The sequence below is a fragment of the Helianthus annuus genome, chromosome 13 (assembly GCF_002127325.2).
Source record: "Helianthus annuus cultivar XRQ/B chromosome 13, HanXRQr2.0-SUNRISE, whole genome shotgun sequence".
Classification (NCBI taxonomy): Eukaryota; Viridiplantae; Streptophyta; class Magnoliopsida; order Asterales; family Asteraceae; genus Helianthus; species Helianthus annuus.
The window spans coordinates 101,455,544-101,572,251 of NC_035445.2; the positions used below are offsets into that span (position 1 = coordinate 101,455,544).

General features: G+C 38.9%; 2 protein-coding genes, 2 non-coding genes and 1 pseudogene across 4 annotated transcripts; 4 read left to right on the top strand and 1 right to left on the bottom strand.

Annotated features, from left to right (window-relative positions):
• Positions 1-7,120: 7,120 nt before the first annotated feature.
• On the bottom strand, positions 7,121-83,000 carry LOC110901428 (annotated as a pseudogene).
• Positions 28,329-28,436, top strand: LOC118486174. The gene has a single exon (XR_004878029.1). It is a non-coding gene; the product is annotated as a small nucleolar RNA R71 (small nucleolar RNA).
• LOC110898868 (L-type lectin-domain containing receptor kinase V.9) lies at positions 52,827-55,393 on the top strand. Its single transcript, XM_022145724.2, has 2 exons — positions 52,827-53,559; positions 53,832-55,393. The coding sequence occupies exons 1-2, from the start codon at positions 52,936-52,938 to the stop codon at positions 55,278-55,280; spliced, it is 2,073 nt and encodes a 690-aa protein (XP_022001416.1). The 5' UTR covers positions 52,827-52,935; the 3' UTR covers positions 55,281-55,393.
• A 717-nt stretch (positions 83,001-83,717) lies between the features above and the next one.
• Positions 83,718-83,823, top strand: LOC118486199. Its single transcript, XR_004878054.1, has one exon. It is a non-coding gene; the product is annotated as a small nucleolar RNA R71 (small nucleolar RNA).
• A 9,206-nt stretch (positions 83,824-93,029) lies between these two features.
• On the top strand, positions 93,030-98,269 carry LOC110901429 (replication protein A 70 kDa DNA-binding subunit B-like). Its single transcript, XM_022148259.1, has 15 exons — positions 93,030-93,121; positions 93,258-93,366; positions 93,462-93,466; positions 94,374-94,447; positions 95,633-95,787; positions 95,896-96,175; positions 96,264-96,366; positions 96,464-96,591; positions 96,685-96,769; positions 96,848-96,983; positions 97,074-97,282; positions 97,363-97,483; positions 97,559-97,696; positions 97,853-97,921; positions 98,012-98,269. The coding sequence occupies exons 1-15, from the start codon at positions 93,030-93,032 to the stop codon at positions 98,267-98,269; spliced, it is 1,962 nt and encodes a 653-aa protein (XP_022003951.1).
• Positions 98,270-116,708: the final 18,439 nt, after the last annotated feature.

The following is a 116,708-nucleotide window of genomic DNA, read 5'->3' on the forward strand; positions in this document are numbered from 1 at the left end:
AAACATACTGGGTTACGTAGGCTTTACGTAACGTGTCCTGACTAACCTGAGGACGATGGTCTATAGTCTGTATATGCGTAAGTACGAGTAATCATTCCATTTTATCATATCCAACCCAATTCCCAACCCGGGAATCCCATGCCTTGGCTGTGTGAACTCACCTTGGTTTGCTCGGCAGATACACAATTAACAGACTCTTGAACTAAGGGTGGTCAACCACGTCCTATCATGGTTATTATGCAAGTTAGGTTCAGTGTTCAAGTAGTGCACGTAAACAATCAAAGCAAGCACGTATGCACGTAAACAATCAAGAGCATACACTGGTGCGATTCATTATATGTTTCCCAAACAATACCCGGCCCAACCAATAAACCCATTCAGTAAGCGGCCCACAGATAACAATTTAGACATGAAGGTTTCGGCCCAATAATTCAACAGGCAATGTCTTGTGCGATTGGCCTAGGCCCAACTATAAACGGCCCATTGTGTTGTGTGATTCAGCTAGCATAAGCAGCCCAAACATATGGTACGTAGTGGACTTGTGCGGTCCGATTCAGGTTGTGCGATCCGATCAGTTGGGCTGCCCGGCCCAAATATAACCTACGGCCCAATGTACACATAATAACGTTGTGCGATCCAGCTGCTTTTGTGCGACTGGGCTGCACTTGTACGACTGGACCAGTTTGTGCGATTGGTTTGTTTGTACGTGTGAAACCTTGGGCAGTCCAGCCCAACACATCACAGCGTAATCAGGCCCAAACAATTGGACCTTGTGCGATCCAGGAAGCTTGTACGATCCAGCTGCCATTGTGTGATCCGAGGGATCTTGTGCGACAGGCAGCTTTGTGCGAGTGGATCACCTTGTGTGATTGGACTTCTTGTACACCAAGAAGTCTTGTGCGATTACTTAACAAAATTCCATGAATTATGCTATCAGTTACATTCCATTCAAAGTTTCCAAATGATTAATCAATCAACAACCAATCAGTTACAACACATGCTAAAACTCGATCAAACAAGGCAATTTCATCACAATTCATATGAACCCTAGTTATTACACTTATGAACAATATCTATCAATTTCATGAACATGCGACCGAGACTGTTAACCTAGCCCGATTCACCTAGCATATGAACAAGTTACAATCCGAAACATGAAACATAACAGCCGATTACCACTAACCTCTACTGATTCATATAAACACGTATTCATTACATATAATCATTCGGTTTTCGTATAACAAGATCAATCCGATTTGTGTGAATAAAAGAAATTACGCATAAGAATCATAATATCAATAATCAATAGCACACTAACCGATTATAATCAAACCAAGAGCGATCCAAATGAAAAGCCAAATCTTCGATCACCACAGCTTGTTGCCGTCGGGTTTTGAGAGAGAGAGGCTAGCTAGGGTTGTGTGTATATTGTGTTTTTGTAAAAGTGTCAAGGAATTATCACATCCCCTATGATAAACGTGTAAGATAGGCCGGACCCTCACTTGGGCCACTCTAGAGTCCGATTACAAAGGACACGGCCCAAAGGGCTTGTACTAGTGTGAGTGTTAAGCGGTTCGGGTTATCTACACATACACATATTTACACAATACACATTGATGTATAACATAATCACATCACCACTAAATTAATAACGCTCACATAAGCACGTATCAATATATATTTCACATAATCATTCAAGTTCATAAAGTCGTGTCATAAACGTTACACAAAATAGGTTCGGAATTTCGAGTTGTCACATATGCACTATATTATGAACTTACTTTCTGTGAACTCGCTCAACTAGTTTGTTGATTATTTGCTGCATGCCTTGCAGGACCTTAGGTACATTACGGAGCTTGCACAAGGAGGAGCAGGTCGTTGTGGGATCTGGATTCATGAACGTTATTCGAACTTATAATTATTTTGAGATTACATACTATGCTTCCGCTATTTAAACGATGTTTGGTTTTGGAACATCAATTCATGTCATGATGATTTACATTGATTACTTTTATTATTAAATGCTATGTTTGATATGATTGATGGCTTGATCCTGGTCAAGTCACGCTCCCAAGCGGTGGTACTCCGCGGGTGGATTTTGGGGGTGTGACACGGTTGTAACCGGACGGCTCGACTAACTTGAAATACAAGAAAATAGAACTATACAACTAAATAATAACTAACCGAGAGCTAACCGACAATTATTGTTTTTCGCTCCCAAAAATTGCTCTAACAAAGCCGATTGATAAGGCTTTTTCAACTATATTTCTTTAGGTCTTTTTTACAACCCATGCTTTGGAGAGAACTAAGTACGTCTACTTAGATAAAAACTCTTGATCATGAGGGTACATAACAACGAAGAAAAAACTATACAAAACTACAAGTTAATCATCAACTAAACCGGGTTTCCAACCAAAAATAGGTTCAAAATATAAAAGGCTAATTTGGCTAAGTGGCTAATATTTTGTGGTTTAAAAGAAATGAATGGGAAAGGCTCAAATTGGTTTAATTAGGGGAATGATTCGGGTAGGGAGGTGAATGAAAATGGCCAAAATAAAAAGGTTTCCTAATGCCTCAATCACTTCTATGCTTGTATTCTTGCTTTGTGGCCTCGAAATGCATACCTAACACAAGTTCTAAATCGCAAAAGTTATCCGGCTCACTCAATCTTTGCCCGCAAAAACATGAGCAAAAATAATCCTAAAGCTATAAGGCTCAAAAATAACTCATGGAAACAGGCGTATTGGGTAAATATGTAAGGCAAACAAGTAGGTCAATCGCTTGATTTCTCATGCTCAATTTTATACAAAAAAAAATGTATTACTTGACGGTTTTTTTTCTTACACGAGCGAACCCCCTTTTTGCGTTAACCCAATTTATTTATCAAAAAATTTGGTGCTTATTTAGATACTTATGTTGACTTGATTTATATGCCACAAAAATTGTTAAAAGAGAGTTTTGCATTATTATTATTATTATTTTATTTTTATTTATTTATTTTTTTAATTTTTTATTTATTTATTTTTTTATTATTATTGTTTTTTTTAACAACAAAGCTCAAGCGATAGACCACCTCCCCACACTTGAATTGTACATCGCCCTCGATGTACAACAAAAAATTGAATAAGCAAAGGAATTGCGAATTCAATACAAATAAAGGAAGATGGGAACACGAAAACTCCCATGAAACATAAGGCTAGAATCGGAACAAGACGAAGCAAAAAGGAGCATCCACAACGAACTACCAAGCCTTCCACCAAGCCAACACCTCATTGTTTATTCAACCGAATTTGAACCGACACTGCACATTTAGCAAACAAGATCAAATACATAAGAAGTTTACCCAACCCATTTTTCCCTTGCCTTGGTTTATTAGTTTAACCCACTAATAAAGCGATAAAAACTAACACCTATAACGGAGGGGTGTACGTACGACGGAAAATGGTACACCCCTCAAACACGAAATGGTAATAAAAATACGAGATGGGGAGCGGGACTAAAACCTCTCACCGGATCCTGAAGGACCGGCGTCGTCCCTGCGATCAAATCTAGATCTACGCAAGAAATGCGGCGGCGGCTATGTGTATGGATGGTTAATTGAGTTCGCGATGTGCTGCTGCGAACCAAACAACTAATCCATGTTGCGTCAGGTCTGCTCGTACATATCTTCCATAAAGTTACCTTGCCGATGTTGCTCCACGCGTATTAGACCCACATCTCGCCTCACTTCTTCTTAGTCTAATGCCAGCCCGTCCATACGTCTCCAGAGATCCATCGCTGACGGCTCGTAAGGACCGTAAGCGCCATAAGCCCCATGCTCATAACCTCCACCACCAATGACGTGGAAGATATTACCCGTGCTGTCACCCCGTCCCCCAATGACGTGGAAGATGGCGCGCTCGATAACTCGGTGAAGTGGGTCCAAGATCCATGTTGCTTTGGCCCTCCTCGGGTCCTAGATCCGACCCGGTACAGTAATTTGATCCCAGAAAGCTGCCCTGTCTGTGCCCGGCTCCCAATCTTGTAAACTCCCATGAAATAACTCCGAGTCTATCTCATCCTCCGTGTACAACCCCAACACTACCGCGAATCGGCTGATCAATTGATGATGCCATTTCCTTCCCAATCGAAATTTGACACCAACATTCTTTTCATATACATCTGGGCACGGAAAGGTGAATCGGAACGATGCGAAGAACTCAATCACCAACTCCACATACTGCGGCTCTGCGATCTCAAAAAGGCGGGACCAAGGAGGTGTCATTAGATCATCAAACCGCTCGGTCTGTCCAAGCAAGTCCAAGTCGACCCTTTGTAGCCTCCTCATGGGTTCGATTAGGTGTCTTCTAGCCCATAACCTCTCCACCTTCGGGATGCAATACCCTTCCCTGGCATTGTTGTGGAACCGCAAGTAGGGGTGATCCATCTGCAAGATTGAGAAAAGATTAGTCAGCAGCCAAAAGAAACAGGCAAAAATTACGTGACTGGACAATATGGCACGGTCGTGCCACCATATGGCACTACCGTGCGGGACCTGCAAATCAGTGAGTTTATGAAGATTTTCTGGGAATTTTATGAAGTCTGGTTTTTATTCCCCCGGAGCACAACCGTGCCATCCCACGGCACCCTCGTGCTCGGCCGTAAACGGCTGTGGTTTTGAACCACATTTCCGAGAAGCACGGTAGTGCCACCCATCGACACCCTCGTGCCGGACCGATCTACGAAAACGATTTTAGTTATTTCCCGAATAGCACGATCATGCTGTAAGACAGCACCCTCGTGCCACTTGGATTTTCGGAAAAGTTTATGAAGATCTGGCAAACTGTTATGAATTTCTGGGCTGATTTGAATGATATTATGAAGAGCACGACCGTGCCGTATGACGGCACCCTCGTGCGCGTCGGAATTCTTGGCGATTTTATGAAGATCCGCATGAATTTATGAAGATCACGACCATGCCCTGGTGGAGCACGCTCATGCGACACGGAACCCAGAAAAACGACAGCCTCAAATCAGCCCCGAAACTCCATTTTTTTCACAGATTTGCTTAGAGGTTTTATAGATCGGTTCATTGTGGTTCAAACCAACACAGAAAACACGAAAAACGGGCTTGAATCGGGTGAATTAGACCAAGCCCTAAAAACTTAAATAAACTAACTATGAAGAACATGAAGAACATGACATCAAAACACATGGAACTAACTAGAAAGAGGAATGATTCGTACCTGGAATGATGTTGGAATGAAAGAATTTCTTGGGGGAAGCTAGGAGATGCAAGAATCCGTGAGTGCTTGAAGTGGGTTCAATGGAGGAAGGAGATGAAGTTATGAAGAAATGGTGGTGGTTGGGTTTTATTAAAGGGGCTCTAATATTGATCTGCAAAAGTTGTCTGGTGGTGCCAGATTTTGCTGGTAGTGCAGAATTTTCGAAATTAATTAATTAATAATTTTTTTAGGATGTAGAAAATAGAATTATATGTAGACAAACTCCTTGAACCCGGAGCACTCACGAAGCATCTCCTACCAAGAAAAATGAACCAAACTAACATACTTGAGAGCCGGCAACAAGCTCTAACATCCCTCGCGACCAGAACGAACCGCTACCGGAAAAGAAATAGACAACCACACACAAAATATAATAACAAAAATACTAAACACCTAAACATGCTAAGTTTATTGACGAGCCTTCAGCTAGACTCACCACCCCGAATTCATTTGTTCTTGGGTGGAGGGTAACTACCTCCTCACTCGGGTCAACGGGCCCTACAACATACGCCTTTAGCCTATGCACGTTGACTTTAAACAACCTTCCATCCTCATGGCCTATCTCCATAGTCCCGTAAGGAAACACTGATCGTACAGTGTAGGGACCCGACCAACGAGATTTGAGCTTACCAGGAAACAACTTGAGATGTGAGTTGTACAACAACACACGATCGCCCACTCGGAATTCCTTTTTGTCCTTCAAGCGGGCATCATGAAGTGTCTTAGTACGTTCCTTGCACAGCTTGGAGCTTTCATACGCATCATGCCTAAGCTCCTCAATCTCGTGAATCTGCACAAACCTGTTCTCACCGGCAGCAGCCATATGAAGGTTTACTGTTTTCAAAGCCTAGTATGCTTTGTGCTCGAGTTCAACAGGCAAATGACAAGACTTCCCATAGACCAATTTAAATGGTGTGGTGCCTATAAGAGTCTTGTAGATGTCTGAAAAGCCCACAGTGCATCATCCAATTTCTCGGAACAATCCTTACGGCTAGAATTAACCGTTTTCTTCAAAATCCACTTGATACCCCGATTAGTAACCTTGACCTGTCCGCTCGTATGGGGATGATATGGTGTAGAGAATCGGTGTTGCACACCATATCGGGACAATGCTTCTCAAGCTGAGCATTACAGAAATGTGTCCCACCCGGTCGCTAATCAATGCCTTCGGGGCACCAAAGCGAGCAAACAACTTTTTCAAAAACCTCACCACTACCCTAGCATCACTAGTGGGCAAAGCCTGTGCTTCAGCCCACTTTGAAACGTAATCAACAGCGACTAGGATGTAGTGGTTACCAAAAGAGGTCGGAAAGGGGTCCATGAAGTCTAGCCCCCATACGTCAAAAACCTCGCAAACTTGGATACCGTTTTGTGGCATCTCATGGCGTGCAGAAATGTTGCTTGCCCTCTGGCAAGCATCACAGGACCTCACCCACTCATGGGCATCACGGAAAATAGTCGGCCAAAAGAATCCGGCATCACTTTCCTCGCCGTGTTGTTCGCTCCGTGGTGGCCTCCCGTGGGTCCTTCGTGACAGTGGCGTAAAATATCTCTCGCCTCGTCACCATGCACGCATTGCCGGATCATCCGATCCGCTCCTACCCTAAATAAGTAAGGGTCATCCCAGAAGTAATGCTTGACATCCGCAAAGAACTTTGACTTCTGCTGATGGGTCATCCCCTTGATCAGGATGCCACTAGCTAGGTAGTTTGCAAAGTCAGCAAACCATGGGGAATCATCACTAGTCTCAATCCTCATGAGGAACTCGTAGGGGAAATTGTCATTGATGTTAGGCCCACGAGTTTCCTTTTCCTCAGAATGCTCAAGTCGAGACAAATGATCGGCTGCCAAATTTTTCAGCCCCTTTTTTTATCACGGATTTCAATATCAAACTTTTGCAGCAACAAAATCCAACGTATCAATCTCGGTTTAGCATCCTGCTTGCTGAAAAGATACTGAAGGGCTCCATGATCCGTGTACACAATGGTCTTGGAAAGGACAAGATAAGACCGAAACTTATCAAAGGCAAAGACCACAGCTAGGAGCTCTTTCTCTGTCGTGGTATAATGCTCCTGAGCGTCGTTCAAGGTCTTGCTCGCATAGTAAATCGGGTGAAAGTGTTTATCTTTCCTTTGACCCAAGACAGCCCTGACTGCGAAGTCACTCGCATCACACATCAACTCAAATGGCAGCTCCCAGTCGGGAGCAACCATGATCGAGGCATTCACCAACTTCTCCTTCAACAACACAAATGCCCGAAGCCATTCATCAGAGAAAACGAAATGTGCATCCTTCTTGAGGAGCTGAGTCATGGGACGGGCGATTTTGGATAAGTCCTTTATGAATCGTCGGTAAAAACCTGCATAACCTAGAAAACTCCTAATAGATTTCACGGATGTGGGAGGCGGGAGCTTTGAAATAGTCTCGAATTTGGCTCGGTCGACCTCGAGCCCCGCCTGTGAAATCTTGTGCCCAAGCACAATGCCCTCCTTCACCATGAAGTGGCACTTCTCCCAATTCAACACAAGGTTGGCTTCTTCACATCTAGCCAACATCTTTTTCAGAATCCCGAGACACTGATCAAAAGAACTTCCAAACACAGAAAAGTCATCCATGAAAACCTCCATAGAGTCCTCGATCATGTCGTGAAAAATGGCCACCATACACCTCTGAAATGTGGCCGGGGCATTGCACAGTCCAAAGGGCATCCACCGGTAGGCGAATGTGCCATAGGGACATGTGAATGTCGTCTTCTCCTGATCCTTAGGAGAGATGGGAATCTGAAAATATCCTGAAAAACCATCAAGGAAGCAGTAGTACATCCTGCCCGACAACCTCTCCAACATCTGATCAATGAAAGGAAGTGGGAAATGATCCTTCCTGATGGCATCATTGAGTTTGCGGTAGTCAATGCAAACTCTCCATACGGTGACAGTACGACTAGGAATCAACTCGTTTTTCTCATTGGTCAGCACTGTCATGCCTCCTTTCTTCGGGACTACCTGTACAGGGCTAACCCATGGTGAATCAGAGATCGGATATATCAAACCTGCATCAAGTAGTTTGATGACCTCTTTTTTCACAACCTCCTTATGTTGGGGTTCAAACGCCTCTGATGATGTACTACAGGTTTAAAGTCCTTGATGTGTGTAAAATACAACATATAAATTACATCAAATGAGGCATAAAACTAACCCTTTTTAAGTACTAATGTTGGAAAAAGAGTGTTTTTGTCTTCCTTTTGTATTTTCAGGATTAAATGAGCTCAAATTAACAAAAGAAGCAAAAAGACAGCTAAATGTAACATAAATACAAGAAAAGGAACATAAGTCGATTGCCCGACCCCTCGACAGCATCCTCCCAAGCAAAACAGAGAAGGCAGAAGACTGAACACACCCGTGCTCAGCCAACACGGGGCCGTGCCCAAGAAGCAGCAGATAAGACAAACCTATAGAAGCTTCTATTGCCCACCACGGGGCCATGCCCAGTGAACACGGGGGCGTGGCGAAAGTACTGCAGGTGCATTAATTGTAATTGCGAATTACAATTAATGAGGAGAGAGATTGTCAGACGGGCACGAGACCGTGTGCAGCGGACACGGGGCCGTGCCCAGGCTTCTGTTCAGCCTATAAATAGGAGTGCTTGGCTTCATTGCAACTCATCCCTTGGCACACCACCTCTCTCACACTTCATCCACCACCCACCACCACCCACCACCATCACAACACCATCATCCACCACCATCATCCATTGTCCATCATAGAGTGTGTGAGTCGTATCGGGATCCAAGATTGGTCGTAAGAGTTCTTGACAATCAAGGCCATGTTTGCCTAAGTCTCTTACATCACTTGGTGAAGACAAGTGTTTAGTATAATACTTTTTATTTTTAATCTTTTGCACTTTTTATTTGGTTTTGTATTAATGACTTTAATAACTAGTTGCTTATGTTGAAGGTGATTCTTCCTTATCGTTTGTCCGTGGTGTCTTGGCATTATTTTACTGTCAATATAAAATAAAAGATTTTCACCATTCATATCTCCACGGTCTATATGGAGGTATGTTGGCTATCTGGTCAGGGGTTAAGGGAACGGTTTGGTAAGGGTCTTGCCCTTGTTCAGCGTTTAGAGGTCCTGCAAGGGACCTGGGTCAAATTTAGTAGGATCTCCTTCAATACCCATAGGTATTGGATGGCGGGGATCCAAACTCTTTGACCCCCTCATAAGTTAACTACTATTAATACTATAACCCGGCTATTTAGGACTGTATCCCTGCTGACTCAGACTACTTAGTCGAGGGTAACGTCACCTCCAAAAGAGGGGCCTACCATAATTTGCATTAATAACTTAATTCATTATCTTTCTCTAATCCGACCCTTTAGGATTGTATCCTTGCTGACTCAAACTACTGGGTTGAGGGTAACGTCGCCTTCAAAAGAGGGGCCTACTACAATAACTAAGATAATATCTGTTGATGCACTACATCTGCTGATTACGTCTTGTATCGAGTCATTATCTTAGATCCAGGCACGTAATACGAGAAATAGTGAGATTGTATAAGTTTTAGGATTATGGATCGCTCATAGGTACATGTTGATAGTTGGGCCGCTCATTAGTCAAATAGGGTCTGTGGGCCGCTTATGTGATAACAGGTTGGGCCGCTTATATGACAACCTGGATCGCTTATTGGGCATGTCCAATAAGCGATCCCAGTAGCCTATAAATACCATAGGAGCGGATTCATTTGTAACGGTTCCTGATTTTCGTACCGAAGTGCTGCCGGATCGAAAACAGGTTGTATTCATCGTCAAATCAATAGAAAAGGAGTTTAAAGTGATATACAAGCTATTCCTACGTCATTTACTTGTTTTCCGCACCTGTACTTGACGAAAACACCTCTGAACGACTCGTTCGGGTCGCCAAACGATCCTACAAGTGGTATCAGAGCTTCAGGAGGAGGAGTTCTACAGGAAATAGCTGAAAATTGTCGAAAATTCTGTCTTCTACTCATTCTTTTTCAGTTTCAGATATTTTTCACGGTCGAAACTTGCTCAAAATCTCAGGGATTGTGCGCGATGGTATAAAGACAAACCCTTGAAAGTTTGGGGTTGAAATTCAAAGAAATAGTGGGTCAAATTGTTGTCCGAATTTGGATCGTCTTTCTGAACATTCATGGATCGCTTATTGGACCTAGCTTGAACCGCTCGTAATTAGTGTTTTGAACCGCTTATTTGAACATATCTTGGACCGCGTATTCGGTCGAGTGACTTGGACCGCCCCAAAATCAATTGTGAACCGCTTATTCGTACATTTCCTGAACCGCTCGTACGAACAATTACCTGGATCGCCTATTTGGACCATCTGGATTCGCTCGAACAACATATCTTGAACCGCTCGAACAACATATCTTGAACCGCTCGAACAACATATCTTGAACCGCTCGAACAACATATCTTGAACCGCTCGAACAACACACCTTGAACCGCTCGAACATCATTCTTGGACCGCTCCAAAGAATTATTTTTGGATCGCTTTTCTATCAGCTGCATTGAATATTGTGCTAAATCATCATGAATTCTGAGTTTTACAACGCCTTTGCTACACCAAGTACTCCAGCCGCGATTGCTCAAGCCATGAATCTTGAAAATGAGACGGGAACCACCCAGAAACCCCCGAAACTGATGAGTATTGAAGAATACTACGGGTGGAAGGATAGATTTGAAAATTGGGTTCAAGCAAATCATCTTAGATCATGGGAATGTATCTTGAAGAAGTATGTGTTACCAAGAACAGAGGTGAATGTTATCAAACAGATATCTGAATTCACAGATCAAGAACGTGCAATGTATAGAGCAGAAAAAATGATGATCAGTTTATTACAACAAGCGATTAAAGAAGATATATTCATTCTGTTAGAACACGACAAAACTGCTAAGTCAATATGGGAAGCTCTTAAAATCAAATTCGAGGGAAGTATGAGTATGGTTAAAAGCAAAAAAAAGCATTGCTTAAGAAAGAGTTTGATCTTTTTAGCAGTTTACCAGGAGAGGATACTAAGACGCTGATTGAAAGATACTGTCACTTAGTGAGATCATTAACAATGATTGGTGTTGATAAAAATCGTGAAGAGTATGTGGATAAATTGGCTGACGCGTTACCTCAGAAAGAGTGGGGAACGTATTTGATGATACTGAAAAACACAGGTGTTTATGACGGACTGACAATTGGGCAATTTATTGAAAAATTAGAGGCTCAGAATCTTGAACAGCAAAAGATCGCTAGAATGAACAGTCCTAGTGGTCAACAGGATGTTAAAATGTACTATAAAGGTAGTGTTCCAGTTTCTGAAGCTGAAAGAAGTCCAAAGATTCAAACCGCCTTCAGTGCTGGAGATTCATCAGAAAAAGCTGATCAGAGTTCAAACAAGATTAGCAGCGGGTTTTCATCATTTCCGAGTGTGAATCCAAAAGAGACTAACACAAGCTTTCAGTCTCAGAGTACGAAAACCGGAAATGGATACATAATTCAGTGCAACATAGCTCTCAACCTTCCAGAAGGTCAAAGCTTCTCTGAAGACACTGCGAAAGACCACATGGCACTTCTGGGTTCAGTTCTGTTATCCTATGAAGGTCTAGTCGCTGGTCGGATCGGAAATCCTATGCTTACCAAAGAGGATTACGATCAAATAGACGCTGAGGAAATGGAACTCATGGATATCAAATGGTGTCTTGCAAGCGTTCTTCGTCGGGCTGAGAAATTCAAAACTATAACCGGGAGAAATGACTTTCTTGATGCTCATGTTTCAACTTTAGGTTTTGATAAATCTAAAGTTACTTGTTTTCGTTGCAGGGAGAAAGGCCATTTCAAGCGGGAGTGCAAAGGAAGAGAAGCTAGCGGAGCACAGAATCCATTCGGGAAAGATGACTACTACCGCAAAGCTATATATCAGCAAGTCGGGCAATCCCAGGAACCTCAGACAGCTCATGGAAGAAAGATTGAAGATCCCAAAAGAGCTTGTTTGGTAGATTTTAGCTGGAATGACTATATATCATCTGAAGCCACAGCTGCACGCATTATCGATCAAGATGATGAGAGACTACCAGAGGGTTTCAGTTGGGATATGTTTGTGGATGAGAAGGGAGAATACAAAGCTTTCATTGCCAAGATTGTCCGAGAGCCAGATTTGTTTGCTACTTGGATGAAATCGATTGGTGTGAAGGTGCCAAGTGAGAATGAAAAGTCTGTATCATCTGCTGAAAATTCAGAAAGTACTGATGAACTTTCAGAAAGATCTGGAGAAATTTCAGACAGTTCAGATGAGAGTTTATCGAGTTCTGATGAGAGTGTACAGAATGAAAATGTTTCAAAAAAACCAGTTGTATTTGATAAAACACCGTCTGATTCTGGTGTTTCTGATGGTGATTCTGAAAAATCTGTTCAGTTTGATTAGTCACCTAATCACAGCAGCAGTGATGATGAGGAAAAACATATAAATGTTGCTAAGTCTCATCTTTCTCCTGATAGTTTTCATTTATATTTTGCAGAACGGATGGAGAAACTGAAGGAAAAACGAGCTGCTCAAGAACAACAAACTGAATCTGAAGGTGATTTTCAAATTACTGAGAATGTTGTTGAGAAGATTACTGAGGTTGTAAAAGAAGAAGAAAAGGTGATTGAAGTAGAAAAGGTGGTTGAAGTTATTAAAACAATCGAAGTTGAGAAGATTGTTGAAGTTGTCAAGCCGTGCGAGAAGTGCTTGGAAGCTTGCAAGGATTGTGAAGTCAAAAACGACATCATAGCTGAGTACGAGAAGAAAAAGGAGCAGTTATTGTTCAACCTTAATTATGTGAAAGAATCGTACGATATATTGAACAAAACAGTAACTGGTCTCCAAACAACAAATTCAGAAAGAGAACAGGCACTGACAATAATGAATGCAACTTTGATGTCAAAACAAAAAGCGATCAATTTCTACATTGAAGAGAGTGCCAAATGGAAGCAAGAGTTGGAAACGGAAAAGATAGAGAATGAGAGAATTAGGAGGTTATTGTTAAGCTACACTACTTCTGATTATCTCATTGATCGTGTTTATCCAACTGTTGCAGGTTTGGAAGCTTTTCAAGACGAGAAGCTAAAGAAGAAGAAAGACTGTGGTAAGAAACCGACTGTTAGCTATAACAAGTGTCCACCTCCAATTTGGGATGGGTATTCTCCTAGGAAACCAAATGAGGAGCAACTTGAGAAAGCAGTCAATATAAAGTTAAAAACCGACACAAATAACGTTTTACCAGACAACATCGATGTCACGTTTACCTCGTCCGATACTGATCATGAGTCTGAATTAATCAAAAAGGTGGTCGATCAAGTGTTGGATACTGATGAGGAGTCCGAGTCGAAATCTAAGTCTGGAGGGTCAAAGTCGTCAGTTAACAGTCAAAATTCGTCGGTCAAACGGTCTTATAGTAAAGAATTTTTGTTATCAAAGGCAGATTTGGATGATGAAACATTCGAAGTTGTTTATACTTTGAATGGTTCTGACAAAGTATATTACAACAAAGAGTTTCCGATAATGAGTATCAAAACAGAATTAATCAACAAAACTTTTAAACTAATAGAGGTTAATATTCCTGAATTAAAAGTTTTGAAAAATTTTGATAAACCTAAAAAATATACTTCCAGAGTTCAACAACGTCTAAACAAGAAAAAAGGTTACAATTCTGGTTTTGGTTTTCAAAAGAAACCTAACCAAAATCGTAGCTACAAAAAGAAAGGTTTAGGTTTTATTCCACCAGAAAATGATAAAAATATGAAAAATTCTAAAACGAAATCTGAATTTGTGTCAGGTGGAAGCTCAGACGAGGAACAGCAGAAACCATTCTGGAGACAGTCCAACAAAGAGTTTCTTGCTGAGAAAAAGAAAAATGGAGATGAGATTTGTTATCAAAGAGAGACTCGAACCTGTTACAGATGCAATGAAGTCGGTCACATTGCATGGAACTGTACACGGAATGCCAAAGCAAAACAGGGAGTTTCTCAGAAATTGAAAGAGAAAGTTGTTGAGGTTGAATCACCGACTGAAAAATTTAGAATTTTTGAGAATTCAAAATTCGAGGTTGGTGAATGTTCACAAAAGAATAAGTATGAGAAGAAAGGAAAAGACAACCAGGTGTGGGTTGCGAAGAAAGATGAAGTGAATGTTGGCGATGAATCTGGTTCCACAAAGCCAGAAGAGCCACATGTTGAGAAGAAAACTTTACTAAATGATGCGGAATTTCCATCATTGAAGTTTGACGAAGTAAAGAAGAAAGTGGGAAAAACTGAGATTTCAAATCAGTTCTACAAAGAAAAGAATGATTTTGATGTCGAGAAAACATTCAATGGGAATGTTAAGAAGATATTTGGGAAAATGTTGAGTGGGAGAGCAAAGGGGGTCAAAGATTTTTACGCCACGAAAAAGGCTACATACAACCCAACTGCTCAGGAGTTGAAATCCATCAAGTCTGAGAAGACTTGGATGGATGTTTGTTTTCCATGATAGTCTAAAGACTACGCCGGAGATCCCAAGTTTATATCGTGGATCATGAATCGGCATCTTTCTAATATTTGATAAGTGTATTTGAAAATTTTGAATAGTGTTTTGGATTTTGCAGGTGAAAGGACTATGCCGGAGCTTCCAGGTTGGTAATTGCGAAGAAGGAATCGGCATTTTGATTGATATAATGGTGATGTAGACGTAATATTCCAACACGTGGTAGTTTTTGGGTATCTACAAGTGGTAATCTTGATCCCACAAGTGGTAATTGTGGTTAAATTTTTGAGATACTTGGATACGTTGAGTTAATTACATTTACAAGTGATACAGAAGGTTCTTAGATGCAAATGGTAAACCAGGGACATTAATTTGTACTTGATTTACTATTCATGACAAAAGATAGACAAGATGATGAACCACATCCCCGTACTTAAAAATGATAAACCTACAAGTGGTTGTTATCAACACAAATTCATTTTCCGGAAAAATCATTTTGATTAAAACAAACTTAAATGTTTTGAAATCTAAATGAGAAAATGATTTGTGATAGGGGGAGTTCAGATTGTTTATGCCTAGTGAATGGCGATTTGATGTGATTCAGTGTCAGTTGTCAAGTTTCTGTACAGTTTGTTGTTGCTTTTTATATTTCTAGGAGGTCAAATATCTAGAAGTTTTCAAATTTTCTTTAAAATGTGTTTGCATTTTAGGGGGAGTAGGGAAATTTCAGAAAATCCAAAAACATTTGAAAATTTGAAAAAACCAAAAACATGATAAAATTCAAAAATGAGTTTTGTTGCGAATAAGAGGAAATGATAGTACATCAGTGGACTATCACAACACGCTAAAGAATTGGAAAGTCAAAATGTGATAAACGATCTTACTGCGGATGTGTCAGTAGATTTTCGCACATTTAGTAGATTGAAAGGAGATATAAACCTAAATCAAACTTGCTTGATTCGTGGGTAACTATTCTTGGATATATGGGTAACCCCCGAAATCTTGTTTGAAAGGTCCCATATTCTGAGATACTAGGTCTTTATACTCAGTGATATCTGGGGTATTATCCCGGGACTTCTGCTGAATGGAAGTTCTGACCTAGTCCCCGGATAATACTTTCTGTAAATGCTTGAAAAAGCGCCGCCCTCAGCATGCTGATGAAACAATAAAATTGATAGTCGCTGCTGTTGAAATGCAAAAAGATCCTCTAAAGGGGACCCACCAAAAGTCGAGCCGTCATCTCTCTGCTGAACGGAAGTTCTGAATTGAGCTCTCACGGTTTCGCAACTAACCCCTTTACAGATATCAGTTGTGGTATACTCACCTGTAAGACTGAATATTTGGGATCTGGATACAGGAGTATATTCAAGTGGAGTGATACACAATTAAGTTTAAGTCTCTAAAACATTAATATCGTATCTCGTATCGATTGAAAATTGTGTTGAAAATTTAAGAGGACAAACATACTGACAATCTAGGTAAATTGTTTAAAACTTAAAAATGAAATCAAGCTTAACGGTGTTCGTGATTTGTCTTAAAACTAATATGATCCTCTTGCACGAGCTCACAAAAAATTATTGTTTGTAAATATTTCATTGTGTGCATTTCATTTCTTTACATTGAAAAATCCAAAAAGATTTTATGTGTGTTTTAGCATAATTTTTTGAAAAAGTCAAAAAGATTTTCGACAACTGATATTGGAAAACGGATTTTCAAAATTCCGAGTGCTAAACATGATGAGCAGAATATGAGGGGGAGTGTTTGTGTAAATCTAACTGTTTTCGTTAAATCTAGCCTTCTTCAAGTGGTTCATCATAGATTGTCCTTGAGGGGAGTAAAATTGTTGGTGCATAGTTGTTGAAATCAATTTGTAAAAGAAATTTACTTTGAGGTAGAGTCTATGCAGGAAAGCCAGGCGTTGATCCTGAAGATGTTACTGAAGATGTGAATACCAGTAAATCGAGAGGGGGAGTCTGTAGATAGCGAAAGAAAAGCTCGAAGACTGATCAAGACTGAAGATGTGAAGATACAGCATGGTGTGACTCGATAGTCGACTCCATCAACATCTGAGGGGGAGTCTGTTGATGCACTACATCTGCTGATTACGTCTTGTATCGAGTCATTATCTTAGATCCAGGCACGTAATACGAGAAATAGTGAGATTGTATAAGTTTTAGGATTATGGATCACTCATAGGTACATGTTGATAGTTGGGCCGCTCATTAGTCAAATAGGGTCTGTGGGCCGCTTATGTGATAACAGGTTGGGCCGCTTATATGACAACCTGGATCGCTTATTGGGCATGTCCAATAAGCGATCCCAGTAGCCTATAAATACCATAGGAGCGAATTCATTTGTAACGGTTCCTGATTTTCGTACCGAAGTGCTGCCGGATCGAAAACAGGTTGTATTCATCGTCAAATCAATAGAAAAGGAGTTTAAAGTGATATACAAGCTATTCCTACGTCATTTACTTGTTTTCCGCACCTGTACTTGACGAAAACACCTCTGAACGACTCGTTCGGGTCGCCAAACGATCCTACAATATCTTAAACAATATCAAAGGCAAAGACCACAGCTAGGAGCTTTTTCTCTGTCGTGGTATAATGCTCCTGAGCGTCGTTCAAGGTCTTGCTCGCATAGTAAATCGGGTGAAAGTGTTTATCTTTCCTTTGACCCAAGACAGCCCTGACTGCGAAGTCACTCGCATCACACATCAACTCAAATGGCAGCTCCCAGTCGGGAGCAACCATGATCGAGGCATTCACCAACTTCTCCTTCAACAACACAAATGCCCGAAGCCATTCATCAGAGAAAACGAAATGTGCATCCTTCTTGAGGAGCTGAGTCATGGGACGGGCGATTTTGGATAAGTCCTTTATGAATCGTCGGTAAAAACCTGCATAACCTAGAAAACTCCTAATAGATTTCACGGATGTGGGAGGCGGGAGCTTTGAAATAGTCTCGACTTTGGCTCGGTCGACCTCGAGCCCCGCCTGTGAAATCTTGTGCCCAAGCACAATGCCCTCCTTCACCATGAAGTGGCACTTCTCCCAATTCAACACAAGGTTGGCTTCTTCACATCTAGCCAACATCTTTTTCAGAATCCCGAGACACTGATCAAAAGAACTTCCAAACACAGAAAAGTCATCCATGAAAACCTCCATAGAGTCCTCGATCATGTCGTGAAAAATGGCCACCATACACCTCTGAAATGTGGCCGGGGCATTGCACAGTCCAAAGGGCATCCACCGATAGGCGAATGTGCCATAGGGACATGTGAATGTCGTCTTCTCCTGATCCTTAGGAAAGATGGGAATCTGAAAATATCCTGAAAAACCATCAAGGAAGCAGTAGTACATCCTGCCCGACAACCTCTCCAACATCTGATCAATGAAAGGAAGTGGGAAATGATCCTTCCTGATGGCATCATTGAGTTTGCGGTAGTCAATGCAAACTCTCCATACGGTGACAGTACGACTAGGAATCAACTCGTTTTTCTCATTGGTCACCACTGTCATGCCTCCTTTCTTCGGGACTACCTGTACAGGGCTAACCCATGGTGAATCAGAGATCGGATATATCAAACCTGCATCAAGTAGTTTGATGACCTCTTTTTTCACAACCTCCTTATGTTGGGGTTCAAACGCCTCTGATGATGTACTACAGGTTTAAAGTCCTTGATGTGTGTAAAATACAACATATAAATTACATCAAATGAGGCATAAAACTAACCCTTTTTAAGTACTAATGTTGGAAAAAGAGTGTTTTTGTCTTCCTTTTGTATTTTCAGGATTAAATGAGCTCAAATTAACAAAAGAAGCAAAAAGACAGCTAAATGTAACATAAATACAAGAAAAGGAACATAAGTCGATTGCCCGACCCCTCGACAGCATCCTCCCAAGCAAAACAGAGAAGGCAGAAGACTGAACACACCCGTGCTCAGCCAACACGGGGCCGTGCCCAAGAAGCAGCAGATAAGACAAACCTATAGAAGCTTCTATTGCCCACCACGGGGCCATGCCCAGTGAACACGGGGGCGTGGCGAAAGTACTGCAGGTGCATTAATTGTAATTGCGAATTACAATTAATGAGGAGAGAGATTGTCAGACGGGCACGAGACCGTGTGCAGCGGACACGGGGCCGTGCCCAGGCTTCTGTTCAGCCTATAAATAGGAGTGCTTGGCTTCATTGCAACTCATCCCTTGGCACACCACCTCTCTCACACTTCATCCACCACCCACCACCATCACAACACCATCATCCACCACCATCATCCATTGTCCATCATAGAGTGTGTGAGTCGTATCGGGATCCAAGATTGGTCGTAAGAGTTCTTGACAATCAAGGCCATGTTTGCCTAAGTCTCTTACATCACTTGGTGAAGACAAGTGTTTAGTATAATACTTTTTATTTTTAATCTTTTGCACTTTTTATTTGGTTTTGTATTAATGACTTTAATAACTAGTTGCTTATGTTGAAGGTGATTCTTCCTTATCGTTTGTCCGTGGTGTCTTGGCATTATTTTACTGTCAATATAAAATAAAAGATTTTCACCATTCATATCTCCACGGTCTATATGGAGGTATGTTGGCTATCTGGTCAGGGGTTAAGGGAACGGTTTGGTAAGGGTCTTGCCCTTGTTCAGCGTTTAGAGGTCCTGCAAGGGACCTGGGTCAAATTTAGTAGGATCTCCTTCAATACCCATAGGTATTGGATGGCGGGGATCCAAACTCTTTGACCCCCTCATAAGTTAACTACTATTAATACTATAACCCGGCTATTTAGGACTGTATCCCTGCTGACTCAGACTACTTAGTCGAGGGTAACGTCACCTCCAAAAGAGGGGCCTACCATAATTTGCATTAATAACTTAATTCATTATCTTTCTCTAATCCGACCCTTTAGGATTGTATCCTTGCTGACTCAAACTACTGGGTTGAGGGTAACGTCGCCTTCAAAAGAGGGGCCTACTACAATAACTAAGATAATATCTGTTGATGCACTACATCTGCTGATTACGTCTTGTATCGAGTCATTATCTTAGATCCAGGCACGTAATACGAGAAATAGTGAGATTGTATAAGTTTTAGGATTATGGATCGCTCATAGGTACATGTTGATAGTTGGGCCGCTCATTAGTCAAATAGGGTCTGTGGGCCGCTTATGTGATAACAGGTTGGGCCGCTTATATGACAACCTGGATCGCTTATTGGGCATGTCCAATAAGCGATCCCAGTAGCCTATAAATACCATAGGAGCGGATTCATTTGTAACGGTTCCTGATTTTCGTACCGAAGTGCTGCCGGATCGAAAACAGGTTGTATTCATCGTCAAATCAATAGAAAAGGAGTTTAAAGTGATATACAAGCTATTCCTACGTCATTTACTTGTTTTCCGCACCTGTACTTGACGAAAACACCTCTGAACGACTCGTTCGGGTCGCCAAACGATCCTACAATATCTTAAACAAGTGTAAAAGTGCGAAAATAATCAAAGTTTATACTAATACACGAGTCGGATCCAAGTGATTCATCTTGTCTATCTGTTTTTATTTTTATTTTTATTTTTCAGCATTTAGTTAGTTTTATTTTCTTAGTTTAAAAATCTTTTCTAACATTTTGATTTGGTTAGACGTTGAGGATAAATCGGTACTAAAAGCTCTTGTGTCCTTGGACGACCTCGGTATCTTACCAACACTATACTACGTCCACGATGGGTGCACTTGCCCATATGTGTGTTTAGTGTTAGTAAATATCGCGTTTTATAAATTTAAAACTTGGCTAAAAGTGTAAAAAGGGCTTAAAATATACATCTAAAATATAACACACTTCACGCACATCAAGTTTTTGGCGCCGTTGCCGGGGACACAAGGATTTTAAGAAAGTTAGGAATCAACGGCCTAATCATATTTTTATTTTTCTTTTTAATTTTTTAGGATTTTCTTAGTTTTTCAGCTTCTGCAGAGCTCAGCACGGGCCGTGCCTGCTGAACACGCCCCCGTGCCCAATCATTGGAACTGGCAATCTTGTTTTAAGTCAGACAGTAAGCTGAGCACGGGGCCGTGCTCACTCAACACGCCCCCGTGCCCAAGATTCACTTACTGAAAACAGAACCGTTAGATCCCGGCGGTTGGTAATTTCTGACACAAACATGAGTGATGGTAATTCTTTTTACTTTCGGCACTCTTATGGTACGTGGTGTCAATTATGTGGAGGTGAACATAAAGAATTAGAATGTTACTTTCTAAATTATAAGCACCACTACATAGACCCATCAACTCCCTATAACTTTAAGAGGGGCGAAAGTAAAAATAATCACTATCTCTCTCTCGAATGCGCCCAGCCAGATATTCTAGGAGAAATGCTCCTAGACGAGTTATTTCAACTAGAAGATCTAATTCTAAATTGGTCAAAAGAGCTTAGGAAGGATTTCCTTGATTCACCCCAAGACGAAGACCATGAAGAAATGTTGGGATCGCATTCCAACAACCTCGTTGCTTCCAAAAATACCTTCATACCTAGCGAAGACTTGGACGATAGTCGTCCCTGTGCCGATTGTGCCGTGAAGTACTCTCCATCGAATTCGTTCGGTGCATACATAGACCTGAGCGATTCGGCATATACCTTCTTTAACGAGAGCCCGGGAAAGGGTTGGACTTGTCCACCTAGAATAAAAATAGGAATTACCCTCACCGACAACCTCTTGCGTTCTTGCCTTAGTCTAGGACAATTAAGGTATCTTAGGCACTTTGGGGTTGTTCCAACCAGTCAGGAACCACCCGATACGATTAAGTTCCTTAAAAACTAGACAAACTTCATAACCAGCCTCTCGACACGGGGCCGTGTCCAGCCAACACGCCCCCGTGTTCACCAAAAGATTCGCTTCTGACCCTTACGTCAGAATACGGACAAATTGTGTCAGAATTTTATCTGTACACGGGGCCGTGCCCACTGAGCACGGGGCCGTGTCCAGGATGCTGTCGTTTTCTATAAATGCAGCCAAGAATTCTACACATTTGGACCAACTTGGGACAGAGATTTGAAGGAATATTCTCTCAACTATCCTAGGTATGTTCTAAAAGAAGGTTCCAACAACCCATCTTGTCCTTTCCTCTTTTAACCATTTCCTTCTTCTTCATCTTTCTCCAAGAACCTCCATTAAAGTTTGAATTTTCAAGCTTTGTGGTAGGGATTGTTGAGTTTTGTTCAAGGAATCTTAGCAAAAATATGTTGTATAACATTGTTTTAAGTTACTAATGTTTATAAAACCCCACAAGTACAGAAAATAACTTAAAACTTCAAGTTTCCTTGCTCCAAAACTCTGCAGAAAGATGAACACGGGGCCGTGCTCAATGAGCACGGGGCCGTGTCCGGTCTACTGTTTCAGCAAATAAACTATTTTTAGTTTATTTTTCGTAGAATGTTGAATGAAAACAGCGAAACATCTTCCGTGCATTCATCAAACAGCCGAAGAGGAAGGAGGCCCTCCATTGAAGCCACGCTTGTGCACTATGCCGTAGCATTAAGGGAGGCTCTCGTCGAAAAGACGTCAGTAGAGGAGGTCCTAATCGACCGTATTAACGATCTTACGGTGGGACTTGAGAGTAGCTTCCAAGAGATTAACCTCTTGCACCAGAGGCTAAATATTCTTGTAACACCCCCAATGGAACCGGTCCTTCCTCAACAGGATTGGAACCTGGCGCTCGAAGTTAACAACCCTACCGGGTGGGACGACATTCCGGCGGAACCTCCCATGGAGTACCAACAAGAGATCCTGGTGGAAATCGCAACTCCTCAAACTAACGCTAATGAGCCCTCTTTTCTCCTTCCAAGGGAGGTGGAGGAGTGGCTCGCCGACATATGAGGAAAGCCACACCCGGAAGAAGGAGTTCTATAAGACCATTTCTAACCAAGACTACTAGCTTCTTGGAAATTTTGCTAATTAAAATAAAGTATAGGCTAGAACTCCATGGTCTAATGCTTCTTGTGTTTTCTTATCTATGCTTAATATAAATTTAGGACTATGTAAGATCTCTCTATGGTTTTAATGGAATGATGGTTTTAAGGTTTGAATGGTTCATAACGAATAAAACACACTCATGGTGGTAAAGGATGATAAGGGAAATGAGAAACAAGGCCCCATGCACAAGAACAAGGCCATCCGACATCAATTTCTCCATTACAGAAGGTTCAGCACGGGCCATGCCCAGCCCACACGGCCCCGTGCTGAACACCCTGCAGGAAAATGCCCAGTTCAGGTAACTGGACACGGGCCGTGTTCACCAGACACGCCCCCGTGTCCAGGCTTCTGTTTCTTTTCTTTAATTATCGTTACTGGCACCTGAACACGGGGCCGTGCCCGGTCCCCACGGGGCCGTGTCTAGACTGCCAGTAACATAAATTTTTGCTTTTAACACCATGTTACAGATTCAATCAACCTAAAAATTTATTTTTGGGACACATTGAGGACAATGTGTAATTTAAGTGTGGGGGGGGGATGCTAAAACCTTGAATTTTGCAAGTTCTAATAACAAGCCTTACACAAAACTCTATTGGAACCGCTAATCACCCCAATTTTTTTTTAAAAAATTTCATTTTTTTACTTGTCTAAAGTTTAAGTTGGGAATTCTAAGACCAACAAGGTTATATTTTTACAAATTTACAACCGATAGCGTCATGATAAAAAGAACCAACATAAGAAAATTATGAAACGGCATGACAAGCTTAGTTAAAATTCGATTATATATACTTGATCACATAGAAAAACCCATTCCCACAAAAGTGAGTTTTGAGCCTTTATTGAGCATACAAATATACATCTTTACGCTAAACGCTCATTTTTCGTTTCTTGTGTGAATAGCCGCTTGGTTCTTACGACTCTAGAACTTGCCACGACAATTCATTCCCGGTCCTTACCAACTTAAACCCAAGTAAGTAAATGATGGAGGCATTAGGACTAACCCTTTTTCTTTCAAAACCATTATTTTTATTTTTCTTTTCACCTACCCAAAAACTCCCCCTAGTTAACCCCTTTGAGCCTAAACCTTTTCATTTCTTAACCCAAAACCTTTTTCACCCACCAAAAACCCTTTTTATTTTTTACCCTTTATTTTAGTAACAAGCTTGGTTTTCGTGTGACTGAAAAAAAAAAGAAGAGAATTTTACAATGAAGTTAGAAATAAACAAACAAAGCTCCTAAAAAGCTTGTTTGAAGAAATACTTCATTAAGAATAAAAAGTCACTAAAACAAAATGTTTTACGAAAACCGACGCTTTTTACACTTTTCGCCCTTTACTAACCACTAACCCAACTACCCACCTTTAGCCCAAGCCTTTACCCAAAAAGTCCTCTTGATATTTACAAAGGTAAAAAGTTAAAAAGGAGGAGGATTGATTGCTTGGCAAGCCTATGGTAGGGATAAGTTCCATGCCGCTCTCGAGTGATTCACTAAAAAAGACACCTTCGGGCGAGTGTGAGTGATTTCTCCCGTGAGGTATGTGAACTTGTATATAAATGGAAATTTAAAAAGGCATGTTATGCCCAAATAAGTAATTTCTCTTATGAAACGTTCTAAATAAATCATAACGAATAGGATTGTAAATAGATAAAAAAATAAAACCCAATAAGGATCTTGGATTCCCGACACTCTATGACAAGCCAAAACCTTCTCTTCTACCCATTCCATTTGGGAGTGTAAGCCACATATTAAAAATTTTTGCTTGAGGACAAGCAAAAATTCAAGTGTGGGGGTATTTGATGTGTGTAAAATGCAACATATAGATTACATCAAATGAGGCATAAAACTAACCCTTTTTAAGTACTAATGTTGGAAAAAGAGTGTTTTTGTCTTCCTTTTGTATTTTCAGGATTAAATGAGCTCAAATTAACAAAAGAAGCAAAAAGACAGCTAAATCTAACATAAATACAAGAAAAGGAACATAAGTCGATTGCCCGACCCCTCGACAGCATCCTCCCAAGCAAAACAGAGAAGGCAGAAGACTGAACACACCCCGTGCTCAGCCAGCACGGGGTCGTGCCCAAGAAGCAGCATATAAGACAAACCTATAGAAGCTTCTATTGCCCACCACGGGGCCGTGCCCAGTGAACACGGGGGCGTGGCGAAAGTACTGCAGGCGCATTAATTGTAATTGCGAATTACAATTAATGAGGAGAGAGATTGTCAGACGGGCACGGGGCCGTGTGCAGCGGACACGGGGTCGTGCCCAGGCTTCTGTTCAGCCTACAAATAGGAGTGCTTGGCTTCATTGCAACTCATCCCTTGGCACACCACCTCTCTCACACTTCATCCACCACCCACCACCATCACAACACCATCATCCACCACCATCATCCATTGTCTATCATAGAGTGTGTGAGTCGTCTCGGGATCCAAGATTGATCGTAAGAGTTCTTGACAATCAAGGCCATGTTTGCCTAAGTCTCTTACATCACTTGGTGAAGACAAGTGTTTAGTATAATACTTTTTATTTTTAATCTTTTGCACTTTTTATTTGGTTTTGTATTAATGACTTTAATAACTAGTTGCTTATGTTGAAGGTGATTCTTCCTTATCGTTTGTCCGTGGTGTCTTGGCATTATTTTACTGTCTATATAAAATAAAAGATTTTCACCATTCATATCTCCACGGTCTATATGGAGGTATGTTGGCTACCTGGTCGGGGGTTAAGGGAACGGTTTGGTAAGGGTCTTGCCCTTGTTCAACGTTTAGAGGTCCTGCAAGGGACCTGGGTCAAATTTAGTAGGATCTCCTTCAATACCCATAGGTATTGGATGGCGGGGATCCAAACTCTTTGACCCCCTCATAAGTTAACTAATATTAATACTATAACCCGGCTATTTAGGACTGTATCCCTGCTGACTCAGACTACTTAGTCGAGGGTAACGTCACCTCCAAAAGAGGGGCCTACCATAATTTGCATTAATAACTTAATTCATTATCTTTCAATAATCCGACCCTTTAGGATTGTATCCTTGCTGACTCAAACTACTGGGTTGAGGGTAACGTCGCCTTCAAAAGAGGGGCCTACTACAATAACTAAGATAATCTCTTAAACAAGTGCAAAAGTGCGAAAATAATCAAAGGTTATACTAATACACGAGTCGGATCCAAGTGATTCATCTTGTCTATCTGTTTTTATTTTTATTTTTCAGCATTTAGTTAGTTTTATTTTCTTAGTTTAAAAATATTTTCTAACATTTTGATTTGGTTAGACGTTGAGGATAAACCGGTACTAAAAGCTCTTGTGTCCTTGGACGACCTCGGTATCTTACCAACACTATACTACGTCCACGATGGGTGCACTTGCCCATATGTGTGTTTAGTGTTAGTAAATATCGTGTTTTATAAATTTAAAACTTGGCTAAAAGTGTAAAAAGGGCTTAAAATATACATCTAAAATATAACACACTTCACGCACATCAGTCCTCCTCCATCAAGATCTTATGGGTACAAAAAGATGGATTGATCCCTTTTATATCCATAATCTTCCAAGCAATCGCCTTCTTGTGCTACTTCAGGACTTCAAGCAATCGATCCTTCTCTTCTCTCGACAATCCAGCAGAAATGATAACGGGCAGATGAGTCTCACCCTCCAAGAAAGCATACTCCAAATGAGCTGGAAGTTCCTTAAGCTCAACCGAAGGTGGATCCTAAATAGAAGGGCGTGCTTTATGCTCAGTAACGCGATCCACAACTTCAAAAACCTCGGGACACGAGGGAGATGCGTGACCTATCAGAAAGGTCACCTCCTCAACTAATCGGTTCACACTGGGTGAACCAAAAGTCTCCCCTCCTAGCAGCTGTGTGTCCACAACATCCTCCTCGAATGTAGCATGAAGATGATCACTCACATATGTATCGATAGTCTCAATGAAGTAGAGTGTATCATCTTGACTTTGTGAGTGTTGCATGGATTTCCCAATGTCAAAGGTAATCTCCTCATCGTCAACCCTAAGAGTAAGTCTACCGGTGCAGACATCAATCAAGGCTCTCACAGTGGCTAGGAATGGGCGACCTAAGATAAGTGGAACGTTTTTGTCCTCATCCATGTCTAGAATCACGAAATCGACAGGAAAGACAAACTTGTCGATTTTCACCAGCATGTTCTCAACTATGCCTCGGGGGTACTTCACTGAACGGTCGGCTAGCTGAATGCTCATACGAGTCGGCTTGGGCTCGCCCAAGTCTAGCTTAGCAAAAACCGCATATGGCATGAGGTTTATGCTAGTTCCAAGATCAACCAATGCATTGCTGACCGACAAACTACCAATCAAACTCGGGATAGTGAAACTCCCATGATCATTCATCTTCTTCGGTAGTTTGTTCTGAAGAACCGCTGAACACTCCTCATTCAAGGTCACCTGCGAAAGCTCCTCAAGTTTCTTTTTGTTGGATAGGATATCCTTCAGAAACTTGGCATACTTGGGCATTTGAGCACGTGCCTCGACAAATGGTAAATTTATATGAAGTTGCTTAAAAAGCTCGAGGAATTTACCATAGTGTTCTTCCATTTTCTGCTTCTTCAACCTCCCCGGATATGGAATGTGAGGGACATACTCTCTCACTGGCTCCTTGGGTCGTGCGGTACTTGCTGGGAGTCGCCTTTGTTGCACCTCACCCAGAGACTCAGCCTCAATCTCCTCATCAACCTCATCGTCATCATCCAGCTTTGCTGGAACAGCCGGAGGGATGGGCTGAGCGGTCTTGCCGCTTCTCAACGTGATGGCCTTTGCAGTAGCATTTGGATTTTGCTCTGCGTTGCTCGGAAGGCCCCCCTGTTGTCTCTTAGACAACATCTTGGCAATCTGGCCAACTTGGTTCTCAATGGCCTGCATGGAAGCCTTTTGGCTTCTCAACTCACTCCCGTGCCTCGTGAAACGACCGTCATACTCCTTAAAACGCTTCTCATTCTCAGCCTTTTGAGTGTTTTGACCAGCTAAGATGTGACTAAGCATATCATGCACACTAGGGTCAATAGAAGGAGGTGTCTGCTGAGGTCGAGGTGGAACATATGCTCCATGAGTTGGAGCTGTGGGATATGGAGCAAATCCGGGTTGATGCTGGTTAGAAGCGTCGGGCTTCCAATTGAAATTTGGATGATTCTTCCACCCTGGATTATAGGTATTGCTGTAGGGATTATTCTGAGGACGGTATTGGTTTCCCATGAAATCAACATGCTCGTGTGACATTTCTCCCGTCTGAAAATTGCCTACATGATATGCTCCCCCACTCAAAGAACCACTCGAGTGCATTTCCATCACTCGATCAAATTTCGAAGATAAGGCATCCATACGTGCTGTCATGGCTGTGTAGTCGTCCACATGATGAACTTCCTGCCGAGAACTCTTACCTCTTGGTGGCTGTTGCGTCCTATTTTTCGCGGCACATTTCTCCAGAATCTCAAATGCCTCGGTGGCATTTTTCGTGCCGATATCTCCACCCGAGTATGTATCAACCATCATCTGTCCCTGACTGTCCAAACCATGGTAGAAGATCTGACATTGTTGCCACTTGGGCAACCCGTGATGTGGGACCTTTCTCATAAGCTCTTTAAAACGCTCCCATGCCTCGTAAAGGGACTCATCCTCGTCCTGACGAAAGTTCAGAATCTTGGTTCTCAACTGTCACACCCCGACCACGTAAAACAACAAATCATGGCGGAAACGTCGGGGAGTGTTGTAACAGAATCATTGTTTCATAACACATGGACATTGAAATTTTCCTTTATTGATTAAAAGTAGTTACAATGTCTTAACAAACAAGGAAACATAACATAATTAACTAGTCTTGCGTCTTTTAATGTCACTAAGGCCCAAGTCCACCTAAGTGTATCTTGATCAATCCTATGCATCATTTCCTAAAACACATGTGAAAATAGGTACGTCAGCATAAAAATGCCTGTGAGATACATAGGTTTTATTGATTTAGGGTTCATGACTTATAAGTTTGAAGAAAATGTTTAACAAAAGTAGTCGTGAACCTTGTAAAATGTTTTGTTTTATAAATCATATGAAAAGCGATGATAAAGTAGATGATATGTAAAAGAGTAATGTAAGGTTAAATGAATAACCAAACAAAATGAGTTTATATACAATAAGTGGTTTTTGTAAAACAATGTCTTGTGAAAGTAAGTTGTTTTGTAAAACAATGTCTTGTGAAAATAAGTTGTTTTGTAAAACAATGTCTTGTGAAAAATAAGTTGTTTTGTAAAACAATGTCTTGTGAAAAATAAGTTGTTTTGTAAAACAATGTCTTGTGAAAAATATGTCATTTGTGTAAAAAGTATAAGTCCAAGTTGAAATGATTTAGGTAACGCTACAATATGTAATATCATAAAAGCACTTATATATAGGAAGTACCAGCGGCGTATCCACCATGTTTGTATCATATTACACACGTCTCGTTACTTAAATCACTTACCAAACAAGCCATCAATATAAGAATGTTTATGTATAGTCAAATGTCAAATGTTTGTGTGAAAACCATCAAATGTAAATCATGTAATGTGTAAACAAATGTTATGTATAGCGAATAAAAGCATTTATTGATTAAAAGCATTTATTCAACCCTATAAGAAAGAAATGTACAAAACAATGCATTTGATAAAATATAATCAAAAGTTATGTTTTGTAAGATAATGCATGCTTTACTGATACAACATTTATGCGGTAAGTTAAACGCATACATTCAAGCCTTGAGACAGACAGATAACCCTAGAGTAAATGTTATCAAAAGAAATATTATCAGATTCAGTCATTCCTTTCATCCAAACAAACCTAGGATGTCAGGAACGGGATTTGTCAAGTCCTATGGTACCATTACTTACTACCGAGCGGTGTAGCTAATGTTAATGAATGTATATAAGTCCAGTTTGTACAAACCAAATGTTATACCAAATGTAAACATGTTATATGAAAACAATGTACTAAGTATGCTAAGTTAACATACGAAGCAGAAAAGTCATGTAAATCAATGTGCTAGCATGCTCAGTTAACATACATAGCAGAAAATGTAATGTAAAACAATGTGCTAATATGCCAAGTAAACATATATAGCAAAATAATGTAATGTAAATCAATGTGCTAGCATGCTAAGTTAACATACATAGAAAAATAATGTAATGAAATCATGTACTATAAGTGTACTAAGAACATAGCAAGCATATGATGTGAAAACAAGAAAGCACGAAAGTAACAAGTAGGCACATGTGTTTCACCCCCAAAATGTTTGAAAAAACAGTAAAAGAGGGGTCTATGTACTCACTTGAGGGTGATTAGAAGTCTTGAACAACAACCAAGCAAAGCTAGAGGAATCACGGAATCAAACGGAACCTTATATAGATAACTACATAAATAACCGGACCTAAATCGGGAGATTGGATAGTATGAGGTTTCGTAAACCAAATGAGTATTGGAACTCATATGATATGGTTTAACAAAGCCTACATACTAAAATGAAACCTAACCTAAGTGCTTACGACCCATTACGACCCGTTTAGGTAGCTTATGCTACTTTAACGCGTTGTTCGCGTAAAACGCGTTCGGGCCGCTTAACTAGTCAAATGACAAGTAAAATATGCCTTAACATGTCTAATATAGTTACCTAATCAGTTTAGATGTCAAAATTTAGGTTACATATGCTTAAAATGAATTTATGCGTAAAAAGGGTATTTTGGTAATTTTTACTAAGGCGTATAAACTATCTATCATATAACTACTTAAACGACGTGACCATAAGGTATAACCTCAGAAGGTTATTCCCTATACAACTATGGTCACCTAAAGTGTTTGGTCGGATCCTAATGATCGACCAAATGGCTCGGGTTCGAAAGTATAAGCAATTGATTAGATCGCTTACCTTTACGACCCTAGATAAGCACAAATCTAAAAGTGACGAGCTAAACATGTTAAAACATGTTTAACGAGGTTTGAAAATAGGTTTGATATCAAGACAAAGGGTCTTGATACCCACAAGTAGTTTGGTTACAAAATACGCAAGAATACGCATTTTGGCCGAAACTACGACTCGTCACTGAGCCTATATAACGTGGTAATCAGTAGGTATAGTCACTAGGGACTATAACCATCGTGATTACGCTCACGTTATGAAGTTCAAACGAACTTCGCATTGACCATAAACTGGTCAATGCAGAAAGTCAAACATAGTTTGACTTTAACGCTAAAACGAATGAAAAGCACGAAAGAATACTTACAGAAGGTCCCCGCAAGATTGATTTTCCAAGTATTTCTCAGGTATGAAGTGTTTTACACTTCAACTTAGAGAAAATCTCAGAAATCAAGTGGGTTTTTGCAAAAGAGAGCAAGGGGTATATATAGGCATGGCACAACCGTTAAGATCGTTCGTCGATAAACGTGCTTCGATCTAGGCCGTACACATGGGCCCATTGTTTTACAAAACCATGGGAGCCCCTAGATTAAGCCCATTGTTTGCTGGAAACCATTTGCAAGTGGGTTTTATGAGTATAACAGCTGTTAACAGCTGGAAAAACAGATTCTGCACATCTGGGAGGGCCACGCGGCCCGCGTAACACATGTACAAACCTTACGCGGCCCGCCTGGGTGTTCTGATGAGCAAATAACTTTGCAGAATTGACAGTTTCAGTCCCTGTTGGTGTTTAAAGCCATTTTCGACGTGTTTAAGGCCCGTCAAGCCAACTTTAAGGCCCTAAAATGATTCTTAAACATTGTGGACATGAAACATGCTCAAAAATATGTCGGATGTCGGTTCGTTTGGTCGTATGATCGCGATGTTCGCTTAATTACGACGGAATGCGCATAAGCACGAAAAACGATCCAAATTGCGCGACGAATGGATTTTTCTTATGCCAAACACTAAAATAAAATATTTTAATGCTTACATAAATTTTTGGATGTCCGGATGTATTCAGAACGTAAGTTATGTGCGAAAATGCAAACTTATGCACTTTTTGACGCTTTTAGTCCTTGAATGAGCATAAAGTTTATTTTAGCACACCGAACCCCTCAAAGCCTATTTCTAAGCTATGTAAAGGATATTTAGGGTGCGTTTAACTTATGATCATGTTCCGGAGGGTCTGTTAAAGTACGAATTGACATACTTTCGTAGTTTGTCGAATTTAGTCCTTGTAAGCGAACAAACTTGATTTCGGTATACCAAACCATCCAAGACTTATTTCTAAGTTATGTAAAGGTTATTTAAGGTATGTTACTATATTACTGTTCCGGAGTGTTTGTTGCATTAAACTGGTTATATTTACGCATCAGTGCGCGTATAACCTTCTTGAAAGCGATTTAAAGCCCGAAATCGAACAAGAATTGATATGTGCAAATGATACACATATTTATACAAATCCCAAGTATGAAATATAATATTTCATTGGTTTGGTATTTGTTTGATGGTTGAAGTGACACAGGTGTCACATCAACCGAACAGTTTTCTCTGGAGGGAAATATTTCTGAAGGAACTTCTCAGCTAATTGATTCCATGTGGTGATAGACCCAGCTGGAAGTGAAATAAGCCACTCCTTGGCTCCATCCCGTAAGGAAAACGGAAAGAGCCGAAGGCGGATAGCATCTGTTGATGCATCACGAACCCTAAATGTGGCACAAACCTCTAGAAACCCCGCGATGTGAACACTAGGATCCTCGTGATCCTTGCCATAAAACTGCACCGCATTCTGCAACATCGATATGGTGCCAGCCTTGATCTCGAAATTATTATTGTCAATTTTCGGTGCATTGATGCTCGCAGGTAAACCATCAAGTGACGGTTTTCCAATTTCATTCAAGATCCTATTCTCCTCTTCGTCTGTCATATCTACTTGAACCTCGTAGAATGTGTCGTCTCCTCCCGTGTCTACCTCGATCGCCTCGGCTACCAAATGAAACTGATCCCGCAGTCTCTGATGAAGATCACGCTCCGGCTCCGATGAAGGCTCAACGATATTAGTAGCGGGGGTTGAGGACATGCACGGCCTGTAGGGAATAAAGCGGAGCACAATGCACTATATATATACAAAAACAAAAACAACTAGCAAATAATCATTTTTTTCTTTTTTTCAAATAATCAAGCAAAGGCAAATAAAACAAGTAGGCAAAAACTTTAAACAATTTTTACAAGTGGCTAAATAAGTAACTCGAATCATTTTCAAGAAGACCGCATCCCCGGCAACGGCGCTAAAAGTAAAATTACACTAATTTTAACGTTATTTTACTAATTTCCTGAAAATAATATTAAAAGCGGCGGTCGGTTAATCATGCATCATGTGATGACGTTGAATGCCGAAAGACGTGGGGATACATGAACTAATCGGTCTTTGTCTCGGTTAGTAAGACCATGTGTAGTGGTACACATGAATAATGCCCCCACCCTTGGGCATTGTGCGACACGTGTCATCCCAGTCAACAAAGGGGCATTATGGGGTGTTTTTCACAAATGGACGTAGTGGGAGGATGATGCCCAATAATGCCCCATCAATGATTACCCAATTATTAATTTCTTGTTTTTTTAATTTAAAACTAATGATATTTGATTTGGAATAATCTCATTGTGTAGGATCAGCATTCGATCAAACGAGTCGTTCAGAAGAGCTCTCGATCAATACGAAAGGCGGAATCAGACGTATTGATGTTATATCAGCTAGATTCACACTTAGAATCACTTTAACTGTCGATAGTATTGATTTGATAGTGTTTACAGATCGTTCCACACTTTGGCAGCACTTCGTCTCCGGAATCAGAATGTTACAAATGAAGACATGGACTCACCTATTTATAGGAATGCCAGACCCTACGAACTATTTCATGCTTTCTGGCCAGACCCTATGAACTTACCAGAAAGCACGAACTGTCCAGAAAGCACGAACTTGGTCAGCCACTTCGTGAAGGGTGGCTGGTTCAGGTCTGTTTCCCGTTTCTCTCGTACAACATGTCCTGGTCTATGTATTCTAGTTACATGACTCGATACAAGACGAAGTCAACAAACATATGCACTAACAAACTCCCCCTTGGATGTTGACGAGTCTTCAGTGTATTGAGTCTTCAGTCTTGATCAGTCTTCTTGCTCTTTCCAAAGTATGTTTCTCTATAAGCATCCTTCAATCTCTCTCTTACTCTCCCATAATCTCAACCAGACTCTTCAAATTCTCTTGATCAGATCTCTTGATTCCTTAAGCTCATCAGCATCAGCAGCTTCTATTTCGAATGCTTTTCCAATATCTGAATCTGGCTCTTATGACTTCAGACTCCCCCTTTCGATAAGCTGGGATCGCAGTCTGGAATTCGTTATTTGCAAGCTTTGAATTGGAAACCTGGTTCTAATCTGCATATGCTTATGCGGAAAATCCTCATGAGTCGAAACCTAGCTCTTTCAAAGTTTTTTATCTGCGCAATTCTCTACCCAAAAGTAAATTTCAGTTAAAATGTAAAAAAATTTAGAAACCTCTTGTAGAAATCATACAACATCAACAATAGTTATATCAAGTTCAAATTAATGACCTTGATTAATGTAGTATAAGAATTTATATATCTTTAAAACGTTAAATACGACCCGTTTATGCGAAATCTCTTTGTATTTTCATTGATTTTGGTACTCATTTGAGTTGTTTGTGAAAATACAGGTCCGGGGTTCGGCCCGGTGTTGAAACGAAGGCTTTTGGAGCAAAATGGAGCGAAAAAGGAACATTCTAGCAAACTGCCAGATATGGCACGACCGTGCCACCCAGGCGCACGACCGTGCCAGCCATTCCAACATCGGCACTCTCGATCAGCACTTGCATCCAGCACCAGCACCATCAAAATCAAGGGACGCACGACCGTGCCAACCACTCGTGCCAGGTCAAAATAATCTCTAGATCAGCTCATTTTCGAGATCGGTTCATTCGTTACCGAGCACTATCGGCTCGCACGACCAGACCATCCCCGAGCACGGTCGTGCGACCTCGGGAATTTTTGAGCGTGATTTTTCCCAAAATGGTAGCATACTTGGTAAACATTCGAGAAAGTGGCTCTGACACTTGCCAAGCACGACCGTGCCAAAAGGTGGCATGGTAGTGCCAAACACCCAGAGTTTAAATATGAGTTTCTAGCTCATTTGCAAGGGAGTTGGAGCATTTTGGTGACTTTTTCTCTCAAGAATCTGGTCTTGGAAGCTTGTTGGAGCCAAGAGGGAGCCTTGAAGAGGACTTAATCACTTGAAGATCTACTCAAACATCATTTTAATCTTGTCTTTAACTTGGTTAGCTTACTACATTATGAACAATTTATGTTTCTTTGCACTTGATTTGGTAGCCATGAGCCTTATGGGCTAAACATTTGAGTTGTCTAAACTTTGTTGAAGCTAATGAATATGTGATAACATGGAAATAGATGTGATGATTGTTCTTGTTAATCTTCATGTTGACATTTAATCTTGTTTTTGGAGTTCTTGTATATGCTTAAAGTTCTTGTTCTTGAATGTTTGCTCATAAGTATTTACATGTTGTGTTGGAAAGCCCATGTAAAGATTATGATTATTGAATCTTGTTAATTTGTTAGTATGATTCATAGCATGAAACTAGGAATGGTGATTGCTAATGTGATTGAATGATGATTTGAGCATGTGTATGAATTCTTGCATCTAGATTTGGAAAGATCAAAAGTTGTTGATATGAATTCTATAGTTTGTGTTCATGATAGTTTGATGATTCAGGCCAAAGTTGTTAGCTAGCATGACCATGCTTGTGGTTCATATCAAGAACATGATGATAGTGCCAACTACTTAAAACCAAGTTAGGGTGATTAGTGTGTTGTTCATATTAGTTTTCCCTAATTTGTAGAGTTAGGAGTTTTGACAAACAATTAACTCATGATTAAAGATTAACATCAACTTAGCAAATGAGCTTAAAAGAATAATTTTTAGGTGATTAGAATGTTAATTCATTTTTAGTTTTCCTAAGAATTATAGACTAGGAAGTCTTGATTGGGGACTTAGTTAAATTTAGAGCTTGCATCATCACAAAACCTTCCACCTTGTTGTCATATGTTTGTTAGTGGAGACTTAGTTTAGGCAACCCTTTCTTAGATATTGTTCTTTGTTAGAATTTTTAGTAGTTTATTTATTTGCATGCTAAGTTAGAAAAATCAACCCAATCATTTGAAAAGGCTTTAAAGTAGCAAAAGTTTAGTATCGAGACACCGCATCCAAGGATTGATATCCGGTTCTTACCGATTAGCTATATTACCACCCGACGGGTACACTTGCCCTTTTGTGTGTGTAGTTAGTTTCTAGGTGAAAAACCATTTTTAAAACTAAATTTGTATGAAGAAAAAGTCAATTAAAAATATATTTAATTCACGCACATCAATTAACTAACAGTAAAATCAACCTAAAAAAAATCACTTGTAAGATTATCTTATAACATTTCTCAAATTATCTCAAACTTTAACTTCATTTTTCATTCCAAACACACTCTTCTAATCCACTGTTGTTCATCATGTTTAGCACTCGGAATTTTGAAAATCAGCTTTTCAACATCAATTGTCGAAAATAAGATGAAATAAAATCTTTTTGATTTTTCAAAATTTTATGCTAAAACACACTGAAAATCTTTTTGGATTTTGGGAAATATATTATATACAGACATATTTTTGGGAGTTTGTGTAAGAGGATCATATCAGTTTATGACAAATCACTAGCACCGTTGAGCTTTAAACACTTTAAGTTCTAAACGATTCACTTAGATTGTCCGTATACTGATCCATTTAAATTTTCACACAAAGTTCAATTGTTTCGAGATACGAGAATTAGTGTTTTAAGCACTTAACTTATTCGCGTGTCACACCTCAGAATATACTCCCGTATCAAGATTCCATGGATTCAGTCTTACAGGTGAGTATACCAATCTGATATTTGTTCTCTGGGTTAGTGCGAGACCTTGAGAGCTCAGGTATGAACTTCCGTTCAGTCAAAGAGATGAAGGCTCGACTTTAGGTGTGTTCCCTTTAGGGAATCTTTTCTTCAACTGCAATTGATTCATATCTTTCGATATTTTTCAATCTTTGTGCAGAGGGTGAGCTTTAAAAGCGCGTAAAGTATTATACGAAGTCTAGGCCATTGCTTCCATAATATCAGAAGACTAAGTATAATACCCCAGATATCATACGGTATAAAGACCTAGTATCTCAGAATCAGGCAATCTCTCAAACAAGATTTCGGGGGTTACCCATATATCCGAGAGATGTTCCCCACGAGATAAGTAAGCTATTAATATTTAGGTTTATATCTCGAAATCAATCTACTGAGCATGTAAAAACCTACTGGCATGTCATCAGTGAGATCGTTTATCACATTTTTAACTTTCCAATTCTTTAGCATGCTGTGATTGTCTACTGATATACTATCGTTTCCTCTTTTTCACAACAAAACTCATTTTTGATTTTTCGATGTTTTTGGTTTTTAGATTTTATCATGTTTTTGGATTTTTCAAATTTTCAAAATTTCTAAATTTTTTACTCCCCCTAAAATCAAAAATATGTTTCAATTTTTGATTTTCTGGGAAAATTTGAAAGTAAAAGCAATAAACTGTACAAATAAAATGACAAACTAATGTGAATTGCTTCAATTCTCCATTCTCTTGGCTTAAACAATCAGAACTCCCCCTGACAACAAACTATTTTCCCATTATGATTTCAAAACACTTAAGTTTGTTTTAATCAAAATGGTTTTTCCGGAAAATTAGTTTTGTTGATTTCACACATCATGGGGATTCATTCATCACTTTGTTCTTTTAACCACTTGTAAAAACTATCACTTATAGCTTTTCACAAAAACATTTTTCAAGAATGATGCCGATTCATGCTCCACGATTACCAACTTGGGAGCTCCGGCAAGTCAGGATTTTATTTTTTAAAGAATCTCACCCATGCCTGATCAATCATGGGTGAACCATCCTCATTTGGTTTAACAACTTTCGACTCATAAAATTCTTTCACTCCTTTCACCTTCCCATCAGCCATCTTTCCAAAAATATGTAGCACTTTACCATTAAATGCTTTTTCAGCATCAAATTCTTTCTTATCAGAGAAGAATTGATCTGAAATCTCAATCTTACTAATTTTTTGATTTCAAGTTTCCGTTTGACAATGGTGGAAAATTTTCATCATCCATTGTTGGAACGGAATTCTCATCATTTAGTACAACATCTGGCTCCTCCGACTTTGACGAATCAGATTCATTGCCAGAAACAACCTCTGATTTCTTAACAATCCATTTATGTTTGTTTAAATTGGCTCTTCTTTTGTAAAAATGTTTCGAACTTTCACCAACTTCAAAAGTCGAATTTTTGAACTCTTTAAATTTTTCTGTTGGTTGTTCCTTTTTATCAACGCATTTCTCTTTCAATTTAGGATTAAAAGAAACTCCCTGTTTTGTACTGGTGGGCTTTGAGCAATTCCAAGCAATATGTCCAACCTCTTGGCATCTGAAACAAGTTCTTCTTTCAACTCTTGATTCAGATTCCTTCAACATATTCTTTTGCTTTTCGGCGAGAAACTCTTTGTTTGACTGTTTCCAGAAAGGTTTCTCCTTCTCCTCTTCAGAACTTGCTCCTGAAACAAATTTAGTTTTGGGTTTATAAATTTTCTCATTTTTATGATTTTCAGGTGGAATAAAACCTAATCCTTTCTTTTTGAAATTACTGTTATGGTTTGGTTTCTTTTGATAATCCGAACCAGAACTGTAACCCTTTTTCTTGTTCAATTTTTGTTGAACTCTTGAAGTGTATTTTTTAGGTTTTTCAGTAAGATTTACATCTTTTATTTCAGAAATATTAATTTATGTTAATTTGAAAACCTTGTTAATCATTTCAGTTTTAACACCTCTTATTGGAAATTCTTCATCAGAATATAATTTGTCAGAATCATTCAAAGTATATGCTACTTTGAATGTTTCATCATTCAAATTAATTTTTATATCAGAAAATCTTTATTGTAAACCCTTTTCACCGGTGAACTCGAGCTTTTGTCTGATGAACTCGAATTTTCAGATTTAGACTCTGACTTTGACTCTTCATCTTTATCCAACACCTGATCGACCACTTTCTTAATTAACTCGGACTCATGATCAGCGTCAGACGCTGTGAAGGTGACATCAATATCATCTTTAATCCATCGATAGACTCGGATTTCAGATTTAGATTGAGTGCTTCAGCCACCTTTTCAAAGTGTCGGGGGGTATAGCCATCCCACATTGGATTTGGTACTCTGTTATAATTCAAACCAGTTTTCTTACCAGAATTTTCTTCATCTTCTGCATACTTATGAGCTGCAACAATAGGATAGATACGATCAATAACATACTCTGAACTTTGATAACTTCGAAATAAAGTATTCACTCTTTCTGTTTCGATCGTCATTGCTGCCAATTCTTGTTTAAGCCCTGCAATAATCTCAATGTATTTGTTAATTGCAGTTTGCTTTTGAAGAACTGTTGCTTTCAGAAGATTCTTCATCTGGATATCCTCATCCCTAGCTCCTTTGTACAAGTTCACTTTGCTGCTTAGGAGATCATATGATTCCTTTATGTTTTTCACATTATGCAATAAGTTCTCTTTGAGCTTCTCCAATTCAGCATACTTTGTATCTTTTTCGGCATAATCTTTGCAGGATTCTAAACACTTAGCACAAGGTTTTTCAACCTCTACAATCTTTTCCACTTCAACAATTTTTTCAACTTCGACAATTTTTTCAACTATTTTCTCCACCACCTTTTCAATCACAATCGGTTCTTTCTCAACTTCTATCTTCACTTCACTCTCTTCAACCTCGGCCTTCTCTGTCGGTTTTTCTTCAACTTTTGCCTTATCAGCTTCTATCTTAACTTCAGTCTTTTCTTCAGCAACCCTTCTTGCTTCCATTTCTCTCTTCAGTCTAGCAGCCCTTTTCTCTTTCAATATCTCGATTTTATCTGCAAAAAACAAATTAAAACTATAATGATCCAATTGTTTTCTAGCTTTATTAATATACTCTTCCTCATCATCAGTGTCTTCATCACTTCCTGAAGATTTAAAAATCGGTTGTCTTCTAGGACTGTTCTTAGATTTGATTGATTCTTCTTCTGAGGTTGAATCTTCAAAGATTTGAGCAATAAATGCTTTAGAAACTGAAGGTCTAGAAGGATCATAATCATCCCTATTAAATTCTTTCGGAATCTTTTCATCTTCTTGATCTACCAGACCAAAACAAGCTTTACCCTTTGATTCTTCAATAGTACGTAAGTGTGAAGATTGTTGTTGATATGGTTGTTGAGCAACCTGATGATAAATTGCTTTTCTATGATAATCGTTGTTTCCGAAAGGATCTTGTCTTCCGGTTGCTTCTCTGTTTGTACACTCTCATTTAAAATGCCCTTTTTCTCGGCAACGAAAACAAGTAACCTTCGATATTCTTAGTGCATTAATGTCTATCGCCTTCGTCAATCCGAGCTGTAGCGAGAAACCGAAGATATCAAGCTTTTATTGTAATATTTAGATAGTTTTAGCAAGGTGGCATTTTGGTAATTAATGAGAAATCTCATTAATTCCAAGGCCTATAAATAGGGAGTGATAGTGTTAGTTTAAAGACTTTTTGCTCATTTTGGAGATTTAGAGATTCAAGTTTAGAGAGAGAAAGTCTAGAGAGAGAAAGTACTCTCCACGTGATTTTTCATTGTACACGTCATATTCTTTAATAAAATCACGGTTCTAGTACGTTATTATGTGTTCGGTCACGCACGTTCACGGATTCCGCACGTCGAACGTTCGTTACGCAATCGAACGGTGTCAAAACCGATCCTACAAGTGGTATCAGAGCTAGGAGCTCGATTGCACTGATCAAGCACATTGATTTGTACCATATTTCAGCGATTTCAGATCCGAAATTCATCTATTTCTTCATTTATTCACTTTTATCACGTTTTTCGCTGAAATTCGTCATATTGAACGGGATTTTACGGTCCGAATCGGCTGAATTTTTGATATGTTGTGCGAAAACACCTGATCTATAACCCTACCAAGTTTCAGATCCAAACTCCTAGCCGTTTAGGAGAAATCGAAGGTTTTCGGTCCAATTTCGCGTCAAAAATTCAGGTTTTGCTCGTATGAACCTTAAGGTTTCGCTCATTTGTCATCGTATAGTTCCGCTTTTGTGAACATTAAGGAGTTTCGCTCGTATAGTTCCACTTTTGTGAACAAAAGTTGATTTCGCTCTTATGGTCATTTCATAGTTTCGCTTATTCGGTCACATTAATCATAGTTTCGCTCTTGTGAACCTTAAGGTTCCGCTCATAAGGTCACCGAAATCATAGTTTCGCTCCAACGGTCCAATAAAATCAATTGTCGGCCACGAGATTTTGACAAGACTCTTTGTGCTTCGACTGAATACACTTGAATGGTCCAATCATGTTCATTTAACGAATTAAGTGTGTCTGCCACATTTAATATTCGATTCAATCAATGTTTGAGGTCCAATCAGAAGCTTTAATGTTGACGGCTCATTAATAAATAGACAAACAATTATCGATACAATCAGAAGCTTTAATGATGTCGGCTCATTAATAAATAGTCAAACAATTATCGATACACTCAGAATTTCGGTCCAATCAGATCTCTTATGATATAAACGTTGTCGGTACATGTGAGTATACAAGCAATTGTCCCAATCAGTTTGATGTACATTTAATGAAGTTTGATAGTGATAGTTTGATGATTGCGGCCCAATGAGAATTGAATAGGAATTCAGTTTTTCGGCTGCATGTGACCCAAGATAATATCGAATTGAGAACTTCATGTGAATCCATATTTTAAAGACCCAATCATAATTTAGTCACAGTTTAAGGCCCAATCAGCTGAAATATACGACACATGTGATTTGTCGGTACATTGTATCAGCCCACAGTTCGGTCCAATCAAAGCATTAGCAACCAAATAACAATTAAAGTGCATGAAACATTATCGGCTGAATGTAAGGCCCAATCATAGTTGTTGGTGAAGTGTCGGATTTTACATATAAGGCCCAATCAAGTAAAAACAGTTGACACTCACTTGGTTAAGGCCCAATCATTTTTTTGATTGAACATTTAAAAGGGTTGGATAAAAGTTGATTAAAAGAACGGCCCAATCACAAAGTTGAATGTAAAAATTTTGTCGGATTAGTGGAAGTGGAGGCCCAATCATAAAATTTGTGGTGTTACCGAGGTTGCATAGTGATAAATTGGTGATATTAATTTGTTTCAAGGATAAGCTTTTGGGTTCAAGTAAAAGGCCAAACTCTTGATATAAAGTCCATCGGTTTAATAAGTTTTAGTTTCGGCCCAATACAAAGTCATTTAATTGTTAAAAATTCTGGCCCATTCATATAGATTGATTTGTTTAAACTGATCATTTGCTTGTTGTTTGCAGGTGATCCGAGGTATTTGTGAAGCATCGAATACCCGCACAAACGAATCTTTACTCGATCTGTTGTTGCCTAATTTTTTATATTCAATCGGATAATCATTTGATTGTGTGAATTTTTGTATTGTTTGAAAATCTGTTGTTGAGAATTTTTCATTATTGAAGCATGGGTTCTGAATTTTATATTGCACTGAACAAGTTTGACAGTTTTACAAGTATCAAGGGAGAATCACTTGAAGAGTTGATCAAAAGGTATGTCAAGTTATATTTAGAGATGAGGCGTTTGAACATTAACCAAATAGATGAGACATGGGTTGAAAAGTTGGCGAATGCTTTACCAAGAGATGAGTGGGGTACATATTTGTCGGCGTGGAAAAATAGCTTGGGATATTTTGGATTCAATTTGAGCACGTTCATCGAGAAGATTCAAGCTCAAGAACTTGAATTTCAAAAGATTAGAAAATTGAAGTCTGATTCAAGAGAGAAGAATAAAGAAGCAACTGATGAAGCAAAATTCAAATCCAAGGAAATTGTTCAAGAGGAAGAGGAGCAGGTTAAAGATATTTCAGCTATCAAGGTTGAGAAGAAAGCTGAAGCTGTAAAGATGACCGAGAAGTGCTTAAATTGTGAAAATCTGAAGTCTGAAAATGCCAAACTCTTGAGGGATTTAAAGAGTTTGTCATTAAAAAATGAAAATCTTAAAAAATCAGAAAATGTTTTGAAAAATCAAATAAAAAATTTAGAAAATGAACAAGTAAAAATTGAAAAAGATTTTCAAAATCAAATAAAGATTTTAGAAGATGAGAAAGATATTTTTGGTAAAAATAATCTTGAAAAACAAATTGCAATAAATTCTCATCTTGCTAAAATCATTCAGCTTGAAAACGAAGCTGAAAGTGATCGGAATAAAATTGCTGAGTTAGAAAATAAGTTGAAAGGTTTTGTGACTTCTGCACCATAGGTGTATCTAAAACCGATCAATTCTGTTCCAATAAGTGACAATGTCACAAATTTTGACAAAGTCAAAATTGAAGATTGTGATGATAAATCTGATGATGAGAAAGAAAAAGAAGAAAAAAGAAAAATATTTTTGGAATTAAAAGAAAAATTTAAAAATACTGTTTTGCAGTCTACTGAAATAGGTGAATGCTCAAAGCAAAAACCTGTTAAGAAGGTTATAGAACATAAACAAAAAGTTAAAAATTCGAAAAATTTTCAAAACAACAATAAAAGCTCATCAGTTCAGTCATCCAATCATTATGCAAAATCTCAAAAATCTGAAAACAAAAACTCACAAAAAGTTGGTAATAAGTGGTGCAGGTCGGACCATAGTGCTCAAAAGTCAAATCCAGCAATCAAGAGGAGGAAAGAGTATCACCAAGCCAAACAATGCTATGATTTGAGCATCTGGTGTAAAAATGGTGATTGGTACGATAGCAGAGTGTGTTACCGATGCGGTTATCAAGGACACATTGCTGTTAACTGCCAAAGTTGGAGCTATGAGATGAGAAGATGCTATAAGTGTTAAATCAAAGGTTACATTGCCAAAGATTGCCCAAGGAGATCAAATGAAAGATTAAGGGCTAGTTCTCAGAAATTGGCAAAGATTCCAGTCAATGTCAAGCCCCATGAACAGAAGGTTCTAAAACCTAAAGTTCAAGAACAGACAATTCAAGAAAAGAAAGTTAAACTTTCACAGGGGCAGAAAGACAGACTGCGAAAGAAGAGGAAGAAGGCGAAAGAGTATCTGGAGAAGATTTTGTCCTCGGGTTCATCTGGTGGATCAAATAAGAGTTCTGATGAATCGACTCCCTCGAGTGCAAAGTCAAGCCAGGCGAATTCATCGGATACAAATCTGAGGATGAAAGAAGAAAAGAAGGAGAAGAAAATGGTCGGCGATGAATCTGACGTGTCAAAGTCAGACAAGCCACCTTCAGGCGATGAATCTGACAGGTCCAAGTCAGATAAGTCATATGCAGGCAATGATTCTGGTTCGTCAAAGCCAGAGGAGCCATTAGTTGAGGTAAAAATGGAGAATTCAGGTTTAACAATGGATGATGAAAATTTTCCACCATTGTTGAACAAGAATTCGAAATCACCCAAGGATCGTCAGGCTCGGGTGAAACTGTTTAAATGAAAAACCTAACTTGCCGGAACTCCCAGGTTGGTAATTGGGGAGTAGGAATCGGCATCTTTCTTGAGAAATTCACTTCGGTGATATTTCGACTTTCAAAAGATAAATTAAGGACATTAAGTTATACTTGATTCATCTTTCCTACAAGTGGTAATTTGAAGAACAAGGTGATGAAACCCCGAGTTTATGAAATGCTTGGTAAACAAACTAATTTTCCGGAAAAACCATTTTGATTAAAACAAACTTAAGTGTTTTGAAATCATAATGGGAAAATAGTTGTTGTCAGGGGGAGTTTTGATTGTTTACGCCAAGTGAATGGCGAATTGAAGCGATTTGATATCAGTTTGTCACGTTTCTTGTACAGTTTGTTTTCAAATTTCCCAGAAAATCAAAATTGAAACATATTTTGATTTTAGGGGGAGAAAAATTTTAAAAAAATTAGAAAATTTGAAAATGTCAAAAACATTGAAAAAAATCAAAAATGAGTTTTGTTGAGACAAGAGGAAATGATAGTAAATCAGTGGACTATCACAGCATGCTAAAGAAATGAAATGTAAAATGTGATAAACGGTCTCACTAAAAATGTGACGATAGGCTCAGCTAGACTAGTAGATTTGCGATAATGATACAAATTTAAATGAAAAAGCCTAGTTCTAGTGGGAAACGCGGTTGAAAGCATATTACTTAGTTTTGTCCTTCTTGATTGTGTACCTGCTCAGTAATCGCTGAATGCAAAGAGCATAAAAACTGGTTAAATTTGTGAACTTTCACAATTTTGCTGAAAAGTCACTGTGATTGTGCATTTCATTTTGCAAAGATTTAAACTTGTTTTATTTCTTTATTTTGTTTAAGCATTGGACATCCTCTGCGTATACGTAAGTATCGACCTAGATGTTATTGCCTAAACGTTCTGCTTTATTTTCTTTGGTGTTTCATTTAAGCTTTGGACCTCCTCTGCGTATACGGAAGTATCGACCTGGTGGTTAAAGCCTAAACAACTTCAGCTTGTTTTTATTTCTTATTTTGTTTAAACATTGGACTTTCTCTGCGTATACGGAAGTATCGACCTGATTGTTAATGTTTAAACATTCTGCTTTGTTTTCGCACATATCACAGTTGATGAAAGTTTAAAGGCATTACTTGAGTTAGTGTATTGCATGATGAGGGGATATGCTGAGATCGTGGGGTGCATAAGAACTTAGTGCATAATTAATATACCTTAAACGTATCGGTAAGCATTTCGAAAGTTTTTAGATTGAGCTTAAGAGGACAACTATATCGTCAATCTATGTGAATCGTTTAGAACTTAATATGTTTAAAGCTTAACGGTGCTTGTGATGTGTCTCAAAAACTGATATGATCCTCTTACACAAACTCACAAAAATATTGTCTGTATATATTTGTTTACTGTATTTCTCTCTTAATCAAAATCCAAAAAGATTGTGTTTTAGCTTATGTTTCATATCTTGAAAAATCCAAAAAGATTTTCGACAACTGATGTTGAAAAGCTGATATTCAAAATCTCAACGGCTAAACAAGATGAACAATTGGTTTGGTTAAGATGATGAGAAGTTGGAAGATAATCCTCAAATGTTTAGATGATTCATTAATTTGAATCACAATATTGTGTGTTATATGTTTGAGAATTTTGAGTGAATTCTTTTAGAGTCAAAATTATTTTGTCTTACGAAAGGTTGAGATGTGTAGGTTTCTGATTCTGATGCTACGGAAAGCCAGGCGTCGATCCTAAAAGCACAGAAGCTTGACGAAAGGGGAAGCCTGAAGAAAGAGACTACCGAGAGGGGGAGCAACGGAAGCTCGAAGACAGATCCACGGGGATTCTGTTCGAAAAAGAGAAAGACAAGACGCTACGAGATTAACTGCGGTAATATCCAAGGAGAAGATTGTTAGTGCATTAATGTCTATCTCCTTCGTCAATCCGAGCCGTAGCGAGAAACCGAAGATATCAAGCTTTTATTGTAATATTTAGATAGTTTTAGCAAGGTGGCATTTTGGTAATTAATGAGAAATCTCATTAATTTCAAGGCCTATAAATAGGGAGTGATAGTGTTAGTTTAAAGACTTTTTGCTCATTTTGGAGATTTAGAGATTCAAGTTTAGAGAGAGAAAGTACTCTCCACGTGATTTTTCATTGTACACGTCATATTCTTCAATAAAATCACGGTTCTAGTACGTTATTGTGTGTTCGGTCACGCACGTTCACGGATTCCGCACGTCGAACGTTCGTTACGCAATCGAACGGTGTCAAAACCGATCCTACAGATTTGTCAAAACCTAGCTGAGATGTTGCAGCTTCACGAAGACCATCTCTTCCAGTGATCTGTTTGAACTTTTCTGCTCTTCTCAAAACGCTAGCTAAACACCACTTGATGTCCATCAACTCAAGTTCTTCAGAATCAATCTGATCATAATCCTCTTTAGTAAGCATTGGATTTCCGATTCGTCCAGCAACTAAGCTTTCATACGATTCTAACACAGTGACAAGAGATGCCATGTGTTGCTTCGCAATATCTGGAGAAGAATTTTGACCATTTTGAATATGTAATGTAACATTGCATCGCAATACTTGACCGGTAAAATTTGTTGAACTTTGTTGTTGAGAACTCGGTGTCGAGAAATTTGGTTCAAAACTTGAATAAGACGAAAAATATCCACTGCTCTGATTTGTATTGCTTGCATTTGTTCCGGAAGAATTTTCAGTACTGAATGCAGTTTGAATCTTCGGACTAGGAGTAGTCTCAATCTTTTTTTCTCTGTAGTATAGACTAACATCCTGTTGAGCACCCGGACTTCTCATTGTAGCAGTTTTTCGAATTGATAGCTCATGTTCTTCCAATTTCTGGATAAACCTACTTAAATTCATATCTTCAAATTGTCGGTTATGCTTTAAGATCAACAAATATGTTCCCCATTCATTCTGTGGTAGCGCATCGGCTAGCTTATCAACCCATTCATCATCTTCTTTCTTTATGTCCAATCTTTTCATCTCCATGACTAGATGACAATATCTCTCGATAATCTTTCTAGTCGTCTCACCTTCAAAAGCTGTAAACATATCAAATGATTTCTTTAGTAATGCTCGTTTATTTTTGATCATATCGGCACTACCCTTAAACTTTTTAATCAACGCTTTCCAAATTGATCTAGCAGTTCCCTCATGTTGAAGCAAAACAAAAATATCTTCTTTTACCGCTTGTTGGAGAATGCTAATCATCATTTTTTTACTGGTGTATTTAAATTTTTCATCCGGTAAAAATTGACTTAGTTGTTTTTCATTTCCAAGTTCATCTTTCGGTAAAGTATAATCTTTCTCTGAAGAAACCCATGCATCAAACTTGTTCGCTTGTACCCAGTTTTCAAAACGGTCTTGCCACCCTTTAAAATCCTCAATGTACATAAGCTTTGGAGGCTTTTGGAAAGTTCCTGTTTCATTCTCGATACCAACAGTTTCAGCAACTGTAACTGGAGCGACAGGAGCAGTAGCAAACGCATTGTAAAATTCGTTTTCCATGTTGTGGTACGAAAAATTTCACAAACTATCGATTTCAAACAGTCTGGAATGTCACGCGAGCTAGAAATCCTCAAACTGTACAAACTGAAATCACTTCAAACGAGCTGGATACTTTTCAAACGACCTATGGTACGTGCGCGACTGTACATATTTTTACAATGAAATTACACACGAATTGGTTTTAAATTTATAAAAGTGATTATTACTTTTACATCAAAACACACACGAAAGGGCAAGTGTACCCCGTCATATATGTAGTAAAGTATCGGTAAGAACCAAGTATCGATCCACGGAAATGGGCGGAGAAATAATACTAGACCTTTGTCACTAAATTACCGGTAAAAACATAAGTTGTTTTGGTTTTAATTAAACTAAAGTAAGCATAAATAAAAACTTATAAAACATAGTAGATTATATATAAATAGCCTTGCTTAATACACAACCACAGCATGTCAACTGAGTCAGTTTTGGCACTAAAAGTATTCGGTCAATTTTCCATTTCGAGACAATTAGTATCCCTTTCGGGAATCCTAACATGACAATCATTCGGAAAGTTAAAACGATAAACACACTTTAACCACCTAAAATTGTTCTTTAACGTGCGATTGATTAATGTCTACAAAAATCTCCTAAAAATAAGTTAGTCATCCGTTAGGAGTTTTCTAACCTCACTTAATCAAGGAAAGCGACACCGATAAACACAATGCAACCACCGAGACAAGCATAAACTAGATTAAATCACAACCGAGTTCATTTTACAAATCTTGCGCATAAATTCACCAAGATAGCAATTTTGGCCGAAACTACTAACTAAGCTAACAAATCATGGCAAGAATTCATAACAACACCATCTAACCCGTTAGAGTCCTTCCGTGAAGGCAAGCTTTCTTGATTAACAATAATTACATTTTATTAAACCACTAACCCGTTAGAGTATCATGGTGCCCACATTTTAACCAAGTTAAGCTAGTTAACCAAATTAAAAGTTTACTAATACATGATTAAATAAGCTTCATTTTTCAACTATCTTACCTAACCAAGCACCAATCATCCAACACAATTACTTATAATCAAGAAATCAATATCAATAACAAGGTTGCAAACTAATCATCAAAGATAATCATAGAAAACACTTCAAAATGTCATTACAAACATAGATTAACATACTAATGGTTATAATCAAGCAAGGGATTGTTGTGTTTTTGCCCAAAGGCTACAATAATACATAAACATTAACCTAAATGCTTGAAAGATTAACAAAAACATGGAAAGATTAGAAAACCTAACCATAAACAAGCACAAGATTAAGAATCCGGATAGTAAATGAGCAAAACCGGGCAATGTGGCTTGAATCCGAGTGAAAGCAGAAGCCTTCGGAGCCTCAAAATCGCCTGCAAAGCTCTCCAAAATTCCAGAGTTACCAATAGAATGGTTCTGTTCTGTTTTTATGCTTTTTCGATGTCGCACGGTCGTTCTCCGATCGCACGATCGTGCACTTTAAGCAATTATTGGTGGTGGTCCACCATATTGCGTGACGTCACAGATCGTTGACTGGTCTTCGGACACGCACGGCCGTTCTTCAATTGGCACGGCCGTTCCTTTCCGAGGTCTGGTTGCACGCCTGGTCCTTTGGTCGTTCAGTTCCGAGGTCTTGTTGGATCGTCGGATCCGCACGGGGTGCAAGATGTGGAACGACCGTGCGTTCCCGGGTTGGCCTTCAATGCCTTGCACGCGGAGTTGCACCATCGTTCACTGCCGGGCCTTTCTTAGTTTGTCGGATATGCACGGTCGTGCATCAGGTCGCACGACCGTTCCAGACGCCCAGGTCAGTTTTGTAACAGAAGTTGCGCAGCTTCGTCGTTTTATCCGGAAAGTCCTCGTTTTCGCTATCATCTTGTCTGGTATGCTGTTTTAGGCCTGTAAACAAAAATGTAGATAATTAAGTATCTGAATGACGGTTTTACGGCCGAAAACGCATAAAATAGGGGTAAAACGGGGGACTAAAATATGTGTAAATTAGCGAACATCAACCTACCTGATCACTTCAAACGACCTGGACCAATTTCACACGACCTGGACTAATCTCACACGACCTGGATCAATCTCACACGACCTGGATCACTCTCACACAACCTGGATCACCTCGTGCGACCTGGAGTTCAATTTCAAACGACCTGATCACCTCGTGCGACCTGGAGTTCAATTTCAAACGACCTGGACATTTCGTGCGACCTGGAGCTCAATTTGGTGCGACCTGGATTAGTTTTCGTGCGATCTGGTCAATTTTCAAACGATTTGAATAGAAATCCACACTATTTGAGAATCCTAAGTCCAATAGTTCATCATTTATTTTTATCAAGTTTTAGGTTGAATTTGGTTCTGATTTGTTCACGGATTGTTCAAAACGATGTTTTACGAGTTATAACACGAAATCAGATCATTTTAACCGTAAAAACTCGGTAAATTTGATGAAAAAGTGTAGAAGAATGAGTAGAAATCAGATGTTTTTGAAGAAATCAAGCTGAAATGGTAAGAACTCTTCCTCTTGAGCTCTAGTACCACTTGTAGGATCGGGATTCGATCAAACGAGTCGTTCAGAATAGCTCTCGATCAATACGAAAGGCGGAATTAGACGTATTGATGTTATATCAGCTAGATTCACACTTAGAAGCACTTTAACTGTCGATAGTATTGATTTGATAGCATTTACAGATCGTTCGACACTTCGGCAGCACTTCGTCTCCGGAATCATAATGTTACAAATGAAGACATAGACTCACCTATTTATAGGAATGCCAGACCCTACGAACTATTTCATGCTTTCTGGCCAGACCCTATGAACTTGCCAGAAAGCACGAACTGTCCAGAAAGCACGAACTGCCAGAAAGCACGAACTTGGTCAGCCACTTCACGAAGGGTGGCTGGTTCAGGTCTGTTTCCCGTTTCTCTCATACAACGTGTCCTGGTCTATCTATTCTAGTTACATGACTCGATACAAGACGAAGTCAACAGACATATGCACTAACACATTGGCCAAACAATTTGAAGAAGGCGTTGATAAAAGCACGCCTTGGAGGATCTTTCTTTGAAAAAAAAAACCCAAGGGCGGTCCTTGGGCGTTGTGGGGCGTTTTTTGTGGAAAGCAGTTTCTCTAGTCTTACGGAGTAGAGTTATTTTATTATATTTTTTTTACTATTGAGCTGGAGGTCTCACTGAAAGCAGTCTCTCTAGTCTTACGGAGTAGAGTTATGGTTTTCTATATCTTGCTCACCTTAACTGTACTTTTGATGAAATTTAGGGAGTATGATGATGCTAAATGAGTAATTTGTAAATAGATGGTCCGACATAAACCAGTCATAAAGTTTGGTTCTGCGGCTTTTTCTTTTCAAAATGTGTCTCAGAAATTTGAAACATGTCATTTCATGTTAGACTTCAATTTTGAAACATTTCATTTCATGTTAGACTTAAAGATAAGATTATACACGTCATTACTTTAAAACTCTAGTTATAATTTAAGAAAAACAAAATACTAAAACAATATTAGACTAATAAATTTATTTTATAAGAGCTTAAAATTTCATATAATTATAGTTTTACGAACTTCTTTTCCGAATAGTAAGAAAGAAAGACATTTACAAAATCTTAAAAGTATACCTTATACAACTTTTATTAAGATTTTTTATTAAACCTTAAAAAATAAAAAAAAAATAAGGCATACATGAATCTAAGGATGGGATTGGTATAGTATCCGTACCCGTATTGGTACTGAAATTATCAATACCAAATTTGAACAAAACTGAATACCAAATACCATATCGAATATATTGGTACGATACAGGTATAAATACGGGAATTTCGGTACAGTACCCGCTTTGGTACCATTTTATTTTATTTTTTAGCACTTGTACGGGTGCTAAATATGTAAAATCGACACGAGTACCAACACGATACGGGTACCAAATAGGTAAAATCGATACGAGTACCATAAATACCATAATACGAAATTAAACATAATATAAAAACACGTTTAAAGTTCTATATAAAATTTGGTACCAGTACCCATTTTTACCCGTACCAATACCGAAAGTACCAAATACCTAAATCAATAAAACTAGGTACCGATACATATACCAAATACCTAAAATCGGTATGGGTACAGGTACAGTACAGATACGGGTATAGGTATTTGGGAATAAAAGCCCATCTCTACATGAACCACCTGTGAATGTCCGGAACCAAAAATCCAAAACATTCACGGATGTGATCGTGCAATGCGGCATTAGTTATGATTAGGGATAAGCAAATGGTACTAGATCTCCTTAACGTTTGTGATCATTCTCAGGGATCTAGTTATGATTAGGGATAAGCAAATGGTACTAGATCTCAAAATCTAACCGGTACCGTACCGGTATCAAATTTATCATACTGTACCAGTACCAACTTACGATGTTTTCAGGATCGGTACTTTCGTTTGGTATGATATCGGCATTTTGCTGATTTACCTTATAAAATCGTATCGTACCAAGCTTTTTCGTCATCAGTATCCAATTTTAACAATTTTCAAACTTGATACTTTCAGTAACGCTAGATTCGATACTGATACTGAGCTCATCCTTATTAATGATTCCTTAACCAAAAAAAAAAAAAAAAGAAGCGTCCAATACATTCTTTAACCATCTCAGCAGGTGTCATTAATCATTGTGTACACTTCAACACCATAATACTTCAAAGTCATTAACTATTAACTATTTAATAAAAAAAGCTATTTAATAAAAGTAGTTAAATAAAAGTCGTTATTTATTTGAACGGCGATAACATACTATAAAATACATATAAGTATATTTAAAAGATCCAATTTCCACCGTTGGATCTTCTCCACCAACTACCTAATCATACTCATCCATACACTTTAATATTCATAGAAAGCATCACTTTCTTCAATTTGCACCAAATAAATCCAAATATGTCAGCATTCAACGCCTTAAAACGATAGCCCACTATTATTGATCCCCTCAATGTCCGATCTAGTCTCAAAATTTCCACCAAATTCGACATGACATTATTATTCCGACTAATCATTCTTCCAATACTCTTTCTACTCACCGGACCCGGATTGTTAACATCCACCTTAACCACTATCGTCGCAGCGGCTACTGACACAGCAGCCGCCGCAGACGCTAATGGATTCTCTTTCATCTTCCCCGATTCACAACTCGACGGCGTACGAGAGGTTCAACCAAACGGTCAGATAATTCACAAAAACGAAACACAAATGATGGGTGTCGGCCACACGTTCTACGCACGGCCATTTCGCTTCAAACCGTCACCCTCGGGTGACGTTTTCTCCTTCTCCACCTCATTCGTGTTCGGAATCATACCCGAAAATCCACTTTATACTTTCCACGGCATGACGTTTGCCATCACGCCGTCGAAAGCCGTCGTAGATGCATCAACTTCGCAACATTTAGGCCTCTTTAACCGAACAAACGACGGAAACTCTTCAAATCACGTCGTCGCGATAGAACTCGACACGTTTAAGAACCTCGAGCTCGGTGATATCGACAACAATCACATTGGTCTCGATATTAACTCCATCGTCTCCGTCAACGCTACACCGGCCGGATTCTACCATGACGATACCGGAACTTTCGAAAACCTAACCCTAGCTAGCTCACAGGTATTGGATATTAGGTTTATTATTATGATTCACCATCAGGTGTTTAGGGTTTGCATTTCGTTAATAACTTTTTTTTTTATTTAGGTAAATATCAATAAATGAATTTCTAGCGATAGAAAAAATTAAATAAGAATGTCAGCTAAACGGGTAACTAGCAGCTGCGCTTTTGAAAATAACCGATTCAATCTTTTATGTTGTTCTAGTAATAATCAATTCCGTTCTCTCTATATATTATTAAGTCGTAATCAATTCAGTCTTTTACCATCTTACAGGAAATCCGAGCATGGATCGAGTACGACGGCGAAAAAAAACAATTAAACGTCACCGTTTCACCGTTACATCTCAAAAAACCAAAAAAACCTATGGTATCATGGCAAAAAGATCTAACACCATTTTTACTAGAAAACATGTTCGTAGGATTCACTTCCGCAACCGGTGTTCTTCTCCAAACGTTTTACGTACCCGCCTGGAGCTTCCGGATCAACGGCCAAGCAGAAGAAATCGACGTCTCTAGCGTCCCGCCGTTACCTGTTAAGTCAAAATCCAACAAGAAACGTATGGCGTTAGCTATCGGGTTATCCGTAGCTGGGATTTTAACGATTTCGTCGGTTTTCGCTCTAGGGATGTTTTTGTATTTGCAAAGAAAACGAAAATTTGCTGAGGTTATCGAACGTTGGGAGGTTGAGTACGGACCTCATAGATTTTGTTACAAAGATTTGTACAAAGCAACAAAAGGGTTTAAAGAGAGTGAGTTGTTAGGAAAAGGCGGTTTCGGTCAGGTTTACAAAGGCACGTTACCCGAGTTAGGCGCGCAAATCGCGGTGAAAAAGGTGTGGCACGAGTCAGGTCAGGGGATGAAAGAGTTTGTGGCGGAGATCGCGACAATTGGGAGGCTACGCCACCCGAATTTGGTTAGGCTTCTTGGGTATTGTCGAAGGAAGGACGAGTTGTTCCTTGTGTATGATTATATGCCGAATTCGAGTTTAGACAACTTACTGTTTAACTCGAATTCGGCTATGATTTTGACATGGAAGCAACGGGTTAAAATAATAACTGACGTGGCGGAGGCGTTAGCGTATTTGCACGAGGAATGGGTTGAGGTTATTATTCATAGAGATGTTAAAGCGAGTAATGTGTTACTTGACGCGGAGTTAAATGCAAAACTTGGAGATTTTGGACTTGCTCGATTTAGTGACAATGGGAACGAAGCGAAAACGACACATTTAGCGGGTACCTTAGGGTATATTGCACCAGAGTTAGCTAGAAAAGGTAAAGCAACCACTGGTACAGATATATTCGCCTTCGGGGCGTTTTGTTTGGAAGTGGTATGTGGGCGTAGACCAGTAGAGTGCAAAGGGCGAAATGAGGCGGTGATCTTGGTTGACTGGGTATTGGATTGTTGGTTTAATGGGGAGTTGTTAAAGACGGTTGACCCGAAGCTTGAACAAGAGCTTGACGCTGACGAAATGGGGTTGGTTTTGAAGATCGGGTTGTTGTGTTCGCATAGTGTGCCCGCGGTGAGGCCGAGTATGTCTCAAGTGTTGAAGTTTTTGAAGAAAAAGGAACCGTTGCCCGAAGATTTTGAAACTGTGTTGGATATCCGAGAGGATTACTCCGGTCGACTTGGTGATTCGTCGATGAGTGCTTATTTTTCGAAGATCCAATATGATACGGCGTCGGCTCCGGTGACGGAATCGTCGTTTGTGTCATCCGGCCGGTGATTTGGTGTAAGGATGGGTTTTTTGAACGTGTATTTGTTTATTTAATTGTATCACAATTTGGTCATGTGGCGGTAAGTAAGTAAATACGAAAGTGCACAAATATGCGTTAAGTAGTGGGTTTGACTTTGTTAAGTAGTGCGTTAAGTTGTGTATTTAGTAGTTAGTACATAAATTGGAAAAAAAGGAAAAAAAAAAAAAACACGAGCTCATAGTTAAGAGGAGTGTAAATAAGCCAGTTAATTCGGGTTAGGCTCAAACTCGGTTTATTTAGTTTGTGGGAGGTTTGATTTTACTTCTTTCAATTTTAATTCTAAAGCTTGAGTTTGGCTTGTGAGTAATTTTTTGAGCTTGAATTCGGCTTGAGCTCAGCTTATTTATAATTTATTTAACTTTTTTATTATATACTATTAAGGATAAGGATCATGTGAGAAGTAGTAGGCTAATTGAGAAACTTGAGAAGCATTCTGGACCACACATTTTCTCTAAGCTTTTCGTAATATACACATATGTATAGTTTAAAATTGACTATATACATATGTGTATAATTCAATATACATATATGTATATACTCAATTTTTACTATACATATGTGTATATTACGAAAAGCTTAGAAAAATGTGTGGTCCAGAATGCTTCTCAAGTTTCTCAAATAAGGTTGACTTCTCTTAGAATCCCTACCCATACTATTAATTGTGTTTTTGTATATATTAGTTATTCTAACTTTTTTTATAACAAAATGTAAATTATTTATTTGTTTTTATTACATTTTAAAAAAAATATATTTATATACACACACTGAAAATATATATATATATATAATTAAAAGTTCGTTTAGGTTCGTAAGCCTACTTAAACTTGATTAGCGAAGCTAAGGTTCAGACTCATTTATTAAACGAGCTTACTTTTAGGCTTGAGCTTGCGTTCGACATCGTTTAAGCTTAACTTGATTCGAGTTTTAACGAGTTGTTTCTTAGTAGCTCACGAATAACAAAATGTATTGACTTTTTTAAACCCCTACTTATTAAACTTGTTTACAAGAACCAAAGCTCTTCAAAAAGGGGTAGCAGCGCATCTTGTTGCCCGTTTACCAACTATCTCGATGTAAATTTCTAATTAATACATAGTAAAAGTTTGTTAATTGAAAAAAAAAAAAAAAAAAAAAAGCTCTAGATCTCTCCTCAATTATCAAAATGTAAGGAAACCTTCTTTATTTTAATTAACAAGTTAGTAGGCAATCCCGTAAATAACGGACCGTTGGTATTGGTCATACTAAGACCATGTGTAGTGATAAGTTGGTATAATGCCCCCACTATGGGACATTATCCGACATGTGGCATCCTAGTCACACTTGGATATTATAGCAAAAAGTGGCGTAGTGGGACATTATGCCAATAACCCCATTTAATCATTTCACAATTATTTTTTTTAATTTAAAACATGAAAAACTTCATTAATTTAAAAAAAAATTACACTACTTGAAATTAAAAAAAAAATAACTGAAAAAAAAAACCGAAAATAAAAGAACATAAAAAAACAGAAAAAATAAAAGAAAGTTAAAAAAAAAAGAACATCATCTAAAGTCCATATTTTTCTCTAATTTTTTGACGACGCATTTGCGCAAGGATCAACGCATCGCCTTGTAGGTGGTCGATAGGTTTGGACAAAAACTCAATGTCCTTTTCCATTTGCCTCGCCTCTTGCATCTCGTTAAACTTTTTGGTTTCGGCCACTCGTTCTTTCATAATCTCATAACGTTGGTGGCCGAGGTCGCGAATGTCTTGGAGACGACGGTTCATCTCCTCGAAATCTTCCTTTAACTCGAGATCGGAAGACGACTCGACCGTTTTTTTCCCGATTCCCTTTCTTCTACCGGTGGGTTGGACCAACTCTTCTTGAATTCCCTCGTCAACGTCCACTGCCTCATTTAAATCCACATTGTGGGCATCCGATGTCGGAGTTGACGGGTCAACGGAGGATGATGTTTTTGACCTTTTAGCCCGACGTCTACTACTAGACGTCATTGGATTAACTACCGCCCACTTTGGACTTTTTCGTAGTAGCTCCCAACACTTATAGTACGTGAAAGGGCATTTTGTATTCTCGAACTCCTCCAAAGTCCTCGTTAAAACCCCGACGTCACTTTCTCCGCTCGGGCGATTATCGTAGTTACGTTGGTAGACTTCTTGGAACGCATGACACTTGTTGTTGATGTCGGTCCATTTGCTAGAAATGGAATCTTTGTCCCGATGTTCGCCTTGACCCCACGTGCTAAAAAAGAGTGCACGAACCCTATCCAAAAAACCGGGCCCGTTTGAAAGTTTGCTACAAATTAAAAAAAAAATTATAAGTTGTATGTTAAAAAATAAAGTAACAAAATAAGTAAAATAATATATATATATATATATATATATAAAATGGTTACCGGTATCTTCGTCCTCCGAAATGTCGAGCCACGCCCGAGTCAACGTGAATTCCTCTTCCTTCGTCAATTTAATGATATTTTTTGTACGCCGTGGTGCGTCTTTTTCCTTCTTCTTATGCGACCTTTTGCCGCGTTTCGATGTATCTTGCACCGGTTCGGGTTGCGTCTCCGGCACGACTTCGACATCGGGTTCGGATTCGGGTTGTGACGGTTGAGACCCGCCGGCTTGACCATAGCCGAAAGTGGGAGGCACAAGCGGAGTGGCGCCACTCAAGTAAGCCGCGTACGTTAAAAAGCTCGGGTCCATGTCTTGAAGGTTATACGGGTTTTGTGGTTGGGTTGTGTTCGGGTTCGTGGGTCTTGCGGGGACACCAAAATGGGGTCGGAATGGATGCATGATTGTATAAAAATGTAGGAGAAAGTGGGTGTTTTTTTTTATAAAAAATACAAGAAAGTAGGAGAAAGTGATTGTTGTTGTATAAAAAATATGATAAATGGGTGGATATATATAGTGGGGTAATTTATTAAATTAAAAAAAAATAAACAAGTTTTGACCGTTTGCCAACGGTCCATTTTCTCGATCCAAGCAAAATTACAGCGTTTTAATTAAAACGCCGAAGTCATTTTTTTTTGAAAAAAACGCCCGGTCACACCCCATGTAATGGTGACCGGGGCGTTTTGCAGCGTTATTTTTGAAAAAATTTTTAAAAAAACGCCCACTACGGGCGGTCTAATTAAATATAGCTTTTACTATAGAATATATTTCACAAACTCATTTGAATGAAATTTTCAGAAAATCAAAACCGATAAAATTATAGTTCGGTAAAATTATAGGTGGATCCAATAAGTAAATAGTTTTATAAAATTATAGTTGGATACTATAAGTAAATAGTTTCGTTCTCTCACTTTATTAAATAGTGAAACTTTATTATAGAGTTTACGTTATGAAAAGTTGATTAACAAGTTTGCTTAATTTTACAACACATGTATCCATACCTAATTAATACATAAGTTTAATTATATCTTATCTTAAAATATCATATTATAACTTCTAGATCTTACTAAATGTTAATATTTTTTTTTATTCAACTCGTATAATATACGAGTCTGTAACACAATAATTACATATATTAAGGCTCATTTTTACTAGCCGCTCAGGTCCTAAGGGCGACCCTAGGTTTAAAGATTTTAAGGGCCTATTTTTACTAGCTGTACCAGGCTCTTTAACTCTCAAGGACGACCCTAAGTAAAAAAAATGAGGATACCCCTCAAATTTTCTTCTAAATTCGTCACTGAGTCACCATATAACTTTTGAGGGGTATGATGTGTAAAATATGAAAGTTGAGGGATCAAAATTTAAAAAAAATGAATAGTGATAAGCCCTCACAATGGGTCACCATATAACTTTTGAGGGGTATAATGTGTAAAATGTTGGTGCATGTTTGTGACAACAGCTTAGATTTGGTCTTTGGATATCTTGTAATTAGTTTAACGATAAACAGTTAACGGGTTTAGCTTTGTAATAGTGAGATTATAGAGTTTGGCTAAACTAAACCCATTTGGGTCAAGAGGGAACGAATTGGGCCTTGCCCATGTAGGAAACCCTAGTCCAATTAGTAAACCTTGTGTTATATAAACAAGGTTAGGCTTTAGGGTTTAGGTTAATCAGTTAATCAGCCAAAACAGTTTGTGAGATAGAATTTCGTGAGAGCCATTACTAGCTTGGACGAATTTGGAGTGTGGTTAGGGTTTGATTGATTGTAATCATACTTGATAGATAATCAATAAAACCCGGTTTGATTGAATTGCTGTTTCTGTTCTTCTACTTGTTTTCTGCTAATTCTGATCAAGAGGATTCCGCACTCTTGATTGGAAAGACGATTCTGTGAAGATCCATAGACTCAAGGGGACCTACAATTGGTATCAGAGCATTAGGCTCTTGATTGCTCGGTTCAGAATTGTGCTTGGCAGGAGGATTTTCGAAATTTTTGAAACCTGAAAATTAGGGTTTTTAAAATTTTTGAATTTTGTGTGTTTTGGTTTGATAAAATTTTCGAATTTTTTGGCTGTTTGATCTTCTGGTTTGTTTGTTTGGTGGTTTGCAGGGTTTTCTGGAAAGATTCGGCTGATTCTGGAAAAGTTTTTGGCTGATAGACTTGAAGATTCGAAGACTGTTCTTCGTGTTCTTGAGTTTATTCAATCTGTTCTTGATAAATTTTCGAAATTTTTGCTGATTTGCTGCTTTGATTTTGCAGGAAGTTGTTAGAGAATCAGAAAAATCTTCAAATTTTCGAACAGATTAAGTTTCCAGATTTATCCGGCGAACTTGACCAATTTCGCTGACAGACACAGCGAATTTGCTAGTTCCAGCATATTTGTCGGCGAAGTAAATCCAAAGGCGACTTTGGTGATCGTATAACTTTCCACAGCGAAGTTATTACGATTTTCGGCGAATTTACTGGTCGTCGGATAGCGATATTGACCAGCGAATTTAGCGAAATTGGCAGCGAAATTTGACCAGCGATTTTGACAGCGAAATTGACATTTAAGCGAACTAGATCAGTGAATTAGACCAGCGAATTTGATCTACGAAATAACCCTTGACTAGCCAGCGAAATTAATAGCAAAATTAAGGGGTGGAATTATATATCATTGGATTCGTCTTTTCGAGACGATTCTAACGGTGTAATTTGGTAACCACTGTTTTCGGACAAATTTTGTACGGTTTTCTCAGTCTGCAACGTTTAAAATGTCGAACATGGCCAACTTGAATGCTCCTAAGATGATGAAGGTGGAGAACTATCTTACATGGAAGAACAGCTTCATATCCTTCATTAAATATCAGGATGCACGCATGTGGATATGTATTGAAGATGGGTACGTAAACCCAGTACATGATTTTGAGGGCAGACCACGTAGAACAGACTACGTGAACATGAAAGCTGATGATAAAAAGACATACGATGTTGAAAAGAGAGCTTTGGCTGCAATAAAGACATCCTTACCTGATAGCATCAAGCATATCTTCAAGAAGTACACAAATTCAAAGGATATGTGGGATGCATTACAAAAGCGATATCAGGGAAATGAATGTGCTACTCAGGCATTCATGACAGAGATAGTGCCAGTAGATGTGGCTGAAACTAGTGTGAGTGATGCTGAATCTGAAGTGAATAATGCTGAGACAAAAGTGGATGCTGAAGTAGAGAATAAGAGTGAAGCTGAAAAGGTTGTTGCTGATGAAACTACAGAAGTTCATGAGGAAGAGGTAAAATCTAATTCTGTATGTTTGAGGTGTCGTGAACTACAGGGTGAAGTTGACAGGTTGTCTGCACAAAACCAAAGTCTGGTGAGTGAGATGTCTAGCATAAAAGAGTCAAACTTTTTTGCTAAAAGAAATGAATCTCTATACTTGAAGAAGATAAAAGGTTATGAAAGTGAAATCGAAGCTTTAACATGCAAATTAAACGAAAAGCTTCAAGTAATAGACTTAGCTCACGAAATGATGGCTGAGAAAACAAAAGAGATTTCTGAAAAATGCAAAGAGTTGTCAGATGCACAACTCAAAATTATTGAACTTGAACAGAAATTAAGTCAATTCAGAGATTCGTCTTTTGTTATGAAACACATGATGGGTGGGTTAAAGAAGAGTAATGACAAGACTAGTGTGGGATATAATGAAGTCCCACCTCCTCCTAGTCATGACTATTCTTTCCTCCCTGATGAAGATGAGCTAGCAGCCTGTATGTCAACTGCACCAAGTAGTTTCGCATCTACATCAAGTCAAGGTGAAGGGTCTGAGAGTGGTGATGCCAGGAAGAACAATAACAGGGAATATTTGAAAAAGAAATATTCACCTCCAAAGGGCAAAAATCAAACTTTTGTTAAAAAGATTAATTTTGTTCAAGGAAGTGATATGAAAAATGAAACTGCTGTTATTGAAAAAGAATCAAATGTAGAGTTTGTTAAAAATAAGAACAAAGAAAAATCTGAAATTAAACAAACTGAACAAAATTCTTCAAAGGCATCATCACCATCTGATAAGGGATCTACCTCAGAGGCTCCTGCTAAGAAGTCTTTGAAAAGGAGATCGTGCTTCAGGTGTCACACCAAGGGACATGTAGCTAGCTGCTGTCCTAACAAAAATGGTGAAGCAAAAATGAGTGACGAACAGAGAGGGAAATTACCAGAAAAGAGTGGTGATAGTGAGGAGAAAGGTTCAAATTCTCCAAAGAAGTCTGCTCCCAAGCAACCAGAGCATGTTGTTGTTGGTGTAGATAAGGCTGAAAAAGGAACTCCACAAGTTCCACGTTTTCAAAGAAATCAACCTAGATTTCAGCCTAGATCTCCACCAGGCAGATATCAGAGACCTAGAAGCAGTTCACCTAGAATGAACAATTTTAATGGAAATACAAGTAATACCAGGAGTCAAGGTCAATATCAAAATCGATACCAAAATAATGGTGGTCGAAATTTTTATAACAATGGCTTTAGAAATTACCACAATAATGCTTCTTGGAATCAAAACTCAAGGTTTCAAAATCAAAATTTCCAAAGGTCAAATTATCCAAATGTATATAGGAACCCTCAGGACCAAAGACCTAGTGGAAATCAAAATCAAATTCCAACAGGTCTACGATCCAAGACTCCAGTTAGGAGTAATGTATATTGGATGGATGTTCCGGTGGTTGGTGAATTTGGACGACCCAAGACCATTAAGGCTTGGGTCCCCCAATCTAACTAATTTCTAAGTTAGTGTGTGCAGGAGCTGCTAAGGAGGATTATCAACTTATGTTGATAGTGGCTGCTCTAGGCACATGGCGGGGGGTGTGAGATTGTTGATATATATTTTTTAAATGATTTAAATTGAAGTTCAAAGTGCTTAGTCGACACAGAGGATAACCTGGCAGATCTTTATACTAAGGCATTTGACAGGGCTCGCTTTGAACACTTAGTCGAACTCAACGGGATGAGGAATCCTGAATAACTGGTTTTTCATAAGAATTTTTGTAAATAGTTTACTGCTTTTCTTAAAAATCAAAAACACAAAAAAAAAATTGAAAAATCAAAAATACAAAAAAAATTGAAAAATCAAAAATAAAAAAAAATTGAAAAATCAAAAACATAAAAAATAGAAGATCAAAAATGAGATTTCACTGTGTGAAAAAGAAGAAATGATAGTACATCAGCAAGTTAGACTGTCACACTGAAACTGAATCATAAATTGCTTAAGTGTGATAGCAGCTTCATCATATGATGTACCAGTAGGCAAAAGCATGAAATAATCAACTTACCAATGTGATATAAACTTAAATGAACTGAATATGAGTGGGGAACACATCAGTGGTGTATGGTTTAATGACCTTAATTCTTGCGTTGATAGATTGCCAAAATCTGAAGTTTTGGGTCTTTATGCTGTTGTTTTATCTAGGGATATCTTGGTTGTCTGTCTGTTAGAATTAAAACTTGTACATGACCCCAGGAACGATAGTCACTTGGAATTAGCTCATTTCTATTTGAATGTCTGTATATTTCCCGATACACACAATTTTGATCTGATTCTGAAATCTTCTCTGAAAAAAGTCATGTACCTCCTCTGCTGCATCCAGATACATGCTGACCTAGCTGTACGTTGTCGCGCTATAGATCTAATACACCCGAAAGAGGCCCTCAAGTGCCCAAAAGAAACCCAAGAAACCTATATCAAACTGAGAAAATCTCATTTGATCTGTATATTATACCATCTCTACTAAAGATCTATTCTGTTCTCTTCTCAACCTATTCCCAGTTAAGATTTCAGAAATCGGGATTGGACTTGTGAAATATGTGGTAGGGAAGATACTTGCATGATAGAGTGTGCTGTTTATATTTCCAGGATTTGATTTGTATTTAATTGGGTGTTCATGGTTACGAAATCAAAACATGATAAAACAGGTTAAATGCAGAACTAGACACAGACAGGATATCTTAAAGGATGACATCAGTATACTCACCTACTACGATGAATCCTTGTGCATACCTTGATCGCGGGGGTACATCCTGAAGTGGGACATGCTAGTATATCAGTAAATAAAATTACCTTAACGTATCATATGGTAATGGTACTTGAAATGTTCATGCATTTTGTTTAGGTGGACAAACATACTGGTAATCGTCGTGAACTGCTTTCACTAAAAATTGAATAAAGAATTTTCTAATTGTGTGAAACAGTTTGATTGTGCTGATATGATCTTCTTACCAGTGATTCTCACAAAAATAGAGTGTTTATTGCTTTCTGTATTTACTTGCTTTCAGAAAATATAAAAATCCAAAAATAGTGTCATTTTCTGTTTAAATTCTTAACGTACGGAAAACTGTTATTCTTGGAGGACTTGTTACTGATAGGGGGAGACGGTGTTAGAAAGTGAGTTCAAAATTTTCAATCAGACAGGTTCTTATGTGTTGGACAGAGAGTTTTGCGTGTTGGTGATGAAGTTGAAAATGCTTAATCTGTAATACAGTTTAACTATCTCTTGAAAAATAATACTTTATTTAACTTATGTTGAAAAATTCTTATGGTTTCTCGAGGTGTTTTTTTATAGTATACAGATTGAAGCAGTTTGTTGCTGAGAAGTTGCTGTGAAGTGTGAAGATGAGAGTTTGATTGGATGCATGGTAGAACCTCCTTTCTATATTGCAGACAAGATTGAAGAGTTTGAAGATTGCTGTGCAAATGCTGAACTGGAGTTTACTCAAACGCTAACGTGTTGAAGATTTGGTGATTGGATGCATCAGCTTAGGGGGAGTCTGTTGCTGACAGAAGCGATTGAAGCTGAAGCTATCCAAAGACCAAAGACAGTGCAAGACTACTTGAAGATTGCAAGAAGACTGAAGACAAAGTTTTGACTCAAGACAAAGTTTTTATGAAGCTATTGTCAAGGGGGAGTTTGTTGGTGCATGTTTGTGACAACAGCTTATATTTGGTCTTTGGATATCTTGTAATTAGTTTAACGATAAACAGTTAGCGGGTTTAGCTTTGTAATAGTGAGATTATAGAGTTTGGGCTAAACTAAACCCATTTGGGTCAAGGGGGAACGAATTGGGCCTTGCCCATGTAGGAAACCCTAGTCCAATTAGTAAACCTTGTGTTATATAAACAAGGTTAGGCTTTAGGGTTTAGGTTAATCAGTTAATCAGCCAAAACAGCTTGTGAGATAGAATTTCGTGAGAGCCATTACTAGCTTGGACGAATTTGGAGTGTGGTTAGGGTTTGATTGATTGTAATCATACTTGATATATAATCAATAAAACCAGGTTTGATTGAATTGCTGTTTCTGTTCTTCTACTTGTTTTCTGCTAATTCTGATCAAGAGGATTCCGCACTCTTGATTGGAAAGACGATTCTGTGAAGATCCATAGACTCAAGGGGACCTACATAAAATATGAAAGTTGAGGGATCAAAATTTAAAAACAAATGAATATTTATAAGCCCTCACAAAGCTTTTTTACAAATTAATAGATAGAAAATAGATAGAAAATGTTTTTTTAATATTGTAATGTTTTTTTTTATTTAATGAAATGATTTCTTTTTATAATTTTATATTTAGAATTTAAAAAATAATAATTGAGTTGTGATTTGTAGGGGGTTACGGGGCTCCATCCACTACACAGACATGCTATATAACCTCCATTTCTTACGTATTTTGCCACTTGTCACATAACTACCCTTCACGCTCCATAAAACTTGGCCACTACACATGGTCTAAAAGGATTACATTGAATGAGCACTAAGTTGGACCATGGTACCTACACCTGGCCAAATGGGCGGGTCGGGTCGGGTCACGCGTCAAAACGGGTTTAGGTCGTAACGGGTCGATTCAAAAACGGGTTGTTTTGGTCCAGGTCAAAACGGGGTCGGATCGGATTGGATCGGGTGCTAAACCCTAAACAAGACTACACCATATACTAGCAGGTGGTGTTATAAATATTCACAAATCTTATTATACAGCAAGAATATATATATATATATATATATATATATAGGGTAGGGATCCTAAGAGAAGAGCACCCTATTTGAGAAACTTGAGAAGAAATCTGGACCACACATTTTTCTAAGCTTTTCGTAATATACACATATGTATAGATTACGATTGACTATATACATATGTGTATAATTCAATATACATATATGTATATAGTCAATTTTACACTATACATATGTGTATATTACGAAAAGCTTAGAAAAAATGTGTGGTCCAGATTTCTTCTCAAGTTTCTCAAATAGCCTACTTCTTCTCACATGATCCTCTCCCTATATATATATATATATATATATATATATGGGACCGTTAAAATGAAAACCACTTCCAGTTGTAAAATAAAATTTACGATACCCGTAAACACAAACTTGTGGTGCTCAAAACTACACACACGACATTTTTTTTTGAATTTTTGTTACAAATGTGTTTATAATACACGCATCTACGTTTATGAAAAAAAATTTTGGTCCAACTCGCCCCGGATCAAAAAGTTCTCATGGTTCTTACAACTGGAGGTGGCTTTTATTTTAGCGGTCCCCTATATATATATATATATATATATATATATATATATATATATATATATATATATATATATATATATATATATAGAGAGAGAGAGAGAGAGAGAGAGAGAAAGTTGGGTTAACGTACAAGAGCCCTCATCCTACGTTACGTACGCGATCATCTCAGCCGTCAGATCTTCATCCCACATTGAAATCGCATGTTGGTTTTTTAACATGCGATTTCATCAAAATTACCACATGTGAAATTGTTACAAAAAACCAACATGCGATTTCATCAAAATTATCACATGCGAAATTGTTACAAAAAACCAACATGTGATTTCATCAAAATTATCATATGCGATTTCATCCATGCTATTCTATAACATGCGATTTCACATCGCGTACGTTAAGCCATTTTGTACAATACACTTTATATATATATATATATATATATATATATATATATATATATATATATATATATATATATATATATATATATATATATATATATATATATATATATATATATATATATATATATATATATATGAATGATTAAGATGACTAGGAATTGGTTTAAAAAGGTTTTATAATAATTTCCAAATATAAAAATATATGTTATATACACAGTATAGCTTCACAGCTTGGTTTCCCTTTACACTTTTACAGCCGTCTCTTCTTCTCCAGCGGATTTTCCCGGTTCCTCCATCGAAGTTGTGTAACATCCTTACTAAAACCCATAGATGTAACACCCCGTGTTTCGGAAGTCTAAGTCAAAGTCAATATTGAAGTCAAAAGGAAAAAAGATTACTAATTGCGATCTGTCACTCCTTGCTCAATTCATGTTTTGACTTCTTTGACTTGTAGTTAGTCTTTTCATGCTTTTACGTTAGTTGTATTATGTGGAGTATTTATTACTAATCGAGGTTTATCGATGTTTATCGCATGTTTTATCGCTTTATCGCTTATCGCAATCGCCCTCGCAACTCGAATTACGTGTTCTGGGTATTGTTTTACGTGTGTGCGTGCCTTTATGTGTTACTTGTGCATTTTTATTTACGTTTATGATGTGGTGATTTAATCGAAACGCAATCGCAACTCAATCGCAATCGAATCGCAAACGCTAAACGCAAGCGAATTAGGATGATTATATGTTAGATATAGTAGTTGGGATTAAAAGTAATAGGAAACTCTATCGCATCACAACGCTCAACACGCGAATCGAAACCGCAAAACTCGTCGCGCCGTGCACTCGAATCGAGTGGTCAGCCGATCGAGCTGCCACCCGATCGAGTTGCCACTCGATCGAGCTGCCACCCGACCGGGATGCCACTCGATCGACCAGCCACTTATTCCCATTTCCATTTATGGAAACCCTATAAATACCCCCATATGTCAACCTCACTTGATGTTGACAGCTCTTTCCCTACTCACTCGTTCCAGCCACCATTTCTTCAGATTTCTCACGATTCTTGTAAGTTTTCCACCTAAATCTTGTACTTTCTTGATCTGCATGCACTCCTACACCTTTCTATCTTTTGAATCTTAACTTTTAATCATGAAATCACTAGATTTGAGGTATTCTAGGATGATGTCATCATGGTGTTCTTATGAACTTCATGTTTTGGCTTCAATCCACCAAGAACAGCTTAGATCTGAACGATTTACACATGAATAACCAAAGATCTTTCATAGATCTAAACATATTCATGGTGAAAAGAATTGAAAGATGGTTTTCCAACTTTCTTTCAACTCTTTTACACTCAATGCACTCAAAACCGATAGAACCGGAGCTTGTTCTAACCTTCTACTCCTTCTTGTTGATGTGTTGGTTCAAGATCTGGATTCTATCCACGAGAATATCGATTTCGGGTTAAACATGAAACACCGTCATGAACAGTTAACTGGTCGGACTAGGGTGGTTCCTGTCCGATCGGGTCACTAAGTCTTGACAAGGTTTCTATGGTTTAACACGTTATTGAACAGTCTAGAGAAAACGCAAACTACCAAAACAACCAAGTGAAGAAGACGATCAGGTCGTCTAGGACGGATTGTCGTCCGATCGGATTGCCACCCGATCGGACTGCCACCCGATCGGCTTGCACCTTGGGTCCCACACTTAACTTTTATTTTCAACTTCGGAGGTTTGAACATCGAACAGATTGTCGTCCGATCGGATTACCACCCGACCATGTGATGTTTTGACCTTAACACTTAAACAATTTTCAACATGTTCAATGCATACGGATTGCCACCCGATCGGATTGCAATCCGATCGAGTGACCATCCGGCTATGAACTAGTTCTCAAAACTGAGAAACCTCGCCAATCGGATCACCGTCCGATCGAGCTGTCGTTCGATCGACCGGCCTGAAAGGTAGAGATACTTCTCTATTTTTAAAATGATACAACGAAAACTTCAAAAGACAAGCCATCATACACAAACACGTCCATCCCAAACGAGGTGACAATCCAATCGAGTGGCCACCCGATCGGGCGACCACCCGAACAGATTGTCATCCGATCGACCGGCCACCCGATCGCATTGCCACCCGATCGTTTTACGCGCCGCTTATCGTTATGGCTATCGTTCTGATCAGGCTAATCTCTCTCTAAGCGCTCCCTTCAATCCATCATCGCTGTGAGTATACTCGATCCCTTTTTGCTTTACGCACTTTTGGGTGTTACATACATTACTTATTCTAAATCATAATCGAACACACTACGCTATACTTTAACGCTAACCGTTACCGCATGTTATACGTGACTTAATGAATGCTTGTTTGTTATGTTTACATATGGAATGCTGTCTACCTGCCTTAGCAACGATAGTACTATAGTTTGGACTCAGCACCTGTTCATTCAGGGGTTGTTAAGGACAATTTGTTACATGGCTCACAGTGGTGAGTGTGTATTACGAACTGCCTTGGGCAGTCAACCCGCAGTCATTGGTATCGATAGGTTCATGTCGATAACTAACGTGCTTCATTTCACACTGTGTACGTGCTGGTTATGCATAATCGATTTCGAACTCTATTATATCTATTAAACTTGTATGTTCACCTTTACACTATGTGTATTGACTTTTACTTTAACGTATGTGGCAGGTGCTTAAGATGTTTATATGCTTGGCTTGCTGTGAAATCGAGGCTAGGAAAGGTCTAGAAACAAATAAACGAATTGTCTGTATTTGAAATCTGAGTTGTCGGAACAGAACAATTTGACTGAATTTTGTCTGTAATAATTATATTAATTTTTATGTCATGGTATGGACGTGATGCTTAAAATAATTAGTAATTATAGTTGTTATGGAAACTTCTGGACAATTTGTTTCGCTCAGTGCCATGCCCCGATATTTCCACCATCGGTTGGGGTGTGACAGATTGGTATCAGAGCCATAACTATAGGGAATTAGGCAAAGACTCGACCTAGTCCGGGTCGATGTCTTAGAAACGACCTAGTCTATAGTTTGGTACCAACAGACCGACTTGCGCATACCCTGTAGGGGTTTTGTACGAGCTTGCTTGCTAATTCTCGCTATTCTCTCCAACACTACACTATCACTAATTTTCGAAAATGAACCAGCGATTAGGTCGAGATTAGGTGTGAAAACCGCAAACTCTCCACTAAATTTCTTGTTCGACCCGCATTTTTATCTATAAACACGAGAACTTGCATTGAATCAGGAGTGAAATCCGTACTTTAACGCAGATTTTCGTCTCTATTTTTATCAGAACAGGAACAAAATTGTTAAGTCAGGGGTGAAACCCGAACCTTGACGATTTATTCCGCCCTATTTTGGTTTTACAAAAAAACTCTCACCAAAGTCCCGACGGACTCCAACGACTTGAAGTCACACCGTAACTGGAAGGATGCGTGCCATTCGCCCAGATTCGAGGCGAGAGCACAGTCCCAAAGGTAAAAGTGTGCACCAAAGTCCTTGTGAATAGTCGAACCACTTTGGATAGTCGACGTCTAATAGCCGCAGACAATCAATTTCTTGATTTTTATGTGTTTCGATTCTGAGCTCGCTACTGCCGACTCTGATATTTGTCAATTTTATGTGGATTTTATGTGTTTTATGTGGCTTTATATGCTTATTTGTTAGCGTATTGAGGTACCACTGGTTTCGATTTAACGCTTTTTGTTTATCGCTCGACACGCACAACACATTTCACACCGCTAACAAATCGCTACTACATGAGGAACGACTTTACGCGGTGTTGCTTGCTATGTATACGCTAATTGCAATAGCTATTCTCGAACGCTCGCGGACTTTGAATGATAGGTTTCAGTATTCTAACTGCCTCTATTTGCCCTATGTGCCTTCTGTGTTTCTGTGCTTTACATGTTTATATGCTTCTGTGCTTATGTGAATCTGTGATTATATGCCTATGTGTTTACGTGATCGTATTCCTGAGCTTTAGTAGTATTAGGCGTGTGAGGTGATATTCGATTATATTGTGTCTGAGTCATATGGCAATGTCTGTTGCAGACAATGTCGTCATCTGGATCCCGTCACTCGCGCACTGCTCGCCAGAGCCAGAAAGACAAACGCCTTGCTGCTCTCGTCGCTAAGCAAGTGGCAAAGGTGGTTCCTCAGATCGTGAGTGAACTGTACGAGAATGTGAGCAAATCGTCCGAAGAATTCAGGACTGAAACCCCCAAAGCTGCTTTCAGCTTCAAGCAGTTTAAAGCTTGCGGACCGAAAGAATTCACTGGCGAAGATGGACCTACGACTTTGTTTAAATGGTTCGATTCGATCGAGGTCACCCTGCGTCAGATTGAATGTCCTGACAATCTCCGCACTCTGAATGCTACCGGCGTCTTCCAGACCCGCGCTCTGGACTGGTGGACGGCCGAGAGGAACAAACGCAGAAACGACGCAGCTTATGGTCTGTCATGGGACGAGTTGAAGAACGTTATGCTCGAAGAGTTCTGCCCTACCCATGAGCGCCAAAAGCTGAAGGACGAATTCTGGCATCTGAAGCAGAAGGATGGTGACCACGATGCTTTAACTGCTCGCTTCAAGTAGCTCAGTATCATCTGTCCTGATCAAGTCAAGACTGCAAACATGACGATCAAGAAGTACATCCGCACTCTGCCGGATTGTGTTGCAGATTTTGTGCATGCTTCAAAACCAGCAACAATCAAAGAAACCTACCTGCTTTCCGCTGAAATCAACGACAAGCGAGTCAAAGCTGGTTTTTGGGATAAAGCTTCGAAGAACCTGCACCAAGCTACCGCCGCATCAACCGCTGAAACCACCGCCGCTCCTCAATCTTCAAAGTCCTCACGTCGCAAGAGGAAGAACAACAACATCAGCTCCAGCAACAAGAACTGTGCTGTCACTACCACTGCTGCCCCGCTTCAAGCCGTACCCGCTCAGCAGCAATCTCAGCACCGATCAACTCCAGCACCAGTTACCTATGCACCTCCTGCAAAGCGTGCATACACTGGCCCCCACCCTGCTTGCCCGACATGTACTTATCATCATCCGGTGGGTATCGCCTGCCGATTCTGCGTGCATTGCAACATGTACGGCCACTTCACCGCCAACTGCCATACAGGTCCCCGACAAGCACCAGCTCAATCTACTGCTCATCAAGCTCTACTTCCAGCTCCTCAAGGCCAACAAGCGGCTCAGGCACCCGCGGTCAACGCCAGAGTCTGCTTCGCGTGTGGTGATCCCAACCCTTTCGCGAACATGTGCCCGAACAGGGTTGTGAAACAAGAGCCCCAGCAGCAGCAGCCTCAGCAACCGCAGCAGCAACAGCAACAAGCCACCCGCGCCAGAACTTTCAACATCAATGTGCGCCAAGCCTAGGCTGACAACAACGTGGTCAATGGTACGTTTCTCGTGAACAGTATTTATGCTTCGTGTTTGTTTGATACTAAAGCCGATAACTGTTTTGTATCGTTTGAGTTCGAAAAGCTCCTTAATCGTAAGTGCTTCCATCTCCCCTCGACGTTCGATGTTGAAGTCGCCACCGGAAGAACCGTCGCTGTTAATTCTGTTCTTCGTGATTGTACTCTCAAGCTCAACAATCACATCTTTCCCATCGATCTCATTCCGATGCAGCTCGGAAGTTTTGAAATCATAATAGGCATGGACTTTCTTCGTGAAAATCATGTTGAAGTTGTGTGCTTTAATAAGATGATACGATTCGCGCTCGCTAATGGTGATCAGTTATGTGTTTATGGTGAAACTCCCTCGAAAGGCCTCAAACTCATGTCATGTGTCCAGGCTAGCAAGTATCTCCACAAGGAATACAAAGCTTTCTTGTCCAACATTATAGTAGCGGAGAAGGAAAAGAAAGGGAAGACAGAAGTGAAAGACGTTCCTGTTGTTTGTGAATTTCCGAATGTATTCCCCGATGATCTTCCAGGATTGCCTCCAAGTCGTGATATCGACTTTCGTATCGACCTCATTCCTGGAGCCAACCCTGTTGCTAAAGCTCCTTATCGACTCGCTCCGTCCGAAATGCGTGAACTCTCGAGTCAGCTACAGGAATTACTTGATAAAGGCTTCATTCACTCGAGCACCTCTCCATGGGGCGCACCAGTCCTTTTCGTCAAAAAGAGAATGGGCCGTTCAGGATGTGCATCGACTATCGGGAGTTGAATAAGTTAACAATCAAGAATCGCTATCCCCTGCCTTGAATTGATGATTTGTTTGATCAGCTACAAGGTGCTACATGTTTCTCGAAGATCGATCTACGCTCAGGCTATCACTAGTTACGCATACAAGAGGAGGATATACCCAAAACCGCTTTTCGCACTCGTTACGGCCACTATGAGTTCGTTGTTATGCCTTTTGGTCTAACTAACGCACCCGCGGTTTTCATGGATCTGATGAATCACGTGTGTAAACCATTTCTAGACCGTTTCGTCATCATGTTCATCGATGATATCCTGATCTATTCCAAGTCGAAAGCCGAACACGCGCAGCATCTACATTTGGTTCTCGAGCTACTCCAGGGGAATCGACTCTATGCCAAGTTCTCCAAGTGTGAATTTTGGCTGGAGGAGGTTCAATTCCTCGGTCATATTGTCAATAGTCAAGGTATTCATGTCAATCCAGTGAAGATTGAAGCTGTTAAGACTAGGGTTACACCGAAGAACCCGTCTGAAGTCCGTTCTTTTCTCGGACTAGCGGGCTATTATCGTCGATTTATTGAAGGGTTCTCTAAAATCGCCGTGCCGCTTACTTCTCTCACTCATAAAGACAGATCCTTTGCTTGGGGAACTGAACAAGAGACTGCTTTCCAAACCCTCAAGCATATGCTTTGCAATGCTCCCGTCCTTGCTTTACCCGATTTGAAACGATGACTTCATTGTCTATTGCGATGCCTCGAACCTTGGTCTTGGCTGCGTTCTTATGCAACGGGACAAGGTTATCGCCTACGCATCTCGTTAGCTCAAGATCCACGAGAAGAACTATATAACCCACGACCTCGAGCTAAGCGCAGTTGTTTTGCGTTGAAAATTTGGCGACACTACCTTTATGGTACAAAGTGTATGGTCTTCACCGACCATAGGAGCCTACAACACATATTCAACCAGAAAGAACTTAATATGCGTCAACGCCGATTGGTAGAACTTCTCAACGATTATGACTGTGAGATTCGTTATCACCCAGGCAAAGCAAATGTCGTTGCCGACGCTCTCAGCAGACGAAGCTATCTGCATAGCATTCCTAATATTCCAGCCCAGCATCAACTCGAATCTCTCATCCGCGAAGCCTAACATGCTTGCTTTACCGAGCGCACATTGAAGAAGGAAAGAATCTATCACGATGCAGCCTAGCTTGTTCACATTTTCTCTAAGGTGTCTCCTTGGTACACCAAACCTACCCCTTGGGCGAATAGGACCCATTGGCCTTGGTACATGCCCTTGTGGTGCATTTGGTTGTTGAAATTGCTGTTGCAGCATCGGTGGGCGTTGAATTGGCCTTTGGAATTGTTGGACATTTGGTTGTACATTTTGTGGCCGAATTTGTTGCAATGGAATAGGATGTTGCATTGGTGGCCCTTGTGGTCTTGGTCGAATGTGTTGTGGTACGAGTTGTTGTTGTTGTGGCATTCCACCAACACTTGCCATCCCTTGAGATTGACTTTAAACATATCCAAATTCTCCTTGATCACCATAACCCCCGTAAAAATATCCATCCTCATCATAACCCTCAAATTCTTCAAACCCTTCATCATACCCATCTCCTTGAATTCCTGACGATTGCCCAAATGGAATGTTTGAATATTGAAAACCCGCTTGATTCGATGGTCTAAATGTTGAAGTAGCATGGACAATGGTCAAAATTGGTGCTATGGTATGGCTTGAATATGACGGACCCGCACCCAGAAAGAAATGGGACAATGGTGGTATAGTAGTGGATGGGTTAAGGGTAATGGTCGGTTCTTCTTGGGTAGTAATGGGTTGTGTTGTGTTGGTTGGTGTAGTGTCATGAGGTGGAGTAGGAATTGTAGTGGAATTTGGTATAGTTGTGTTTGGTGATGGTTGTGTGGAAGTAGGTATAAATGATGAGGTCGTTTGACCCGTTGTAGGTGGAATTTGTGAATCGGCCATGATGTTTCTTGGTGTAATGGGTGAAGTGGGTGAACCAATGATTCGGTTCTCTCGTAATAAAACCCTGTTTTGCCTTAGCGTTCTTTCGATTTCCGGATCAAATGACAATGGTGACGCTTTGTGAGAGCCTCTAGTATGCATGCACCTGTAGAACCTGCACACTCAACACACCAGTGTAAACCCGAAAATAACAAAACAAAACTAATAAACTGACACACGTTGCGCACTACTCCCCGGCAACGGCGCCAAAATTTGACGTGATGTCGCGGTCACAATCAAATTTAATCCAATTACAACTAATTAGCTAGCGGTAAGTGGGTATCGAACACAAGGAGTTTGTGGAATATGTGCTATCTCGATGTATGTCTAACTTCACTAAAGTAAACTAAATTGAAAGAAAAATAAATTTCAATGTTTGGGTTGATTGGTTTTAATTAACTAAATTAAACTAAATTAGATTACAAATCAAGGTTAAGTTTTGTAACAAGATAAGAGGATAGTGATCATCCCGAGTTTCAGGTTTTAAGGGACAACTAACGTTCATGTTCAACTGGAAAGAACCACATAGACATGGCTCATGTAAGATCAATTGTTTGTGATGAAAGGGAACTAAGTACTCGGATTCCTAGAACGTGAGGTTGTTACCCGATGACCAATCAACACATATCCAACCCTAATCCCTCCCATGATATCTCGATTGCCAACGGCACCAAGAACGTATGGTTTAGAACTATGATCAAACATACATCAACAATTTACAAACAACCAATCAAACACCATAATAAACTAACAACACATGCACAGTCTAATATTCCATAAATTAAAGAACAAACAAAATTGTCACAAATAAAACCTTACATCCGAGACGATCACCAAGCAAACCTAGCCGCTCATAGTGTTATGAACCATCATCACAATCGAACCTTTGTCCATTGGAATCAAAAACAAAGTCTTCATGTTTAGATCACTCAAGAACACCTTAGAACATCACCAAAATCGCCCCTAGCAAGTTCCAAAAACGTCCAATGATGAGAATAATGAAAAGACACCTCCCAAAACTGCATAAATGTTGGCAGTTACATTTTTTTCGTCAGTTCCACCGTAAATTACGGTATCACCGTAATTTACGGTGATGTTCAAATTGTTACGGCACGAACAGACTGCTTTACGGTGGAAGCAAAAGTGGATTTCAGGTCCACCGTAAATTACGGTGGGACCGTAATTTACGGTGGCAGCCTGAGTTTGGTGCTTTGTTCATCCTTTGCTCCGCATCCTCAACCCGTTCAACTTGTAAGCCTTCAAAGCTGCACTTTTCCTCCATTTGAGCTGCCAAACCGTACCTGAGACATAGACAACAGTAGTTATCTAATTCAAGATAATTACACACATAAATGAGGGATAAACTTGTCTTTTAGCCTCGCTTGATCGTCGAAGTACCTATTATTCGTTTCCACCTCTCGGGAATACGCAAATGTGAGGTTCCATGCCTCACTACGATCAAGATTTTGCTTCAAAGAACGTTCAATACTTGCACTCATCATGGTATTTTGGTCGTATAACGTCCGCTACGGACCCGACCATGTATCGAAGACAGAAGCCGGAGGACGTTGGTTTGCTATTACTTCTTGCATGGTACCTTCATACGACCACCCGGGCACATAAGATCGCTCAGTATAATCGTAGAAAGCACCACCAAAACCTCCACCATAACCCCCTTGACCCACATTCAAGTTCACACCACCTTCCGGTTGCTCCTCATAATCTTCATCCCCACTTGGGATTTCCGCTTCACTCTCGGGTTCATCCTCTTCACCCGGTAACAAATCTCTCGCATTCGCCTTAAGAGCTCTCCATCTTTGACCCTCGGATTTTAACTTGTGATACCGCTCCGATTGGGTATATGTCCAACCACTTCCCATTTTGTCTAACGTAAACGGTTGGTGCCTCTTCGTTACCCCTCGATCCTCCGAAGTAAGAGCTTTCTGTTGTTTCATCAACCCCGTGATGATCCTACTATATGGGACAATGTCCCTATCATATTTGTTTCGCCTGATCCACAGGTGGTGCATGATGAGATAGCGTATCGGAAAACGTGGAGACCCATGCATTAGCGAATAGAGAATAGGTACCTCCGGGAATCTCACCTGTTCCTTATCTCCTCTGCGCGGTATCACATTCAACAAACAAATAGCTAGCAACAGCTTTGCTTCGATTCTCAATTTTTTCCGGTACAAAATACCACTGTATGTACCAGGTAAAAATATTGCTGCCAACATATCATTCCATCGAACATGTTTCTCCGGTTTAAGCAGGAGGTCATCGAGAGTGGGAACCATGTAATCACGAGCCGGGAGACTATCATACTTCCCAAGCTTCTTCAATGTGTCAAATGACATCTCCACCGGTACCCCGTGCACCTCACCAATTAACTTCATCTGTGATGGCTTTGTTAAAATTGTGACATTTCAGGGTCGCCATCCATTCTTGTATCTCAGTCATAAACAAGTTGCTCTTGTATTTATCAAAACATTTAAGCGCCGATTCCCATCCTAACACCCGAAACTTATCAAACACCCCAAACTGCTGGAACTCCACTTCCCGAACCTCTCGTTCACAAATGAAGGCCGCTGCCTTGTTCTTGAGCTTATTCATTCTATCATGATATAATGTTGGCTGCCACTCCTCGGGTTGATCATCCAGAGGACCCGAGTCCCATACCGGTTTATCATGTGGATCCAACTCCATTTCTTCTTCACTCCCACTCTCGCTTTCACTTATCCGACCCACATATTGCCTTTTTCGCGGTTGTTGTTACACGTGTTTGCCTTTCCCTTTCGATGATGACGAACTGGATCCCGCTTTTTCTTTTGTCTTAACCATTTTCCTACACACATGAGAACAAACAACACAAGCAAACAAAACAAAGTTAGGCTCCTTTCTCCAAAACATCCCCACACTTGCTTGTTACTATGGTTGTAGATGTTAGTGAACTACAATGTATAAGTTTTTCAAAAATTTGGGCATGGTGTCTCTACAATGTAGAAATCCCCAAAAGTTCACTACTTTACTAAACATCCTACATCTACATCCATAATCATGTTCAAGAACAAGTAACAAGTAACACTATGAACAAGCAAGTGGGTATGAACAAACATCAACAAAAACCTCAATCTTCACAATGCATTATCAAAATACACAAATTAAACTTCCATACCTTGTTTTGAAGATGCACAAGTGCTTGTGAAACAAAAACTCCAAAAACTCCATACCTAGGGTTTGGAATTCGGACCCAAAAACTGCGTTTTCTTGTAAATCTTTTGGCAAAATCAGAAACTACGTGAAAAATTAGTCGAAATAGACTCCGATTTCACTTAGTTTGGACAAGAATTGATGGAGCTATGGAGGTTTGAAAGTTGGGGAAGAAGATGGCTTGTGGGTCTTGAGAGAGATGAAGATGGATGGTGATAGATAGAATAGAATTGTGTGGTTAGGGTAAGATTCACGTGACCAGATATGTTTGTATTTTATTATATTTTTTTTATTATATGCGGAACCCCAAACGATGGATCAGACTTTTCTGCGCACCGTAACTTACGGTCCCACCGTAAATTACGGTGGACCCTGAACCTCAATTCTTTCACCGTAAAACAGTAGTGAAATACCGTAAAGCCCAAAAAATTTCAACACCCACCGTAAATTACGGCCATACCGTAATTTACGGTACACACTGGGCATTTGAGGTTTCACAAAAATTAAATTTTTGAGGTGACTTTTTTATATTTTTTTAGTTTTTTCCGATTTTTTTATGTTTTTTAATTTTTTTCACAAACGTGTAAAAATTACCCTACCCCCTCAAAAATCCCGTGTTGTCCTCAACACCGCGTTAGAGAAATTCGTGACCCGAACGTCCCCACACTTGTTTCAAACACGGATTTCGAGGAAATACGGCAATTGTGCAAACTATACAAAACAAACAAAACAAAACACTACTATGTACACTACCAAACCTGGGCCTCTCATGGTTGTTCCTCATCGACCGGGCGCAAGATGTAGCCCGCTTTGTCAAGCTCCAAGTTGTTGATGTCGTTCCCTTCCAAGTATGGCTTTAAGCGGTGACCGTTCACCGTTTGTTGTTTCAACGTTTGCTCGTCTTGGATGTCTACATCACCAAACCTTCCAACTCTCCGAATGACGTATGGACCCATCCATTTGCTTTTGAGCTTGCCCGCGAACATCTTCAATCTTGAGTTATACAACCAAACTTTTTGCCCCACTTCAAATGTTTTCTTTCTCAATTTCGCATCATGCACCTTCTTGAGTTTATCTTTATAGGCCGATGCACATTCGTACGCCTCATCCCGAATCTCTTCTATTTCGCTTAATTGCAACTTCCTCAACTTCCCCGCCTCATCATAATCTGCGTTAACCGTCTTAATTGCCCAATGTGCTCTATGCGCCAACTCCATTGGCAAGTGACAACCCTTACCATACACCATCCGGTAAGGCGTTGTGCCAATAGGAGTCTTGTAGGCCGTTCGGTATGCCCATAACGCATCATCTAACTTGCTTGACCAATCCTTTCTATCCGTTCTTACCGTCTTCATGAGGATCTCTTTGATTTGACGGTTGGACACTTCGACTTGTCCACTTGTTTGCGGATGGTAAGGTGTGGCAATTCGGTGATTCACACTATACCTCTTCAATAATTTCCCAAAGTTGAAGTTCTTAAAATGCGAACCACCATCACTTATAATAACCCGCGGGATTCCAAAGCGAGAAAAGATGTTGGATTGAACAAATTTACAAACAACCGAATGGTCGTTTGTTCGTGTTGCAATAGCTTCAATCCACTTCGAAACGTCATCCACCGCTACCAAAATGTATAGGAAGCCATTCGAATTCGGGAAGGGACCCATAAAATCTATACCCCATACATCAAATATTTCAACAACCAAGATTGGTTGTAACGGCATCTCATCCCTCTTCGATATACTTCCCATTTTTTGACAGTTTATACAATTTCTAGCGAATTCACATGCATTCTTGAAAATGGTGGGCCAATAAAAACCACATGAAAGAACCCGATAGCCTGTTTTGTGCCCACTAAAATGACCCCCACATGCGGACGAATGGGCATGGGTAAAAATTTCCAACACTTCTGTTTCGGGCACACACCTTCGTATAACTTGATCCGGTCCAATCTTGAAGAGATCCGGTTCATCCCAAATGTATTGCTTTACTTGGACCATGAATTTTTGTCGACGCTTTTTGGTCCAATGACTTGGAATGGCACCCGTGGCTAAATAGTTGACATAATGAGCATACCACGGTGCAACGAAAGTGGAAACGGCTAAAAGTTGCTCGTCGGGAAAACTTTCATTAATTTCACTCACATCATCGATCCCTTCCACCGGAATCCGAGACAAGTGATCCGCTACTACATTCTCACTTCCCTTTTGTCTCGGATTTCTAGATCGAACTCTTGTAACAATAAGACCCACCGAATCAAACGAGGCTTCGCGTCCTTTTTCTCCATCAAGTATCGGACCGCGCTATGATCCGAATAAACCACCACTTTGCTTCCACAAATATACGAGCGAAACTTATCCAAAGCATACACCACCGCTAGTAATTCTTTCTCGGTTGTGGTGTAATTAAGTTGCGCTTCGGATAGAGTTTTGCTTGCATAGTAAATCACCACCGGCTTTCTTTCAACCCGTTGACCCAAAACCGCACCAATAGTGGTGTCGCTTGCATCACACATTATCTCGAACGGCTTTGACCAATCCGGTGGTTGCAAGATAGGAGCTTTCACCAAGTGTTCCTTCAAAACAGTGAAAGTTTGCATACATTCGTTAGTAAAATCAAACGGGACATCTTTTAATAACAAATTGCATAAGGGTTTTGTGATAACACTAAAACCCTTAATGAAACGTCTATAAAATCCCGCGTGTCCCAAGAACGACCTTACACCCTTAACATTTTTCGGAGGTGGCAAAGATGATATTACCCGTATTTTTGCTTTATCCACCTCCATCCCCCTTTCAGAAATTACATGACCCAACACAATGCCCTCTTGCACCATGAAATGACTTTCTCCCAACTTAGCACTAAGTTTTTCTCAACACATCTTTTTAACACTTTTTGTAATTCATTGAGACAAGCATCAAAACTAGTGCCAAAAATGGAGAAGTCATCCATGAATACTTCGAGCGATTCTCCAACCATGTCCGAGAAAATACTCATCATACATCGTTGGAAGGTTGCCGGAGCATTACACAAGCCAAATGGCATTCGCCTAAAGGCAAAGGTGCCATATGGACATGTGAAGGTGGTCTTGTGTTGGTCATCCGGGTGTATGGCGATTTGATTGTAACCCGAATACCCATCTAAAAACAATAGTATTTTTGACCCGATAGTTTTTCAATAATTTGATCAATGAATGGTAGCGGAAAATGATCCTTAGAAGTGGCGACATTCAATTTTCGGTAGTCAATACATACACGCCACCCGGTAACCGGTCGGGTGGCAATTTGGTCACCACTTTCATCCTTGAATACTTGAATGCCGGCCTTCTTAGGCACAACTTGGGTGGGACTCACCCAAGCACTATCCGAAATTGGATAAATAATTCCCGCATCCAACCATTTAATTACCTCTTTTTTAACTACTTCCCGTAGGTTCGGATTCAATCGCCTTTGAGCCTCTCGTGTCGGCTTTGTATCTTCAGTGGTAATGATCTTATGCATGACAATGGATGGACTAATTCCTTTGAGGTCGGCAATCGTCCATCCAATAGCTCCCTTGTTCTCTTTTAAAACCTCCAACAATGCTTGCTCTTGTGCCAACTCCAAATTAGAGGCAATAATGACCGGTAAAGTGTCATTATCCCCTAAAAACACATACTTCAAATGGCTAGGCAAGTCTTTGAGCTCCAACTTTGGCGGTTCCTCTAATGATGGTTTCATACCCGAATCGATCTCCACCGGTAGACCTTCGAACTGGTGGGTCCATGGCGGTCTACCTTCTTTCAACGCCATCGCATCTTGCGTTTCCTCTTCAACCCGGAGTGCATAAGCATGTACCTGTTCAAAAAAATCACACAGGCAAATATCCAAACCATCCTCCTCATACTCATGCGGGTTGCTTCCATCAACTATATCTGCCATGAAACACTCATCAACACCATTAGCATTAGAATTGTTAGTAAAAACATTCAAACGCATTTTTCTATTTCCAAAAGCCATGTCAACTGTACCAAATCTACAATCGATAATAGCATGTGCGGTGCTCAAAAATGGCCGACCCAAAATTATATTTTGTTGTTGCTTAGGGTCCGCCGATGAGTAATCCAAGACTAAAAAGTCAACCGGGTAATAAAACTCATCAATTTTTACAATTACATTTTGAACCATACCCCGAGGTAGCTTATGAGACAAATCGGCCAAAACAACCGTTGTCTCCACCCTTGCCAACGGACCAAAGTCATATTGGTCATATAAGCCCCCCGGTAAAATGCTCACCCCGACTCCAAGATCTACTAACGCCTTAGCCATTTGAAAATTACCAACTTGTATATTAATCAATGGCGTACCCGGATCTTGGAGCTTAGGAGGAAGCTCCCCATTTAAAACCGCACTCACTTGCCCGGTTAAATCCACCCGCTTAGGCACTTTCTTCTTGTTTTGTCTTTTTTGTGTACATAATTCTTTTAAAAATTTTGCATAGGCGGGGACTTGTTTTATTGCATCGAGGAGTGGGAGATTTATTTTCACTTGTTTAAACATGTCCCACATCTCTTCTTTTTGGGGACCTCTCGACACAATAAAATTTTTCTTTCCCGGGTCAAGTAAGGCCGATGGAAACGAGACTTGACTCGGTTCACCCTCAACTTTTTCGCTCTTTTCGTTTTCACCCAAACCCGGTTTTTTAACAATTGTTTCTTTTGGTTTAACCGGTGAAACTTCATCATCACTTTCATTACCCGTGACATCCTCAACTACCCCCTCAACCAATTCGGGTGACAAATTGGCTTTGAACTCTTTTCCACTTCTTAAAACACTAACATGATTAATATTAACGTTACCTCGTGACGAACCATGTGAAGGGTTTACCTTAGTGTCGCTTGGAAGTTCACCCTTACTTTTCTTCAATTCAGCCACATCGGTTGCTAATTGACCCATTTGGTTGTTAGTGATTGGATGCTTTTGTCACGAACCTCATCCTTTTGCATTCGAACTTCATCGAGTTGGTTCCGTTTTTGCATCTCCATTTGCATACTCTTTAGCATCTCCATCATCTCGTTTCCACCCGAAGACCCCCCTTGCTCTTGACCCGTTTGGTATTGTTTTTGATAGCCTTGGTTGTTTCCGCCTCGGTATCCACCTTGGTTATTGCAAGATTGGCGTGACCCAAAGTTACCTTGGCTACCTTGAAAGTTCGGGTTGGCTTGATTTGAAGGGTTCCCATACCGAAAATTCGGGTGATTCCTCAACCCGGGGTGGTAGGTATTAGAGTTCATGTTGTTGTAATTCCTACCACCTCCTCCTTGACCTTGACCTTGAACCGCATGGACCTCTTCGTATTGCCCTTCCAACATCCCTTGGCAATTTTCAGCCGCGTGACCTATTTCATTACACAAAGCACAAACATCATAAATTTGGTTAGTAGTTTGAACATTACCATCATCTATGGCGTGCACTTGAGGTCGAGCAACGGCCGGTCGGGCTCTTCTTGAGGCTTGAGCTTTCCTCTTTGATGTAGTTGCCATGCTTTCCAAGAACTCCCAATCATCGTTCTCATAATTTGTTCCAAAAGTCCCACCGGTAATAGACATCAAATCACGTGCATCTTCGGCACTCAACCCCTCATGGAAGGCATTCATCAACTCCCACAATTCAATCCCATGGTGAGGGCAATTCTTTATCATCATATTAAATCTTTCAAAGGCCTCATGGAACATTTCACCATGTTGTTGTTGGAAACTTCTCAACCCCTTTCGTGCATCGTTGGTCTTTTGGGCGGTGTAAAACTCATCCAAGAAAGTTTGTTGCATCTCCCCCCATGTATATATGGATGCCGAAGGTAACGTGTAGAACCATTTCTTCGCCTTATCTTCCAAGGAAAATTGGAATAATACCAATTTGATGTCATCAGCCGAGAACCCTTGACTCCCAAGAGTGTTGCAAATCGAGTCATAAGCCTCTAAATGAAAGTAAGGCTCCTCCGTTGCCAACCCTTTGTATTTTGGTAAACTTTGCAAAGAGTTGGTCCTCACTTCAAATGTTCTCCCTTGATCACTGTGAGGAATAACTACCGGTGAAGGGTTTTGAGTGATTACCGGCCGAAAATGTGCTTCGATGCCCCTCACATTTTCTCTAAGGTGTCTCCTTGGTACACCAAACCTACCCCTTGGGCGAATAGGACCCATTGGCCTTGGTACATGCCCTTGTGGTGCATTTGGTTGTTGAAATTGCTGTTGCGGCATCGGTGGGCGTTGAATTGGCCTTTGGAATTGTTGGACATTTGGTTGTACATTTTGTGGCCGAATTTGTTGCAATGGAATAGGATGTTGCATTGGTGGCCCTTGTGGTCTTGGCCGAATGTGTTGTGGTACGAGTTGTTGTTGTTGTGGCATTCCACCAACACTTGCTATCCATTGAGATTGACTTTGAACATATCCAAATTCTCCTTGATCACCATAACCCCCGTAAAAATATCCATCCTCATCATAACCCTCAAATTCTTCAAACCCTTCATCATACCCATCTCCTTGAATTCCTGACGATTGCCCAAATGGAATGTTTGAATATTGAAAACCCGCTTGATTCGATGGTCTAAATGTTGAAGTAGCATGGACAATGGTCGAAATTGGTGCTATGGTATGGCTTGAATATGACGGACCCGCACCCGGAAAGAAATGGGACAATGGTGGTATAGTAGTGGATGGGTTAAAGGTAATGGTCGGTTCTTCTTGGGTAGTAATGGGTTGTGTTGTGTTGGTTGGTGTAGTGTCATGAGGTGGAGTAGGAATTGTAGTGGAATTTGGTATAGTTGTGTTTGGTGATGGTTGTGTGGAAGTAGGTATAAATGATGAGGTCGTTTGACCCGTTGTAGGTGGAATTTGTGAATCGGCCATGATGTTTCTTGGTGTAATGGGTGAACCAATGATTCGGTTCTCTCGTAATAAAACCTTGTTTTGCCTTAGCGTTCTTTTGATTTCTGGATCAAATGACAATGGTGACGCTTTGTGAGAGCCTCTAGTATGCATGCACCTGTAGAACCTGCACACTCAACACACCAGTGTAAACCCGAAAATAACAAAACAAAACTAATAAACTGACACACGTTGCGCACTACTCCCCGGCAACGGCGCCAAAATTTGACGTGATGTCGCGGTCACAATCAAATTTAATCCAATTACAACTAATTAGCTAGCGGTAAGTGGGTATCGAACACAGGGAGTTTGTGGAATATGTGCTATCTCGATGTATGTCTAACTTCACTAAAGTAAACTAAATTGAAAGAAAAATAAATTTCAATGTTTGGGTTGATTGGTTTTAATTAACTAAATTAAACTAAATTAGATTACAAATCAAGGTTAAGTTTTGTAACAAGATAAGAGGATAGTGATCATCCCGAGTTTCAGGTTTTAAGGGACAACTAACGTTCATGTTCAACTGGAAAGAACCACATAGACATGGCTCATGTAAGATCAATTGTTTGTGATGAAAGGGAACTAAGTACTCGGATTCCTAGAACGCGAGGTTGTTACCCGATGACCAATCAACACATATCCAACCGTAATCCCTCCCATGATATCTCGATTGCCAACGGCAACAAGAACGTATGGTTTAGAACTATGATCAAACATACATCAACAATTTACAAACAACCAATCAAACACCATAATAAACTAACAACACATGCACAGTCTAATATTCCAGAAATTAAAGAACAAACATAATTGTCACAAATAAAACCTTACATCCGAGACGATCACCAAGCAAACCTAGCCGCTCATAGTGTTATGAACCATCATCACAATCGAACCTTTGTCCATTGGAATCAAAAACAAAGTCTTCATGTTTAGATCACTCAAGAACACCTTAGAACATCACCAAAATCGCCCCTAGCAAGTTCCAAAAACGTCCAATGATGAGAATAATGAAAAGACACCTCCAAAAACTGCATAAATGTTGGCAGTTACATTTTTTTCGTCAGTTCCACCGTAAATTATGGTATCACCGTAATTTACGGTGATGTTCAAATTGTTACGGCACGAACAGACTGCTTTACGGTGGAAGCAAAAGTGGATTTCAGGTCCACCGTAAATTACGGTGGGACCGTAATTTACGGTGGCAGCCTGAGTTTGGTGCTTTGTTCATCCTTTGCTCCGCATCCTCAACCCGTTCAACTTGTAAGCCTTCAAAGCTGCACTTTTCCTCCATTTGAGCTGCCAAACCGTACCTGAGACATAGACAATAGTAGTTATCTAATTCAAGATAATTACACACATAAAGGAGGGATAAACTTGTCTTTTAGCCTCGCAAAGGGTTGTCCAATGGACCACCCGTCACTTGTGAATAAGTCAAATGGGATATTCCATTATTTGGACCGAATTTGGATCCCTAAGCGGATAGATTTACGACAGATACTGATGGACGAAGCCCACAAATCCCGATATTCTATTCATCCCGTTGCCGATAAAATGTACCAGGACCTTCGCTACAAGTACTGGTGGCCGGGCATGAAGAGGGATATCGCTCTCTACGTTGGAAGGTGCCTGACTTGCTCGAAAGTCAAGGCGGAACATCAAAGACCCTCTGGCTTGCTTGAGCAAGCCCCGATCCCTATGTGGAAGTGGGAAAGTATAGCTATGGACTTTATAACGAAACTTCCGCGTACGTCATCAGGACACGACAACATCTAGGTTGTCGTTGATCGTTTGACCAAATTTGCCCATTTTCTGCCAATACGAGAAGACTACAAGGTAGAAAGATTTGCTCGAATCTACACCGATGAGATCATTTGTCGACATGGGACACCTCGCGACATCATCTCTGACCATGATGCTCGGTTTACCTCGCGTCTATGGGAAACGTTTCAAACTGCACTCGGTACTACGCTTAATCTAAGTACGCATTCCACCCTCAAACTGACGGTCAGACTGAAAGAATGATTCGTACCCTTGAAGACATGCTTCCTTCGTGTGTCATAGATTTCGGTGGTAATTGGGACGCTTACCTGCCGTTAGTCGAATTCTTGTATAATAACAGTTATCATTCTATCATTCAAATGGCACCGTTTGAGGCTTTATACAGAAGAAAATGTCACTCGCCTGTTGTATGGCACGAGATTGGGCACTCGCAATTAACCGGTCCTGAGCTATTGCAAGAAACGACTGACAAAATCCTCCAAATTCGAGACAACCTGCTGAAAGCTCGGAGTCGTCAGAAAAGTTACGCCGATAGATGACGCAAGCCCCTTGAATTTGACGTTGGCAACCATGTACTCCTAAAGGTATCACCTTGGAAGGGTGTGGTCAGATTCGGCAAGAAAGGAAAGCTCGCGCCTCGATATGTTGGACCCATTAAGATTCTGGAAAGGATCAGAAATGTGGCCTACAGACTCGAACTACCGGAGGAACTTAACAACGTTCACCCGACTTTCCATGTTTCAAACCTCAGAAAGTGCCTGGCCGAGAATGATTTGTATGTACCCCTTGATGTTCAAGTAAACGAAACACTACACTTCGTGGAGAAGCCTGTCGAGATCATGGATCGCCAAACCAAGCAGCTCAGACGCTCGCGCATTCCCATTGTGAAGGTTCGATGGGAAGGCAAACGAGACGCAGAGTTCACTTGGGAACTCGAAAGTGACATGAAGGCGAAGTATCCGCAGTTGTTTGTTACGGCTGAAGCCTAATTTCGGGACGAAATTCCCTAAACAGGGGGAGGCTGTAACACCCCGTGTTTCGGAAGTCAAAGTTAAAGTCAGGATTGAAGTCAAAGGGAGAAAAGATTGCTAATTGCGATCTGTCACTCCTTGCTCAATTCCTGTTTTGACTTCTTTGACTTGTAGTTAGTCTTTTCATGCTTTTACGTTAGTTGTATTATGTGGAGTATTTATTACTAATCGAGGTTTATCACATGTTTTATCGCTTTATCGCTTATCGCAATCGCCCTCGCAACTCGAATTACGTGATCTGGGTATTGTTTTATGTGTGTGTGCCTTTATGTGTTACATGTGCATGTTTATTTACGTTTATGATGTGGTGATTTAATCGAAACGCAATTGCAACTCAATCGCAATCGAATCGCAAACGCTAAACGCAAGCGAATTAGGATTATTATATGTTAGATATAGTAGTTGGGATTAAAAGTAATAGGAAACTCTATCGCATTGCAACGCTCAACAAGCGAATTGAAACCGCAAAACTCGCCGCGCCATGCACTCGAATCAAGTGGTCAGCCGACCGAGCTGCCACCCGATCGAGTTGCCACTCGATCGAGCTACCACCCGACCGGGCTGCCACTCAATCGACCAGCCACTTATTCCCCTTTCCATTTATGGAAACCCTATAAATACCCCCATATGTCAACCTCACTTGATGTTGACAACTCTCTCCCTACTCACTCGTTCCAGCCACCATTTCTTCATATTTCTCACGATTCTTGTAAGTTTTCCACCTAAATCTTGTACTTTCTTGATCTACACGCACTCCTACACCTTTCTATCTTTTGAATCTTAACTTTTAATCGTGAAATCACTAGATTTGAGGTGTTCTAGGATGATGTCATCATGGTGTTCTTATGCACTTCATGTGTTGGCTTCAATCTGTAGGATCGTTTGCTGACCCGAACGAGTCGTTCAGAGGTTAACTCTTGCGTTTCAGATGCGGAATAATAAGAAATGCAAGTAGATATAGCTTGTTCTTCCTCCTAATTGCGTGTTGTATTGATTAGAAACGTTTTACAGCTCAAACGTCACACCAGCAGAGCTTCGGCGTGGAATACAAAGACTTCACTTTTTTTATTGAGGATCGCTCAAGACACATCTATATATAGTGTTCTGGGTCCGCTCATGTGGACATGTGACACATGAGCGGTCCAGACCCTACCACATAAGCGGCCCATATGACAAATAAGCGGTCCAACATCTCTATGACCCTATGAGCGACCCTGATTCCTAAAACCTATACAGACTCCCGTTTTCTCGTATTACGTGCCCTATGCTATACAATACAATGTAAGATCTGATCCTAGACACTTAGACGGAATCAACAGATGTAGTGCACCAACACAATCCACCAAGAACAGCTTAGATCTGAACGATTTCCACATGAATAACCAAAGATCTTTCATAGATCTAAACATATTCATGGTGAAAAGAATTGAAAGATGGTTTTCCAACTTTCTTTCAACTCTTTTACACTCAATGCACTCAAAACCGATAGAACCGGAGCTTGTTCTAACCTTCTACTCCTTCTTGTTGATGTGTTGGTTCAAGATCTGGATTCTATCCATGAGAATACCGATTTCGGGTTAAACATGAAACACCGTCATGAACAGTTAACTGGTCGGACTAGGGTGGTTCCTGTCCGATCGAGTCACTAAGTCTTGACGAGGTTTCTGTTGTTTAACACGTTATTGAACAGTCTCGAGAAAACGCAAACTACCAAAACAACTAAGTGAAGAAGACGATCAGGTCGTCTGGGACGGATTGTCGTCCGATCGGATTGCCGTCTGATCGGATTGCCACCCGACCGGACTGCCACCCGATCAGCTTGCACCTTGGGTCCCACATTTAACTTTTATTTTCAACTTTGGAGGTTTGAACATCGAACGGATTGTCGTCCGATCGGATTGCCATCCGATCGGATTACCACCCGACCATGTGATGTTTTGACCTTAACACTTAAACAATTTTCAACATGTTCAATGCATACGGATTGCCACCCGATCGGATTGCAATCTGATCGAGTGACCGTCCGGCTGTGAACTTGTTCTCAAAACTAAGAAACCTCGCCAATCGGATCACCGTCCGATCAAGCTGCCGTTCGATCGGCCAGCCTGAAAGGTAGAGATACTTCTCTATTTTTAAAATGCTACAACGAAAACTTCAAAAGACAAGCCATCATACACAAACACATCTATCCAAAACGAGGTGACAATCCAATCGAGTGGCCACCCGATCGGGCGACCACCCGAACGGATTGTCATCCGATCGACCGGCCACCCGATCGGATTACCGTCCGATCCATTGACACCTTGCTTCGTTTTACGCGCCGCTTATCGTTATTGCTATCGTTCTGATCAGGCTAATCTCGCTCTAAGCGCTCCCTTCAATCCATCATCGTTGTGAGTATACTCGATCCCTTTTTGCTTTACGCACTTTTGGGTGTCACATACGTTACTTATTCTAAATCACAATCGTACACACTACGCTATACTTTAACGCTAACTGTTACCGCATGTTATACGTGACTTAATGAATGCTTGTTTGTTATGTTTACACATGGATTGTTGTCTACCTGCCTTAGCAATGATAGTACCATAGTTTGGACTCAGCACCTGTTCATTCAGGGGTTGTTAAGGACAATTTGTTACATGGCTCACAGTGGTGAGTGTGTATTACGAACTGCCTTAGGCAGTCAACCCGCAGTCATTGGTATCGATAGGTTCATGTCGATAACTAACATGCTTCATTTCACATTGTGTACGTGCTGGTTATGCGTAATCGATTTCGAACTCTATTATATCTATTAAACTTGTATGTTCACCTTTACACTATGTGTATTGAGTTTTACTTTAACGTATGTGGCAGGTGCTTAAGATGTTTATATGCTTGGCTTGCTGTGAAATCGAGGCTAGGAAAGGTCTAGAAACATATAAACGAATTGTTTATATTTGAAATCTGAGTTGTCGGAACAGAACAATTTGACTGGATTTTGTCTGTAATAATTATATTACTTTTTATGTCATGGTATGGGACGTGATGCTTAAAACAATTGGTAATTATAGTTGTTATGGAAACTTCTGGAGAATCTGTTTCGCTCAGTGCCATGCCCCGATGTTTCCGCCATCGTTTGGGGTGTGACAATAGATATGTGAATTTCGTTCGTTTTCTGTCATTCACCGTCGTTATTTAAGCTCTCAAAAACCCAGACACTCTGTTTCTCTCTCCAAATCATAGTCGGTAGTCGACGGTCGTCAGAAGTATGATCAATTTAAAATCCAGATTATGAAGTTTGAGAGAGATAAAAAAATCAGAGGCGGGGTGATGTGGCGGTGGCCGTTGGAAATCAACCCATTCTGACCTGTTCACGTAAGGAAATAACCCATTCTAACCCTATTAGGTTTGAGTAATAAACCCGTTCTTCATTTTGTTTGTTCTATTACAATCCATTTTGACCTACTCTTAATATCAACCACGCCCAGAATAACTCAGCAGGCCGTTAAAACAACCCATAAGGACCCAAAATTTGGTGACCGGGTCAGAGTTGCCATGCCTAACCAGGGTCGGCCCGTAGGGGGTGCGGGGTGGGCGACGGCACAAGGTCCAAATCCTCCGAGGGCCCAAATCTTTTTAATTTTGTATAGAATTTATATTGTATAAGATATAATATATATACACTGAATCATTGGCGAAGCTAGACCCCCCCCCCAATTTTTCCGAAACCGGGGGGCGGAAATGTATATACCTAAAAAATTTCTATACGAAAGTACTATTCATAACACTACGCATCGAAAAGTTCGGGGGGGCGGGCGCCCCCCGGACATACACTAAGTTGCGCCCCTACACTGAATCGAGAGATAACATAAATGAATTCGTGTACTAGTGGTTACTGCTTTGCTTAAACAACAAGGAATCATGGGTTCTAATCCTTGCGTCTCCAAATTCTTTATTTTAGCTTATTTTTTAGTTTTTTTTGTTAGTGACATTTAGTGCTTTATTTTGTCAACTGCATCTTTCACTTTAATTAATAAATTACTCCTAAACTTAGCTAAACATAACTATTTAAATTACATTCATATAAATTTTAGAGATTGATAAGTTTATATTAAATTGAAATTTTCGAATAGGCCTAATTTTTTTATCTCGCACAGAGCCATTTTTTTTTTCTTTTTTTTATGATTTTTGGATACGGCCGTGTGCCTAACTATGAACAACTAAGGAGAACATGGAGGCATCATGGACAAGCTGTCTAATTCAAAATGTGTAACAAAGGAAATCCCTATTATACTAAAAAAACACACTTAATGCCACATGTCCTTTTCTTAAACCATTTTTAATTGATGTGGCATCTCTCTTTGAGGAGATAATTGGTACATGGGCGGCAAATTCATTTGCCCAATCTCCTCATTATCTTTCTTCTCCTTATTTCAAGACAGATCCGATATTGAGAACACCGGACTTCAAATTTCGCCATCTTCTTCGAGCAGATTCTCTTTCGTTGCTAATCATCCACCGCTACAATCCTTTTGCTTTGAATCCGGATCTGATTAATCTGATTCTGGTAAGTTTTTGAAGTTCATGTTTCATTCATAGATCTGTAGTCCCAGATTAGGGCTTAAAACTAAACCTTGCTGTTTGAATCCGGTTTTGATTTATCGCGTTTATTTACATGTTGAATTTCATGGTCTAAAATGAACTGTAACCCTAATCCGGATTTGGTTTATTTGATTTGAACCCGGATTTGGTTGATTTGATTTGAAACTGGTTTTGAAACGGGACTTCAAGGGTCTGCGATTTACCTTTGGTTGTTATGGGGATCTATGAAGAAGGTTTTTAGCTGAGATAAGTAACAAATTTGTTGATTGAACTACGTTATGTGACTGAGATAAGTAATTAGGTTGTTTGATTGGCAGAGGTTTTGTGTGCATGATTTTGAATGGACGGTTTTCTTGCCATCTGCTCATTGTTTCATGTTTTATTATCAAAGGTTTTGTTTGATTGGTAGATCTGTGTGTATAATAGTTAAGTCTAACACTTTGGTATGCAAATACCCATAAAGAAAGATGTGGTTGATTTATGTAAACAAAGTTTGGTTGTTGCTTATCATGCAACCCTAGAACTGAACTGATCGCTAAATATTATAATTTGACAAGTGATTTTACAAGAGTATATCGGCTAAATATGGATCATCGTAACACTCATTGAAGCCGGGTTACATAGACATGATTTTTGATGTATGATGTTGGACAGATATGGCATTATTCACGGGGATGAGAATGTTTATGGTGGAAAGATGCCCGAACTTTGATACCGAGTATGTGCAATTCTCAAGTTTAGCCAACAGGTATGATTACAAGTTACAATTATACACAACTAGAACTCTCCTATCTGTTTTGTATATGTGTGGATAGCTATTTCATGTGTTCTTAGGGTTCAGGAATTTTCTATCTTCGAGAATTTATGGGTCATCATTATTGAAGATATGATATATCTGATACAAATGTCAAAGAGCTTGCAGAACTTATTAAATTAACGAATACCAAAGAACTGGAATTGCATTTTCTTGATCTTGAACAGGATCCACTAAAGGTTAAAACTTGAATATCATCCCATCAATTAACATATCTCTGTAGTCATATTTCTTTTCCTTTTTTTGATATAATCCTTTTTTTTTAATTTTGCAGATAGGGTAATTGAGTTAAAAAAGAAATCCATAGGTGCACAATTTATACGGTTTAGATGATACATTCAAGTTAATAAGAATAAACGCTCTGTTGAATTAGCAACCAGTGAGAGAGTTTTGCTGGAAACATGGATGTGTCGGTAATGTTGTCGAGGAGTGTCAGGAAATGCTTAGTGATAGCATTTTCTTATACTCCTCGGCAATGTCACCGACCCCTCATAAAAATTCCATCAAAAATCTGTCACTGGTTGCTTCTTCAACAGAGGGTTTCTTTTGGTTAACTGAACCTGTATCATCTAAACTTGGTTCGATGTTGCATACCATGGATGGCGAGTGCGTTGTTTTCTTCTTGCAACCTGTTAAGCAGCCATGAGAACCACAATACATATTCTGAGCCTTGTGTTAATTTCTCATAAGGTTTTTTTAATAATGATGTTGGCGTCCCGAGTTTGATTTTCCGGCTGTGATGACTTTGGTAAAAAAAAAACTTGGTTCGATGTTGCATAGCATGGATGGCGAGTGCGCTGTTTTCTTCTTGCAACCTGTTATGCAGCCATGAGAACCACAATACCTATTATGAGCCCTTTGTTATTTGGTCATAAGGTATTTTTAATAATGATGTTGGCAACGACACCCTACCTACGGGCATTTTCGGTATATGGAACTGTAACTTATATTTGATTGTTCCGTCCCGAGTTCGGTTTGCGGATGTGATGACTTTTGTAAAAAAAACTGTGTTCGAGGTTGGATAGCAAGGGAAGGCTATTGCCCTGTTTGCTACCATTAAGGTATTACGCAGCCATTAGAATTCATTTATATTTGTATTTAGGGATCCGACGCTAATTCTTATGTTAATATTTTCAGTTTAAATATTTATTTGGCCTAATTTTTTTTTCCAATTTTTCATTTGCAGTGCATTTGTGATTGATTTGAATTCTATATTCGGTTGTTGCGTCCCGAGTTCTATTTCCGGCTGTGATGACTTTGGTAAAAAAATAACTTGGTTAAATGTTGCATAGCATGGATGGCGAGTGCGCTGTTTTCTTCTTGCAACCTGTTATGCAGCTATGATAACCACAATACCTATTCTGATCCCTGTGTTAATTGGCCTTAAGGTATTTTTAATAATGATGTTGGCGTCCCGAGTTTGATTTCCCGCTGTGATGATTTTTGTAAAAAAAAAAAGTTGGTTCGATGTTGCATACCATGGATTGCGAGTGCGCTGTTTTCTTCTTGCAACCTGTTATGCAGCCATGAGAACCACAATACCTATTCTGAGCCCTGTGTTAATTTGTCATAAGGTATTCATAATAATGATGTTGGCATCCCGAGTTTGATTTTCCGGCTGTGATGACTTTGGTAAAAAAAAAAACTTGGTTCGATGTTGCATAGCATGGATGGCGAGTGCTCTGTTTTCTTCTTGCAACCTGTTATGCAGCCATGAGAACCACAATACCTATTCTGAGCCCTGTGTTATGTGGTCATAAGGTAATTTAAATAATCATGTTGGCAACGACACCCTACCTACAGGCATTTTCGGTATATGGAACTGTAACTTATATTTGATCGTTCCGTCCCGAGTTCGGTTTTCGGATGTGATGAATTTTGTAAAAAAAAACTGTGTTCGAGGTTGGATAGCAAGGAAGGCTATTGCCCTGTTTGCTACCATTAAGGTATTACGCAGCCATTAGAATTCATTTTTATTTCTATTTAGGGATCCGACGCTAATTATTATGTTAATATTTTCAGTTTAAATATTTATTTGGCCTAATTATTTTACCAATTTTTCATTTGCAGTGCTTTGTGATTGATTTGAACTGGCATTTTTTCCTTTTTGGTTCTTCTCGATCCTCTTGAATCGTGATTGATGTTATGGTAATTATCAATCATATAAAAATAGATGTAACTGAATTTTCTATTTTAATAAACAATTCATTCCAAATGTGTATTATAATAACAAATTTATTTTCCTAAATTAACTTCCCAACTCCTATTATAAATAACACATTTGACATATTACACTTTCATAAACATTTTACTCACAAACTTTCTCTCAGAAGAATGTATGTTTATCATTTTTGTTTCATTTTAATTCAGCAGATTTTTATATTGTCGATTAACATATTGCGTTGATGATTACACCATAATGTTTTATTTATTATTCATTTGCAGAAATGGAACAGACTGCTATTACACTTCTCAACAATGTTGATCTTAATGTTGATGATTACACTATCAGAGTCTGTGTTGTCCGATTATGGACAAGACCTGCCTTCAACAATCCTCGAAAGATTTACTGCTACGACATGATTTTCATGGACCAAGAGGTTTGATTATATACATTTATATAACTTATCTATATTTATATATATATATATATATATATATATATATTATTTTGACTTAACACATTGTTATAACCCGTGCTGTTGCAGGGCACCAAAATGCAGGCATTTGTACTACAAAGAAACGCTACCGTTTATGAGCACCTTCTGAAAGAAAATCAGTGTTTAACTATACGTAACCCATCCATGGGTGAGAATCGCCAGAAAGTTAAATACGTTCATAGTACGTTGAAGATCAATCTAAATGAGAACACTGTTGTTGAGGCTTACACCGAGCCTGTTGGTTCTGAGTGGGGATTTGATTTTACTCCATTTGATTCTATTCTGGAGGACCCAGATGAGGACTTCAAGTCTTTCAAAAGTCCAATTGGTAATTTATTTAAAAATCTAATCTGATATGAAAAAAGTTTGGAATTTCGGTATATATCTTATTTAGTTTCTACTATTTTTATTTTTAGATGTAATTGGGTTTGTGGTGAAGAGCATTCCGGCTGAGGGTAAGAGTGATAATAACAACGACAAAGAGGAAAACAAAGTTACCTTTATTCTTGAAGACTTGCAGTACGAATACATTTACATATATTTATATCTGTTTTAGTAATTTTACTTTTTGACTTTATCTGCAAATAACAAGTTAACTATTAAATTTTTTATATAGGCACCATCAGATTTTTGTTACACTATGGGATGGTTATGCTAATCAAATTCGAGCATTTGAGATGAACCATCCAGCGGAAAAGAATGTTGTGGTCGTTATTCAGTTTGGGAAGTACAGGTTTTGGGGAGGTATATTCTATCTGATCAATGTCAATTATCTTTTAGCAATGTATTTACATGTATTTAATCTATCCGTTTAGTTACATGTTTTTTAATACACAGGACATGTGAATGTCTCCAATTTGTATACTGTAACTCGAGTGTTCATCAACAGTGACATTCCCGAGATTTTCGATTTTAAGAAAAGGTTTGTATTCGTAATACAGTTTTCTATATTATAGTTAACATACAAATTACTGTCACTAACTTTGTTATGTGTTTTTAGTTTTGTTGCTCAGATTTCTGCTTCAACATCTTCCGGTTATTCTGGGTTGACTTCTTCTGTTATAAAGTCACCTGTTGACGAATATCTTAAACATTTCACCTTCAGTACAATTGGAGCTTTAAGTGGAATCGCAGAGGTAAGTTGTACACTTTGTAGCTATTTTATAGTATAGTTATATCGTAATAATTTGTTAAAAGTATGTTTAACTATTCTTTGGTGTGCACAGAAAAAGGCTGTTATTATCCTTGATACAATCAAGAGCTTCGCATCAGAAAGCACATGGTTTTACAATGCCTGTAAATCTTGCACCAAAAAGGTTTTTACAACAACTATTTGCAAGGAGAAGCAAGATGGAAGCGAAGGTTTTGATGAAGTAACAGTGTTGGAATGCCAGACTGATCGTCGTAATCAAAAGACCGTCACCTCTGTTCCCAGGTAAATTTACCACTTTATTCTTTTTTTTGTCCTCATACTATACTTTGATTGTTAACTAAAACGTTAACAAATATTTACAGGATCAAAGTTCCGATACGTGTTCAGGATTGTACCGGGATTGTCACCTTGACGTTGTTTGAACGTGAAGTTGTCAAACTGCTCAGTGTTTCTGCAAATCAGCTTTTAGAAAACAACATAGAGGTAAATGTACTCGTGGATTATACATTTCGTATTTCGTTTCTTATTTTGTTAAAAATACTATCAATGTTGTTCAAGATCAAGTTTACATTTGTCAAACAGTTGGCTAGCAAAGGAAACTTTCCTAAAGAGTTTAATGCTTTGCTAAATCGCAAGTTTGCTTTCAAGATAGCCATAGGTTCTTATAACCTCAAAAACAAAGCAGATGGCTACTCTGTTTCAAAGTTGACTGAAAATCCAGAAATAATGTCCAAGCTTGATCACCATTTTCATGCTATGCAGTTTATTTCTACCTTTCAACTGTATTGGTATAAATTGTTATATGTTATATTTATATGTTAAGTCATTACTTATAAACTTTATTAAAAACAGCCTGTTGAGGAGGAACCGTTAAACGTTGTTTCTACTGATTCAAATCCAACTGTTAAGGTTCATGTTAAGGTTTGTGAGCTACATGAATTTAATAATTGCTGGAACATTTTGTGGCGTATTTTTTTTTCATCTACTTACCTTTTTATATATTATTGACAGGATTCGGTTTCCCGTACGGGTGAGGATGAGACTCCGATTTCTAAGTTGAATGAGAGCATGTTTACCACACCCTCTGGTCCTGTCAAGAGTAGTTCTGTTTCGATGATGGAAAAGGAACTTAAGCGCAATCTGGATGCGATTTATGAGGCTGATTTTTGTTCTTCCCAGTCCTCTACTAAACCGCGTAAGAGTGATAGCGACATGGAGGAAGATGCGAATGTGAGTGTTGGGCTTTTGAAGCCCAAGATCGAGAAGTAGTCTGTCAGTCTAATAATCATCTCAATGTGTTTGAACAATTTAATTTTCCCCTTATGTTTTCATTATCATTCTGAATTTTGAACTGTGGTTTTCATTGCTTGGGTACCGAATATGTATTCGGTGTCTCTTTTGTGTGGTTTGTTATTGTTTTATGAATAAGAGATGGTTTTATTAAGCAGCCTTTGCATTTATATTTTCTTTTAAATGATTTGTAGTGCATTGTCATAAATTTATATACATCACATTAATAATGTTTAATTCGTAAATCAAAAACAAATCATACGTTTAATGGTATTGTATATTGTTTAACTGATATCGACAATACTATAAATTATGAATCTTAAAATATATAGTTTATATGGAAATTCCACAAAACCTTACTATTAGTTAAAAATGATTTGTATAAACTGTTATACGTTATATTTATATGTTAAATCGAATTTATTTATGTTATTTGAATGAATGTCGAGTTTATTTATTTATACTGATATCATTAATTCAGGAAAATAATATATTGATACAATTAGTTAATTTTATAATTTATTTTATCACTTAATCGATTTATATAGATTGATATCATTAATTCAGAAAAATATATTCAAGAAACGATCGATTATACATATACAGTTGGACTTAACATATTTATTTATTTTAATTTTAAGGAATGTCAAATTTAAAATTATAATTAGTTACATCATGTAGCAAACTTTCTTACTTTATATTATATAGTATATTTGTAAATATGGAAATTGGTCAATCACATACAATATGGAAATTTATCTATTTTAATAAATGTCGAAATTGAAATTATAATTAGCTACATCATTGCCAAACTTAGATGGCCACATATATTATAAACACCCTTCTCCTACCTTTTATTTCATACACATCCAACCTTCTTACATTCTTTCATCGATACACACACAAAGGTATGAGTATTATGGATGTTATTATAATTCGTCATTATATATTATTATCTAAGTAATATAACTCGGTTGCTTACTTCACAAATTCGAGTACATAATTCTTATCAATTGTTTCTTTTGAAATATTTTGTAGGATGTAATGTCTTGAATTTGAAATGTTTGCTAACGAAATCCTATCAAGGCTACCAACAAAGTGTGTTGGTCGATTAAGATGTGTTTCCAAACAATGGCGATACGAATTGTCGTCACATTTGTTTGCGATTATTCACTATCGCCGTACGGCTAAATATGAAGATCGTAAGCTTATCACGCTGACCAAGTCATCAATTGATCTTCATAACTTGATTAGTGGAAAGGTAGACATTTCTTCAAGGAAGATTATTTCCTTCCCCGTTGACACCTGTCTTTCAAATCTAACAATTCTTGCTTCTGAATATGGTCTTTTACTGATCTCCATCCATTGGTTACCGGACGAATTGATTCTTTGGAATCCAACAACTAACCAATTTTTGTGTGATAAGAAACCTAAACATTTTTTTTGATTTTAACAAAGATGCATTTGGGATTTATATTGATTCATCTAACGATGTTAAAATATTACTTCTCCAACGTCGTATGGATGATATTGTACCGCGTGTGTATTCTCGGAACACATGTGAATGGAAAACTTTAACTTTCTTGAAAGGGCCGGATTTAGGTTCAAGTTTATATTGGTTGTCTTCTGGAACTTTATGCAATAATGTTTTATATTTTCCATCTCCACACTATTGGACGCCTGCTAAAAGTTATATGATTGCTTTTGATGTGGATTCTGAAACCTTCTCGAAGGTTTCCATACCACAATGTACTGATGTTATTGGTCGCCATAGCAGTTTTTTAAAAATCCGCAACACACTTCATATGTTTATTGTTGGAAACACCCCTGATAAAAAAGCGAAGCTATTTAAATTCGAAGATGAACTATGGTCAGAAGTTTCGTCTTTTACAAACGTGAATTCAATTTCATTTGATTCATGGCGTAACAAATTAGCTGAGAACAAAGGTGACACTTGGTCTGTTGATATCGATCGGTGTGGTATTATGGAGATACAAATTGGAATGAAGGATTCTCAATACTTACGAGACGCTGAGACATTTCAAGGACTATACAATGTAGCATCATTTAAAGAGACCGTTTTCTCACCTATTTAGTATTAATAAGTTGATGTTACATTTATTATTTTGATTTACTATGGATATTAACACTTTATTAAATTGTCGCATTTCCAATTTCCAAATAATTATAAAATAAAATATTTAAATATTTACTCATTTCATAATAGTAATTTATTAATTTTTTTTAATTCTGTATTGATTTGCGTTGGTAACTTGCATTCTTTATTACCAAATATCATCATTGATTAAGATCCATCCAAAAAAAGACACAAATGATAATTCAAAAATATTATTTGTTATATTTATTAATATTATATGGTAACACCACCATTATCAATAATTATGATCTTTCGAATTTTTTTTAGTATATCATACAAAATAAAATCTATTAACAAATATTATGATCGGCTATATAAATTTAATATAGTAATGGTATCTATATTTAAAAAAAATATGGTAATCTTAAAAAAAAACTTCCTCCTTTTTTAAGTCATGTTCGCGGCATCCGAATTTGAAGAATCCGACCCGCCCATTAAAAAAAAGGGACCGTATATAATACATATTTTGTTTATAATATACACAAAATCTCAGTTCTGTCTGTTTCTTCTACACGTAAACCAAGAAACCCTTTTGATCTTCAACAAGTTCATCCAATCTTCATCACAATCTTCTTCGGTAATCTCTATCTTTTTGATATCTTATCTGTTTCTTGTGTATTTTGTTCATGTAATTTACTTTAAATGTTCGATTCCGTCTCCGGATTTGTTTCTATATCTTCATTCTTATACAAGGATCTTTTGTTTTTCTTGATTTTTTTTCTGATTAAACTGTAAACCGAAACCATTCTGGAGATTGTTTGTGATTGTTTCTGAGTAGATAAGGATCTTTTGTTTTTATTGTTCTTATATACATCGGTGATGTTATTGGGTATGACCTAAATTTATAATAAGATTTGGTGATTTTAGTAATGCATTTTGTTTTGATTAGGTTGACTGTTAATGTTATTGGGTATGACAAAAAATTTTGATTTTAGTAATGGAATTTTTTATTGCTTATTTGAAGATCCTGTTTGAACTTCTAAATTTGTACTCTTATGTTTTGATGGTTTAAATATAAATCTTATCGTGTCATGTTCCAGGCATACGTAGAAAGCTGAAATGGTTTATGGATTCGCTGCTCGTGTCCATAACAACGACAGAAAATCGTTGGTTAGTATTAATCCTATAACAATTATGGACCACAATAATATTTTTTTTAATAATTTGTCTGTGATTATTCATCTTATACTTACTATTGACATTACCTACTATGTTTGTTTATAGAAACTTCCGGCATTATATCACGAGTGGATTAAAACATTCAACTACCCGGATAAGAATGCTGTCATCCGCACTATCGATGGGAGGATTTTTAAAGTAAAAATTATTAAGATTGCAGGCGACTACTTTCTTTATAACGGGTGGGTTGATATGGTCACCTCTTTGAAGTTACCATCAAATGCCTGGTTGGTTTTCCAATTTGAAGAAGCTTTATCTTATTTTCGTCTTATCTACTTTTATCAAGACATATCTCTTGCGCTGTCTGAGTATTTCTACTACCAACCTGGAGGATCAAAGGACCGAGATAATTGCATGGTACTTATCCATTTTAACTTATATCTGTTTAACATTTGAATTTATATATGTTTAATCTGTACTGATATATGTTTGCATATCACGTGTAGTATGTGAGTAGGATGTTTGTTCATCACAAGATGTTTAATACTTATCCGTTATATCCTGTTGTGGTACGGTCGTCCGGTAATCGTAAATGGTTCGTCCGTATGGAAGTTTTTGACGATGATCTCTATATTACAACTGGTTGGAGTCGAATCAAAACTGAGATGTCTATTACTGATCATCATTTGGTGGTTTTTGAAATGGTTGATTTGAGGACCTATGAGTTGAGTGTTTTCTGTTGGAAACCTGCCCTATTAACTTTACCACCGGAACTACATGCTACCAAAAAAGAACCTACAAATGAGGTGATTGAAGTTTCTGATGATGATTTGCCTAATCCGATTCCTGTAGTTGGTGTTGAAGAAAATCCGGATGACGAAGTACCGGTTGTATTTCGCGTGGACAATCATTATGTAAGTTTGTGATTTTTACCTTTTCATAATACTAATGTATGTTGTGTTTTGTATTCCTTATAATTGGATGACCCATGTTTAAGCACTTTATTTATTAAATTGTTTTATTTGTATTCGTAGCGCCTGAAAAAGAAGTGGGCACAATTGCACGGTTTGGATCGTAAGATGGATTTGATTATCAAGGACTCCGCTGGTTTGATTTGGGACGTCTCCATTGGTGTCGAGCACTCTCAAGGATGTCCGCGCTACAACGTGACTGGTATGAATCATTTTGTTCGAGACAAACAGTTGGCAAGGGATTCCGAGTTTCATATGGTTTATGTCAAAAGTAAAGGTATGTTGATTTACCATTGAGGCGGTCAAGGTAGATGGGATGTGTTGGTGGTTAAAAACAGTATAATGATCTTTACGTTTGGTGGTTAGAAAAAGTGGAATTATCTTTTGGGTTGTTGTTATCTTAGTACCAATAACTGTTTTTGTTGGTCCGCTACTTTAGTTTCAGTAACGATATGTTAGCTTACTAAGTTTTGCATGTTATGTACATGTTTTAGTATCTTCGTTTACCAACTTTCTTGATCATGTTTTGTAAATTTTTTAACGTTACTAATTTGTATATTTCATTCATGATGGTATGAATGATAACTGTTTTTTAATTGATAGGTTGTCAAACTTAGTATCATATTGTAAGTATTGTAATATTCTAAGCTATGTTTATATCAATCAACAACTAATGTATTAAACTTATAAAACATCCATTCTTTAATTAAGTCGATAATGATTACCGAGTATGCTCATGAGTTAATTAGAAGTTTAAAATTAATAATGGGTTATAGTTAATTCATAATGATATAGGTTGCTATATTTGTTATATTTGTGTTGCTGTTTTTTTTAAAATTAAATTTAATAAAAATTTAATTAAATGACGAATTTCAACGTTATATTACATTTAATTAGTAAACATTATATAATATAAAATTTTTTGTAACTTCCCAATTTAATGTTTATGCTCAATAACTGCCAAATTTAAGTATCATTCAAAAGATATTGTACAGACTTTTTGAAAAGTCTTAAATTTCGGTAAGTTACTATTCTTATTTATGGAAAATAATTATGATCAAGCTAATCAACTTGCATTCTTTATTACCAAATATCATCATTGATTAAGATCCATCCAAAAAAATGATCATTCAAAAATATTATTTGTTATATTTATTAATATTATATGGTAACACATTCATTAACAATAATTATGATCTTTCGAAATTTTTTATTTTGTATATCATACAAAATAAAATCTGTTAACAAATATTATGATCGGCTATATAAATTTAATATAGTAATGGTATCTATATTTAAAAAAAATATGGTAATCTTAATGGAAAGAAAAAATCGGATATAGCTTTCTAAAAGCAATTATCATTTCCATTTGGTATCACATATGCCTATCATATAGCAATCCCAATTATATTTCATACATATTTGTTAATATCTTCTACTCAATGATATATATCATTCCATTTATATTTTTTTTCCTATAAGTAACAACAACATTTCCCTCCAATACATATCAAATTATTTACTCTTTTTGTGTTTCTTCAAGAAGGTATTATCAAAATAGCTTTTTTAATACCCACTGTCTTTTGATGTATGGAAAATAACTAATTTAATTTGATTATTATATGTGTATATTTTTGCTAGGTTTGTTCGTATCATGGAGAATATCTCGTTCGATTTGGTGCTCATGGAAAATTTTTTTAGGCTCCCTCTCAAATCAGTTGGTCGGTTCAGAACTGTATGTAAAGATTGGTATGAAGCACTAAGAAGTTTTGAATTTCTGATGAAGCATTCGACCCGCGTTAGTAATAGATTGGTAATATCTTTTTGTCATATACAAAATAGAATGAATTTAAATTCATATTTATATTTATATTTATATTTATATTTATATTTATATTTATATTTATATTTATATTTATATTTATATTTATATTTATATTTATATTTATATTTATATTTATATTTATATTTATATTTATATTTATATTTAACACTGCTTATAGTAATTGTCAAAATCTTTCCGATTTGTGTATCAGGAAGAACTTCTTGAAGAAGGCATTCATCCGGATCCGTATCTCATTTGATAATATGAGTTGGCCTCCATTTATTTTATCGTCTTCTTCTTTTGTAATAAATATCTGTTATTTACATTTATGGATAATAATCGTACTTATTTCTTTCGTTTAAGTTTGCACAATGTTCGGTGTTTTGTTTTCTTTCATTATCTTAATACAATGTCATGAATTTATTATATCGGAATTGTTTTTTATATTTGTTGTTCTCAATTTTTATATCTCATTCGTGGTCATAAACCCTTATTGCTAAAATACATGATTGGTATCAAATTACACGTAAAAAATTTTATTTATAAATGTAATATATCAAATGTAAGATGTAAGATTTAACCGTGATTTTATTATTGTTAATTATAACGTACCATAATTTTAAAACTTATATTAGGTAGGTAGGAAACATATGTTATTTTAATTTAAATTTCGAAAATTTAACAACCTTATAAACAAAAAGATGTTATAATTTTGACTATATTTAACGTTTACAAAGTCTTGGTAATTTCCTTAAAAAATATGGTAATGATAATTTCCTTCTAATGCAATTATAGATAAATCAAATTTTATTAAAGACAATTTTCGGCAAAATGAAATATGGTAATGATAATTTCCTGCAAAATAAAATATGATAAAATTAATGGCAAAGAAAATATCAGACATTGGTAACCTAAATGCATCATTACCCCTCAACCATCATCTCAAACATCTATTTCACTTCTTTATTTTTATATTTATCATAAAAAGATTTTTATAGTTCTTAAAGAAACCCATTGTGTTCTACGCAAAATCAAGTTCCGGGAGATCATACCTTCGTTGCATCATATCCTAATCGGTAACTTAACCGCACTTACTCTCTGTTTATACGTTTATTTTGTTACGATTCACCGGGAAGTTTGTAATAAATTGTTCAATCATAATGCTAATCAAGATTTTTGGTATTTGTTTTACATCCACAGATATGCATGTTATTTGATCTGAAAATTCTTTGTTATAAATGTCTTTTTAGTTACTCTTTTCATAAAAATTGTGATATATTTAGTTTTTAACATTATAATTTATTTAATCAGTTTCAGATGAGTTTTTTTATGTCTGTATGGATGCAAAGTTGTAGTTCGTTGAACATATCTAATATCAATTATCACGAGTAATCTGAAATTATTGTTTCATTTGCAGATGTTGTTGTTTTTTTCCATTTATGGTTATTAGCGAAAGTATTTTGAAGTTTGTATGGTATAAGTTGCATAAAGTACATGTTTAAATGTGGTTAACCTTTAGTCGAAATTGTGGGTTATACCTTTAAACTGCATTTTTTATCTCATGCTTACTATCCTCTCGGAATTAATTTTGTTTTATTTTAAATGCTAGATGTTAGATGTTTGATGAGTGTTTTCAGAATTTACTGTGTTTATTCAGTGTTAGATTATTTTTTTAGGCCTATATGGATATAATCTATAGTTTCTTGAATATATTTTATATTATTTTTTTGAATTAATGATATATTATTTTATGATATTCGGATTGTATTGTTTGAATCTTATTTAGTATAAAAAGTGTTTTTATTATTGTAATATGTCGGTTCCAAAACTGCATCTTTAACTGTAGTTATTCATTTCATTAATTTTTTTATATGATGAATATGTATTGATATTTAAGAACATTGATATTGCTCACTTTCACTTAACAGTTGTTTTTGTTCAATTGCTGGTTGTGTTCATAATGGGAGACAATTCCGATGATGAGGTTGTTGAAGTATCTCGTGATGAGTTCTTTCACAAACTAGACGAGGTAATCTTCTATTATCTGTATACACATTATTTCTTAATAGTTATCTATCACTAATTATTTGCATACTGTCCTTTATAGGCCATACATAAAGATTATGGCTTCATGTTTTCACATGAAGAACCAAATGTCCACCAGGTAATCGTATACTTTTATAAATGTCTATGTATACATAAAATTCATATTAATTTAAAAAATCACAGGTAATTATTTACCTTAAGTATGTTAATGTAAAATGTGTCATTGAAACAGGATCTTTGCATTCAAGAACAGAATGCTATCACCATAAAGGAGGGACTTGGAGAACCAAGTAATGTTAAACAACATGATGTTTATTGCACTTCCAAGGGAGTTATAGCTGAAGGATCCCAATCTCTCACAAAAGATGTAAGTTTATGAATTTATACAATTAATCTTCATTTGTTAACAATAATATGGTATCTTTTTGAAAACACCATCTTTTTCCATCATAAAGGTAAAGAAAAATGTAAGATCTGTTGGTACTTCCAAGTCTAAGAAGCGTTTACCTGGAAAACACAATATTCCTGAAGATCCGGAGTTTTGTAACTTTACACGTAGAGGGGAATACAGGCTGGTATGATTTTTGCTTAATCAATCTTTAAATTTACATTGTTTGTCTTTATTATTTGATGTTTAAAATTAATGCTTTTTAATTCACGTTGTTACATGCAGCGTCTTCCGGCCCTGGTATCAAAACGCGCAGGGTTTACAAAGAAGCTTCATACACTGAAGTTTGAAAACCTGCAGGGGCAGGTTAGTATTTATGAAGTCAAACCAGAAAAAAATGGAAGTGCATCACGTTATTCAGTCATAAACTGGCCTATATTTATGGCGGAAAATAATTTGAATGATGGCGTCATGCTTTATTTCACTTATGTGACTTAAAAAAAAACCGTCATCTTAAAAAATGTCCGCTCTGTCTAAGCCAAAGTGCACCTATCTTTTATAAGTTGTCTTTTGAACAACTGTTTGGTCTTTCTTTTGTTAACTATCTTTTGAACATGTACCTTTATCGACTTTTTTGATAATAGACTTTTGTATGGTACTTAATTTTTGTGTATATCGTGAATGTTTATGTTTATTACTACAACTAAAAATTTCTTTCAAAATTGTAGTTGACTTTATGACTAAAGATAAAATTTAGTGTCAACTTTTATATAGACATTTGTGTGCTACTTAATTTCATGCAGTATCTTATTTATCAAAATAAACATTAAATTAAACGCATATTAGTATTCCATTTAATCTAGAATAACATATTATCTTGGGTTGTTTTTGTAAATAAATTTAATACATGTACTATACATATGGACATGTTAAATCTAAAAAAAAAAATTCAAAATTTATTAGCAAACGAGTAGAAGATCAAATATATATAATTATTAAAACAAACAATTTCAAAATAACATTCTAACTAAGTTCAACTATTTTAGCTTATTAAATTTTGTAAATGTAAATGTTTTAAATCAAAGAATATATATGTTCAAGATATTGAATTTGTAAATAGAGCAACTATTAATAACGTATATATTATCGTTAGTTACTTTTGATATTAAAATCATAGACTACCAAATTTTTAAAGACTTTATTTTCCGAAGAGAATAACGATTAATAAGGTGCTTTTGACATCAATTTCAAAGAATACCAAATTTTCAACGAATTGTGTGACACTCTAGGTTTTTCCATACGAACACCTTGTAATATTTTGTGCATATATGATTATTATGAATTGGAAACGTGATTTTTACTTGATATGTGTTGTGTATGTGTATTATATATATATTTATATGAGAGCCGAAACCACGACCCGAGACCATGACTCGCAACCGGGCGGTTGCGAGTGGGCCTTTGGGCCGTAACCGGTTTGGGTCGAAACCCCAAACCCAACCCGAAACACCCCTTGTATATATATCCAACCTTTCCCTCATTTCTTTCATTTGGCACAACACACCAACACACACTCCTCCTATTTTCTCTCAACAAGAAACCCCAAACAACATCCAAACTCTTCCAAATTTTCGGCTCAAGCAAGGACCTCGGACAAGGACTCGGTCAAGCTCGGATCGCTCGGACACTTCATCTTCTCTCATTTTTCTTCCTTTCTTTCGGCTCATCCTCCTTCTTCACAACCGGTTAGTGTTGTTACTATGTGCATAAGATTTATGTATATTGTATGAACTAGAAGATGGTTAGTTAAAAATTGTTGCACATGATTTTTGGATGATTTGTGAAGTTGGATTATGTGTGTTAAACCTTGTGTATGAAAAATTGCTAAACATGCTTAAAATAACTAGAAATGGTAGATTAAGAATGGTTATGGCTAACCAAACTATGCTTCTTTATTTCTTGCAAAGATGATGATGCTAAACATAAGATTTCGGCTATATATTATATGTTCTTTGTTCTTGCCATGTTAATCTTGTCATAAAAATGTGATTTTTGGTTCATAAAAGGGTATGATTTGTTATGATGAAAACCCTAGAAAAATATGAATATAGGATGAACTTGTTGAATATGGTTTGAAGGTTTTAAAAATGGCAAAGTTTGATCTATCTTTACTAGCATTCAGATTAGGCAAAGTGTTAGTGAAATATTATTGGTTGTTTCCTAAAATGGGTCTGAATTCTTGGTACTATTTGGACTGTCATATCTGAATCATCACGTGTATATGAAAGTGACAGATTACGACTCGCAACGACAGCATTCCGACTCGAAACCGCACCGTTGCGACTCGCAACCAAAGCATGACAAGTCGAAACCACGTGATTACGACTCGAGACTACGACGGTTGCGACTCGCAACCAACACGTGACAACTCGAGACCACGGTTGCGACTCGCAACCATAACGTGACAAGCCGCAACCATCTGGTTGCGACTCGAGACCAGCTGGTTGCGAGTGGGCTGTCCATTTTGGTTACTGGGCCATATGTGTTTAACTTGGGCTATCTGTTGACTGGGTTATGTGTTGCTGTTGACTGCTTAATTGCTTAGGTCGGCCCAGTAACCCACTGTTTACTTATGTGCTTGATACGTGTTAGTTACGTACCTATATGTGTTTTACGTGAATGCTTGTACACCGAACCTGACCTATACCGGTAACCATGTTAGGACGTGGTGACCAACGTGATTGACAAGTAACCTAGACCTACCGAGCAACCCAAGGTGAGTTCACAACTTAAAAGCATGCGTTCCGGTGGTTTGGGACACGAGACTAACAACCCTATCCCCTGGTAAAAAGGGGATATCATTTACATACCTTCCCTAGTTATTGGGAACACAACTTACTTTTCCTTCCCTGGTATTGGGAAACCTTTTGGTTAATTACTGTTTATACAGATTGCAACTAACGGCACTAAACGAAACTCTATCACTCAAGTCCCTACTACAAATACCGATTAGTCGCCGGGTTAGGCGAACGGGTTATTAGTTGATAGCGCTATTTAGGTGTTTACCAGCCTCACACCGTGCCCTGGTTTGGGACGGTCGTGAACTAATGTACTCAGAAATCCGTCAATGATGATAGAACATTGACATCGGGGCATCCTGCGGATACGCAACGGTTACCTAGTGTTCGGTATTGGAAAAACAGTTTAGTCGCTAACTTTTGGGGTAGCTCCTCAGGGCATGTATAAACGGATAAATTAACCGGTGAAACAAAGTTTTTGGTAATTAAAACTGGACAACTAGTGAACTCACTCAGCATTATTGTTGACCCCTTACTGCATGCTTTGCAGGTAACCAGTGACGAAGGAGCTTGCAGCTTGGGAACGTGTAGTGTCTGTTCACCCTTGTATTGGGTGTTACCTTATTTTGAATCATGAACTTTGTTTTAACTACCTTACTTATGCTTCCGCTACTTATTACTGTTTTGAACCTAAAACTTTAAACTCTGAACTTAATATTTGCTAAGCTTATGAATAGTAAGTATTACTTTTGTTATCAACTTAAGTATTCGGTATAATTGGTGGCTGGATCCTGGTCAGTCACGCCCTCGAAGCGGGTGTTATCCGCAGGTGGATTTTGGGGGTGTGACAGATTGGTATCAGAGCCATTGGTTATAGTGAACTTGGTTTTAAAAAAAGGGGAAAATCTTTTTGGAGAAAACCAGACTATAACCCGTGACTCGTAACGACACTACACTCCAAGTGCAAGGCTCGACACTTTTGACCTCATAGCTCGGACCAGTGTTTACTTGTTTGCTTTATGTTTCCTGTTATGATATACGTACTAGTGTGCCTAAACTAGATAGATACACCTCTCTCTTCTATCTCATTCTCGCTACACTACGACATCACACTCATACTGTGTTTTCTGGTTATGAAGACAATGAGTGGACGCGGAAGAGGAAACATTAACATGACGCAGGCTCAGTTCACTAACCTGCTCAACACAGTGGCTGCGGCTTTTGCAGCTCACCCTATAGGTAAGCTCGTTGTTTTAGGATGTTTAGATCCTACCGCCACATCGACTTTTCGCCTCTAAACCTATACGCTTCGCTTCTCACGAACAGGCCAGCATGCACCTGCGCAACCACCAGTGTGTACTTTCAAAACTTTCATGGATTGCAAGCCTCTCCCTTTCAATGGCACTGAGGGTGCCATAGGTCTTCTGCATTGGATTGAGAAAATTGAGGCTGTTTTTGCTGTCTGCGAATGTCCTCCTGCAAATTGGGTGAAATTTGCTACTGCTACGCTTGAAGGAAGCGCGCTTTCTTGGTGGAAGGCGCAGATTCAGATGTTTGGGTTGGAGACTGCAAATGCTACGGCATGGGAGGATTTCAAGGATATGATTAAGGATGAATACTGTCACCGGGATGACATCCACAAGCTTGAGAATGAGTACTACGAGCTCAAGATGGTTGGGTCGGAAATTGAAACTTACACCAAGCTGTCTAACGACTATGCTGCTCTTTGCCCAAACATGTCACGACCAATGTACCGAAGGATCGAACTGTACATCAAGGGTTTGGCTCCAGAAATTCGAAGCCATGTCACTTCAGCCAACCACACTACCATTCAGCCGATTGTTCGACTTGCTCACAAACTCACTGATCAGGCCGTAGAGGAGGGCAGGTTGCCCAAAAGGATCGGTGCTACCGTCGGAACTTCTAGTGACAGCAAACGTAAGTGGGAAGGAAGTCAAAGCAAGGATGCTAACCCCACTCAGGCCCCAGCACAGCAAAGGAAAACCGAAAACAACAAAGGCACCCAGCAACAGGGTGGCTACCGGGGAAGCCACCCTAAGTGCAACAAGTGTAACAGACACCACATTGGGGCATGTAACAAGGGCCAGTGTCAGCGATGCCACAAGATGGGGCACGACGCCAAGGATTGTCGAAGCCAGTTCCCAGCAAGACAGAATCAGCAACAACCCCAACAGCAACAGCAGCAGGGAAACAACCGGGCATGTTTTAAGTGTGGAGCTGAGGGGCACTTTAAGAAGGATTGCCCTGAACTGAATCAGAATCGCAACAATAATCAGGGAGCTGGGAACAACAATCAGAACAACAATGCTGGGAATGGTGCTAGAGGAAGAGCTTTTGTGATTGGAGCTGGAGAAGCAAGGAATGACCCCAATGTCGTGGCGGGTAAGTTCCTACTCGATGATCGTTATGTTTCTGTGTTATTTGATTCCGGTGCCGATGCTAGTTATGTATCCCTACGTATTAGTAAGAAGCTTAAGCGTCCGCTTTCGTTACTAAGTTCCCCTCATATCGTCGAGTTAGCTAATGGTAGAAACATCGAGGCCTCACATGTTGTCAAGGGCTGCAAGCTAGAGTTGTCTGGTCAGACGTTTAGTATCGACCTTTTCCCTGTTACTCTTGGAAGCTTCGACGTCGTTATTGGTATGGATTGGTTATCCAAGCATCGCGCTGAGATCCTCTGTCAGGAGAAAGCAGTTCGTATTCCTCGCCGTTCTGGCAGACCCCTCATTGTACAAGGTGGCAAAAGTGGAGAAATCTCCGGCGTTATTTCTTTCTTGAAGGCCCAGAAGTGTCTACGAAAAGGGCACACCGCTATCTTAGCACTTGTTACCAACACGCAGGAGAAGGAAAAGAGGATTGAAGATTTTCCAGTAGTGCGTGACTACCCCGAGGTATTTCCTGAGGAACTACCTGGACTCCCTCCCCATCGTCAGGTCGAATTCCAAATCGAGCTAGCTCCCGGAGCAGCGCCTATAGCTCGTGCGCCTTATCGACTAGCCCCCGCAGAATTGAAGGAACTCTCTACTCAACTACAGGAGCTATTGGATAAAGGGTTTATCCGTCCTAGTTCATCACCCTGGGGAGCACCGGTACTCTTTGTTAAGAAGAAGGATGGCACGTTCCGAATGTGTATTGACTACCGTGAGTTGAACAAGGTCACCATCAAGAATCGTTACCCTCTCCCTCGAATCGACGACCTATTCGATCAACTGCAAGGATCAAACTACTATTCTAAGATTGATCTGCGATCAGGCTACCATCAGTTAAGGGTCCGTAACGAAGATATTTCCAAAACTGCATTTAGAACTCGTTATGGTCATTATGAATTCCTCGTTATGCCCTTTGGAATGACCAACGCGCCTGCAGTGTTCATGGATCTCATGAACCGGGTATGCAAACCCTACCTCGACAAATTCGTGATCGTGTTTATAGACGACATTCTGATCTACTCGAAAAGTCAGGAAGAGCATGAACAGCACCTACGCCTTATCCTCGAACTCCTCCGCAATGAGCAACTGTATGCCAAGTTCTCGAAATGCGACTTCTGGCTTCGAGAAGTCCATTTCCTTGGGCACGTGGTTAACAAGGACGGAATCCACGTCGACCCAGCTAAGATCGACTCTATAAAGAATTGGCCTACCCCTAAGACTCCGACCGAAGTTCGCCAATTCTTAGGACTAGCGGGATACTATCGAAGATTTATCATGGGATTTTCAAAGATCGCTCAGCCTCTCACGGCTCTTACTCAGAAGGGTATGGTTTATAAGTGGGGTGAAGCTCAGGAAACCGCGTTTCAGAAACTAAAGGATAACCTCTGTAGTGCTCCTATTCTCTCGTTGCCTGAAGGCACTGACGACTTCGTAGTTTACTGCGATGCATCTATTCATGGGCTCGGTTGCGTGTTGATGCAACGCGAGAAAGTTATTGCCTATGCATCCCGACAACTCAAGACACACGAAAGGAACTACACAACGCATGACTTGGAACTAGGAGCAGTGATATTTGCGCTTAAGATATGGAGACATTACCTGTACGGTACCAAGTGTACCATTTACACCGATCACAGGAGTCTCGAGCATATTTTCAAACAGAAGGAATTAAACATGCGACAACGTAGATGGGTCGAACTCTTGAACGATTACGAATGCGCCATCAAGTACCATCCGGGCAAGGCCAATGTTGTGGCAGACGCCCTCAGCCGAAAAGACACTGTACCAAAGCGCGTGCGAGCATTGCAACTTACCATCCAATCTAGTCTCCCTACCCAGATTCGAAATGCTCAGATTGAAGCTCTGAAACCGGAAAACATCAGGGCTGAGTCCCTGCGAGGATCGAGGCAACAACTAGAACAGAAAGAAGACGGCGCCTACTATGTGGCAGGGCGCATTTGGGTCCCACTTTACGGAGGTCTGCGAGAGCTTGTGATGGACGAAGCCCATAAGTCCCGTTACTCAGTACATCCTGGTGCAGATAAGATGTACCACGACTTAAGGACCACTTACTGGTGGCCTGGCATGAAAGTCCACATAGCAGCCTATGTTGGCAAATGTTTGACCTGCGCAAGAGTCAAAATCGAGTATCAGAAACCAGCAGGCCTACTACAACAACCGGAAATCCCGAAGTGGAAATGGGAGCAAATTTCCATGGATTTTGTTACAGGGCTACCTAGATCTCAACGCGGGAATGATACTATCTGGGTGATAGTAGATCGTTTGACTAAGTCTGCACACTTTTTGGCCATTAAGGAAACGGACAAGTTTTCTACCTTGGCAGAAATCTATTTGAAGGAAGTAGTCTCCAGGCACGGGGTGCCAACTTCTATTATTTCTGACCGAGACGCTCGTTTTACCTCCGAATTGTGGCAAGCTATGCACAAATCCTTTGGCTCACGATTGGACATGAGCACCGCTTATCACCCGCAAACGGATGGGCAGTCTGAACGCACCATCCAAACCCTGGAAGACATGCTTAGAGCATGTGTGATCGATTTTGGCAAGAACTGGGAGAAACATCTACCGTTGGTGGAATTCTCCTACAACAACAGCTACCACACTAGCATTCAGGCAGCACCTTTTGAGGCATTGTACGGTCGTAAATGCCGATCACCTCTCTGCTGGGCGGAAGTTGGTGATAGTCAACTTACAGGCCCAGAACTGGTAGTAGATACAACGGAAAAGATATCACAGATCAGGCAACGCATGGCGGCAGCTCGTGACCGTCAGAAAAGCTACGCCGACAAGCGTAGAAAACCGTTAGAATTCCAGGTCGGGGACCGGGTTCTACTTAAAGTCTCACCCTGGAAGGGTGTGGTCCGTTTCGGTAAACGGGGCAAGTTGAATCCACGGTATGTTGGACCATTCGAAATTACCGAGAAAATCGGTAAGGTTGCTTATAGATTAAACCTGCCTGCAGAGCTGAGTGCAGTGCACAACGTTTTTCACGTATCTAACCTGAAGAAGTGTTTGTCGGATGAAACACTTGTGATTCCTTTTAAGGAACTGACGATTGATGAACAGCTACACTTTACTGAGGAACCGATTGAGATCACGGATCGAGAGATCAAAACCCTCAAACGTAGCCAGATACCCCTTGTACGAGTTCGTTGGAACTCACGGCGCGGCCCAGAGTTTACCTGGGAGCGGGAGGACCAGATGAAGTCCAAGTATCCCCAGTTATTCCCAAACGAAAACCCCAGCACTGAAGCTACAACCGAATTTCGGGACGAAATTCCAAACTAACGGGGGGATGATGTGACACCCCGTTGAAACACGCTAGCTTGGCAGTGGCTGCTTCAACTTTCGGGACGAAAGTTCTTAAAACTTGGGGATAATGTGACACTCTAGGTTTTTCCATACGAACACCTTGTAATATTTTGTGCATATATGATTATTATGAATTGGAAACGTGATTTTTACTTGATATGTGTTGTGTATGTGTATTATATATATATTTATATGAGAGCCGAAACCACGACCCGAGACCATGACTCGCAACCGGGCGGTTGCGAGTGGGCCTTTGGGCCGTAACCGGTTTGGGTCGAAACCCCAAACCCAACCCGAAACACCCCTTGTATATATATCCAACCTTTCCCTCATTTCTTTCATTTGGCACAACACACCAACACACACTCCTCCTATTTTCTCTCAACAAGAAACCCCAAACAACATCCAAACTCTTCCAAATTTTCGGCTCAAGCAAGGACCTCGGACAAGGACTCGGTCAAGCTCGGATCGCTCGGACACTTCATCTTCTCTCATTTTTCTTCCTTTCTTTCGGCTCATCCTCCTTCTTCACAACCGGTTAGGGTTGTTACTATGTGCATAAGATTTATGTATATTGTATGAACTAGAAGATGGTTAGTTAAAAATTGTTGCACATGATTTTTGGATGATTTGTGAAGTTGGATTATGTGTGTTAAACCTTGTGTATGAAAAATTGCTAAACATGCTTAAAATAACTAGAAATGGTAGATTAAGAATGGTTATGGCTAACCAAACTATGCTTCTTTATTTCTTGCAAAGATGATGATGCTAAACATAAGATTTCGGCTATATATTATATGTTCTTTGTTCTTGCCATGTTAATCTTGTCATAAAAATGTGATTTTTGGTTCATAAAAGGGTATGATTTGTTATGATGAAAACCCTAGAAAAATATGAATATAGGATGAACTTGTTGAATATGGTTTGAAGGTTTTAAAAATGGCAAAGTTTGATCTATCTTTACTAGCATTCAGATTAGGCAAAGTGTTAGTGAAATATTATTGGTTGTTTCCTAAAATGGGTCTGAATTCTTGGTACTATTTGGACTGTCATATCTGAATCATCACGTGTATATGAAAGTGACAGATTACGACTCGCAACGACAGCATTCCGACTCGAAACCGCACCGTTGCGACTCGCAACCAAAGCATGACAAGTCGAAACCACGTGATTACGACTCGAGACTACGACGGTTGCGACTCGCAACCAACACGTGACAACTCGAGACCACGGTTGCGACTCGCAACCATAACGTGACAAGCCGCAACCATCTGGTTGCGACTCGAGACCAGCTGGTTGCGAGTGGGCTGTCCATTTTGGTTACTGGGCC

Excerpts from the sequence above, each read along its gene's own strand:
- LOC110901429 (XM_022148259.1), top strand. The coding sequence starts at position 93,030 with ATGGCATTATTCACGGGGATGAGAATGTTTATGGTGGAAAGATGCCCG. Across the intron at positions 96,592-96,684 it reads GAAGTACAGGTTTTGGGGAG|GACATGTGAATGTCTCCAAT; the intron begins GTATATTCTATC and ends TTTAATACACAG. Across the intron at positions 96,770-96,847 it reads ATTTTCGATTTTAAGAAAAG|TTTTGTTGCTCAGATTTCTG; the intron begins GTTTGTATTCGT and ends ATGTGTTTTTAG.
- LOC110898868 (XM_022145724.2), top strand. The coding sequence starts at position 52,936 with ATGACATTATTATTCCGACTAATCATTCTTCCAATACTCTTTCTACTC. Across the intron at positions 53,560-53,831 it reads TAACCCTAGCTAGCTCACAG|GAAATCCGAGCATGGATCGA; the intron begins GTATTGGATATT and ends ACCATCTTACAG.